A 144,179-nucleotide genomic window follows, 5' to 3' on the forward strand; every position below is an offset into this window, starting at 1 on the left:
CAGAGTCCTGGGTGCATGCAGCAAGAAGCTGGGGAGTAAAGGAAAGATGAGTGCCTGTGGGTAGGAGGAGGGCTGTAACAGCAGCCGACACAGCTGGAATCCCTGGTGCCTATAGCAGTGCCTGGAACATAGCTGGTGTCAAAAAACCAAGTTACATAAATGAATGCATTCATTCCATTTGTTTTACAAAACTTTTTAAAATTATTTTTTAAAAGGGGGACACTTTCTTCAAAGGAAATCTTATGAACAAAGTTCAAAATGTAAAAGAGATGAAAGAAGAGTTGTCTGATTTAAGGACCAAAGCCCCATCTCCTCCTTCCACTATCTACAGACGCGGTGAGGAACATCCAGGGCGCCTCAGAGCACAGGGTGGAAAGTCCTGGTCTAATTCATTGGCTTCATTTTACAAACAGGACAATTGAGTGCTCTGTCTCTGGTTCACCAGTGTGAACCCCAGTGAATATTAGCATGCTGTCTCAATCTATTCTCCAAAGCTGAAAACTATGAGTTAGTGCTGAAAATCAAAGGTAGCCCAGGAGAGTTGGCCAGCGAGGGTGGGTGCCACCCTGGGCTTTGGCTCAGACTGAGTAAGAATCTCCCCTGGAAGCACGTGGGAAGCCCTGGCTGAGGACTGGGATGTTCTTCCCCAAGACTAGAGGAAAAGAAGAAGCATTATTGTAAAATCATGACACCTCAACTGTCTCCAAGAGCATAAGCAGTTAAGTCCGATGTCACTTGTGTCCCATTGCTCCAGAAGCAAACTTAGTAGCCGAGGGGCATGTCAGCACCATCCATTGTCACTTTCACAGGAGCTGCTTTTCACAGCTGCCAGAGGGGCTGTCATCTTGGACACACATGTGTGGAATTGAGTCCTCTTGTCCCTGGGAAGATTTGCTGGGCAAACACATCTTGAGGGGGTGGCTGGGAACAAAAATCCTGAAGAAATTAGAAACGCAAGTTTGTGCTAGAAAGCCAAGTTTGAGGTCACTAAATTGAAATGTACACTCATGGACAGGCAGAGGGAGGTAGAAAGGAAGATGTGTGTTCATCCCCAGGAGCTGAACCTGTTGGGCTTCCTGTGGCAATGCTTGGATCACACACATGGTATTCAGCCCCCTGGGTCTAGGTTTCTTGCTGCCAACACTGAAAACCCCAGGCCAGCTGCCTTCCCTCTGGTCTTGACATTATCTGGACATCAAGTGAGGCAGCCAAGTTCACCTCCTAGTTCTATGGATGCAAGGGGAAACATAACCCTTCTTCGGTCTCTTTGGAGCACTCGGCATTCCCTCTGCTGACCAGAAAAAGAAAAGAAATAATAAAAATGGCTTGGTGTGAACCCCAGTGGATATTAGCATGCCATCTCAGTCTATTCTCCAACGCTGAAAACTAATGGATCATTCCACCTAAGACAACTTGCCCCGTCTCCTCATCTCACAGATGAAAATGTGAGGCCCAAAAAAGAAGTGACTTGCCTAAGATTGCAGTTATTTAAGAAAAGATCTGGAATTAAATGCCAGTTTTTTCTAATTCCTGGTCCATCACCTCTTTTTCCAAACTAATTTTAAATAAAATCTACCTTTTGTTGTTTTAGCTCTGCATTTTTTCCCCTCTTTTCCTTTCTTTGTTTCTTTTACATTTTAAAAAATTTTTTAGCACTGTGCCTGGCAAAGAGACTTTCATTTAATATTTGTTGAATAAAGTATTGTAAGAATATATAAATGAATCTTCCTTCTGAGGAAAAGTTGGGGCTTCTTAATTTATTATATTTTATTTATATGAGATGGCATTTCAATATGTTGTTCAGGCTGGTTTCAAACACCTGGGCTCAAAGGATTCTCCACCTCAGCCTCCCAAGTAACTGGGATTACAGGTGCACACCACTGTGCCTGGCAGGACTTTTCTTTTTAATCCATTTTTCAGTCATCATAGATCTTTCAAATGGTACACACATAAGCATGTTGGATAAGCTGTGTTCTTTATAGAAAGTTGAGATTGCTAGATGCAGTTCAGGGTTCAGAATAAGAAAGGGTGATTTAAAAGTGAGCAACATTTGGTAGCAATTGAGAAGACTGTTGCAGTAACACCTCCTTGGAGCACTCTCAGACCCTTGTCCATGGCCCAAGGCAAAAAGAAGTTCCAGAGCTTGCCTGGCGGTAGGCCAAAATTACTTCCAGTTCCGAAATTCTGTAATTCATCACATCAATTGACCTAAAATCAGGATATCCTTGCTGCTGGCTATAATCATATCCATACCCTCAAAACACTCAGCCTGATAAGGTGATTTATAAAATCTTGTTATTTCTGTCCAAAACAGCCACAGTGATTTCCACCTAAGAGAGAAGCCTCTGGACATCAGAATGTCTCTGGTGCAGCCTAAGCTTGTCTCTTTCGACTTTACCTTCTTATCCTTAGCATTCAAACACTACAAAGCCAGCAATAGGTTTCATCTTTGTTTGTTTGGATTTTGCTATTTACTAACCACTCCTTTTGCCCTCAGTAAAACAGGCGGACTGTAAACACAATCTTTTTTCAAACAGCACAGACACTAACAATAGCTGTCAGCATTTTTACGATCACCCTTCCTTTCACTTCCCTGACTCCATCACCAAGCGTTTGAACCTCATCCTAGTGCTCTCATGAGCGCCACCTTTCTTTGAGACAGAGTCTCGCTCTGTCATTCAGGCTGGAGGGCAGTGGCACGATCTCGGCTCACTGCAACCTCCGCCTCCTGCATTCAAGCAATTCTCATGCCTCAGCCTCCAGAGTAGCTGGAATTATAAGCACCAACCACCACACCCGGCTAATTTTTGTATATTTAGTGGATACAGGTCAGGACTGGTATCGAACTCCTGACCTTAGCTGATCCACCCACCTTGGCCTCCCAAAATGCTAGGATTACAGGCGTGAGCCACCGCACCCGGCTGCACCACCTTTCTTTAAGTACACTGGGTGAAGCCCTTTACACTGCCTCCTTTCATTCTCACAACATCCCACAATGTGGTGATTACTGGTTCCATTTTACAGATTGGAAACCGAGTCTCAGAGAGGTTGTGCCTGCCCAAAAGCACACAGCCAGTAAAGTGACAGAAATGGGTTTCAAATCCATTTTATTTCCAAAGGTCAAGTCTAAAAATAAAAATAGCTACTAAGTTTTTATACCTTTACTATGTGCCAGGCACTATGCTAAGTGCCTTATGTACATTATCTCAAATCTTTACAGCAAATTCAATAAAGTGGACTTTATTCTATGATTGAGAAACTGATGGCAAAGAAGGGTTAAGTGACTTGCCCAGCATTATACAGCTAGAAAAATGCAGCCAAGAAGCAAATTCAGAATTTTTTTTTTTTTTTTTTTTTTTTTTTTTTTTTTGAGACGGAGTCTTGCTCTGTCGCCCAGGCTGGAGTGCAGTGGCCGGATCTCAGCTCACTGCAAGCTCCGCCTCCCGGGTTTACGCCATTCTCCTGCTTCAGCCTCCGGAGTAGCTGGGACTACAGGCGCCCGCCACCTCGCCCGGCTAGTTTTTTGTATTTTTAGTAGAGACGGGGTTTCACCGTGTTAGCCAGGATGGTCTCAATCTCCTGACCTCGTGATCCGCCCGTCTCAGCCTCCCAAAGTGCTGGGATTACAGGCTTGAGCCACCGCGCCCGGCTGCAAATTCAGAATTTCTAACTCCTAAGTCTGTGCTCTTAACGTGGAAACTATATGATTCTCCCACTCCAGAGGCTGAGACAGATTTATGCATAAATGGAGTCACACTCTACACTCTATTACTCTGTTCTGTAATTTGTTTGTTTTTCTCATCAGTAAAGGTGGCGGGCTTTCTTTTTTCTTTTTTCCTTCTTTTTTTTTTTTTTTTTTTGAGACAGAGTCTCACTCTGTTGCCCAGACGGGGCTCTCACTCTGTTGCCCAGATCTCGGCTCACTGCAGTCTCCCCGATTCTCCTGCCTCAGCCTCCCAAGTAGCTGGGATTACAGGCGCATGCCACCACACCTGGCTAATTTTTGTATTTTTAGTAGAGACAAGGTTTCACCATGTTGGCCAGGCTGGTCTTGAACTGCTGACTTCAAGTGATCCACCCACCTTGGCCTCCTAAATTGCTGGAATTACAGGTGTGAGCCACCGCACCCGGCCTGGTGGGTTTTCCATTCTTATCTGTAAACTTGAAATAATGTGACGCAATCCTGCTCCCTTAAACCAACAACCGGTGCTTCCTCTATTTGGTGGTCCTTCTATTTGATCACAGCCCCACACCATGAACACTGATCTCAGCCATCTTGCCCTCTGTGACTCCTTGACTCCTTATCTTTCACTCACCTTTCAGTTTGCTGTCTCACACCAACCCCTCAAACCTGAAACTTCATACAGGCCACTGATCCAGACCTCAGGTTTCAGACAAACCCTCATTACCCCAATTTGGCCACTTCTGACCAAGACTCTGGAAAGACACATCACCCCTCGCAGCCAGCAACCCAGTACTCTAGCCTTCAACACAGCCCTTGCCTTGCAAGCAGCTGTCCTCCTCCCCTGCATGGATTTGCTCGGGCTTCATAAACAAGTCAATGACAGAAAGTCCATCACATAAGCTCTAAAATTCCTATAATTAAAAAATAACATCTAATGTTGTCAGTTCACTTAAGTAGGACGATGAAAGTTTATTGATAAATATGCACAGACGACACCACTCTGAGGTTGAATTATGTCCATTACTCTGCTTAAAGTAATCTAACCGTGTAACTTTGGGTAAGTTACCTCACCTCTCTGGTTATCAGCTTCTTTATCTGTCAAACAGTGGGTACAACTAGGGAATCCCAGGCCCCTGCAAACTCTGAAATCCTATTATTCTATGATTAAAAGAAATGACAAGCCTGATAGCTATTACTCCTATCAAGGTTTTTGTCCAATCATTAACCAAACTAATGAGACTGTTTCTGCAATCCAGCTGCAAAGTTCACTTTCAGAGAGAAGGGGAGGATTCGGGAAAATTGGACATTCCTGGACATTGCTGGGAAAAAAAGACTGAGTTGATCATAGTGTGCTGTCAACAGTGAAAGAAAATCTGGGGGATCCTCACAGAAATGGGGCGCACTTTGGAATGAAGGAGCACTTGTGGTGAGTCAAAAACTATTAGCTGACTGCAGTCAAGATGAAATCCACTTTGGAAATGTTTGGGGTTTTTTTAAGTTTGGCTCAATCACTTGTTTTTCACTGTTCCTTATGTAATCTTGTGGGATGTGGCATCAGAAAGTCATAAATCATTCATGGTGCTTTGCGGAAAAAAAAACACACACACACTGTGCAAAGCAGATGCAACTTAAAATGAAATGAGAGAAGTTTCTGCGTGAAACCGAACAGAAAAGCGTAACTCACATGGTTTGCAGCCAACGCTGATCACTAATTCTCGCAATCTCTATATAGCTTGGTCATTTGTCTCCACTTTCTTGTGTTTCAGTTTAAATGGAGAGTGAGTTAAAGATATAGCCTATCACAACTGCGTTGCATTTTTCCAAGAGTCTTAGAAAAGATGCTGTAGTCGTGGCATTTTTGGAAATGATTCAAACTGGCAGATTTTTATTTCCTGCTTGAAGAAACCCAGAAAGCCCTGTTTTGTTCAAAAAATCCCTTTTACAATATGCTTCTCACTGCTGTTCATAATACCTATGGATCAATTAAACTCTTTTCGTAAAATATACGCTTCCTCAAAACCTACATACAAAAACACAAGTAGCCCCTGGCAGATGTAACCCATAAAGCTAACTCTAAAACATCAACACCTTAATAAAAGTGGTTTAGCTGAATTATTTCTGATGTGGCAGCTAGCTACAATGAGGTTTCTAATAAACAGACAAATTATGTTTTTTTAAATACTCTTTCATATTCATTAACTCATTTCAGCTTTACATAAGTAGCAAGGAGAGTTGGGTGGTCATTCCTTAATTCATTCCTAGAACAAACTTTATTGACTGCCAAGCACTATGTAAGAGTTCTAAAGATACAGACAAAATAATAACGCCCAGCCTGGGCAACATAGCAAAACCTCATGTCTACAAATATATATTTTTTCCATTAGTCAGCCATGGTGGTTTGTGTCTGTAGTCCCAGCTACTCAGGAGGCTGTGGCAAGAGAATTGCTTGAGCCCGGGAGGTCGAGGCTGCAGTGAGCCATGATCATGCCACTGCACTTCAGCCTGGGCAACACAGTGAGACTCTGTCTAAAAAAAAAAAAGATGGGCTGGGCACGGTGGCTCATACCTATAATCTTAGCACTTTGGGAGACCAAGGCCAGTGGATCACCTACGGTCAGGAGTTCGAGACGAGCCTGGCCAAAATGGTGAAAGCCTGTCTCTACTAAAAATACAAAAACTAGCTGGGCGTGGTAGCACACCCCTGTAATCCCAGCTACTCTGCAGGCTGAGGCAGGAGAATCACTGGAAAACAGGAGGCAGAGGTTGGGGTGAGCCAAGATCACACCACTGCACTCCAGCCTGGGCAACAGAGTGAGACTCCATCTCAAAAAAAGAAAAAAACAAAAAACAAAACAAAAAAGGTAGTAATGGTACATGCCCTTATGCCGCTCACAATGTAGTGAGGGACAAACACATAAAAACCATTACAGAGACATAAACCAAAATGAGAATGTCTCCCAAAAGTTAAGTGTTTTTTCCCATGTCAAACAGCTAGACAGTTCTGGGGCAAGAATTCTCTGCAAAGTCTAAGTTCAGAACACTCTTGACAACACTCTACAGCATTTTATACATGAATAAATTCTGATGAAAGAAAACGAGGAAAAGAAAGCTCCCAAACTGAGGTTCTGATATTGGAGGGATAAGTCAGGTTAGTTATCTCAGGAACCAGTGAACGGCCAGCAGAACTGAGAGAGATTTCTCAGCAGAACAAATGGGGGAAGTATTCCCATAGATCTACTTCGTAATTTCTCCCCAGCAGCCTTGAAGTGATGTTCAACCTGGCACAGCGTTTGGCATTGGATTGGTGCTCAAGAAACATCTACTTACTCTCTGTTCAATTGAATTTAAATGAGTTATATGACCTCTTTTGGGTATGTTACCAAATGTCAAACAGTTGCCCACTGGCCCCCCCAAAATCCTTGAAATCTCCATGATGTTGCCTTGAACCCTGAATTCTACAGCATGGGAAAGCCTTAAGCCGTCCTCAAGACCTTTGCATTTTTCTGGTGTTGAGAATCTTTTTGTTGGCTCACTAATTCCATTCTACCCGTGTCCCAAGGCATAGGGCTTTCTCTGTTTTCCATGAGAAATCTATTTATGTCTGCCCTTTGCTAAGCTTTCAAGAATTCATTGAAGATCACACAGTTCTGGGGAGTGATTATATCATGTACAATGCAGTACAGCTGATTCACCATCTTGCTGGTTCTACCACCCTCTCCCTCGCCCTCTCTCATATTTTCCTCTCCCTTTCTTCCTCTTCACTCAGGTACAGCTATACTTGCTGTAAGTATTTTACAGTAAGTGGGCTTGTCAAGGGGTTTTTCCCCACCAAGGTAGATCTCTCCTCAGAAAGAATTCTCAAACCAACTGCTAAGACAATAAAAGTGTTCCATCTCTTATTCTACCTAAGACTGAAATCAAAGATGGAAACCACTGTTCTTTACTTTCCATTATTTCCTTTGACCACATGATGAAAGATGTCAGAGAGTCCCTAGCATAATAGAGCTCCTGAGTACTCACCTAACTCAATGGAAGAACTGCTTTCACCTTGATCCAATTGCCAGCTTATCTACCTGGCTTTGATTCTCTGGAACCACAGACTTTCTTCATCGCAAGTGTGGTCTGACGTGTTCTGGATCTGTGTCTGTAAGCAACAGAAAAAAAATTATTAAACACCCATTGCAAACAAAGTAAAATTCTAGGGACTGAGAGAGAAGAATCATGGCTTCTGTTCCATAAGAACTTGTGAGCCCAGCTCTGGCACCAACTTACCATGTAATTTTAGGAAAATGACTAATTTCCAAGCCTCAGTTTCCTCATATGTGAAATGGTGATATTATAAACACCTACCACAAAGGGTCATTGCAAAGAATAAATAAGGTAAAGACAAAACAAGAGGCAAAACATGTGAAGTACTTGGCGTGGTACATGGTTAATAATGATAATAAATTATGTACAAATAAATCAGTGTTTGCTGATTTATTTGCTGATTTATCAGTGATTGCTCAATGAAATGGGAAAAGATGCATAATATAAGGCAGACTTTGACAGGTTTTATAGGAGAGTTACAATGTCCTATGGGGAAATATGGGAGGGAAGGATTCATTCTAATTTAGAGGATTGAGAAAGGATACTCAGAGTAGATAGGAGTTGAGCTAGGTGTGAAGAACAAATAGGATTGGGACAAAAGATCTTGGGAAGTTTCCACAGGTATTGAGAATCAGTGTGGAAAACTCATATATTTTTGGTAGTGTTTCAGTCTTGAAGGATGATGATCTTGGCTTCTACCAGTTTTGGTGAGAAACTAGGTTGCTATATTCAGAAACGATTTGGTTGATAGAAGTCTTTAAAGCTTTGTGACTAAAACTCTACCTGATCCCTATGCAATCTATGGGTGGCATAGTTTTTATAAGGCCCGAGGTTACATTACCTGAAAGATCATTTAGACCAATACTCATTAGATGTCTCAACTGTTGTGGGTACAACATCCTTATTCAAAAGCCAACTTATTATCACTTCATACACCTCCAATGATAGAAAGTTCATTGCCAACACTATTTTGACCACAGTTAATCTACTGAAAAGAACCAGAGGGTAGGAAGCCCACCAGGTTCATAGGATATCATGGTAAGAAGGACATAGTTTCCAGAAATTATCAGTTTTAAAAGGAAACTTAGCTTGGCTCTAAGCAAACCATTCAACCTCTCTGGACCTCAAAGCATCTCTCATCTTGCTTATGCCTCTAATATCCTGACTCAATCAAAAACATAGCAGAGATTAAACAACATATTGTAGAGAAAAATCAACTGAAATTGGGCACGCATATGTATTTTGTAATTTTCAACTACAAAGTAAAGGGATTATTATTATCACTATGAAAGCATTTCATTTGAATTCAACAAGCATCATGTCAGTCCCCAGGGTTACAGACCTGCATATTCCTACTCTACTCCACCCTGGACAAACCATGCCTGGAAAGCCTTCTATCCAGGTGTGGATGCCTCAGTTTAACAGGTATACCAGTACACTATGGTTTGGCCAGAAGCTGCAGATATAGCTGGAACATAGGCTGTCATCTAAGTGAAAACTCTTATCAGAGCTGTATGAGAGGAACTACAGTTCTTTTAAACTACTGAGAGTAGAACAGGTGTCCACAGGTAAAATCATCACAGAAGTGGATTTCAGTTTTACATAATGAAAATCATCCTAATTATTAGAGTTGCCCAACTGGAAAAGCTAATGAATCCCATTGCCAGAAGTATTTCAGAAGGATCTGGAGAACTAACTCTTAGAGTAGTTGTAGAAGACATCTTTGCATTGGCTAGGTGATTAGTCCAGAAGATACACAGTAATATTGATTATGATTGATTCGTTTATTCAACATATATTTAGTGAACACTTCCTGACTTTGAGGCTTGCATCCCTGGGTTTAAATCTCCACTGTGGTACTTCCTAGCTGTGATACCTTGAACCAGTTAGCATCCCTGTATCTCAGTCTCCTCATCTACAAAATGGGAATAATGATCCTTCCTGCTTCAGAGAGTTATTGTGAAGATAAGAGGAGATGATTTATATAAAACAGTTTTTAACAGTGCCTGGCACATAATACGTAGTCAATTAATATTAGACATTAGAAGCAGTAATATGTGATATGTTACTGCTATAATATATTGCAGCCAATGGCAGGCACTGAACTAGACACTGGATTACCATGGTTAAGAAAACAGACATCAATCCTACCTTTCTTGAGTTTAAAGTCAGCCAAGAGGTTGGAGTGTGTAAAAGATAGTAAACAAAAAGTCACAGAAACAAATAGAGTTTCAAAATGTGACAATGCTATGAAGGGAAAAAAGAGAATGTCGTGATAGCACATAACAGAGAGGAAGGAGACTCATCTAGACTCGGAGGTGCAGGGAAGAGTTCCTTGAGGAACTGACACTTAGGCTGAGTTGCAGTATAGATGCATCCCTGTACCAGTGATTTAAAGGAGTGCCCTCACGCTTGAATTATTTTAAGTCTACAGAGAAAGCAAACCATTTATCTGCAAGAGTGTGGCATCACCTGGCAATCTGATTCCCAATTTGTGCATCAAGACTCACGTTGGCAGTGTAAATGTAGACAAGCTCTCTTTGCTTTGGATATTAGATTCCATTTGATTTTTCTCTGAAATCTATAAACTCATCAATAAATCCATCCATCCATCCAACCATTCATTCAATGATCCACTGGCCTATGGGAGATTCAAAGATATATAGCCCTCAATGTCAAAAAATTCTGCAAGGGAAGCTGATGTGTGTATAAATTCCTATAAGTGAAGATACATGGGAGTGATGGAGGGAAATACTATGGAATTTTGAAGAAGTTAGAAATTCAGCACCAATACGGATATGAAGGGAGAAGTCGTTGGAAAAAGTGGCATGTTGAAGTATGCTGAGGGATTCTAAGCAATGTGAACTCAAAGGAATCAAATCTTACTCAGCATTTGTGTTCTAAAATCAATGCATAAAGCCAAAAAAAAGCCATAAATAGAGGATAGTCAAAAGTTCCCTTAAAAATACCTTATGAGAGACTGTGTTGGAAAATGACACTGTCTCTCAAGAAATCCAATACAGTCACTGTGTCCTGTAGTCCCGAAATCAATTGTTGTTGCTTCAGCTGAATTCATAAACTTGTTTTAAGGGGCCAGGTTGTATGAAAACCATGAAATCTTCCACATTGGACTCATACATGATGTGATGAGATGCTCATCCTGTGGGAAGACCATGTGAGTGGTGAGGAGTAGCCGTGGCCATGTTTCCCGCATCCTGCAGGGCAGCACTCACCACTCAGCATGGAAAAGCAGACAGAGCTGTCCCTAGCAGCTTAACCATCAATTTGCTCTGCTCTCAGCCTCTCTCAGTCTATTCATGTTATTTTTTGCCAACCAAATAGTTAACTGTGCATGCGTTAAATATAAATATAATAATGTGTCCAATGCAACATGATTAAAAACCCAAGGACAGCAAAGAGCTGGGCTATTCAGGAAACAACTCAATGGCCCAATATAACTGGAAGTTGGGGTCTATATTAGTCTCCTAAGGCTCCCATAAGCCTCTTTCAGCCTCTAGTGATTCTAATTCCTTGGCTTGCAGCTCCTCCCCTGTGTCCTTATGTCTCAACTCTCCCTCTCTTTTATTTTATAAGGACAACAGTCATTGAGCTTAGGGCCCACCCTAAATCTAGGATCATGTCATCTCAAGATTCTTAACATCTTCCAAAACCCCATTTCCAATAAAGTCATATTCACAGGTACCGGGGTGGTGGGGTGGGGTTAGGACTTAGACATATCTTTTGGAGATCTGCTATTCAACCCAATACAAAGTCTAAGAAAGAGAGTTTAAAAAGTAGATTGACGCCCTGTTTTGACAGACTTTGAATGCCAATTTTGAATGACTTTGAAGTTATAGTCCTCTTCAGAGTTGTGATGATGGCAACTTTTACTTATATGCTATTTAAACATCTCTCTGCAGGGTCTCCACCTCTGCCTTACTGTTCCTCTCTGACACCCTGGAGCCCTTCCCCACTACTTTATGTACTCATGAGGGATCCTGCAGGACAATAATCTTTGAGAAACTTGATAAACTTCAACATTGCTTTTTCATGTCCTAATCAAAATTCCCAACTTGTATCATATCCTCTACATGAGTGATGATTAATCAACTAAAATAATCTTATAAGATTAAAATATTCTTATAATTAATCAAATAAAATGATCTTATTTTAAAATAATAAAATAATTAAGGCACTGGCTTGTCAACATTGTTAGAAACTGCACATGTGGCAGTTTTGAGTGTGTCTATGTTAATGAGTGCTCTTGCTTGCAGAGATGCAGCTGCTGCTGGGGACACCACCTGAAGCAGGGAGGGAGAAATGCCCTGACTAGCTGCTGCTTCTTGTCCCCAAATTATCATTGGCCAAACTCAGCTAGAATCCAGCTGACACAGGAGCCTGGGAGCTGCAGCTTGCAGAGATAAGGTCCCTGTGATACAGAACAGACATGGGAAGGGAAAGACACTATGGGAAGATAAGTGGGCCCTGGACCAGCACACTATTATCCCCATTTTACAGAAAGGGACAGGAGCTCAGAGAAGGTGATGTAATTGCCTAGAGTCATGCAACTGGTGAGTATGAGTGTGGATTTTGAATCCTGTTCTGTCTGAATCATAAGCCTGAGGTCTTGCCATCTTGCCTGGCTCTCACTACTGTCATAGAAATTTTACTTGCTTTGTCTGACTGCTTGGTCAGGAGATAGACCAAGGTCCTGAGAGGTGGCTTCATGGCTCTGAAATCTGCAATAAACCCTTCCCTGGATTCAAGATCTGGGATTTTTTTTTTTTTTTTAATTCTGGGATACATGTGCAGAACGTGCAGGTTTGTTACATAGGTATACATGTGCCATGGTGGTTTGCTGCACCTATCAACCCATCATCTAGGTTTTAAGCCCCAAATGCATTAGGTATTTGTCCTAATGCTCTCCCTCTCCTTGCCCTCCACCCCCCAGCAGGCTCCGGTGTGTGATGTTCCCCTCCCTGTGTCCATGTGTTCTCATTGCTCCAACTCCCACCTATGAGTGAGAACATGCAGTGTTTGGTTTTCTGTTTCTGTGTTAGTTGGTGGAGAATGATGATGTCCAGCTTCATCCACGTCCCTGCAAAGGACACGAATTCTTTTTTATGGCTGAATAGTATTCCATGGTGTACATGTGCCACGTTTTCTTTATCCAGTCTATCATTGATAGGCGTTTAGGTTGGTTCCAAGTCCTTGCTATTGTAAATAGTGCTGCAATAAACTAAGTGTGCATGTGTCTTTATAGTAGGATGATTTATAATCCTTTGGGTATACACCCAAGATCTGGGCTTTTTGAATGGCACACAGTTGCAGTGCTCCGGTCTCCTTCAGGGAAGAACCCACTGAGCCCGCTGCTGCAAGTGCCATCAGCAGACCCTCCAGCTGTCAGCTTGAGCCTTGGCTACCTCAGCTGCAGAGAGCCACCTTGCCCAGGAGAGTACCCTTCCCTGACAGCACACATCTTTATCACTGATAAAGACTCAGTCTTTTCAGCTCACTGAGGACAACTCTGATAAACATCACAGTTCAACTTCTCCCTCTGTCCAATCCTGTTTCCTCTCCCTTCCCCAAGTGCCAATCCCTAACAACAAACCCTGACTATGACAGTCTACGACAGGCCTTGTTGTTGTCATTGTGCTTGTCTTAGAGCTCTCTTAGTCTACACATGTACTGGATGATGGTGGCAACAGGAGTGAAAGCCACAGCAATGACCATCGTGGAGGTGATTTCACCTCCTTCCATCTCTAGACAGTGTGCAGGCCTATCCTCGCTGGAATTTTTCTGGTTAATGTAGACAGACAAACAAGTGGAGACACCATGAAATGGTGAGGCATTCCATCATTTTCTTGATGATGATCCATTGCTTCATTCCCCCAGAATGAGTCACCAAAATAGCATTTGATCGGAAGGTCAATGGAAGCACAACCACCAGCTTTTTAACCTCACCTCTTTGTTTTTTATGCAGAGGGCAGAAAACATCGTCTGAACTACTTACTGTCTTGATAGTGTCTTCCCACTGGAACTGAAACACAATCTAACATTCTGCAGCCCTTCTGGGCTATTGGAGTCTTCTCTCTAGAGGTAGCCTAGATTGGTTTCTGCCTTTCTGTAAAATGTTCCCTCTAAAAAACTCCCAGGATGCTTGGAGAAGTTCTCAGACCCACTGATTTCTAATACCAGTCCCTACAGCCACAATAAAGCCCTGAAGCTTGGTGGGGCTTCCAGAAGCCATCAAGTCCACCTCTCTGCCCTTAGGAAGAACCTCCCACTACCACCAACGTACGCACATTTTCTTTCTTCAAAATGAAATAAATTCCTTATTTTCTTGGCTATCCCAGCTCACCACTATCCAATCAGATGACACAAGCTACTGAAGCTCTGTAGAGCTGTGGGTGGCCTCCTTCACAATTTTCTTCCCTGCCAACTAATCCCTGACCTTAACCTTCTTAGGTGTCAGTGCAGCACCTATTATTCATGACTTCATTGACATTTCTTCCAAATCCCTGAAGCTGGTGGTGACTCATCCTCTCTTGTCATTGAGGGGCATCACTGGGCTGTACACAGTACACGGCATGAAGTTCGTGTTAGCTGTTCTCTGATGCCTTGCAACAAAGGCACTCTGAAAATTTTTAATTTGATGACCTGGAGGCAAACATGAAGATTTCCAACTTAACAGCCTGAAGAATTAAATTAAACAACCTGTGTGGGTCATGCAGGGACAAGGAGCCTGGACTTGCCCCCTTGGGGGTCAGAATCCTCAGGTCCATGGAAAGTTAGTTTAACAAAGGTCTAAAATGTCCACAGCAGTCCAGGCCTTCCCTACAGGGACCCATTTGAATTTATTCATGCACCCAAATGCAGTTTGCATGAAAAGGGTATGTCCTCGTATTTTCCATGAGATATTTTCTTTAGCTGAAAAGAACTGAACATTTATTGGGCTAAATGAGAACTGAGAATTCACGCTCCTAGACAAAACTTGTGTCTTCACAGCACTAATTAAGTCAAACAGGATGACAATTTCCTTGGAAATTGCATCAAAACTTCTAGCTTCATGGTCGTTTGGTGGTATAGGCCCAATTCTTAGAGCCTGAGCCACACTGACATTTAGATAAGAGAAGGGGGCTTTGGTAACATAATTCATGATGGAGAAAACAATAGTGGCCTTTTCAGTAAAATCAAACACAAGACTTATGCTAAGAGAAGGTTTATCCTGCAGGATAAAGGCTTGTTGGCTTGCAGATGTCCTACCTTAATGTCAGGACACAGTTACAACCTTCTATTCTCTTTTCTCCTCTTTTCTATTCCCCACTGCCATATAACTCAAGCCCACAACCACAGCTCCTACCCAACAGTAAAATCTGAAATAAGTCACTGACAGCCTTAAGGTTCAAGTTCAAGGAAAAATGAAACTCTGGGGTTAAACCCAAGTCACAAATATATGACCCTGAGACCATACATAGTGCACAGATATGTCAGTTTGGTTCATACACAGTATCTTACTTTAAAATTTCAACATGCATTTCTAAATTGAGAGTCCACCTAAAAATCCAGTTTTCCAGCTTCTCTCGAAAAATAAAAATATCCGGCCACAGTTGGGTAGGATTCCTGCACAGCCAGAACCAGCTGGAACTCAATAACCAGCACCAGCCCCTTCACAAGGGGCACACACTCTGTAATTCGCCTTCCTTGTGCCACACAAGTTACAGTTGTGCATAGTTCTGCTCCGGCCCCTGCAGGCATCCAGGTTTGAGTCACCTGAATTAAAGCAGGGAAAGGAGAAGAAAAAGGGAGGGTCAACTGAGAAGAGGTTTCCCTGATAGATTCGTTCAGATGCTTTGGTATAGATGGAACAGCATATGTGACTAAAAGTTGCTTAAACAACAAGGGGCCGGGCACGGTAGCTCATGCCTGTAATCCCAACACTTTGGGAGGCCGAGGTAGGTGGATCACTTGAGGTCAGGAGTTCATGACCAGCCTGGCCAACATGGTGAAAGCCCGTCTCTACTAAAAATACAAAAATTAAGCAGACATGGTGGCGCATACCTGTAATCCCAGATACTCAGGAGGCTGAGGCAGGGGAATCACTTGAACCCAGGAGACAGAGGTTACACTGAACTGAGATCATGCCACTGCACCCTAGCCTGGGTGACAGAGCAAGACTCTGTCTCCAAACAAAACAAAAGGACTTTCATTACTTCATTTAACAAAAGTCTACAAGTTGGCAGTTCCAGGGTTAGACTGTGGCTCAACAATGTGAAGGCTCTGAATTAGCTTCTGTGCCACGTTTTTGGCTTTCTCCTCACAGTGGCAGGATGGCTGCCAAACACCACATCCTCATACAATGACATGCAAAAGAAGAAAGAGACAGAATGGGATTTCTCCTCCTCTGTCTCTTTCTTATCAAGGAGCAAAATATTTTCAGAAGATTCCAGAAGACTTTGACTCAGATTCCATTGGCCAGAACTGAGCCACATGACCATCCCTAAACCAATCACTGGCAAATGGGAATGAAATTGTTGTGTCTGAGTGAGACCAAACGTGGCTCATTCCCTAGATTCAGCAGAGGGGGGGCCATCTTAGCATACTGCTGCAGATACAGTTCTGTGAAAAAGAAGATGGGGAGAATGGTAGGTATGGGTGGCACATACCATTTGTGAAAGGTGGCATTCTAAAATCCTGTTAGAGTGGCTCCGTGTTGGAATGCTGGGGAAGAACTGAACATGTGGCTGAGTGGAATCTGCCTCTGTGGGGTCTGTTGGGGCTATAAGTAAAAAGTAAAGGACCATTTGTCCCTTATTCTGGACTCTATGTATGACCAGCTGACAGTAAGGTCATTTTGTTAAGAACTCTACCACTCTCCCTTTCACTGTTAGGGGCCTGGCGCTTGTGTTTTAGGCACTTCCCTTGCCATCAGAGAGCAGTTCCCATCCCTACGGAGGGCCCAGAATTTGTTCCCTGGATTTTCTTCCCCTAAGGGGTGCATAAAAAAGAGTCGCCTTTCAGAGCAGTCCTGGAACTCAGGCCTGCAGTCAGAAGGGCAGCCCCTCTGGTTGAAGCTCTTTACTACAAGGACTGATGATGTGTTTTCTGGAATGGGAGCCTCAGTTCATAAATCAAGGCTTGTTGCCTGGCCCCTTGTCACCTTCTTAGAGCCGCAGGCTCTGAAAAACACTTAGCAAATAAAGTTTCAGCTCCCGATCCCCTGTGTCTCCCCTCCACCCTTTGTAAACCCCTCTGCTCAGCTAGAAAAACTGAGCAAAGCTGATGGCCTCAGAAGACCCGTGACAATAGGAGAACTCTGTCCAAGCCTCTTCCCTCCCACTGCACCAGATGGGAAGGTCATGCCAGCAGCCAGCTCTGGGGAAGTCCTTCATGCCCTCTGGCTGCCATGCACCCAATTTTTGGGTGCAACAGCACATCAGTTGGCAAATGTCAAAAACTGAGAAAATAATGATTTCAATACTCCATGTTGACATCAGGCTCTCCAGCCTCCTTCTAAACACATTCAAATCCCTTATCTCATCAAGTCCTCCTGATGATCCTGAGCAGCCGCTAGGGCAGTGGTCACAAAAATCATCAAATCACAGCCATCATAGCCACTATTTTATGGACTCCCTACTGTGCACCAGGCATTGTGCTCAGCACTTTGCAGCCATTATGTCTCTCAATGCTCTCAGCCCCATAAGGTAAGTACTGTTCCTAACCCGACTTTATAAGCAAGAAAGAAGCTCAGAAAGAAGGTGCAGCGTGCCCAGGGCTGCCCAGTTCACAAGTGACAGAGGCAGGCTTTAAGCTCAGATCTCTTCAGCTGAAACGCCTGGGGCTTGTAATAACTACTACTTTTTTCTCTCAGTCTAGGAAGTAATGTTTTGATGGCAGCTGTAGTGAATGCTCCTGAAATCCTCTTCCCGATTCTTCCTTCTCTCCGAGCCTTACTTCCTGTTTTCTGACCTCTTCTGGGAACAACCTGAGATTCAAGTGCTGGATTGGGTGCTCTGTAACCTAGAAGAGCAGGTTCAGGTTTCTTCAGCTTGGTCTTGTCAGGACTCCAGGGATGAACGGGGCCCAAGAATCAGAGGACCAAATGCCGAGGCAGTCTCAGGCAGCTCCAACAGTCTGGGACACCAGGCCCAGCAGACCTAGAGTTGCCCTTTTGAATCAGTCGGTCCAGAGATGAGCAGCAGCTGTTACCTAAGCTATATCAGTGCCAGGAGCCAAGGTAAGGGTCAAGGACCAAGAGGAAGAGCACGTGAGGGCTGAGCACAGGGTTTGCACTGGGCAGCTGGGGTCCAGTCCAAGGGGCCTCCTGCCCCAAATGGGAACAAAGTTCCAGCCACACACTTGAGCCAACTGAGAAGAGAACTCCCACTCAGAGAAGGGCTCTAGTCCAAGGAAGGAGGCTGGGAAATAAGGAGCCAATAAACCAGACCATCTCAGGCAGTTCTGGATTCCCTGTTTTCCACGTGCAATCTGTCTGATTAATTCAGCTAACGTGTTATTGGCTGATAACAATACCTCATTTCCCCTAGGTAGCACATATAATAAAGTGAAGTAACCTACTTCACCATCTTTAATCCTTCCCATGATTCCCAAAACATAGCACATAATAAGGAGTCTCCATTTTACAAGTTAGCAAACCGAGGCTTGGAGAGAATAGGTGACCTGTGCAAGGTCTTCTACAGGAAGTAACAGGATTAGAGTCCTAGTCTGCTTAGCTCCCTAAAAAATGTTCTTCCTTTTCTATCATGTATCACATTCAAGAACCAGAACTGTGGGGTCTTCACACACTGAGATATTGCATAGATCATGCATGTATCCATTTATCAATTAATATCTCCTGTGTGCTTGCCACCAGGAGTGCCAGAATGGATAAGACAGACAGCTTGTACCCAAGGAACTTAATGCTCATGCCCCCTAGACTTTTCTGATGTCCCTCAAAACCTAGCAAAGAGCCAGCTGCCTCCTCCCGTCCTCACCCCGGCCCTGAGTGAGATAGGTCAGGTCTCCTATTGCATATTCCTCATGCCACTTTCTCTGCTCATTACAGAAACCACACTATTGACAGAGGCAGGGCTGTGGGGCCAACGGATTAGACTGTATCATTTTGGATCTAAGCTGCATCCTCTGCAATCAGTGGCCTCTGCTGTCCCAGAGGTTTCTGTTTGTTTGAGGTTGGGAGGATTTGCTCGGATTAGCATAGAGATTGTCTGTGCACTGGGGAAAGGGGCCCAGCGACTGCCGATGGACCAGCTGGAATGCAGTCAGCTCGGCTCCTCCCATGAACCACAGCTCTGGAGTGACACAGCGCTTCTGCTGGCTCCAGCAGCAACAGGCGCCTGCCTGTAAGCACGACGGTGGGAATGACATCTTTTAGTTATCTGATCACTCCATCACTGAAACTCTTTAGGAATAATTCCAGCCCCCTCTCCAGCAGCCAGGGCTATAAATAAAGATTCCCTGGGGATGCTGAATCCTGCCTTTCATCCTGGCTGCCTCTGTGACTCATTCCACAAGCCAATTCTTCTTCCATCTTCTTAATTATGGGCAGGGGGGCATGAATGTCTGTGCATATCTGCCTGCATGCTGTGTGCATTATCTTAGTTGCAGTCCATATGCATGCATGTGTGTGTCTGTGTGTACATGTGTGTTTACCTGTGACTCAGTGTTTAAGCTTAAAATGTAGAAAAGTGGCTGGGCACAGTGGCTCATGCATATAATCCTAGCACTTTGGGAGGCTGAGGCAAGCAGACCACTTGAGCTCAGGAGGTAAAGACCAGCCTGGCCAACATGGTGAGACCCCGTCTCTACTAAATATATGGAAATTAGCTGGCGTGGTGGCGAGTGCCTGTAATCCCACCTACTCATGAGGCTGAGGCAGAAGGATTGCATGAACCTGGGAGGCGGAGGTTGCAGTTAGCTGAGATCACACCACTGCACCCCAGCTTGAGACACAGAGCGAGACCCTGTCTCAAAAATAAATAAATAAATAAAATTAAAATTTTAAAAATTTTAAAAAGGGTAGAGAAGAAATGCATTCCTCATAGATATTTCAGTGTGGCGATTGTTAGCTGAGGCTCCATAATAAATCATATCTGCATTTATGAAGACCCTTTTTGGGCACCACCCTATGCTAAGTAAGGTGAATAAGACACAAACTCTATCATCTTCATGGACTACAATTGCTTAAAGCAAATAAAATCCCTGAAGTGGTGGCAGCAGTTGAGAGCAGCATTTCATAAAAAGAAGACCCTCACCTATAACAGAGAAGAGTAAAGAAAACACTCATTTACTGAATTCCTTCTTCCCCACGCCAGGCACTTACTAAGTGCCACATAATTCATTCCTTACAATAGCGCAAGAGTTTCCCATCCCAGTTTTCAAAGGTGATAAAACAGGCTTAGAGAAGTTAAATAACTGGCCTAAAATCACAAAGACCATGTGGGCCCAAGGTGAAATGTGAATTCAAGGGTTTGGGGCAGAATCTTAAAGGTCATCTCATCTAAACCTTCATCTATTGCTTGTATCTACCCTACAAAGCTCATGAAAACTGGTCATTTAGCCCCTTGGTAGGAGAAAGTCAACTCTCAAGACAAGCGGTTCCATCTTCAGACAGTTCCAAACTGCCAGGAAGCTCTCCTCTATGTTGAGGCCAAATCTGCCCCCTTTTTATTTCTACCCACCCAAGTTTTCTAAAGCCCTCTGGGGCTAATAAAGCAGGTCTAATTCCTCCTCCTTATCACTGCCTTTCACATAAGTCATCTTCCATTTCCTTATCCAGCCAGGTCATTCCACACTTGAAATTATTTCAAATCCCTAAATATTTGTTCATCACTGTATCCTTCATGCTGGTACCCACAGTGCTGCCACATCTAGGTTAGGTAAATACCAGTTGAGTGAATGAAGAGATACATGAGCTCTTTCAGGGTAGATGGTGCCATGACTTGTTTCATTAAGTCTTTTGTCTTAATTAAAGATTGCCTGGTTGCCAGGAACAGTCTATTCTGGCTACTTCAATAAAAATTCTGGCATGATGGAGGGATTCAGGCAACTCTAAAGACAGGTAAATGTAGAAGATTACAGGGTCTTGTGGAATGAGAACAATTATCAGAAAGTTCTCTCTCTCTCTCTCTCTCTCTCTCTCTCTCTCTCTCTCTCTCTCTCTCTCTCTTTCTTTCTGCCCTTTTCTCCTCTCCCACTACCCACTCCCATGTTCTCTCTATCTACCTTCATTTTGTGTATCTACTACCTTCTCTTCTTGGCATGCCAATTTTCTCTATTCCACATGGCTCAACATGGCAGCTGTCCCAAAGACATACCCCCACACAGCTTCATGTCTGTCAGCATGTAAATGACAGAGGCTCTGTGTCCCAATAGAGAGGAATCGATTGGTCAAGTGGTCACTCCTAGACCTATCAGCAGTGGCTGTCAGGAAGTGGGGAGGAATCTACTAGTACAAAATGTGGCTGCCATTTAGGCATCTTTTTAGCAAGGATTTGAAGGCTCTCTTAGAGAGGAGGGAAGAACCTTTGGGAAGGAGTATGAGTGAATAGAATAGAAATGCTGACATCTCTTGTACACCTTTAAATACCAATATTATAAATGGATCTGAGAGGTATGCTCTCAGAGAAGTATATTATCCTTAGGATGTCCAGACATGGGCTCTAGGGACTGGAGGCTTTCAGAACTTCTTGCACCTCTGAAATTCTGATGCAGAGCCATGAAGTCCTGGAAAGCCTGACTAGTGGCATGGGTGGCCCGAAAAGGGCTCAGGCTTCCCTTTTGCAGAAGAACATTCCACTTGACCTATTTGTGGCTCCTTAGCATCTTGTCAATGATCCTGGCCATCTCTGGAAATACAGAAGGTCCAGTCCGCAAGCACTGAACACAAAAATAGCTCATTTTCCTCCTCCCTGTGTGCACAGAGAAAGTTGGTATGTGTGCTGTGCTGAGGCTTATGCAGTAGGCAGGGGATGAAGAGGAGGGACTATGGAAATGTGACTGTTTTGTAAAACAAATGAATAGACTTGTTTGACTGTTTTGTAAAATAAATGAATAGACTCCTAGGCTAGAAAGTCCCTTACAGATCATCTAGCAATGTAGTCATCAAAGGGTGTGCCTCAGACCTCGAGCGTTCCCCAGAAGAACCTCAAGGACCAAAAGAGGAGGTAGCAGGAAAGTATTCAGGAATCCTTCTGAAGTAGACAGGATTCCACCCACCAGCATCCTCTGGCAGCAGTGCAATCCTGCTGTTCTTCATTTTATATGTTGAGTTGCTATGTATTGTTTCACTGGTTTATAGGTGAGGAAACTGACAGCAGAGAGGTAGAGCAACTTGCCCAGAGTCAGATAGTGCTGGTTCCCAGCTGCGCTGACTCCCAGAGCCCTCTTTCTGCTGGCACAGGTCATATTGAGACCAAAAAGAGAACAATGATTTCTGACAAGGAAAACTGTCACGAGAGCTAGCCATCTGTGTCTTCCACCTGCAGCAAAGCATCAGGCATTCACTATTGACACGTTTCCATCACCCAATAGCCTAATCATACAGCTGTGCTTGGTAATATCCAAACTGCAGAACAGGGATGAACTTGTGGCTTCAGGGCTCAAGCTCTCTAAATCGCCAAACTTGCTTCTTCGGTGTCTATTCATTTTGCAATTAGCTAATTGGCAAAGGGACCCTGTAACTGTTAGGACAATTCAAATTCAATCAACAGAACTCAACTCTAACCAAAAAGAGAGAGAGGGAGAGAGAGAGAGAGAGAGAATGTTGAGAAGCTCTCCAAACTGACAATGTCAAGATGCCATGGCTGGAATAAATGAAGGCCAACCAATCTTCCCAAGATTCGAGGTCCTAGGAGAGGGAGACAGACTGGATAAGCTCAGTTCCCATGATCAGCTCTTTACTGGCCACTGACATTCTCTTGTGCCAGTTGCTGGTTCTAGGCTTTCCAAGCCACCATATTTACTGTTACCCTTGAGGCAAGTCTTAACTTGTCACACAAGCAAGCTCTCTATCTCACAAGCGGCCCTTGCTCCTTCTCTTTTTCACCCTTCCAACTTGGTTTTTGTCATGCCTCCACTCCTATAATCAAAAGACCCACCTCTTTTCAAACTCCCAAAAAGAGTTTCCCTGTGTTCTCAATGTCTTGCAGCCTGGCATGATGATTCTTTTATTTGTCTCACACTTGTAATTTTTTACCATGCTCTCTCTTCTAGGAATTTCAGAGAGAATTCTTTGGGATTGAAACAGAGGGCAAGATGCAAAAAGTGTTGAATCCAAAATTACCCCTTCTCTAACAGACTATCCAAGAATTAGACTCAAACTTAGAGTCAGTTCAGTACAAGACTTAAAGGGCAACTCTTGTCCTCCACCTTGGTTGAAGAAATTTATCCTAGAGCAACAGTCAGTGCCAACATGTTCCCCACTGGTTCTCCTAGAAGGCCTACAGGGACTTCATATAAACAGAACCTCTGTGTCACAGTCCCTGCAGTGGGACACAAATTAGGCCTTCCCCATGGACTTGGCTGCAAAAATATTTAAACACATGATGTCCAAAGTTACTTCGAGCTCTAACAGTCTGTGACTCCCTGATGATGCAAATGGAATTTATTTCTAAGAAGAGGGTGATGAACATCTTACTCAATGAACCATAATTCACTTTGCCAGATTCCAGAGACTTCCTGGCTGGTTCTTGAGAGAACTCCTGTGCTGCTGAATTTCTGCCACTTGCCTGGGAGTTTATGACATCAGACAGCAGAGTCTAACCTGACCCTTGGAGGAAATTGTTATCTGCACTATGAGGCAGTAGGCTCATATATACCCTCAATACCAAACACATCACTTTGTAGTTGACCCAGGCCAATTGACCAGTGGATGAGGGGTTGCCAATGGTTGAATGAGCTGACTACTTGCAACACAGAGAAGTGGTCTGTGCCATCTTCTCCACAAGCAGCCTTTGTTATGGCCTAAAGCCAAAAATAAATTAAAAAGAAAAAAAAATCAATTCAATTATGGATGTAAAATTAAGCTATGCTTCAGGATTGGGATGCAAAAAATAATTGATTGTCCCATGTAAGTGAGGAATATTTTTCCAGTCCCTAAATGGCATGCTATTATGTTTGGGGTTGTGTTATGGCTTGAAAGTTCATATGCTGGAAATTTGAAAACTTAATTCCTCATGCAACAGTGTTGAGAGGTGGGACTTTTGAGAGGTGATTAGGTCATGTGGGCTCTGCCCTCATGCGAGGATTAATGCCATTATCCAGGAAGTGGGTTTGTTGTTATGGAAGTGGGTTCCTGATAATTGGATGAGTTTGTCCCCCTTCCCCTCCCTTGTGTATGTTCTCTTGCCCTTTCAACTTCCACCATGGGATAATACAACAAGGAGGCCCTCACCAGATTCAGGCCCCTTGACCGTGGACTTCCCAGCCTCCAAAACTGTAAAAAATAAATCTCTGTTCTTTATAAATTACCCAGTCTGTGATACTCTGTTATAGCAGCACAAAACAGACCAAGACAGGTTGTGTCTCCAAAAATGGGAGTGGTTTTTCACCAATCTATCCACACTGGTTCTTCTTTAAAAAAAAAAAAAAAAAAAGTATTAACTATGTAATCTGTGACCACAAAACACAGAGGAGTTAGCCAAATGAACTAGAAATGTTCAAATCTACCACCATTCAATCCAAAACTCTATTTGAGATGGACTTGCCATCTCAAATAGAGAAAGGATTCCCATATATATGACTGAAAAGGCAGATGCTTTGGCACATAATCAACTGTATCCTCCGCTCAGTTACACAACTCACTGTAATTTCCTTTGGCTGGTTCTTAGTAGCTCAGCACACCTGGGAGTGTTTGGCTATTCCACCTGAAGTATTTGTAAGAGGGGAAAGAAAGTTGGAAGCAGAAATGGTACTTTTCAGTTGCCTTCTCATCAGAAGATGCAGGGACCAAATTAGCCCAGCCCACACTGAGAATGCTGAGTAAGATAAGAGTCACAGACTATCAGAACAGGAAACAGACAGGGAGAGCAAGCAGTCCAAACAAGAAAGTTATAAGAATAACAGTAATAATAAAAATAATAATAATGAAATTTATTTATTTTTCTGGAGATTTTTGTCAGATGCCTAGCCAGCATCCACATCATCCTTTTTCTTTCCTAATAGAACCTCAATCAGCCTCCCTCCATGTAGCCTCAGGTGAAACTGACTGCAGCCCCCAACTCCAGGATGAGTTCCATTGGTCAAAAGTCAAATGCTGCCTACCAATGATTGGTCACAACAGGCATGTGACCCAATTCTGGCCAATGAGACATAAGCAGGTATTTGCTAATGGGATTCTACAAAAAAAGTTTCATTTCACATAGAGAGTCTCAGGAGAGACATCCTGCTTCTTCCTCTGGACATTAACACTAACACATCTAGATGTGATTCCTGGAAGCGATGTAGTCATCCTGCTATCAGCCTAAGGTTGGAGCCAATGCTCAGGATCACAAAACAGAAATATGGGAAAACCCAGGTCCTTGATGACACCACTGAGGCACTTATTTAACCAACCTTGAAGACATCCTCTTCCAGAACTTCTTTTTAAATAAAGCTATCACACATTCTTTTTTATGTCACTTTGAGCTGGAGGTTTGATGAGTTGCAACGAAAAACATCCCAAGTTAGACAGCATTTACCATGAGCCAGCTTCCGTACTTGTAACTCTACAAGCATTGTTGCACTTAACCCTGTGACAACCCTCTGAGAACAATATTATTATTATCACCATTATACAATTAAAAAAGACTAAGTCTTAGAGAGATTAAATGACTTTCTTAGAATCAATTCATAGATGGTAGAGACTAGATTCAAAATTTAAGCAGTCTGACGCCAAGGTCTGCACCTTTAATTTCCATGCTATGCAATCCAGAAAAGGGAAAAACTTGCACCAAAAGGCACAATAAGTTAGTATTATTCAGGGATTAAAACTGACATCCAGTGGTCTTTCAATGCTTAAGTAATGGTGATGATTTTGGAGAGCAGGAGCTAGTGTAGCCACTGCCATCACCTTTAACCAAGGGATCCTTTCTCATGGGACCCATAGTCTGCCTTAAATGTCTGGTTCTTTTTTCTAATCATTGACCACATTCTCTGGCTCTCTATCCTCATCTTGCTTCCACCTTCTTCTTCATTTCTGCCTTTTCAGCTCATTAATTGACTTTTTGTAGCCATTAAAGAGAGACATGTGAATCTCCTGGAAAATCCCCCATGACAGGAGCAAGATCCTTGCCAATGAGGAGTTCTCACTAGCAAGGAAATTAAGCTGTCTGCTGGGGGCATGGAGGATGAGTTGGCAGATCTCCCATGCTAATTGCTTTCATCTTGATTCAGTGAGTCTCCCAAGCCAGGTGACAACTCAGCAGTGCCCAGCAGTTCCAGGCATAGGAAGAAAGCAAACACTTGAAGTTACCTCATGCTAAGGATGAGTCACAGGGGGCTCTGCTATAGGGACCTCATAGGCCTTGGACTGTCCATGAGCAAGGGGACATATTGATGATGGCAATGTCATCATGCTAATATAACAAAAAGGAATGGGAAGCCCACTCTTACATTGTGGGGTGTTGTGATTATGAGCATGGTCTTATAATTAAACAGATATGGATCTGACTCTCAGTTCAGTTACTTGCTAGCTGATGAAAAAAGAGAGAGTAATGGAACTTTCCCTGAATTTAGTTTCTTCCTCTGTAAATATATGGCTGTGGGTATTAGATATGATGAGTATAGTATCTAGCACCTAGTAATGTTCAATGCCTTCAAAGACAATGATATTGACTTCAAAGATGATGATCATGATCATGATGAAAAATTGAGTGGATAGATAACATGTGTTAATCCTCATGGTCAAAGATTCTCCTTAGTAACAACTCAAGACAGGTGTCAGGCTCATTCAAAGAAACTCTCTGCCTCTATTTTACCCCATATTACCATGATTCTTCCCTCCTAACAAAGACCAGACTACGTACAATTCAGTACCCTTGAACTTTAACCAAACCATCAAGTGGCTCTTCTGTGGTTGATTACAAAGATGATTTCCCATTATATCAAGCTATGTTAATGGCAAACATCCAGCTCAACTAAGTAAAGCCAGTTAGTCAGGCTACATGTGGAGTTGGAAAATATAAACCAACACAGATATGGTTAATTTCAACAGGGAATGTTGGTTACAGGACAACTAAGCTTCAGTGTTCAAAGCTATTATAATGATCTTATCAGACTGATGTTGAAAAGACTTCAACTATCCTTATTCAAATATCTCCCCAGGATTCCATCTCTATCTACCATTGAGTGTGGTGTGGTTATCCAGTTGACCAAATATACATGTCTTGTTTGACATGATTTTGAGGAAGATTTGCACCCAGACTTCTAAATCAAGTGGTATAAGTAAGGCCATGTTTAGACTATCATTTGAGCAATGCATGGGCATCATATTTGGTTGGTTTTGGAAACCTACTTGTTTACCTGAACTGTGGTTTACATGAAGCTATTACACTTCCTTTTTTGAGCCACTTTGAGCTGGAAGTTTGATTAGTTGCAGCCAAAAACATCCCACATCCCATCATGTGCCAGCCTCTCTGTGTAGAGATGGAATATATAGACGTCATCTAGTGCAGAGTTATAACTGTGCTCCATGGAGCCCTAGCATTTCAGTGGAAGTGCCAACAAGGGTTAAGGGATGAGGGGGCAGTAGAGTACACAGAATTCTAGAGTGCCCACCCCTCACTTCAAGCAGTGCCCTTATTTCTGTTTTCCATATTGGGTTCTCAAATAATATTACTCATAACGTTTAAAACAAGTTTGTAAATCACACTCCTGATTGAACCCATTTATTTTTCAGGAGAAAAATATGCAGCTCAGAGAAGTCAAGACTTGCCCAAGGTTGCACAGCTAGCTACTAATAAAATCTAGACTAGAATTCCAGGCTTAGAGATCAGCACACTTGTCTAAAAAGAGCTATTGGAAGCATTTTTTTTTGCAAACATGCACTTCAAATCTTCATGACCGTCACTGTAAACATCAACAAACACTATTGTCATATACCTACTATGAGTATGTGGTACTGTATTTGGCACCTTAGAGCTTAGGAGGACAGAGTGTGGGGGTGATATCAGAGAAGACATCATGGAAGAACTAATGCCTGAACAAAGTTTTGAAGTGTGCATACGAGATCCCCAGATGGAAAGAGGAAGTAATGGAGCCTATTTGGAATAGGCTCCTTCAAACATGAAACCTATTTGGAATTGACAACTATGTTATAAATGTAAAGTATATTATTCTTACCAAATTACCATGTATATCAGTAGAACCTAGTCAGGAAGCAAGAAACATATTAGGTATTTCAAATAGAGGGGATTTAATCCTGAAACCTAGTTATACACTGTTGGAAATAATAGGAGAACAAAAAAATGGAAAAGGAGAGGAAACCCAGAGAGTAGGAACTGCAGAAAGCACCTATCCCTCCTAGGGCTGGAACAAAGATGAGACTATGTTATTATCTAAGCCCAGGAATGCACTTATGACTGCACCACTGGGGGCACCAGGAACGGTGATGGAACCACCAAGGAGAGGCCACCAAGCCAGTACTAGTACCAACACAGAGGGCTCATCCAAGCTCCAAGCTAGTACTGAGCTTTTATGACTGAAGTCAAAATTGTTAGAGATACAGTCACTTCCAAAGATCACATGAGAAACAGTGAAAGAGAAAGAACATTGCGTCCTGCCTTCTCTCAACTTCCAACCTCCTACCAGTGCTTCACACTGACTGAACCTATCAAGGGAGGCTGGGGTCTGTAGTTTGCAGTGGTCCAGGACCTGTGATGCACAGCATGGAAGAGCAACAATGGTGCTGAGAATAAACAGGGAAGTAGCCACCACACTATATTTTCTAAATGTAATATTCCTTCTAGCAATTTCTCCATAGTTCTCCAATTCAAGGTCTATCCTCCCTCTCCCCACCACAAATTCACATCTACACACTGATGTACCCATATGGCAACAAGTCCCCAACAGCACAGTAGTGGGCATTTGTAACTTTTTTCTGCCCAGTGCTTGAAGCCTCTTCCTATTTGGAGGGAATTCCCCATTGTCCAAAGATGAAGCTCTAGATCCCTGACTTGCCAGCTTCCCTTGTAGCTAGGAAGTAGCACATGACCTAGGCTCCATCAATCAGAGGAGCTAGTGATATGAAGAGGTAGAGACAGAGAGGTTCCATCCTGATAGAGAAGTAGCCACATACATCCAGGTTCAAAGGACCATAATGGGGGTCATGCCAGTGGCTGTGTTTAGGGTTCAATGATATTCAGGTTCCAATGGCTGTGGCATCCATGTCCTTACTAAACAGGTTCATCATGTGATTTGGTCCTTATCCTCTAGACTTCCCAGTGATTTTGAGATCTACCCAAATCTTTTCAATAATCTCATTTTCTGCTTAAATCATCTAGAATAACTGTCTGTTGCTTGCAACCAAGAACGTGGCTACTATAAATTCCTTCCTTGTTTTGTAACCAGAGATCTTCCATCTTGAACCTAACACTTATGATTGTCCAAAGGCTTTAGGGAACTTCATCTCCTATGATATCCAAAAGAAATGAACAATGGCAGATAAATAGACTCTGGCACAGAAGCCTCCAGAAGGTGCTAAGATATGCTGCCAGCCTCCAGCATCCAGAGGTGTAAGAGCATGCAATCTCCAGACATGACCATGGGCAAGGGGTGCTTGCCTTGAGGGTCAGGCTCCAAACCTAGTAGTAGACACCGAGTGTTTTTCTGCCTCTCCCTCAAGGATTCACCCTGTCCAGGAAACTCTTGGTTCTATTGCATTTCCTGCCATCTCCCAGACCATAGATGGCCCCAGGAAGTACTGTCAGAAATTATTGATCTCTACTCCCTTGCAAATTCAGAACCCCCAACCTCCTTCCAATATCAGCCAAGGATTTTCCCAGGTGTAGGATACTTGCCTTGCTCCTCCTATTCTAAATAATCATCTATTAAATTAGTCATCTATTGCCACATAATAAATCACCTCAAAAAGTCTATAGAGGCTTAAAACAACAGCAGTCATTTATTACCTCTCATCATTTCTAGGGATCAGCATTCAAACAGGGTAGGGTTCAGATGAGTTGTTTCCATGATCCACAATGTTCGGGGATCTCAACAAGAAAATTCAAAGGCTGAAGGCTGTACTCACTTACAGGTTTGTTCATTCATATGTCTGCCTGTTGATGCTTGCCCTTGGCTGGGGGCCTAGCAGGGACCATCAAGTCAAATACCCGCACATGTGCCTGGTCTTCCTTACACATGACAGCTGGGCTCTAAGACCCACAGAGAAGCTGTATTGCCTTCTACAGTCTAACCTGGGAATCCATGTGGCATCACTTCTACCACATTCTATTGGTCAAGGCAGCTACAAAGACCTGCCCCATTTCAAGGGAAGGGAACAGAAACAATCCTCCACCCCCTACCCTAAAGGTGATGTGTCAATTTCTCATTGTAAAACAAACCTGTAAGATGGGAAATACATTGTTGTGGCTATCTTGGGGAAATATTTCCTGACACAGTCACCTTCCATAATTCCCAGGTTTAAAAGACTTCCTTGGACTCATTCCTCCTTGGATCATATAGCAACTCATGCTGCACCTGCCGTTCTAACTATATCCCCTCAGTGAGTCCAGAATATCCTACACCCACCCACCCTCTAAGAGGGAAGCTATGCTCAGTGAGTTCCAGATGGTCTTCTGGCTCCTTCTTCTGAAGAAAAACAAATAAACAAATGCAAATGTCAACTCAAAAGGGCTCCCTGCTACAAATGTTAACCCAACAATACTGATTTCAATAACCCCTCCGAGCTACGCACTGCTTTATAGTACTTTTGCTTGCACAGGCTTATTAAATCAATAAACTCCAAGATGACTTTTCTGATGAAAATCGTAAATATATAAAACTACACTGTGTTAAGTACAAACATGGCTTGAAAATCACTCACACCACTCTTCCCCATCTCAATTTCCACCTACTTCAATGCCATTGGTTAAGACCCACCCTTCAGGGACTGACACCTCAGCAAGAACTAGGGTTCCACATGAGCAATCTGGTTGATGAGGGAGGGAAAAACAGGTAAGAAGGTGGCTTACACAGTAGGAAGGGGAGGCTCTGGCACACTTGAGTTAATGTTCCCAAGCTAAGGATCCTGCAGGAGCCGGATGACTTGGAGGTGGAAAGGCATAAAATAAATTGACTGTGCTTTTAACCCTCACGCAAAGCATCAGAGATTCCTTGTTGAGAATTTTCATAACACCCTCCTGCAGCCCTACTCCCTCAGGTCTTCAGCTGCAGGCCAGGCCTGACTCTGCATGCAACAAGGGCAAAGTGGTAGCGGAGAAACCAGAATTGGGCACAAACTTTAGACTACTCAATCTAGGCCCTGATTTTGGTAGGGGAGAGCCGCCTTAGGATTCAACCATGGCTACAGTAGAGGAGTAACTTGCACCTGTCAAAAAGCTTGAGTTATCAGTGCTGAAATTTGAAAGGGGTTCCTCATGATAAATGGAAGTAACAGCTATCTGGCCAGGGGCAGTGGCTCACTCCTGTAATCCCAGCACTTTGGGAGGCCGAGGCAGGCAGATCACGAGGTCATGAGTTCCACACCAGCCTGGTCAACATGGTGAAACCCCATCTCTACTAAAAATACAAAAATTAGCCAGGCATGGTGGCACACACCTATAACCCTAGCTACTCAGGAGGCTGAGACAAAATAATTGCTTGAACCTGGGAGGTGGAGGTTTCAGTAAGCTGAGATCACGCCACTGCACTCCAGCCTCAGCAACAGAGCAAGACTCCCTTTCAGAAAAAGAAAATAACAGCTATCCTTTGAAGATGCTTGATTTGTGCCAGTCTCTGAACTAACAGTTTTATGAGCATTATACATATTTTTTAAGGTTCCAGGATACATGTGCAAGATGTGCAGGTTTGTTACATAGGTAAACATGTGCCAAGGTGGTTTGCTGCACAGATCATCCCATTATCTAGGTATTAAGCCCAGCATCCATTAGCTCTTCTTCCTGGTGCTCTCCCTTCTCCCCCTCAACACTCTGACGGGCCCCAGTGTGTGTTGTTACCCACCATGTGTCCATGTGTTCTCATCATTCAGCTCCCACTTGTAAGTGAGAACATGTAGTATTTGGCTTTCTGTTCCTGTGTTAGTTTGCTAAGGATAATGGCCTCCAGCTCCATCCATGTCCCTGCAAAAGACATGATCTCCTTCCCTTTTATGACTGCATAGTATTCCATGGTGAATATGTACCATATTATCCTTATTCAGTCTATCATTGATGGGCATTTATGTTGGTTCCATGTCTTTGCTATTGTGAACACAGTGCTTCCGTGAACATATGCATGCATGTATGTTTATAATAGAATGATTTCTATTCCTCTGGGTAGATACCCAGTAGTGGAATTGTTGGGTCAAATGGTATTTCTACCTCTAGGTCTTTGAGGAATCGCCACACTGTCTTGCACAATAGTTGAACTAATTTACACTCCCACCAACAGTGTAAAATCATTCCTTTTTCTCCACAACCTCGCCAGCATCTGTTGTTTTTTGACTTTTGAATAATCGCCATTCTGACTGGTATGAGATGGTATCTCACTGTGATTTTGATTTGTATTTTACGAGCATTATTTAACTTAATTAATTAGTGGAATTAATTAATCAAACACGTGTCATTGAGTACCTATCATGGTTTCCTGGAGCTTATATTCTTTGAAGCAGATGCTGTTAGAGCTGGGACTGAAAAACATCTCTGTGGAATTCCAGAGCCTGACACATTAGCCACAAAGCTGTAGAACCCATTTCTGGTAACTCGCATGCCTTTGGTGACTTGAGCAGTTAATGCCAGGCGTCCAGGGGTTTGCTTTGGGCTGCAGTGCTAAGCAAGCTGAGCTAAAGGTTGAGTATATCTTGATAATCTGTGGAAACAACTCAAAGGAGGAAAATGGAGAGGCTCTAACAGACCCAGGCTATGTAGAAAGATTGTCAGAAGAACCAGTCCAGCCTGGGGTTGAATCCCAGCTCTGCCAGATGTTGGGTGAGTTACTTCACCTCTCTGTAAAGATGGAATAAAACAATTAAATGAGATAATGAGCTTATGCCCAGCACCTTATCCATAGGAAGTGATGGAGCAATGCTTAATGGGGATAAATATGAGAATGGAGAGGCAGCTTGGAAGGAGGGGCTCCAAGTGGCAACCACAGCCTGGGAGCCAAGACTGATAGCTGAGTATGTTGCAAAACAAAGCAGAGAACAAGACATGCATGCCAGGAAGAAGCTCAAAGGCAAAGACTAGGGGTTGTGCTAAGCCAGGAGGAAGAGAAAAGGTCAAATGTCAAGAAAGATGCAATTATTTCTTTCTTCATTTGTTCAGTCATTCAGTAAGGATTTCCTACGTTCCTTTTGTGCCAAAAGGAGCAGAGAACTGGGTGCTGTCTGTGGAAGGTGGGCAGACAGGCAGTCAGGGGCTCAACTGTCATCAAAAGGCTTTTGAAAATACCAGTCCAGAGATTTAGGGGCTGCCCTGATGGGTCACAAAGCAAGAGAAAACTTGCAAACTTTTCCCACAGTTCAAATAGCTTCACAGGCCCTGAATCTGCACCAGGTTCTGGGAGTTAGGAGACTACAGGGGCCTGGATTGGAAAGGCCTCTCTGGATAGTATGTCTGGACCACCCCAAGTAAACCTAATCACTCTTGGACCAAACACTAAGGTAGACCCAGTTTCAGGAGACTCAGGCTGGCCCCTCACATGGCCAGAATATCTACCTACCTTGCAAGGGGCCAGGCGGTCAACAGCTACACCTTGCTGAAGTGCCAGAAATCCCCTCCCCACAGACAGGCCATGGTGCCCTGCAGGGAGACACCCATTCAGTGCCTTCCTTCACATCTACTAAGTGCCTACTATGTGCCAGTTCTGGTCTAGGCCTGAGGCTACGGCCTTAAATAAAACAAATGTGATCCCTGCCCTCTTGGGATTTATGTGCTGGTTGAGAAAACAAACAATTAAAAGTCTGCAATAATTTATCTAAAACGCTTGTCACCAGATGTTTTAGGGGATAGAGAATTTTTCACATTTTAGAGAGGTTATGCAATTCAAATACCATATAATATGCTATACTCCATAGAATCCAGGCCAGCATATCAGAGTCAAGCATATTCACAGTTCTGTCTCCACACATGTAAATATTTACACTTAGAGGGATAAATTAAGGAAGCAGATAACTTTGCATCAGTTTAGGTCAAATTTTGCTACGAAAACTGTAAATTTGTATCAAAAATAAACTGATGTGTTCCGAACTTGTTTTTTTTTTAACATTCAGTTTTCAGAATGTTTGGAATTTCAGTGTTATGGAGAGGAATTGTAAACAAATTAATTTTAGTTTGTTATACAATAAAAGCGGGTAATATGGTCATGCACGAGGTGGGGATAGAGCAACGTCAGGGGAGAGGGCCACTCACCATGCAGGGCCCCTCACACGCATTCTCTCGTGTCAGCTCTCTAGCCCCAGGAAGATGATGTTGTCACTGTCATTTTACAGACAAGAAAAAGGAGAACTGGCACCATTAAAACCTTGTTCTAGGCCAGCATTCCCTATGCTCCTTTTAGCACAAAAGAGCATCAGACAAGCACCATCATGATTTTACCATGTTCACATACCTCTGCTAGTTCTTAAGTTTCTCCTCTAAATCAAATCATGTTTTTAATGTGTATAAATCTATCTTTAAAGGAAGCATTATAGAACTACTGTAAATGGAAAGATGGTATCTTTGTTATACACAGAAAAATGCACAGCTCTTCAGTTTGTTCAACACTTGCCTCTGTACCACTTTAGCGCTATCTATGCAGCCCACACACTCTGAGAAAGGTTGACCTAGGCTCCGGAGCCGGCTGGAGCCTGGTGCTCTTCCTCTCACAAGACACTGCCCTTCTAGACGAAGATGGCAGCAAAGATCATATGGACCCATTTCACCAACTTACCACATCCCAGGCCCAGTGGAATCTTCACCTTCCAAAGATCATGTCCTCATCAGAATTAACTCTGAGAGCAGAAGAGCAGCCACCAGGAACTGTGCTACATGCTTTCTTTACAAACAATGCCTCATTGAAGCTTCACCACCTGGAACCAGATGCTACTGCTACCCTCTTAGAAAACAGGAAATTAAGACAAGGAGACACCAAAGTCACACAGCTACTAGAGACAGAGCCAGAATTCAAACCCAAGTCTCAGGTTTACAAGTTTGTGCTCAGTATTTACAATCCCACACTTCCTTAAGATCGTTCCCATTCTTTCTGTGCAGCAAACCACTATGGCACACCTTTACCTATGTAACAAACCTGCACATCCTGACATGGACTCCTGGACTTAAAGTAAAAGTTCAAGAAAAAAAAAAAAAATCATTCTCATCCTCCCTTTGGCATTCCCGAGCTCTCTGAAGTCCAAATGTATTCAAGGCCTTACATACTGTTTTGCATTTCTTGTGCTATGTCTGCCCCATACATGAAGCTGTGAGCTCCTGGAAGGCATGGTCCAATTTCAGTGCTCTCCAGGCCAGGTGATGTGGCTCATGCCTGTAATCCCAGCACTTTGGGATGCCGAGGTGGGTGGATCACCTGAGGTCAGGAGTTCAATGCTCCCAGCGGACTACAGGGGCTATGAAAGAAAGGATCTCTTCTGTTTCATTCACCTGTGTCCCCCTCACATAGTGCTGTGCCTGACAGCTATAGTAGGTGCTCAATAAATACTTGCTGATGAATGGATGGATGAAAAGTTATATTGGCATCTACCCAAAAATCTGGTATTCCCAGTACCTAGTACAGTGCCTGGCACACAAAAGGTTCTCAGTAAATATTTGTTGAATCAATAAATGACAGTCCTGTTACTTGAAGATGAAGCAGAACTAAGATTTTGAAATTCTACTTTCTAGAATTCAGAAGAATATGAATTTTAAATGGGACCTCCTTCTGTTAAAAATAAATAAACAAGCTAAAGGAAGGAAGGTAAAGGAAGAAGTTACCAAAGATCAATTTAGATAAACTTAAAATTTTAAAAACTTTGGATGTGAAATCACACCTGAGCCCAAGTGGAGCCCTCTTCTAGGGAACGTGCTTCCATGAGTGTGCTTGCTGTAATTCCCAGTTCTTGTATCAATTCTCCTGAGACTGATGGCACAACTAATTTTAAGTGATTAAATATGTTCCTGGAATTCTCAAGTGTTCCTCCTGAGTCAGATGAAAGATGAGTGCTCAGAGAAGAAACATTTAAAAAGCTATTGTTTAGTGAATGTGGGCACAGGTATCCCATATTTCTCAGGGTTTGGAAACGAAATATGATGTGAAACGAATTCCATGTTGAAGAGCATATTAGGTCCTCTGTCAAATCCATTCTTCTTTTATGATGTGATCATCTCAGGGTAACATACTCATCAGCCACGCTCCACTGAAACCACAAATGTAACAAACCCCTTGACAAAATTCTCAAGGACAGAGAGTACTGCCCAGCGCAGGGGGAAAAAATCTTATTCCTCCAAGTCACCAAGTCAGAAAGATGCAAGATTGTTGCATATTATTTAATGAATTCACATGGAAAAGCACCTAATTCTATGCTTAGCACATCAAAACAAGTAAAACAGTTCCATGTCACCAAATTCTGCCCAGGTCTCAAATAATTATTTATATAATATGAGACAATGGAAAAATTGCCTGTATATCTTTTATTCTTTTCTCCCAGCAATCCTTTGGGGCCTATTGGCAGTGGCTAGAAAGTCAAGGCTCAGACAACCAAGCAACTGATCCAAAGTCACACAGCAAGGAGATGACAGAGGTGGGAGGAAAATGCAGCTTTTTCAACTCCAGCGACTATTTTCCTCATTTCCTCTGCTTCTCCCACCAACTCACCTGGCTATGCTTAGGACTGGTCCCTCCCATGGGTATAAAGCAGGTAGCCATTTAAGTGGAGTGATTTTTAAAATTTCCCCCCTTCCAAAAATGTTTCCTCCAATGGCCTTCCAAGGTTCCTAAAATCCCTGCCCATTTCTCCTCAAGATCAGGCGCAACTACTAACCTCCCACGGCGTTGTCCTGTATGGGTCTTTAAAAGAGCCCAGACCTGTCCTTGTTGGCAAACATGTGAGTCAAGATGGTGCTTCCAGAATCCCAGTGCCCTCATCTGTAAAATTAAGAGTCTGGGTCACGTGATCCTGAAAGTCCCTTCCTGCTGGGACATTCTCTGTCATTCTGACCTGAGGGGACATCTAAGGGGTTTGGCCACCTTTTCCTTGTCCACTTATAAAAGGTCCAATGGCAGGGTAAGGACAAGGGCACTGGCACCAGAACAGAAATGTTCCTGCCAGAGGCTGGGATAACAGAGGGCTCGGGGCTGGCACAGCTCCCGCATCTAATGCCATAGCTAATAGGGCTCCCTGCCACTTCCCGCTCCCATCCCCTTCCCCCTCTTCCTCTCTCCTCACCCTGCCCAGCCAGGCAGGCAAACCACAGGCAGAGAAGCCCTGGCAGGGCTGATCTGTGGTGTCTCTACTGGCTCTGTTGATGATTCCACTTAAAGGAATCAGTGGTGCTGGCATCTGGGTCCAGCAAATGTGTTTGGTTGCTTCTGGAATGCCAAAGGGAGCCACTGAAGCTGCTCTTAACCCCTTTTGCCCCCACAACCCTGCATATCACTGGTTCCCTGCGAATACAGAGAGCAGGAAGAGTGGGAGAGAGACTGACTCAGGAGACAGCTGTAAGACAGGAGGGCAGAGAGAATTGTTGCCCATAGATTTTAGCAGCTTCTGGATCACAGAAACTGATTCCCAAAAGTGGGGTGTGTGTGTGTTTGATGACTGAAACTCTGATAAACATCTGATTCTCAACAATACTCAGCAGTTTGTATCTCTAATGTACTTTTGGAACCTAAGGCTTAGATTGAGAATACATTAGAGGTTATTAGCAAAACAAACACATGTTTATAGATTTCAACAAGGTGATTTTTAAATAGTTCATTGTTATTTGAAAATATTAATTATTGGCAGTCACTATCTAAAGATTTTATCTGCATTTTTGCATTTAATCCTTAAAGCATCCTATAATGTTACCATGGCAGTATTGATTGTTTTGTTTGGCAGTTTTATCACATCTATGTTGGTATCAATGAATAGAAGCTGAGAAGAGACTTGGAAGGGGGATCCTTCTGAGGACAAATTTGAGCTACTCACTTAAAACAGTTAAAGCAAATGGATTTTATTTAGTTCAAGGGCCAGCTACAATTGAAAACTAATGGAGGCCAGAAGCAGTGGTTCACGCCTGTAATCCCAACACTTGACAGGCAGAGGCAGGAGGATAACTTGAGCCTAGAAATTTAAGACCTGCCTGAACAACATAGTGGGACCCCATCTCTACAAAAAGAAAATTTAATTAGCCAAGTGTGGTGGTGCGCACCTGTAGTCCCAGCTATGTGGGAGGCTGAAGCAGTAAGATTGCTTGAGTCTGGCAGGTTAAGGTTGCACTGAACTTTGATCATGCCACTGCACTCCAGCCTGGGTGACAAAGTGAGGCCCTGTCAGGAAGGGAGGAAGGAAGGAAGGAAGGAAGGGAGGAAGGAAGGAAGGAAGGAAGGAAGGAAGGAAGGAAGGAAGGAAGCAGAAGGAAGGAAGAAAAGAGAATGAAGGAAGGGAGGAAGGGTAGAAGGGAGGAAGGAAGGAAGGAAGGAAGGAAGGAAGGAAGGAAGGAAGGAAGGAAGGAAGGAAGGAAAGAAGGAAGGAGGAGGGCAGGGGGAGGGGGAGGGGAGGGAGGGAAGGAAGAAGGAGAAAGGAAGGAAGGAGGAAGGGAGGGAGGGAGGGAGGGAAGGAAGGAAGGAAGGAAAGGCAACTAGTGGAAGAACTGTGTTGAGATATCTTACAGGATTGGGTTTGGAAAGATTCTGAGATTAAGGCTGGGCTGAGTGGGAAAGACTAACATGATTGACAGCCAATGCCTAAAGAATTGATTGACAGCCATGCATACTGGAGAAAGAAGCTTCACTTCTTTCATTCTTCATCCTTGCTGAAGAATGAATTCCAGATCCATCCTCCTGAGCAGGACTCCTAAGTATGCCCATACTGACTGTGCTCTGCACAGCTCCAAAAGGGTACCATTCATATTGATTTTGATGTAAATGGACCCCCCTGAAGTGGTACAGTCATAACCTGCACAACTGCACCTGGCAGCCCTGCTCCTGTGATGCCTTAAGGAAATGAAAACTGTGGTAGGAGGCAATGAACTGGACTGTAAAGATGGGTCCTTAAAGGGTAGACAGCTCCAAATAGGAAGTAAAGAATCATTGGCCCTGCTATTAATGTGTTGTGTGTTGTCGGGCAAGCTCTTTCTCCTTTCTGTATGTTTTATAGCCTGTGAAATGACTGTTTTAGACCACAGGATCCCCAAAATCTCTGCCAAGAGATGTATCTGGAATGTATAGTGTATGTAAGGTGAGAAGTAGGGCTGTAACTTTATTTTTTGCAAATACCCAATTAATATATTGATAAAGGTGACATTTCCTTTCTTCACAAATGCCTTTATCAACACAGTAATTCTCATACGTCGCTGAATCTAGTTTAAATAGCCTATTCTATTCCAATAATCTGCCAGCCTGACCCTCTGCCAGCAGCACTGTTTCAACTACAGTCACATTATCAAGCCTTTAAATCTGGTAGGGAAATTCCCTCCACCTAACCTTTTTTCCTGAAATTTTTTGGTTATTCTTAAGCATTTATTCTTCCAGAAGCACTTTGGAATCATTTTATTAAATTCCCTCCAAATCCCAGTGATATTTTCGATGGAATGGCATTAAATTAATAGGTTAAACTGAGAAGCATTGACATCCTTACTATACTCCCAGAAGTGGAATACATCTTTCCATTTATTCAAGGCCTTGTTTATGCCCCTCAGTGAAGTTTTATCACTTTCTTCATATAGGTCCTGTATGTTCCTTGTTAAAGTTATTCCTGGGCATTGCATATTTGGTTGTTTTTGTGAATAGAATCTCTTTTCTTTTATATTTTGTAGCAAGTTCATGCTGGTGTGTAGCAAGCCATTGATTTTTTTATAAATGTATTTGTACTGCTAGGCCTGTCTGGTGTAGTGGGAGCCGTGAAAGTGATGAACCTTAATCAGAAATAGCCCCTGAGGGAGAGAGAAAGAGTCAGCAAAGGGGAGAAATGTCCTCACTTCTCTTGTCTCTCTCCCTTCTGCCATCCCTCCAGCTGACCAAGCCCAGCTGGCAGCGAGATGACAGGGAGCCTGGATGGGGGGTGGGCAGCCCCACAGCCATGCAAGACAGGCCATGGAATGGACTTGGGACAGACAGGCTAAGGACCAGCTCAGAGTGTCTTCATAAGGACTATGGATTGCTTCTGAAAATTACATCTGCTCTCAAAGAACGAGTGCTTAATTCCACCATGATGGTCACAAGAAGGTGCAAACTGGTTTGAGAAGAATAATGAAAGGGGAGAGAATAGTTTTAATTGGATTATGAAAACAAGCTCATGGCCTCCTGAGGTGAGTACTCTGAAGGGAAAAACCTGCCTATGGGTACACTTATTATTATATATTCATTATACTATTTATTACTATTACACATATTATAGATATTAGACATATAATATATGTATTATTTTGAAGTAGGCACATTAACTTGTAATTATTTATTATGTAAAATGGGTGTCATTCCAACAAGCTCCCAAAGAGTGGAGATCAAAGATAATCCACTCTCTTGAAGAACCCCGAGAAATCTCGTTTTCCTCCCTCATGCCTTCCTCAGAGGATAAAGGCAGAGGGAGAAGTGAGGGGACTTCTCGGCAGGTACACCCCTTGCTCTTCCAGCACAGTCAAATAAGCCAAATGGAACCCCACTAGGATCAATACAAGAAGAGGAAGAAGAAGAAGAAGAAGAAGAAGAAGAAGAAGAAGAAGAAGAAGAAGAAGAAGAAGAAGAAGAAGAAGAAGAAGGAGGAGGAGGAGGAGGAGGAGGAGAGGAGGAGGAGGAGGAGGAGGAGGAGGAGGAGGAGGAGGAGGAGGAGGAGGAGGAGGAAGAGGAGGAGGAAGAGGAGGAGGAGGAGGGGGGGGAGGAGGAGGAGGAGGGGGGGAGGAGGAGGAGGAGGAGGGGGAGGAGGAGAGAAGAAGAAGGAGGAGGAGGAGGGGAAGAGGGAGGAGGGGAGAGGGAGGAGGGGGAGAGGAAGGAGGGAGAGGAGGAGGGGGAGGAGGAGGGGGGGAGGAGGAGGAGGAGAGGAAGGAGAGGAAGGGGAGGAAGGGGGGGAGGGGGAAGGGGAGGAGAAGGAGGAGCAGGAGAATTTCGGAATACCAGAATAAACTGAAGAACCTGTTATAAGTTATCATGTTAATTTCTGTGTAGTTCATATTTCTTGTAACTAACCAGATATGTTGCTTTGAAAAAAATCCCAAAAGCCTTCCTGAAAGCTTCTTGAGGGGCTTCTTGTTAATCTCAGCTCTTCTCAGCATGTAGAAGTAGATGCTCAAAGAATGTTTGCAGTGACAAACAGCCCAATTAAAAAGTGGACAAAGAAGGCTGGGCTTGGTGGCTCACGCCTGTAATCCCAGCACTTTGGGAGACTGAGGCGGGCAGATCACGAGGTCAGGAGATTGAGACCATCCTGGCTAACACGGTGAAACCGCAGCATTATCCTCAATGTTGTGGAAGCAACCTAAATGTCAGATGAGTGAATAAAGAAAATGTGATATATACACAATATATACACAATGGAATATTACTCAGCCTTAAAAAGAAAGGAAATTCTGATGCATGCTACAACATGGATGAACCTTGAGGACATTATGCTAAGTTAAATAAGTCAGTCACAAGAAAGCAAATACAATATGATTTCACTTACATGAGATAAGTAGTTGAATTCATAGAAACAGAGAGTAGAATGGGGCTGGAGGAGGCGGAATGGGGAGTTGTTGTTCAATGAGTCTGCAGTTTCAGTCATGTAAGATGAACAAGTTCTAGGGATCTGCTGTACAACGATGTCCATAGAGTTAACAATGCTGTAATGTATACTTAAAAACTGCTAAAGGGGTAAATAGATGTTACGTGTTTTTTTAACCACTGTTTTAAAAAAAAGGAATGTTTGACATGAGGTGAAATTGAACCTATTCAAAGACCAATGACTGGCATGCTAACTCCTGGGGCCCTCCCACTCTTCAAGGCCCCACCCTGGGTGATATTTCCTGTTGCCACATCTTAGTCAACAGCCCAGTTGATGGTAGAGTCAGTGTTTTTCCCAAGTTTGTGTCTCCCACACAATCCAACATGATGCCTGGCACAAAGCCCTTGCTCAACCCATGTCCATGGAACAGATGAAAGAGTGGATATAACAGGTCATCATTTTCCCCACCTATAAAATGTGGAAAACACCTGCCTTTTAAGCAGTGTATGCAGTGGAGAGATTCCTCTTCAACCCTTTGCTGGTGGGAGGTGAGAATGTGGGGGTTTTCCTTCCTCCTATGCCTCCGGCGTGTGTCTATTCCCCTCCTGATGAGTCATACAGGAATCAGACACTGTCGCTCTCGGACAGAACACGTCAGGTACTTGCTTGGGAACAGCAGGCCCATGAATCTGTGCTGCATCCCCTGCGGTTACCTAGGGAACTCTGGGGCCCAGCCAGGAAGGGGGACTCTGCAGACAGAGAGGACTCTGGCCAGTGTCCCCACCTCTCCCTCGACAGCCCGGCAAGACCTTCCCATTCTCTAGTTTGGAACCAGCATCCTGTCCCTCTAGAGGACCCAAGCAGTCCCCAGCTAACAGGCCCTGAAAAGCATCAAGGTCCCCATCCCAAATGTTCAAAGAGGCAGAAGCAATCAGTTAGCAAATGACTGCACCAGGAATCAGGGCAGCTGGGACCCGGCCCTGCATCTTAGTCCTTGCCCAAACACAGGCAAGGATAAGCAAATCCCTCTTCCTTCCACTCTCTGCCCGTGTGAAGACTAAATGAAGCAATATATTAAACTGCTTAGCATAGCCCTGATATCTAGCAAACAATTAATAAAAGCAGCTGTAAATTTAACTACTATTTCTGTTATTAGTGGTAGTAGTGATATATTATCCTCACTATGATCCTCCAAGTGTTACCCCATTTTACAGATGAGGAAACTGGGCTCAGTGGCTAAGTGACTTGTTCAAAGTCCTTCAGCTAAGAATTGGATCCACCGGTAATGGCCAAGTAGCTACTTTAAAGGGTAGAAATTATTCTGGCAACTCCCGTGGGAGTGTGTGGGAAGGGTGGCCACATTCACTCAGCTCCATTCACACCCAGACAGGCTCTCCCACTGTGGCTGCATAGCAACCACAACACCTCCAGACCTGGCTCCAAACCTCACATCCCCTCATCTTCAAATCCCACGTCTTAAGAGTACCTGGGTACTCCTTGGCTCTGATTTTGTCAGGAGTCCATCCCTAGAGCTGGAGGGGAGGGTGCACCTGGGCCTGACAGGTTGAAGACTCAGGGCACAGCTTCCATTACAAAGGGAGGCTGAAAGTAGGCTGAGGTCCAAACAAAAGGCACCTGGCCTGTACACACACACATGTGTATGTGTGTTGTGCACGTGCACAATGCATGTGTGTGTGTGTAAATACTAGAAAGGATTTGCCAAAATGTTAACAATGATGTTCTCTTGATAGTGAAATGAGGGTGATTTTCTTTCCCTTTTCTATGTCTTTCCATAGCTTTGAGATGAGCACAATTTACCTTGATAATTTTTTTAAAGCTGCTTGCATTTGTTTAATATTTAAATAATGAAAATAGCATATAGTTATTTTTAAGACTATGGGGCTGGACATTAGAGGCCTCAGTTCTGGTTCTGGCTCTGAGTGACCATGGTCAAGTAACTTGCCTGGCCTCAGTTTTCCCACCTGGAAAATGAGGAAAGGGCTACACAACTTCTACAGTCCTAGCTCTGATTCTAAATGCCTCTCTCCTATGTAGGCACAGCAAATGAAAAAGTGTGGATAAGCTAGGTTCTAGGAGACCTGCTTTAATGCAAGGAGAGTAGTTGTTCCCAAATAGAAATTAATCCTGAATGCAAATGGGTACATATGTGGAACTGAAAAAGTTTCCTCACAAATTGTGTGTGCTTCCCAGAACCTTAACGGAAGGCCCCTCCTCAGTGGAGACCAGGTGACCTACTCTAGCCCAGAAAAATCTCTCCCTCCCTTAGAGAGAAGAAGGATTAGCATTACCGAATGAGCCTACTGTGTGTCAGGCCCACTCCAAAGTGCATTATACACAGTCTAATTTAAATCCATAGCACTTGTGATCATCAGTTGTTTGGCAAGTAACAAGATACTGGAGTGTCCTCAAGTGTTGTTTAACTGCCACACCATTATTGAATGTGAGTCCATGACTCTCTTCCCATAAAGAGGCTTGGGAGAAAGAAATACTTTTAATTCATCCTTGTATGAACCTCAGACCCTAACACAGTGCTCAATAAATATTTACTAATTGCTAGAATCTTTCTCCTACCATCAGTGTTTGATGGGCTCCATAGAGTTAAGGATTTGACCAGCTCATTGGAGCACACAGCTTTAGTTAAGAAAGTGATGATCTTAGTTAAAACTGAAAGGGGAGGAAGAGGAGCCAACAGATCAGGTCACTATCCAGTGTTAGCAAGAACCTATCTCTCTGAAGAGTTCCTAACACGCGCCAGGCCTGGAGGAAATAGGACATTGGACTGGCAGGCTTCAGGAAGAAGAGGTTAGAAAAGGTCAGATTGGGGGGTTGCTGGAAGCAACAGGAGACCACTGGAATCTTGGGGAGGGGTTATAGCTGAAAGGAAGAGAGGGTTGCAGAGAGAAGAATAGGTTTCTAACACAAAATTCACTATAGAAATAGAAAAATTGTGATAGACACATAGACAGTTAAACAAAGCCAGCCTCCTCCTACACAATTTTGCATGCTGGAAGCTGAGGTTTCAGGAATGCAATGGGCATTTGGAATCAAAAAGTCTGGGCCAGAAACAAGAGTGACAACTTTAAAACGTCTAAAAAGAGATTGCCCTTGAAAAACAAAAGTTTCGCAAATATTGCTTTATTTTGACTTTCAGTTAAGGCTGAGATCAAACTGCCCTTTTCATTCATGCATTCATTCATTCACTCACTCATCTAGTAAACATTTACTGAGCACTTACTAACCATTAGACAATGCATTAGGCCCTTGGAGGAACAAAAAGAAACACTGCCCTGCTCTCATTGAGCCTGAAGCCTAGGGAGAGAGACAGAGTGTGGTCAAAGAGTCATACGCAGAAGTATGTAACCACAAACCACGGCAAATGCTATAAAAGAGAGAGAGGTGATTTTCTGCACGTGGAAAACAAAGAAACCTTGCCTAGACTGAGTGGGGAGGGGCAAGACAGTCTTCCCTGAGGAAGCGACCCTGAGCTGAAGTGTGATGAATGGAGACACTAGGCAACAATAAACTACAGCAAGTGAAGGTCAATGCTGTTTTTTGTTTTGTTTTGTTTGAGTCGGAGTCTTGCTCTGTCACCCAGACTGGAGTACAGTGGTGCAATCTCAGCTCACTGCAACTTCCGTCTCCCGGGTTCAAACAATTCTCCCGTCAGCCTCCCAAGTAGCTGGGATTACAGGCACATACCACCACACCAGGCTAATTTTTGTGTTTTTAGTAGAGATAGGGTTTCTTCATGTTGACCAGGCTGGTCTTGAACTCCTGACCTCAGGTGATCTGCCCGCCTCAGCCTCCCAAAGTGCTAGGATTACAGGAGTGAGCCACTGTACCAGCCACAATGCCATTTTTAATGATTCCAGTGGAGGCAAGACTGGCCAGACTGGCAATCAGAAAACCTGGGTTTAAGACCTGCATCCTATAAGAATCTTCTCTATGAGACACTCAACCAAGAACCTTCTCTATGAGACACTCAACCAAGTTATGTGTATAAGAACCCTCTATATGAAACATTCAACCAACCATTTTACAGACAACCTCCACTGGATCATCTGTAAAAATAGGGATGTTGGACTAAAATGATGTTTCTCAAAATGTAGTCTTCCGCAATCAAATCATTGGGGTACTTACAAAAATATAAATTCCTGAACCCCATTTCAAACCTACTGAATCAGGATATCTAGGGCTGGGGCCCAGGAATCTGCATCTTAAGGCTTGCTCTAGGTGACTTTTATTCCCTGTAAAGTTTGAGCATAGCTGCCTATGTGGAGAAACCTTTGCCTACTCAACACTCTACATTCCTTTCTAAATTCCAGGCTCTTGATGGAGCAGGACCAAGAAGGGGAAAAGTGAGCAGTTCCCTAGACTGAGCAAAGGAAAATTCTAAAGTTTTTAAGTGACAACAAAAGGCCAAACTTTCACACCTGGCGATGATCCAACTCTTTTAGGGACAAGTTCCCCAGCTTGACTTGAGAGCTCCAGACTGAATCCTTTTTTTCATTTCCACTTAGTCCCAGGATTTAATTGAAAATACAAATTTACTGGCATTCATTCCCTGCCATTTGCTTCCTTCTCTTCATCCCCTTCCGAGAGGACCTGGTCCTCTGTGTAGGTATCTAGGAGTAGATGGAGGTTCACATGAGTCCCCCTGCCTTCCCTGCCCTTCTAGGGTATGAATGGCCAGCTTCCAATGAGACGATTTATAGCCTTTGAGCCTCTTTGGTCTGATACACAAGGAAAATTCCTGTTGACACTAATTGTACCAGTGGCCATGAATTATAGTCCAAGGACCTGCCACTCTGCCTGCTGAACTGAGCTGGGTTTCTCTCCCACTGCACAGCAAGCTCACTGGCCAACTGCCTGCCACACCCCATTCCCCAAGCTCACCAACACCCACAACTGGCTTGATCTCCAATCTCACTGTGGATAGAAATATTTCCAACAAGTCCTGGCTCTCTGGATATGGCAATTTCAGAAGTTGCATCTCAAAGGCCAGATATATTATTTCTGCCTACCTGATAAGATTCTTGTATTAGAATGAGATAATTCGTGTGAAGCATATAACAGATGCTTAGTACACAGAAGTTCTCAACAAATGTTAGCTGTTATTATTTATACTGTTGTTCTTTTACCAGCCGCTGTTTGTTCAGGGCAATTTATGTCAGGAAAAAAATGCATCAGTGACATCATTTGGCAAGTAAAGGGCTGTAAGGATAGCTGAGAGATTAACAGAGAAAATCTGCACCTAAATACTCCAGAGACTGAGAAATCTTTTGTGTGTTTTTAAGATTATACAAAAACATCCATAATAACTAACATCTATTGAGAGCTTTCTAGGTGCCAAGCACAGTTCCATTTAATCTTCACAACAACTCCATGTGGATTTTAATACTATTAAAATCCCCATTTTACAGACAAACAGATGGAAGCTTAAGTAAATAAAGTAACTTGCCCAAGGTCACAAAGCCAGGAAGTGGCAGGAGCTAGAATTTGATCTGTCTGGATGAAGCCAGCTTGCTGTTTAATAAGCTACTTCCTTAGGGTTACCTGGCATTTCTCATGCTGTCTTTGTCTTTGGCATCTATAGCTGTGTGTTCTCTCTCTCTCTCTCTCTCTCTCTCTCACACACACACACACACACACACACACACAGCTGGCTGCCATCATGACACCAATAATTTTTGCCCTCCTTAAAGACAGTTATTGAGTCAGGTCTCACACCCTTCTTGGAAGAGTTAAGGCAGGATCCTGATATAAACTCCCTGAAGGTTCCCCCAGGAAGTGTTAGGAGGAGAGATTCAATTCCCAAACCTCACCATGGAGAAGGGCACACATTTGTGTTGTGCAGTAGCACACAGCCTAGCACAATTTCTGCCTCTCTGGACTGCCTGTGCTCTAATCTCATCTCTGAATAATCTTGGACAAGTTAATGAATCTCTCTTATCTTCGGTTTTCTCACCTGTAAATTGGAGCTAATGATGTCAACCGTGCTATGGTTTGGATATGCTTTACTTGGCCCCATCAAGTCGCATTTTGAAATTCAATCCTCCAGTGTTGAAAGTGGAGCCTGGTGGAACATGTTTGGTTTGTGGACATGTTTGGAGGATCCCTTATGAATGGCTTGGTGCCATTCTTGCAGGAGTGAGTGAGAGCTGGTTGTTTAAAAGAGCCTGGCACGTCCTCCTTTTTCCTCCTCTTTCCCCATGTGATGCCAGCTTCCCTTCCCCTTCCACCATGGAGTGGAAGTAGCCTCAGTCCTTCACCAGAAGCAGAGGCCTGCACCATGATTCTTGTATGGTCCCCATAAACCTTTCTTCTTTATAGATTATCCAGCTTCAGAGACTCCTTTACAGCCATGCAAGGGTTTAAGACATACCACAGAAGTGTTGTTCGGTGAATTAAATGAGATGAGGCATAGGGATTCACTTGGCACAATGCTGCATGCATAACTGCACTCAGTAAGTCAGAGTTAATTCAAATGGGGCCAAAGAAAGCAGGCAGTGTAAGTGGGTAGCACTCCAAAGGTCAGGGGAAATATTTGGGGCCCACCCAGGCACTTGCAATTCACACCACATAGCTAATTGCCATTACACCAGGCTGCTCCTGTCTAAAAGTCTCCACAAAATCTTCCCCGTTCCCTGAGCACTCACTCAAGAAGTGTCACAAGAAGTCAAAAAACCAAAATACTGCCTCTTTCTCCCTTGTCTTTTCAGGACTCCCAAGGCAACCTTCCATATCTTTTGGTTTGGTGTCCAGTAAACAGCAGAGACACGCTGGACATTTCCTGTCCCAGCTTTCCTCAATGCACGATGAAGATGGGCAAAGGAAACTGCCTCTTTCTCACCCTGCTCCCCCCTTTACTATGCTCCCCATTCCCAAGTCATGCCACACACTATTTCCCAAGCAAGCCTACACTCATTCCAGGACCCTACACTGTCACCTCTGCCAGACAAGGGAGATGAGAAGGCAGAAACCGCCTTCTGACATCACTTCCTTGCCTTGCTCCCCTGGGGCCTGGTCTGTCCTCTCCAAAGCTGGGCTCTAACACTTTGTCCAGATACAATTTTTAGATGCCCCCAAGGAAAAGGTTCCCACCGCTTCCTTTAGACTTTTCTGAACTTAATAGCTACAAGTGAAAATCCCCCAAAAGGATTGGATGGTTTGGTTCAGAGAGCACAAAAAAAGGAAGAAGAGAAAGGATGGAGAAATTTGAGATTTGTGTCATGTATTTATTTATTTTCTTATTTAACTCACATCCCTGTTCAATGTCAAACACAATTCTCTATGCATCCTCCGTTGCACATTCCCGTTATTCATCTTAGACTATAAACTCCGGGAGGACAAGGAAGGCCGGCGTCAATTCACTATATTCAGTTCAAGTTCTGTTCCATGATAAATGGTGAAACACTGAATTTGTTCTATTGCCCAAAATTGAAAGAGGTTACGCCTAGACAAAGAGAGTTACAACAGAGAGGCTCCTCAAACAAAAATAAGAAGTAACAAAATGGAAATCAATTGATCAAGGGGCCCTACCAAGGACTTGGCACTGAGGAAGCCGCTATAAGGAATTCAGGAAAAGTGGAAGGTAAAGAACGTATCCACAGCTTCATCCATAGCTTGCAGCAAATTCTCAATAAGGCCTAGAACCCAAAAGTTTAAGAACTACAGGTAAGAGGCCTTTAGTTTAGGAGGCCCTTTCCCTTAAGAAATTTGGAGTGAGAGACACAACTTATATATACATACATACACACACACATACATATCCTACATATATACAAACACATATAAATTACGGAGAACATCAATATAATAATAGTAGAGGTCTTTTGTTGAGTGTTTTAAAGAGCCAGCTGCCAGCCTATGCAACACAGACTATATGTAGTTAATTTTCACAACCACCTAGAATGTGCATTATCTCAAGAAATAGAAAGCATTATCCTCTGGGCACAGATGAAAATAAAGAGGCTGAAAGAGTTTATGTAGCTTGCCCAAGGTCACATATCTGGGTCAACTAAAGCCGAGATTCAAACTCAGAGCCTGTGCCATGCTGCAGAAACAGATGAAAGTGGTGGCAAAAACAAGTTGTGGGCATGGAGTCAAATCCCCTGGCTAGTGACCCTGGCTCTACCTCAGACAAATTTCTTCCTCTTTCTGGGCCTCTGTGTTCTCATATGCAAATTAAGAGCATTAGACTAGATGAAAGGTTAACAAATTTTTTCTGCAAAGGTCCAGGGAGTAAATATTTTAGGCTTTACAGGACAGACAGTCTCTGTTGCAGCTACTCAACTCTGCCACTATAACCTGAAAGCAGCCATAGACAACATGCAAACAAATTGGCAGAGCTGTGTTCCAGTAAAACTTTATTTGCAAAAATAGGCACAAGGCTAGATTTGGTCCATGAATTGTAGTTTGCAGACTCTGGACTAGATGATCTCTAGAGTTTTCTAGTTCTGACACCTCCGTAGTCTCTCATCCTGACTTGTGGCAGTGTAGACCAGAGGGGCCAAAGCCCTGAAATGTCAGCTGTAAGGAATCTATTGCCCTAGGTATTTTTTTGCTGGGGTTTTTTGTTTTGTTTTGTTTTGTTTTTTAACCTTTGATGACTTTAGGACGTGTGGTTGGGAAATAGCTCCTGGCAGTAGCAATACCAAGGAAGCTTGGGAGGACTTTTGCCCCAGTAAAATCTCTATCTGCTCCCTACCCAGGATCTGTGATGTCGACAGTGACATCTATCTTGAGAAAGTCATGGGGCCAACAGTGGCATGCCCACCTTCAAACCAGACTGCAACTTAAAGATCGTTTCCCAGAGAAATTCTGGAGGCACCCTAGATTTTTGGGCAAAGTGATAGTGGCAAGCCCATGGTCAGCAAGGGTCAGCCAGAGTCATTCAAGAAAGCAACACACACTCCCCTTTGCCCTCGATTCTGTAGCAGCATGGGTGGGTTTTGGCAGCCTGTTTACACTGTCCCACCAGAGTAGCACGAAGGCATAAGAGAGAATGGATCTGCTCTCTAGTTCCAGAGACAGAAGGCCTTTCGGATTCTCCCTCTGGCACCCTGTGCTTTCACACCCCAGCCCCCGCCTCACACCCCAGCTCCCGGACTCTCCCCGAACATGTGATGTGCATTCAGCCCCTAGGTGACTTTCAGCCCCTGGGTGACTTGCCAATTGATCTTTACCATCCTGCTGCAAAGGGCTGCCACCGAGCTCTCTCTGTCTTACCAGGGAGTGCTGTATGACTGGAAGTTCTGGGTTGGGGGAATGCATACTCACCAGAGAGTGACAAGTTGTAATGACCACAGAGAAAACACAGTCCTTTCCAGAGGGAGCTGAAATTCCTCACTCTTGGGAGCCTCTGACCTGCTGCCTTTGGAGGTAGAAGAGAAGGCTTTGCTCTAGTTAGTGTACCCCACCCAGAAGAAAGAATGCATCTCATCCTCTCACCAGGGTACAGGTGGGACAGAAATTATCCTTCGAGTCCCCACAGGCCCTAGTGTACCTCCTAAAGCAGATGCCTCACTCCTCCAATTCCTTTTTTGAGTTTAGCCTCATTTACTGGGTGTTTTGTATTTCACCTGTGCCACTTGTTAGTCCTGTGGCCTCGGGCAAGTCATTTAACCACTCTGGGCCTCAGATTCCTCATCTATCAAATGTCAACAATAATAGTACCTACCTCATAATGTTATCATTAAGATTAAATGAGATAATATACAGAAGGCACTTTGGGCCCAATGCCTGGCACCTAGCAAGCGCTAACTCCTAGCAGATAGTATTACTTTACTCTGTGCCGAGCACTTTACACACATTTTCACATGTCATCCTCACCATAGCCCTGTAGAGCTAGGAACTATTCTGATCTTCATTTCACAGGTGAGAAAACTGGGCCCAGAGTGGTTAAGTGACTTGCCCAAGAACACACAGCTAATAAATTAGTGGAAGTGGGACATAAACCCAGGTGTGTCTGATCCAGGCTCTTCATCACTTCACTCTCCTGCCCAGAGTCACAGTAAACATTAAATGACAGACGTGCAGTTAGAATACAAGTTAGCTCTCAACTCCCTCAGCAGATCAAGTGCTGGCCTGGAAGGCGAGGAAGACTAACCTAAGGTGCTCCACTGAGGAATCTTTTCTCCCAGACAGCTTTCCCTTACCCTCCCCTCCCTGACCTCTGCCTTATTCAGGACCCTGGTCACATTCTGTTTTCTACTGTTATTTCCTTCAGGCTAACATTGAGCCTTCTGCTGCCTTTTTCTTGTTTTAATCTCAGTCTGGTGCAGAGAGAAGGATGCAAGTTTTGGAGCCAGACAACAATGCTTTGAATACCAATGCTGCTTACTCACCGAATGGCCTTGGCCATGTCACAGAACCTCTCTGAACCTCAGTTTCCTCATTTGTAAAATGGAAATGAAACTCCCTTGCACTGTTGTGAATAGTTGAGGAAATGCACATAGATTGCATAACACAATGCCTGGCACACAGTAGGTACTCTCTTAAAAGTGCTTTAGCGTTATCATCATCTCCCACAGCACCTAGCTCAGTGTTAGGTTACTGTTTACTTGGTTTCATCATCTTTGATTCACCCACGGTGCTTAGCATGGTGCTTACACAGAGTACATGCTTCTCTATAAGCCTGGTCAAATTGAAAGCTAGAGAGAGCACTATGAAAATTTGCATGATCACAGATGACAGATCTCCTCCCATAGATGTCTTAAGCAGATCCTTGAATCTCCCATAGCTTCAGTTTCCCTACAGGTCAACTTCAGTGGCAGCTTCCCCTGGAGGGTTCACAGAAACGGGAGTTCTGCAACATCAGAGGTTTCTAATGCAATAAGACGGATAATGAAAAGATTCTTCTTCCACAAGCGTCGAGTGAGTCAGAGCTCTGTGCTTGGCTTTTACCCCAGGGAGTACCGAGAAAATGAAATATCGTCTGTATTCTCATGACACCTAAACAAATGGTCAAGTCCATGGGTTAAAAATCAGCCAGAGGGGTTAAGAGGCATCTCCAGCAAAGGGAGGGGAGGAGCAGCAAGGAACGCACCATTAGCAAAGGTTGCTGAGTGGGGTCCTGCTACATGGCTGCTATTAAGGTTAATACCTGTTCCCCTTACAATGAGATCTTTGTTTTGTCTTCACGAAAGACACTGGTAAAAGACAAGTCTGAAACCTGCAAGGATTTTGAACTTGTCAATCTGGCTCAATAATTTCTTCCACATCCTGACACCTGAATCAAGACATAAGTTCTCATCTAGGTAACAAACTATTTTCTTTCACAATGAGGATAAACCATCTCTGAATCTCAGATTTGCTCTTTTTTTCCTCCTGGCCTTTTGCCACCACAGAAAAATGTCTGATAGACTGAGTTTTCACACTGCAGCTGGTTACTGTGATTATGTAGACACAGCCTCAGTAAATTCAATGGTGTGTTGCTGGCTGTTCAATAGCTGGTGAAATTAATGCCCAGGGAAGTGGGAAATGGGCCACCACAATCAAAATGTGGATTTGGAACTTGCTCTTTATTCTATCCCACCCTTACCCTCCCCTACACCCCTGTCTTTGTGCTAATGCCAGCTACATGCCAGGTTACTGGTATTCTCTTCCTCCTCCCTCCCACCTTGTAAGTAAACCACCTCAAGAGAAGCCCCATTATCTTAGACTTGAAAATACATTGGGAATGGTGGGAACTGAGTTCATGATACCTCACTCTCACCCCTACCCTGGAAAATACATGAGAGAAAGGACTGCAGGTGCCTTCGGGGCCACTTTATCCAGCAAGAGAAGCTGACCACCTGGAGCTACAGGATCTCAAAGATCATCTAAGCTGGCTCCTATCTGCAGACAGACTAGTCTGAGCCACCCAGGACCAAGGACAGCCTCTCCTTTTAATAGAGACCCCTGGCAAAGGGCTGCCAAGTTATTCCAGTCTCACACCCCACTGTGTAAGTCATGAGTGGCTGCAGTAGCAGAAGGAGCACTGGTCCTGTAGGCCAGGGAAACAGAGTTTGCTAACCAGCTCTGTACTTGTCCGGCTTGCCAGTCCGTTTCCCTAGTACACCACCTCCAACATGGGAAGATAAGCAAACCAGGGTTCTGAGAGCATCTGAAGATCTAAATCATTATAAACTTGTGAATCTCTTATTTTCAAATCTTCAAATGCAGCTTAGGACAATTTAATTATAATAGAAAAAAATCTATTTTCAGGGCTGTCTCTACCACAGATTTCTTAACCCGAGGGAAACCTCCTGAAATTGTGTATTTTGCACATTTGTGGAGTCTGTGCATTTTGCTGGGAGTAAATTAAAACCTTCGAAAGGTATGTGATAACCACCTGCCTCCCTTCTCAAAAAATAAAGATAAAAAGAGGTTAAGAACTTACCTCTACGTTGAGAAGCTTAGATGTAAGTCACCCTGAGTGACTTCTGATTTCCCTACCCGTGAATATCAAGTTATAACGACTATCAAGAGCAGAAGATGAGAAACCCAAGATGCAGGCTTGTGAGCTGGAGTAAAAGAAGGTATCAGGCTTTACTTTTCAATCTCCAGCTGCCACTGCCCATTGCTCTGCCGTATATCTGCTAGCCTATGACCTCAGGAATCAACTGACTCTCTCTGAACCACTGTTTCTCATCTGTCAATGAACAATGGTTATGCTTCTCTCAAAGAATTGTAAAGAGTCAAAGAAAATGAGTAAATGCATGGCTATCAGTAAGTGCTCAATTCATGGGAGTCCCTGCCCAGCACCAGTGACTTGGTCCCCAAAATTAACTACGCAAAAGGCAGCTCCATCTACAATAGTGGTTCTATCCCCTACCTCGCCCCAGGGGGAAAAGTGTGACACAGTAGCTGAGTATCCAACTTTGGGAGAGACCCCACAGTTGGGTTCAGTTCCCAGCAGCTCTCCTCCATGGCTTTGTGAACTTGGGCAGCTAAACTTCCCCGTAATTTGGTGTCCCATCCATGAAATAGAAATGATGCAGAGTCTATTCTTTATCTCATGAGAGTCATGAGAAAACGCAAAAAGAACTCAGAACACTGTCTAGGACATAATAATTGTTGGATAAATGTGAACTAACATAAAGTTCTTTGGCTTCCTTCCTTCCTTCCTTCCTTCCTTCCTTCTCTCTCTCTCTCTCTCTCTCTCTCTCTCTCTCTCTTTCTTTCTCTCTCTCTCTCTCTCTCTCTCTCTCTCTCTTTCTTTCTTTCTTTCTTTCTTTCTTTCTTTCTTTCCCCATACTTTCTCTTCTAAGTACCCTTCACCCACCTTTGGGAGTGCATCCCTTTGACTGAATGTCCAACATGGATCTCAGACAGAAAGGAAAAAACTCAACAAATAACCAAGATACTCTACGTCCCTTCCCCAGGTCTCTGACCTCCCTCACCCCCACTCCTAGATAGCAGCTCGCTTCCTCCCTCAATTCCCTTCAGGTTTCCTCAAATATCACTTCAGTGACATCCCAAGTACCCACTTAACATTTCAAATCCACCCTACAAACGCCTCACTGTATTTCTCTCTCCTTACTTTATTTTCAGCCTAACACCTGTCATCACATTACACACCTCATCGTTTGCTTATTTAGTTTACTATCTGTCTTCTGTCGGGAGAAGGTACACTCCTAGAGGGCAGAAGTCCGTCTATTTTGTTCAGTTGCTATGTCCACAGCGCCTAGAGCCAGGGCAGAGAGTGGAGACTCAGTAACAATCGGCTGAAAAAATGAGTGAATGCCTGAGCGAATGAAAAGATGAAGAGAAGCCGGATTTTACTGGGGCCAAAGAGTTTGCACGGGGCGAGGGGAGCGAGATGAAGGATGAGTGCTGGCCTCAGATCCGACTCAAGTCCCTCCCACCTGCCTAACCCTACAATTCTCTTTCCCTCTTTTAGGTGCCGGACAATTTGCATATCCCGTTAAATCCGGGGCCTGACTCCAGGAGCCCCGATTAGAGGTAAGCAGCCCCCAACCCATCTGTGACAGGGAAGAGTGACTAGCGGGGAAAATAACGCCAGCGGGCCGCCTAGCGGGTGGATGACCCGCGATCTCCACGCCCAGGTCCCGCCCTCCCGGCCCCTGCCTCCCACCCCCAGCCCCCCGCAGAGGGCGCGCCCTGGGAGCGGCGGGGGACGCGGCTGGCCTCCCGGCTTGCCGGGGTGGCGGCGTCGGGGCTGCGGGCGCCTTGGCTGGACCCGCATTGCCCCCTAGTGCCGCACGGAGTCAGGGCGCCGGGCTCCCCCGCCTGATGTCACCGCCGTGCAGTCAGCCCAGAGGCGGCTCATTGAAAGCAGACCCTCCTCGGCGCTCACTGGGCAGAGGACGCGCCACGGTCCGCAGACCCGCGCAAGCCGGGCACCGCCGGGCGCCCCCGGCCCTGCCGCCCCCTCCTCCCCGCCGCTCCCCCGCGAGCCCGGCCCGGCGCGCCTGACGTGGACCATTAAACTTGGAGCTGCCGCCTCGTACCCTCTCTCTCCTCCTCCTGCCTCTGACAGGCGAGCGCGCGGCTCGGTGCAGGCAGGAGACGTGCTGCCGGGCTGGGCTGCCCGGGGGAGATGACTCCACGCCAGGAGGGCGCCTCTGGGAAGAAGACCACGGGGGAAGCAAAGTTTCAGGACAGCTGAGGAGCCTTCGGCCGCAGCCCTTCCGAGCCTAATCATCCCCCTGGCTATGGAGGGCGAACTCTAAGATGAATCCCGATCTGGACACCGGCCACAACACATCAGCACCTGCCCACTGGGGAGAGTTGAAAAATGCCAACTTCACTGGCCCCAACCAGACCTCGAGCAACTCCACACTGCCCCAGCTGGACATCACTAGGGCCATCTCTGTGGGCCTGGTGCTGGGCGCCTTCATCCTCTTTGCCATCGTGGGCAACATCCTAGTCATCTTGTCTGTGGCCTGCAACCGGCACCTGCGGACGCCCACCAACTACTTCATCGTCAACCTGGCCATGGCCGACCTGCTGTTGAGCTTCACCGTCCTGCCCTTCTCAGCGGCCCTAGAGGTGCTCGGCTACTGGGTGCTGGGGCGGATCTTCTGTGACATCTGGGCAGCCGTGGATGTCCTGTGCTGCACAGCGTCCATTCTGAGCCTGTGCGCCATCTCCATCGATCGCTACATCGGGGTGCGCTACTCTCTGCAGTACCCCACGCTGGTCACCCGGAGGAAGGCCATCTTGGCGCTGCTCAGTGTCTGGGTCTTGTCCACCGTCATCTCCATTGGGCCTCTCCTTGGGTGGAAGGAGCCCGCACCCAACGATGATAAGGAGTGTGGGGTCACTGAAGAACCCTTCTATGCCCTCTTCTCCTCCCTGGGCTCCTTCTACATCCCTCTGGCGGTCATTCTAGTCATGTACTGCCGTGTCTATATAGTGGCCAAGAGAACCACCAAGAACCTAGAGGCGGGAGTCATGAAGGAGATGTCCAACTCCAAGGAGCTGACCCTGAGGATCCACTCCAAGAACTTTCACGAGGACACCCTCAGCAGTACCAAGGCCAAGGGCCACAACCCCAGGAGTTCCATAGCTGTCAAACTTTTTAAGTTCTCCAGGGAAAAGAAAGCAGCTAAGACGTTGGGCATTGTGGTCGGTATGTTCATCTTGTGCTGGCTACCCTTCTTCATCGCTCTACCGCTTGGTAAGTTGGGGACTAGCAGGAGGGGAACTGGGCATTTTTGGACCTTGGGTTTACTGATGAGCTTACTCTAAAGTTTTTTGTGGGTTTTGTTTCTTATGCAGTCTGTGTGTGTTTGGAGATTGAATAATGTTGTTTGTTCTGCAAAGGCTTTGCAGATTGGGGAGCTGGCTAAAAACCAACTCAGGTGTTAGAACACGCTAAGGTACTAACTTCTAGAAATAGAATCACAGAAGGAAAATCTGGTATGGGGAATGACTCACTCAACAGCCTCGGTTTAATAATTAAAAAGGACACTGGACTTGAATATCACTTCGGCGTTATTTCAGTAGTAATGATGTGTCGGCTAAGGCAGCGTCACTAATGCAGCATACAAAATAGTTTGTAGTTACTGCAGATGCGGCATTTGGGAAGCAGGGAGGCAGCTCGTACACAGAAAGGCAGCATTCATTCAGCATTTCCAGGGCTAGTACAGAAGCCACGCTTCTCAAGAGCTTTGCAGAGGCTGCATTCTCTCCCTCCCCTCTTCACTGACAGCTATCACCCAGATATACTACGTTCATTATCAGTTAATACGAGCATTCTACAGCCACACAGCCCCAAGCAGACTTTAAGTTATTGAAAGCTTGAGATATGAAAGAGAAGATGACTAGAGGGTCACACATTTTTAGTTTTTACCCAACAATATTTCTAACTCTGGTGATTTATGGAATGCCCAGAATCAAATTATAGTTGCCCCTCACCTTAGCTGACAGACACCAAATCCTGGTAAGATGGAATTCAGTGCGTCCTCCCCCTCTTATGAAAATGTGTTCATCTTCTTTTTGTTTGGTGGTCCTACTAACTGAATTGTTCAAAAGGTTACCTGATGTTTTCTAAGGAAGAAGTCAAGGTCTGGTTAGCAGGTAAACCCTAAAAGGGGGCATCCGTCACATGCTGTCCACATGGCCTGGGAAACCCTTGTCCTTCCTCTGAGGCACTGATCTGCTTTGATTCCTTCTCCTATCCCTGGGGGACACTACAGAAAATGAAGGGAGGGAGGTTATCATGACACAGTCATGTGCCATGGTATCAGGAGCGGTAACAGCTGCTACATGCCATGGACCACATATGCCTACAATCACACCATAGTCTCAGGTCAGACCCAAATATAACCAAATCCCTCAAGCAGCTATAAATTCTGAAGACACAATGCTTTCAAGAGAAAAGGGCAAATGGAAAGGAAGCAAACGGATATCACGTTTCCATTTAAAAAGAAAGAAAAACAGAAAAAGATTTTCAAAAGCCGTCTAACCTTTTCTCCATGTCATCTTTTCTAAAGCAGGCCTGCAGGCTAATGCCTTTCAGAAATATTTTCAGTGGTTAGTGGTAAGTGGAAAGCGTTTGAAAAAGTTCTACTCCCCAGGCGTGATCACATACCATTGCAGGGAAGCTTGCTTTTCTTTCCCAATGTCTCAGGGTTGTTTTGCAGCCTTGTTGGGTTTACAATGGATGACAGTTCACACAGCATTGGGCCATTACAAAGATCATGGCTGTACATGGAGCTGATGGAGGTGATTTGGCCTCTCATTAGCCATATGACCTTGGCCAAATGACTACTCCTGTATGAGCCTCAGTTTCTTCATCTACAAAATGGAGCTAATTAATATTTGCTCCATGGAGTTTGCACTAATGTATAGGAAGGACTTAGCACAGTATCTGGTATATAGCAGATGCTCAATGTAAGTTAGCTATGAGCAGTACAAACCAAACCCCAATCTCCCCTTCAGTATAACTGTGTCTTTTCTCTTTCTCTACTCATTTGCCAATCCCACACCTGTTACTAAAGTCTTGGAAGAGAACTGAGTCTTTCTCCTTTCTTCCTTTGCCCCTGCTCTCCAGCCTGCAGAGGCTGTGACCAGAGCATGCTCAGGAAGGAGAAGGCCTCAGCAGGATGCACGATTGTATCAAAGGTGCAGACTTTGGCTTTTAGGGGCAGGGGAAATAGCTCCAAACAGGTAAGGAGGCTTCCAGCATATTGAAATGGGAAGAACACAGCTCCGGTGATTAGTAGCAACAGATTTCCCATTTGAGCTTTGCCATCAATTAGCTCTATGGCCCTAGGCTTGTTGCTTTGCTTCTCTGGGCTTCAGGTCTCACATCTGGAGAACGAGGGGATTGAATCAGCTTAAGGGACCTCAAACTTTGATAACTATTAGAATCACCTATGAAACTTAATAAACAATGGTAGCTGCCTGGGCCGAACCCCCAGTGAATAGGATTCAGTAAGTCAGAAGGATCCCAGGAATCTGAAGGTGTAATCAGCCCACCAGATGATTCTGAAGAGGTAGTCCACAGGCCAGGCTTTGAGAATCACTGACCAGAAAATGTCTCCGTTTCCTTCAGGCCCCAGTACCCTGGAAGCCAGGGTTTTAAATGCTGCCAATCTCAGACCTTTCCCAGCCACATTGTAGTGTGAGATGATGTGGCTTCTCTCTGGGTCTTGCTTTTTAAGTCATCAAGCCCACCCTCAGTTTCTCCTCACTCATATTACCCCCATCGTCTCTCTCCTTTCTGTCTGTGCCTTTCTGAGACCTTGTCCCCCTAGCATCTCAGGTCCTGAGCTTCCACACAATAGAAAGTGAGAGGTTCTTGCCACCCTGATGCTATCTTGTTTCTCTTCTGGCAATGAAAACTTTCCGACTATCATGCGATGATCTCCCAGAGATCTTCCAATGATTTGTCCCTGAGCCAACCCCATCAACATCCTTCTTCCCTGAAAACCGAACATATAAGGTGGGGAATGTAGACTCTAGGACTTGGGTTTGGGATGGGCTTCAAAAAGTACTCAAGAGCTTTAAACAAAGAGGGTACTTAATTACTGTTTTCTTAATGATTCAGGAAGAGCATTCCAGCAAAATAGAGATGTAGGTTTCTACTTCCTCTGAGTTGAAATAACACCCAAGCAAAAGTAGCATGATATAGAACAATAACTTCTTTGGAATCTGAAGAAGGTTCCAAATTCTAAATTTTCCATGAAAACTTTTCACTCATAAGGGGAGGAAGCAGATGTGGGAGAGGACTGTCTTTGGCAAAGGGAGAAGTGCAGGTAGGAGCAACTTCCAATTGGTGATAGACTTTCAGATGCCAGGATGGCACAAGATTTCCATAGCTGTGTTTGTTTTCTCCATAGGAGAGAAGGGTTGGGATTTCTCCCAGGAAGGAGGGAAAATAGCTTTGCCCCCTACAGGATCCTGTTCAGGGGCCTCATTTGTTTTCCTTCATCTCTTATTTTTATTTCTGGGAGTAGGGTTGGGATGCCTGCAGAGCAGGGCCTCTTGTCTCCTCCTGCCCTCTCCCCACCTGGGACACCCTCCCCCATGTCCTCCCCACCCTTTCCCTGTGGCCTCAGACCAAGTTGGACCAGGGACCAGTGCTCACTTACTCAGGAGCAGGGATGGACTCCACCAAACAAGGACCTCTTTATTTGGCCCCTGGAAACAGGCCAGGGAGGGACAGGAAATAATTGAAATAGAATACAGCAGTGTTTCTTACTCCATGAGCCATTTGCAAGATGTCAGAGAATCTTCAGCTGCCAAGCATTAGAATGAAGACTAACTTCCAGCCCACCTGGGGAAGGCCTGGTCAGGGTCTCAAGAAGTGACTGAGCTATTGAGGATGTGCACTGCAGCAGCAGGGGAAGTTGGGGGATGCAGGGCCAGTAGCAGGAAGTGCTCGGCAGCCAACCAGTAGCTGGACTTAGTGAGTTGTTCAGAAAACACTGGAACCTTGCCTTGCTCCAAATCTTTCTTCTGTCTTTTAAAATGCTGGAAGGCACCAGGAAGCCATTATTGAACTAACTGCTTTCCCCTCCAAATAAATGAAGTTCAATTTCAAAGAAACAGTTGTGTTCTCTATAGTATTGGAACAAAATAGGAATCCCTCTCTCCATTGATTTGATCCTCCAGCCCTTTCATTCAAATGGGGGCTGACAAATTTCCACCTTCCGCAAGCATAAGGGTCAGCATAATGACTCAAGACAGAGCCATCCCCACAAACACGCATTCATCTTCCAGCTCTGAGACTTCAAAACACATGGATTTGAGTTGCCCACAAGGAAATCAATTGGTTTGAGTACTTGGCAAGGGGCAAGTTTTTACACACGGGAATCCTTCCTGGAAGAGGGAAATCCTGCTAAAGTAAAACCCATTTGACCATGTATTAAATCACTAATAAGGACTTCCTAAAGCATCTACTACATGCCAGGCACTGCACCAGATACTGGGTTATCAAGCCAAAAACAAACATGGCCCCTGATTGAAGGAGGCTTACAGCCTGGTGAGATTGTATTCAGTATTGGATACACACTATGTACCAGACATTCTGCTAGGCCTCCTACAGACATTATCTCATTAATCCTCACAGCTACCCCAACAGGCAAAAGTAACTGCTCCTTTTTTATGGATGAATATACTGAAGCTCAGAGAGGTAAAACTTCCTGTCCAAGGTCACACACCAAGTAAGTGATAGGGCCAAAAGTTGAATCCAGGACTGTCAGAACAGACCCATACCTGTTCCACCACACCAAGGAAATGCCTTGCCCTTTTGCTGTCTTTTAGCAACCTGTTTTCATAGCACATGTTCTCCAGGAAACCCAGAACCACACTGTCAAGAACTAGTAATGATGCTTCTGTTGCAAAATCTGCCTTTCTTCCACTGCCTGCTCACTCCTGAAAAAATAACCAACCCATGACATATCAGGGCGGGTCATCCATGTTCTAGCTCAGGGCTCAATGTTCTCCTGTACTGTGTATGACAAGGGTCTCTCAGGATTAGACATTTTGCCAGTCACCCCAACCAGAAAGAAAAAGTGGGAGAGACCTTGCCCTTCTGGTGATGTGGGTTCACATCTTTACTCATTCATCCATTCACTGAATAAATATGTATCTATTCAGTGGGTACCATGTCCAGGCATTACACTGACGATATAATGGTGAGCAAAATAGTTATATTTCTTAGAATTTGGCTCTAGTGGGGAGCACAGATATATTGAAAAACACACATGCACAAACAAACGTGAACATAAATTGCAATAAGTGACTTGAAGAAAAGGAGTATGATGCTGCTAGAATTCTAAAACAGGGGTTAGTACCTCACAGGTCCCTGAGGCAGTGACATTTAAGTAGAACCCTCAACAGTGTGGAGAAGCTAATTCAGTGAAGGCGGCTGATAGAGGAAGAAAGGTGTGGGCAGGAGGAGGGGCACACTTGAAAGTCCTGAGGCCAGAGAGAGTGGAGAACTAACAGAGCCCAGAGAATTAGAAGGGAGGCAGGTGCGTGTCAGGGCCAGAGACGTGGGCAGAGGCCAGGCCATGCAGGGGCTTTTAGGCCACATTAAGGACTTTAGATTTTTATCTTAAGTGCGTTGGCCACTACAGCAGGGTTTGAAGCAGATGAAAGACACTGTCTGAATCACATCTTTTAAAAGTGACTGCAGCCACTGTGTGGAGCATACACTTCAGACAAGACAGGTAGGAGGCTTTCCAGTGGCACTGAGAGATGATGATGACCTAGACCAGGCTGGGCAGTGGAGGTGGAGAAGCAGACAGCTTCAAGGACCTGGGGATGTGTTGGTGACAGTATAGGAGAGTCCGTGAGAGAGGAAATGTGTTCAGAATAACCCTGGGGTTTCTAAGTAGATGGAGGTACCATTTGTTGAGAAGGGGAACAGAGTGGGAGGGGGGAGGCTGAACACAGCAAACAAGATACCTCCCAAGATTTTCCTCTGAACACACCATGCTAGGAACAATCTGCCACACACGTAAGTCGAGTAGACAGGTCCAACTCAAAAGTCAGGGGCTATGAGCAACCCAAACCTAGCTGTTCATCAGAAACGTCTGGAGGAGGGGTCTGTTTTTAAAGGCATAGGTCCTTGGGCCCCATTGTAGATCTCTTGCATCAGATTCTCTCCTTGTAGTGCCAAGAATCTTAGTTTTAACAAGTTTCCCTGGTGACTGTTATGCAGCCAGCACCACACAAGTCCTCCCCATGCCTAGAAACCCCTGGAAGGCTTTGCAGAGCAAGCATCGTCATCCCTGTCTTTACAGGTGAGGGAACTAGAGTTCAGAGAGGTTCAGTACCTTGCCCAAGATCACACAGTTAGTAAATGGTAGAGTCTATCAAATACCACATTTGGCACTCAATAAACATTCATTATATTATTCCTGTTGTCAGTAAACTTCTTCTCCAACATTTATCTGAGATCTGGCACCCAGAGATTTTACTGGCTTATGACGAATCAGGAAAAAAGTTAGGAAAATGCTGTGTTCCTTTAAAAAACAAATGTATGTCATATAAACGATTGTCTTTTTCTTCTAAAGACTGTGTCTTTTCTATTTGGGGACACTGAAATAGCACTTCTTTGATGGAACGATGGTAATTAGTGGCAACAGTGTGCGTTTGTGTGTGTGTGTATGTGTGTGCGTGTGTGTGTGTGTGTGTTGATATCTTACTTGGCAAAATTAAAAGTTAGTACCCTATGTCAGTCCCTTTCAGAAATTTTTTTCAAACTTTACTGAGTCTCCTAAAGTCTTGGAATCATAGAAGACACCATGGCGGCTAGACACAACAAATATTTGTGAGGGAAACGGGAGGAAGGAAAGAAATGAGGGCAAGAGAGAAGGAAGGAGGGCTGGGTGAATGCATTAGCCTCAGCTTTGCTGTGAGATTCGGCGGTCTGGGCCAGAGGGGCAGGGAGGGGAAGAATGATGTGTGCAGAGCTATGCCTGCCAGGTCCGACAGGATGGTGGGGCCCGTCGTAGACGCACCCACCCCTGCTGGAGCAAAACGGCTCACAGAAATACCAGCAGGTGCGTGTGTAGCTGCAGTGCCATCATGGATGAGCCTATTAAGATATGTTATGTAGGAAATGCCTTTACCTGAGTGTGTGTGTGGCTAGTAAAAATAACTGATGTCTGCCGGGAAGCAGTGGGAAATTGCTTCCTGCCATATCTGCAGAATGTTTCTGCAGTCACTGTGCTTCCTAACCACATTTGATAATAGTAATACTAATAGCTACCATTTAGGTCTCATTGAGTGCCAGGCTTACTGTGCTCTCCATGCTGGGTAGGGGTGCTTTCTCTGTATTCCCTTATTCATACCTGTCCACAGGATTGTGAAGTGGGCGCTGGTATTGTCCCCATTTTACAGATGAGGAAACAGAAGCTCAGAGAGATTGAGTGATTTTCCTCAGGTTACCCAGCTGATCAGTGACAGAACATGGATGCTAATGCAGGCAGTCAGATGGGTTCATCTTTGGAGCTCTCCTAGAAGTGGGGCTCTGAGCCTGATTTAAGGAAGTGCAGGAAGGAAACTGGGGAAGCCAGAGTTTATTCTGAGAAGGAGGAAAGAAAAAGCATGTGGCTGCCCGTCATTCAGCAACCAAGAGGCACCGTATCCTGGTGAGACCATGAAGAAGATAAAAATAATTGGGTTGTTCCTCTAGCAAGATAAGTCAAAATTTCTCTTGTATTATTGATGCTTTAGAAGACTTTTTTCAGCTTCACAACTTATGGGTAATGTCACACACATTTTTCAGATTTTTATCAAATTTGGAGAAGCACATAAAATTTAGAGCACTTTTTTACAGTTTAGTTTCTGGCTGCATACATTTCAGACCTGGATTCACCACCACCCACCCACCTACGTGTGGTGCCAGCACCATGGGGACACTCTTCCATCATCAATCTGCCTCTGGTCCTGTCTCTTGATGCCACAAGATCAGGTGAGTTGGCATCGTGGGCAAGAGAGTATTTCTAGAAGCTGTTTTTTCACTTTGCAGTTCCTGTGGCTAGTGGTGACCTAGCTACACAGAAAGAAAAGACTGTAAACCACATACGTATATTCAACAGAACCCAAACAAAATCGATCTTAACTCGGCTCTTAGCTGGTTCCCAAAAATGTCCATGGCCCCTATATTAACCACCTACATAAGGAGAAATGGGAATAATATTTAAATAAGGGGAATAACCAATTTCATTAATACACCTTACTTCTGAAAACTTTGTGTGGCCATGGTGGGGGCATTGCAGGGCCCCTGCTGAGGCCGCATAGGGTCCCATGAAGAGGGAAGCCCTAAGGCTACTCTCCTCAGGGCTCTCTCCAGCAACCTCCTAACTGTTCTTTCTCCTCTACCTACTGTGAATGTCTTCTAAGCAGTGACCAAATCTCTGCCTAACACAAGCTGAATGAATGAATGAATAGCACAGAGCCCAGAAGAAGAATTAAGAGTGCACTCAATTGAAAATTATTTGCCACTTCCCAAGTACACTTTGCATTTTCTTTTTTCTGTGCATCTGTTCCCTCTCCTACCAGTGTGTTTCTCACACCCTCTGAATATCCAATTCCTGCTCATCTGTAAATATGTGGTTCTGTTGACACCTTTCTCATGAAGTCTTCCTGGATCCCACCCTTTTCCTCATCAGTAATCACTCGCTTTATCCCTGGTTTGTGGTGCTTGTCACATTTCTCTCTGGGGATAAAGGCTGATGTGCACAACTTTTGCAGCACTGGCAGGCTGCAAACCTTTTCAGGGTCCAAGTTCAAATTGTCTTCTTGTCCTTCATGCCCAGTGATGTGTACATAGTAAACTCCATAAAAATAGCAATGACCAGCCGGGCGCGGTGGCTCACGCCTGTAATCCCAGCACTTTGGGAGGCCGAGGCAAGTGGATCATGGGGTCAGGAGATCGAGACCATCCTGGCTAACAAGGTGAAACCCTGTCTCTACTAAATATACAAAAAAATTAGCTGAGCGTGGTGGTGGGCGCCTGTAGTCCCAGCTACTCGGGAGGCTGAGGCAGGAGAATGGCGTGAACCCAGGGGACACAGCTTGCAGTGAGCAGAGATCGCGACACTGCACTCCAACCTGGGTGACAGAGTGAGACTCTGTCTCAAAAAAAAAAAAGAAAATTAGCAATGTCCAGTAGGATTCACACAGTGTGTACCAGACTTCTTCTAGTACTTGAACTTCCCACGGCCCATCAGATAGGTATTCACGCTTTGCCCATTTTATAAATAAGGCCCCATTGGCCAGCCGTGGTGACTCAAACCTGTAATCCCAGCACTTTGGGAGGCCAAGGTGGATGGATCACCTGAGGTCAGGAGTTCGAGACCAAGCTGGCCAACACGGTGAAACTCTGTCTCTATTAAAAATACAAAAATTATCCGGGCATGGTAGCGGCACCTGTAATCCCAGATACTCAGGAGGCTGAGGGAGGAGAATCACTTGAACCTGGGAGGCGGAGGTTACAGTGAGCCAAGATTGTACCACTATACTCCAGCCTGGCAGACAAAGCAAAACTCCATCTCAAAAAAATTAAATTAATAGGTAAACAAATAAGGAAATGGGCTTAGAGGGGTTAAGTGGCTTGTCTCATTCCTTGAAACTACCACAAGTTCATTACAAACAGACTGTCATAGACTCATATTCTAAAACCAAAACGCCGATCTGGACCTGGTAATGAAGCCAGTGAAAAGGGATTGGCTAGGTGAAGACCCGTGTGGACACAAGGTAGGATCTTGAAAATGGACGGCCTCTTCATTCTTTATTAAAAGACTGCCATTCCACCTGCCTCTGGGGGAGACTGTCCCATTGCCAATTGGCCCTCACACATTCCCTCACCCTACTAGCCCTGGTCACTTGCCTCTCACCTCTGAGAGGGATATAGTCAGAGTTGGTCCCTGCAGAAGCAGGAAAAGAGAAAACTATTCCAGTGACTTTATAGCAGAGCCAGATAGAGACCTCCAAAGGCCTAAGGTATTGAAAAGGGAATAATAAAATTATAAATTAAAACACACACACACACACACACACACACGCACACAAACACATACATATGCATAGAGCCCTAAAATAAATGTAAGGAAGGCCAACAATATTCTGATTCTTTCCATGCAGGTAACTTTGATTTCTTTAATATCAGATTATTTCACCAAAAATACCGGTGCCCCGGCTTTGTGAATGCTCTGAAGACACACTGGGTCTTTCTGTTGGGTAATATATCACTGTTCTCTAATGGGGTGACCATATGTCCCATTTCACTGAGATGGTCTCCTTTTATGCCTATTATCAAAGCATAATTATAATCATAATAACCCTTTCTTATTTTCAAAAGTGTCTCAATTTGAACAATAAAAATGTCTCCCTGTTTTAAAACCTGGAATAAGGGTGTTTATAGTGTGGACATCCAATAGTACCCCAGTTTCATGCCAGAGCCTGAGACGGAGAGGAAAGAAAAACTGGCACTAACAGCCTCAACAGTCCAGAGAAAGATTCATGATGAGAGAGCAAAGTCATCATCCATTTAAGAAGGAAAAATGTAACTTACCATGTGTGTATTTTGTGGGAAGCAGGAGTTTTGTAAACGTGGGTTTGAAATTTTTTTTTAAAGTGTTCATTTCTTTTACTTGCCCTGATGATACAAGTGAGTGGCTGAGCTGGGATTTGAATCTATGGCTGGCCAGCACTAAATACTTAGGGAATAAATGATTAAATGAAGGAATGGATCAATTTCAGCACAAGCTAAGTGGTGCCATCCGAATGATGGGTGCCTCCAGAATGCAGAGGAGACAGAAAGAAGAGTGGGCTGAAATAAGATTTGGGGGAAGAAAAGGAAAGTGAGCTGTGTTTTAAGGACTTGTGAGGCTGGAATCAGTGCAGGCGGAGGGCCATCTTCACCCCAGCCATCATCACCCCTCCTGGCATGACAGCACGTGAGTCAGCTCAGGATACAGTAGAATCTGTCAACACTGGCAGGCTCTGCTCTTAGGACTCTATCAATAGCACACTCCTGGCCACACCCACCCGCAGCTCATCTGACCACCCTTTGAACACTCAAGTGCCCCTCTCTGGTGCGAGCGCAGGAATTGTGCTATAAAAGTTGCACCAATGCGCAGTTCAGTTCAAAATGTTCAGAAACAGAATGTTCTAGCACATCCAAGTGGCCCATTCCTCCTAGAGCCCCGTTTAATTTTTTCCAAGGGTGTCTGCCCACAGTGTCTTGCTTCCTCCTAAGCTTTCTATCTCCTGCTTGGACGAATTTGGGGCTTAGTTTTGCACACTTTTTGAAATTCTTCAAGACAGAGTTTCCTGCCAGGCTAACATGCATTGCTTAGAGGCCGAGCTTAGCACCCTGGCTGTGCCCCAAAAGGAGGTTAAAATGGGACCAAGGGCAAGCCGGTCTCACTGTCATTCGCAGGCATCAGCCCCAGGGCTGGCACCACCAGCACCGGCTGGGCGGAGATCCAGGGAGGCAGCTGGTTGGGGAGGAGGAGGATCCACCAACTGGAACAGCAACAAAAAATTACATCTCCGATTCATATATTCAGGCCATTAATCGGCCCCCGGCATCAAGAGGAAGCGGTAGGATTCCTTCTCCCAGCTTCTAGGGACACTTCCCACAGCGCCCATTTGTGATTCCTTGTCCCCAGCCCTTTAGCATTTACCTTAACACCAAGGTTCCTTGGCTTCATTGTTTTGCGGACCCCTTTGGCAATCTGATGAAGCCCCTTCTTACAGTCGACACATCAGATAAAAGACACAGGATTTCAAAGAAAACCAATTATATTGAAATACAGTTATAATGTTGAAAAAACAAATTTATTATAGAGTAAAAAATGTCCTTTAACATATTAAACAAGATCTAGCAGCAAGTCAAATAAATAACTACTATAATTTTGAAGTACTGACAAATGGAAATATTTCAAGATTATCTGCAACAAATGTAATGTGATATCACAAACCTGATTTCTAATGGTGACAAATCCTGCTGACTCTAGTGTGGCTGCTTGCCTACATTCCTATCAAAGGAAATGCAAACTTTCCGCCAAAGGTTAGTTTGGGGTTTTTTGTTTTTTGAATTTTTTTTTTTAAAGAGGGTTTTTTTTCTCACCCGAGTTCATGGACCCTCTAACTCCAGAATAAGAACCCTGCCTTGGGACATTACAAAGATGTACTTCAGGATATGAGATTTTCTATACTTTTTTTCTGTACAATGTTTTATAAAGAATGCCTGTTTTTAGACTTAGGACCACAGGGAACTTGGACTGTGCCATCATGCCTTATAACTATTTTGCATGATTACTTGTAGCAATTTTTAAAAATCAACTAGTTTATTTTTTAATGATGCATAGATTCTTATTTGAATCAGAAAAAAAAATGAAAAAATTCTTCTGCTCTTACCTACCCCACATTCACACCCAACAGTCTAGTATTTTTTCCCCTGGAGTAAAGATTGTTACCAGATTGGGTATGCTTTCCAAAATAGTCTTATTTATTTGTAAGCATACATATCCATATGTGTAGGTGTATGTTTGAGTGTTTTTGCAGGTAGAATATGTGTGTTTTCACTCTGTTTATTTTGATTCATGGTGTCATTTTAGAAACACTTCTGTGAAAGTTTCATTTTTCACTCAACAGCACGGCGTATCTTAGACACAGTTCTATGTCAGAATGCATAGAGTTACTGCTGGTTTTCATGGCTGCATAATAATCCATTATACGAAGTGTCCTATTTTACTTATTAATTTCCCAGTTGATTGACATTTAGGTTATTTTTGGTCTTTTACTACAAACAATGTTGAATGAATACTCTTGTATATATGTCTGTGCCTACATTTTCAGGATAAATTCCTAGAAATGTAGTGGCTGGGGCAAGGAAGATTTGGTATTTTAGGTTTAACTTGATTGTGTGTAATAAAAAATTTTAAATATACTAAAATGCACAGTGGTGTTAAAACAAATAGGTTAGGCCGGGCACATTGGTTCATGCCTGTAATCCCAGCACTTTGGGAGGCTGAGACAAATGGATCACCTGAGGTCAGGAGTTCGAGACAAGCTTGGCCAACATGGCGAAACAACTTCCCTACTAAAAATATAAAAATTAGCCAGAGAATTGCTTGAATCTGGGAGGCAGAAGTTGCAGTGAGCTGAGATCACGCCACTGCACGCCAACCTGGGTGACAGAGTGAGGTTCCGTCTCAAAAACGAACAAACAAACAAACAAACAAAACAAATAGGTTAGATCTACATCTACTAATCTATTAGTTAGGCAGGTTGCTCATGATAGCTAAGTAAAAAAAGCAAGTTATAGAGTAATGTCTAACCCAATTTTTAAAAGCTATTTATTAGTTTAGTTACCTCAAGGGGTAGGATGGAGTGAGGAGAAGTAGGTTGTTAGCTTTTTTATAACCTCTGTATTATTTCACATGTTGCAATAAGCAAATACTCTATTTGTGATTAAGAACATGAAATTAAGAAAATGTGATAGAATACAAATTAGGTTTCAATAGAATTACTGTGAGGACTACTAAACATTTTTAAAATTTTAGAAGAAAAACTATCAATGGCTAAAAAAAGAGATTGTTGTTCTTAGTCATTTTCAATCTAAGTTAACATGTATATGAGAGAGAGAGAGAGAGAGAGAGACATAGATAGATAGATAGATAGATAGATAGATAGATAGATAGATAGATAGATAGACATGTCTATATATATGTATATATCTCCTGCTCTGTGATTACCAGATCTGGAACACTTAGAAATTGCTTTGGCCCATGTTGGGAGCAGTGACTCATGCCTGTAATCCCAGCATTTTGAGATGCTGAAGCGGGAGGATCACTTGAGCCCAGGGGCAACATTGGGCAACATTGAAAGACCCCCATCCCTACAAATAAAAAGTAAAAATTAGCGTCATGCGGTAGCATGGGCCTGTAGTCCCAGCTACTAGGGAGGCTGAATGTGGAGGATCCCTTGAGCCCAGGAAGTCAAGGGTACAATGAGCCATAACCACACTACTGCACTCAAGCCTGGGCAACAGTGTTAAGACCCCATCTAAAAAAAAAAAAAAGCAGAAAGAAATGACTTCAGCCCTTTCCTCTGCTGGTTACAGCCCTGCTCATTCCCCCAGTTCAAATTCATGCTGTCAAGTTATTGATTTTTTATTCTTTTCAAAATGAGAACAATTTTCTCTTTCTTGGTAGCAAAAACTAATTTATACGTAACAGCAAAATATAAAAAAGAAAGGAGGCCGGGCGCGGTGGCTCAAGTCTATAATCCCAGCACTTTGGGAGGCCGAGACGGGCGGATCACGAGGTCAGGAGATCGAGACCATCCTGGCGAACACGGTGAAACCCCGTCTCTACTAAAAAAATACAAAAAACTAGCCGGGCGAGGTGGCGGGCGCCTGTAGTCCCAGCTACTCGGGAGGCTGAGGCAGGAGAATGGCGTAAACCCGGGAGGCGGAGCTTGCAGTGAGCTGAGACCCGGCCACTGCACTCCAGCCTGGGCGACAGAGCGAGACTCCATCTCAAAAAAAAAAAAAAAAAAAAAAGAAAGGAAAAATCATCCATAATCATATCACCTGCCTCAGTCCATTCAGGCTGCTGTAACAAAATACCTTAGACTGGGTAATTTACAATAAACGACAGAATTTATTGCTCCCAGTTCTGGAGGTTGGGAAGTCCAAGATCAAGGAGCAGGCACATTCAGTGTCTGGTGAGGACCTGCCCCTCATAGATGGTGACTTCTATGTGTCCTCACATGGCAGAAGGGGCAAACAGGCTCTCGAATGCCTCTTTTATAAGTACACTGATCCCATTTATCAGAGTTCTGCCCTGGTGACCTACTCGCCTTCCACATGACCCACTTACCAACACCACTGCATGGGGATTAAGTTTAACATACTAATTTTGGGAGAGACAAACATTCAGACCATAGCACCATCGATATAACCATGTTTAATATTTGCCTATGCAACTTTGCAGAAGTTTCTCTGTGTATTGTTATGCGTATTCACACAAACTGGATCACCCAGTGCTTTTTTCACTAATCAGCAAGTCATCCTGACTGACTTCTTATCATATCGATGAATCTGAATCTTTTCATTTTTTTGTTTTTCCTTTTTTTCTTTTCTTTTTTGTTTTTAAAGTCAGAGTATCACTCTGTCACCCAGGCTAGAGTGCAGTGGCACAATCATAGCTCATTGCAGTCTTGAACTCTTGAACCCAAGCGATATCCCCCTACTTCATCCTCCCAAGTAGCAGGGACCACAGGTGTGCACCACCACACCCAGCTAATTTGTAAATTCTTCTGTTGAGATGTGGTCTCCCTATGCTGCCCAGGCTGGTCTCAAACTCCTGGCTTCAAGCGATCATCCTGCCTCAGCCTCCCAAAGTGTTGGGATTACAAGCATGAGTCACCGTGCTCAGCCTTTCCCATCTTTTTAATGCTGCACTGAATTCCATAATAGAAAGTATCATAATGTATTTAACCAATCCAGTTATGTAAACAAGCCATTTACACCAATAGATAAGACACACATAAGGTATCACTTTACAAGGTACAAATGTGGAGTGAAAAGTCTGTCTCTCTCACTTCCTTAGCCCCAGTCATCCAATTCCCCTCCATGGAGGCAACTACTACTACCAGTTTCTTATATATTCTTCCAGATATGTTCTATGCATATAGAAATATATGTATATGATCTTTTTAATGGAAATAACATAAACACTATTCTATATTTTGCTTTTTTCACTGAACAATGTATCTTGAAGTTCTTTCAATTTCAATGGAAATTCCATTTCCAAATAAAGTAGCTTCATTCTTAGTAGCTCCATAGTATTTCTTTTTTTTCAGATAGATCTCCATGGAAAGACATTGTAGGTTATTTTAAATTTTTGTTACTACAAAACAATATTCTTATACATCACCAATTTCCACATGAGTAAATATATATCTGTAAAATCTTATAAGTGGACCATTCTGAGTAAATGTTTTCATGTTTGTAAATATTACCAGATCGTCTTCTGTAGAGATTATATCAATTTACATTTCAGTAACTGACATTTGAGGGTGCCCGCACATTCACTAAGAGCTGTTATCAAACTTTTGGATCTTTGCCAACTTAACAGGTGGAATTTTTGTGAATGAGGTTAAGCATTTTTTCGTATGTTTAAAATAATCCATTCCCTCTTGATGTGCAATTTGTTTTCAGTTTTTAACTGTGATAAATATTCTGATGCACACATTCTTTTCCTTAATATCTTTAGGGCACTTGCCCTTTAGGATTTTGTTGGGATAAAGTCTACTTTGAATGGTTAAATCAAAAGGCAGACTCCCGGGAAAGGCCTCAGATGTATATTGTCAAATTTCTCTCTGGAAAGGGTGTAGCAATTTGCACATCCACAAAGTATGTTTCAACGTTCATGAAGAAGCCAGTTTTTATGCTGCTAGCTTCTCACCACCTGCGGCACAAGAAGTTTCAGGCATCTACGTGACTTCCTCCTAAGGTGATAAGATGTCTTGAAAGCTTCAAATCCTTCCAGCTAATTTGGTGTCAGTTTCCCAGAGTTCAGGGCTAGCTAGCTGCCCTCTTGGGATGCAACACCCATCCATCAAAGGAGCCAGAGGAGACAACAGCCTCAGAATGTGTGTATTTTATCCAGGAGCTAAGAAAAAAAAGCAGTCAGCCAGGACGTATAAACAGATTTGATCTTTCACATGCGGTGGGCTGCCAGGCCCACCACGGTCCACATCACTCGTTCGAGGCTCCAGGACTGACATCCCAATTTAAAACCATAACAAAATAAAAGAAAACGCTGTTGCCATCCCCAGGAAAACAATCCAGTTGGAGGCACTCAAAGGATGAGTTAATAAGGAAGGATTCCTCTAGTCATCTAAGCTCACCCCCACCCCACCGTGGGGGCCTGTGTGGATCGAGGGAATGCAGTAGACAGCCTATATTTAGATCGGGCATGCAAATCAAATGCACCACATTTTAGTTGGAAAATTCAGATTGGCCCTGGAAGACGCCAGACTCACGAACTGAAAATTCAATTGAGCACCACTCAAGAAGCAAGGAGCTGGCTGCTTGAGCAGATTCTGCCAGGGAAGGAGGCCTTTTGAGAGGGAACCAATGGACCCTGGTCAGTCAGAGGCATAATTTAACCCTACCCTTGAACTGCTGATCTAGAGGGAGAAGCTGGGTTATCTTTAAACTCTACTAAATCTAGAGGTGTTGGAACCAGCAACTAGGACAAGGCAGGGGCTGGGTGAACTTTGACCCACTTGCCACAGCGTTGGGAATGCCACTAAGCCAGAGGCCTGGGCTCACCAAGTGATTCCCAGAATCTGACCAGGAAAGCACTTCCTGTCACCTGCCTCTGTCACCGTCATCCCACCCCCTCATCTTGAGGAAGAGGGGTGGCACCTTCTCTTCTCTGAGACACCCTTGCTAGCTCTTAATGACTCCTGCTTCAGTTGCTGTACTAGAAAGAATAGGAACTTGAAGGCCAGGCAGTGGCTCACTCCTATACTCCTAGCAAACACTTTGGGAGTCAGAGGCAGGCAGAACACTTGAGGTCAGGAGTTTGAGACCAGCCTGGCCAACACGGTGAAACCACGTCTCTACTAAAAATACAAAAATTAGCCAGATGTGGTGGCAGGCACCTGTAATCCCAGCCACTCAGGAGGCTGAGGCAGGAGAATTCATCACCTGAACCCAGGAGGTGGAGGTTGCAGTAAGCCGAGATTGCACCACTGCACTCCAGTCTGGGAAACAGAGCGAGACTCCATCTCAAAAAAAATAAAAAATAAAACTAAAAAAGAACAGGAACTTTGAAATCTGACATATCTGTCTGGCTCTGCTGCTCAGCTTGCTAAGCCCCAGTTAACTCATCTGTAAAACGAGACCAAAATCATCAACCTCAAAGAATTGTAGTGAGGAATAGATGAGAAATGGATGAAAGGGACTCAGTTAGGTGCCAAACACTAGTAAATATTTCATAAACGTCAACTATTAATGTACATGAAGCCTCTAATATGGCATCCACTTCAGAGGAGATATTTAAGTACCTGTTAATATTATGATCATGACAAATTCTATGAATGGGCTATGTGTTTTGAGGAAACAAAAATGAGACAGGTTCCTCCTCACTGAATAGTTGGGAAAATCCTCTGTTAAAAAAGGGCAAAAGAATAAAAAACTAAAGTTTTTTTAGAGTGCCAGGTATGATGATCACATGGTCAAAAAAAATCAGATGACTTTGCCTAACATCTATGGTCATGTTTCTCTCTTTTTCAAATTGTTTCAATATTTAGATTTGTGATATTTCGGTCATTCCAAAAAGTACAAGAAGTAATTTGGGACACCCATGAGTCCTCCATCCAAATTTAACATGTTGCTGAATTTGCTATACATCTTCTTTTAAGAAATAAAAATGTCACAAATATATCTAAAAGGCTCCCCACCCCTCATCTCATTCACCTCTCTCCTTCCCAAAGGCAATTACCACAATGTCTGTGATTGGGTGGACTTTCTTCTATACAATTTTTCGTTTTTCTTTTGAGATAGGGTCTCACTGTGTCACCCAGACTAGAGAACCATGGCGCAATCTCAGATCACTGCAATCTTCACCTCCTGGGTTCAAGCAATTCTCAGGCCTCAGCCTCCCTAGTAGCTGGGATTACAGGCATGCACCACCACACCTAGCTAAGTTTTGTATTTTTAGTAGAGACAGGGTTTCACCATGTTGGCCAGGCTGGGCTCGAACTCCTGATCTCAAGTGATCCATTGACCTCAGCCTCCCAAAGTGCTGGGATTACAGGTGTGAGCCACCGCACCTAGCCTCTTCTATACATTCTTAAATGTGTACTCTTAAGAAGCAAGAATAGTGATCGAGACTGAGGCTCTGGATTGTCAGTTGTGGGTTCAAACTCCACTCCTGCTTGTTGACTACCTGTGTGGCCTTCAGCAAATTGCTCAACTCTCTGAGCCTCTTTTCTCCCATCTCTAAAACAAAACAAATAACAGCTAATTTTGTTGGGTGTTGCAAAGATGCAATATAAGATTATTCATGTAAACCAGTAGTTCTCAACCAAGAGCAATTTTTCCCCAGGGGATGTTTAGCAATGTCAGGAGACATTTTTTATTGTCACACTGGGGGTGCTACTGGCATTAACTGGGAGAGGCCAGGTATGCTGCTAAACATCCTACAATGCAAAGGACAGCTCCCACAACAAAGAATTACCCAGCCCAAGATGTCAATCGCTGTTGAAGTGGAGAAAATCTGACATCAAGCATGCTGTCACTTTATAAGGGCTCAATAAACATTTGTTCAGTAAACACAATAACATAAATTATTATAATTTGTCCTTTGAAAGACATCATGTTAAACAATTTTACATAAATTATCTCACTGGTATCCAGTGAGTTACACCTTCTTGATGAAAAGGATGATGGACAGCAAGCACTATTTTTTCTGCATGCCTGACAATGTCTATACCATTTGTTAAATCAAAATGATAAGCCTATTAAAAATGTAAACTTTCACACTGATAGATTAATTGGAAGTTGTTACTTGGAGCCTAACTTCTCTTTGCTCTCAGTGAAAAACAAATTGTATCAGTGCTTTTAGCCACAAAATTAGTTTACTCAAACCACCAAAAAAAAAAAAAAATCCCTTCAACCTAAGTAGGCCCAGGAACTGGCGTGGCTATAAATAAGTAAATAAGGCATCAAAATTAAGAGAATATTTTTGGCCCCTGTTCACAAGGACTGGCTCTCAAGGACTCAAGAAGCCACAGAGGCAGGGTAGAAAATGGAAAAGAGGAAAACAGCCAGAGCTCTGCTTCTCTGACTCACCCCAGGCTCAGGTGGACTTGGAACACTCTGTCCTGGAGCTGCTGACTGTGCTGTCAGAGAGCATACACTGTGAGTGGCCTTAACGAGCAGGTCTTCAAGTGGGGTCCTCAGCCCAGCAGCATTGACATCACCCAGAAACTTGTTATAGATGACAAATCCTAGACCCCATCCCAGAACAACTGAATCAGAAACTGGAGGTGCACCCCAAGCAGTCTGGGTTTTCCCAAGCCCTCTGGGTACTACTGATGCGCACTTAAGTTTAAGAACCCCCGGCCTAATAAGAACAGTCTCCACGTTCCCTGTGTGTGTATTTCTTGTTTTCCCACTGTAGCTACAAAGCACTCCAACACCAGCTCAGATGTGAAGGAAGCCCTGTTCATGGCATTTGCCTGGTGTCAGATGCTTGGCACATATTCTATAACTTCCAGAAGACTATGAGGAAGTTGCTATTATCTCCTTTCCAGATGAGAAAACCACAGCTTAGGGAGTTTAAACAACTGGCCCAGGGTCATACCTGCACAAAAAGGCTGGAACCAGGATGTGAATCTCAGTGTGCCTCCTGCCAGATCCTAGCCTCTTTTTTTTTTTTTTTTTTTTTTTTTTTTGAGATGGAGTCTTGGGAGTCTCGCCATGTCACTCAGGCTGGAGTGCAATGATGTGATCTCGGTTCACTGCAACCTCTGCCTGCCGGGTTCAAGCAATTCTCCTGCCTCAGCCTCCCACGTACCTGGGACTACAGGCGCACACCACGTGCCCGGTTAATTTTTTGTATTTTAGTAGAGACAGGGTTTCACCGTGCTGGCCAAGCTGATCTCGAACTCCTGACCTCATGATCCTCCCGCCTCAGCCTCCCAAAGTGCTGGGATTACAAGTGTGAGCCACCATGCCTAGCCCAGATCCTAGTCTCTTAATGATGACATCATACTGTGACATCACACTGCCCACTGAGGATGAAAAAAAACAGAACACAAAGAGATCAGCACTGCTCAGGCCAAGTTGTGAGCCCTGTCAAGTTTGTCTTTAGTGACCCTCAGTCACTGGTCCTGGGGCTCGCCTAGCCTCAGGCAATCCTCTGAAGTTGTTAACCCCCAGGGTCATGACACTGTCCCACTGGAGGCCAAAGCTGCCCACACTTCAGTGCTCTCCTAGGCTTTTCCTCTTACTAGCTGTGTGACATGAAGCTGACTCTTCTCTTCTTCTCTTATTATCAGTGATAATAATACATTTATATCAAGGTTGTTAAAAGAATTAAATGAGATAATATATGTGAACATACCTAGCCCAGTGACTGTTGCACAGTAGAAACGAATTAATTCTTGGTTTTCTTTCATCCTCCTCTACACACCAGCAACTATCAAAACTACTCCATCCAGAATCCATTCTGTTGAAGTCTCTTGTATTGACCAATTAGCTAATATGATGAGCTAATCCTCAGGTGTTAATTCATAATAATGGTTTTCTGCATTTGTCTCCAAAATGACATCTGCATTTCAACCAGGGGCCCTTATCCTCAAAGTCTTCCAGCCATGGAGTGATTAATGATGGAAACGTTAGGGAATATGGAAGACCACTGGGAAGAGATTTCCCAGCCTTTCTCCACCCCACATGTCACTCCAATATCATATCACTAGCATAAGTGGATGGGGAATCCCAGAGAATGGGTAATGAGACTAGAACAGAAAATATGCCTTCAAGGCTGCACCTGGCTTCAAAGAGGAAAAATGAACTACAGGCATCTGAATCTCAGGATAGATATGAACAATGCAAAAATAGAAGTGAAATCAAAGACTAATGGGTCATTTGCCAGCATTTAAAACAATTGCTTAGGATTTGCGTAGTTGAATGTAATAAAGCTTCATTAAAAAGTAGTTATAACTAATAAGACCCTAATTAAATTAGCTTTCACTGGGCAAGTTGCTTGTGAGGTCCTAATTAGGTTATTTGCGGCCGTTGGCCTAGCCTGAAAACCAAAGAAGACTCTTAGGTCCTCAGCAATGCCTAGAAAATCCAGTCTCTGGCCTTATGCAGGAAATGCTAAGAGACTCTATCTAAATTTGGGGGCAGCCAGTCCAAAACTATCATAGCTCTCCAAAAATCACAGTATGCGGCCAGAGTGAAATCCCTTAATAGGTCCCACCAGTCTTAGGAATCAGACAATTTTAAATATGGAAAGGACATGTAAAGGTGGAAACGTCAAGAACTTCATTTTACAGATAAGAAAACTGAAGTCATGTGAGAAGCGATTAGTCCAAGGTCCCTCAGCAAGGGGCAGTGTCCCCATCCCCTCTAATCTTCTTCCACTGTGATCTGGAATAAACATAGAACTCAGAGCTGCTGGTTTTCATATGAGAAGGAAGAGGGAAACAGAGAGTGCTGGATTCTCAGAGGCTCCTTTCTTTGAAGGAGAGAGAGAGAGAGAGTGTGTGTGTGTGTGTGTGTGTGTGCGCGCGCGCGCGCGCAATGCACTGAGGATAGTTCAGCCCAAGGTAAATTGCTGACCTGCTTACAAACTGTCCTTGCTTTGCTGCCACAAAGATCTTCCTAGAGCACAGATCCGCTCAATCTGGTACCCTGCTGAATTACCCCAGGGTGACTTCTGAACTTCTGAGTGTGACAGAATAGACTCATCACAATTGGAATCTAACCTATCCCATCTCCCAAGATAGGGTTTTGTGCTCAAACAGATCAGAATCTCAGCCCTGTCCCTTACTAGCTGTGCAACCTCAGGCAAGTTACTTAACTTCTCTCAGCTCCCATTTCTTCTGCCTGTAAGACAGGGATGACATTTTACTTACCTCACTGGGGTGATAAGAGAATTAAAAGACAGTAAGGCAGGCAATCACACGTGGCCCCTGCTACTGCTCCTCCAGCCACACAGGAGCAGTCTCCCTTCCCAGAACACACCTGGCTCTGTCATGCCCCAAGCCTTTGCCAGTGCAATTCCCTCTGCCTGTAACACCCTTCCTTCTCTCCTCTACACAGTTAATTCCTCCAGCTCAAATGTAACATCTCCTTTGCTGTCTTCCACGATTCCCCAGGCAGCAGCTACTCTCTCTCCTGTGCTTTCTCTGTCCTCACTCCATGCCCATCAGGGCCTTGTCACACTGAGCTTTTTGATGTCCATCTCTCCCAGGAGACTGGGTCTTACCCAGCATGGGCCTGGCACAGGGAGAACTCAGTAAGTGAATGAAATCTGATCAGAACTGTAAAGAGGAACTGTGAGGAAGGAACAAGATTGATTCCAATGTCACTTCCGCTCTTCTACCAAAGCCGAAATATAGTTGAATTCTGTGTGTACTGACAAAGACTTTGCTTGATCAAACTTTAGTCCAGCTCCTGAATCTTCTTCTAGACTTATCTGTACACTTCTTTGTAAAACCCAGTTTTAGGAAGAACCATGGTGAATCAGTTCAGAAAGAACCACCCACATCGATATCTAATCAACCTCAATATCTAATCACTCTTAATATCTGATCAGGCCTCTTATCCTCCAGCATCCCCCCAATTGACATGTGATTACCCTGGCCTGCCTTCAGCAAGAACCATGTTAGTTCAGATTAGCCAGAATCACCCTTACCTCTGATGTTTTCTCTTAGTAATTTTCCATCCACTGCCCCCAACCCTGCTCCTTGGACATAAATTCCCACTTGCTTATTCCGTATTCACAGTTGAGCCCAGTCTGTCTCCCGCACTGCAAAGCCCATTGCAGTAGTTCCTATACCTATCTCAATGGTTCTAAATAAAGTCTTCTTTACTGTGCTTTAAGAAGGATCATTAAATAACGTTTTCTTTAATAGTATATATACACATACACACACATGCATACACATACACACACACATGCATATACACACACTTAAACATACACCACCCCCCCCAAGATTTTAGCAGCAATTATCTGTGGTAGTTTTTATTTTCTTTTTATGTTTCTCTGTAGTGATCATGAATTGCTCTTGTACAAAGAAACAAAACAATATAAAGACAGTTATTTAAACCGGTGAGCTAAAAGGAGATACATGAAATGCCAACTTTCCAAGCATAACTCTGCAAAAGTTGGGAGTTACCTGAATTTCAATGTGGTACAATTCTGGTTTAATTCCTTCTCAATTCTGATTTAATTTCTTCTCTGAATTTCTTCTCTGTGATGTCTGTGACAAGAGCTAACTTGGAGTTGCAAGGTACATACTAGAAGGTGGATCACTTCTCCGGTATATTTATGGTGACCTTTTGGGTTCTGTTGGTCTTTACATACAGGAGAGAATAAGTACTGTGCTATCCGATACCGTAGCCACTGGACACATGAGTACGATCATATTTAAATTAATTAAAATTAAAAATGCAGTTCCTCGGCCACAGGAGTCACCTTGCAAATATTAAACAGCTACACGTGGCTAGTGGCTGCCATATTGGACAGCACAGATTTAGAATGTTTTCATCATCACAGAAAGTTCTACTGAACAGTGCTGAGTTGTTTTTCAGCTTGCTCCAAATATGGCTGAGATGTCTCAAGAATAAACACATCCATTTGGCCCATGAACATGTTCTTCCTCGTCCTTGTTCTAAAAACTCACATCTATGGCAATGTAGAAGGGCACAGCCGCTTCGAAAAACAGTTTGGTAGATCCTCAAAAGTTAAACAAAGACTTGCCTAATGACCCGGTAGTCCCACTCCTAGTTTACACAGAAGACAATTGGAAACATGTCCTCACACAAAAACTTGCACACAGATGTTCACAGCAGCATTATTCATAATGGCCAAAAGGAGGAAATAACGCATATGTCCATCTGCTGAAGAACAGATATGCAAAATGTGGTATATCCATACAATGGAACATTATTTGGCCAAAGAAAAAAGAACAAAGTACGGATACATGCTGCAACAGGGATGAACCTTGAAAGTGATACGCTAAAGAAGTCAAACACAAAAGATCACATTTTGTCATATAATCCTGTTAAAACAAAATGTCCAAAATAGGCAAATGCACCGAGAGAGAACGTAGATGAGTGTTCGCAGAGACTGAGAAGGGGAAATGAGATGACTGCTAATGGGTACTGGGTTTCTTTTTTTTTTTTTTTTTTTTTTTTTAAGACAGAGTCTCACTCTCACCCAGGCTGGAGCGCAGTGGCGCGATCTCGGCTCACTGCAAGTTCCGTCTCCCAGGTTCACGCCATTCTTCTGCCTCAGCCTCCCGAGTAGCTGGGACTACGGGCACCCGCCACCGCGCCCGGCTAATTTTTTGTATTTTTAGTAGAGACGGGGTTTCACCATGTTAGCCAGGATGGTCTCGATCTCCTGACTTCGTGATCAGCCCGCCTCAGCCTCCCAAAGTACTGGGATTACAGGCTTGAGCCACTGTGCCTGGCCAGGTACTGGGTTTCTTTAGGGGGTGATGAAAATGTTCTGTAATTAGATAGTGGGGTTGGTGTACAACTTTGTGAGTTACTAAAAACCGCTAAATTGTACACTTAAAAAAGATACATGTATGGTATGGGAATTATATAGCTCAATATGACTTTTTGTAAAAAAAAAAAAAAAAAAAAAACTGTTCTAATTGGGAAACAACCTACATGTCTATCCATAAGCAGGTAAGGAAATAAACTCTCACACATTCATACAGTGGACTGTGATACAGCATTTAGAAGGAATGAATTTGATCTGGATACTAATTTTAAAAGATCTTTAAGATAAATTGTCGACTGGCCACACTTGTAATCCCACCACTCTGGGAGGCTAAGGCAGGAAGATCACTTGAGCCCAGGAGTTCCAGACCAGCCTGGGCAACACAGTGAGATCCCCGCCTCTACAAACACGTAAAAAAGACAAATTGTTAGGGAGAGAAACAAGTTACAGAGCATTGCATATAGTATGAAATGTTACATTTTTTAAATCCCAAATATTCTATTTTCTATAAGTATATATATGGAAATACATAGAAAAAAACTGGAAGGTAATACACCAAAAAGATGAAAACAGTTCCCCATAAAGGAGGGACATAAAATTAGGGATGGTAGTCAAAAAAATTGTTCTTAATTTTTAAAAGTATTCATTTATTACATATGTAATTAATAATTTGTAATGCTTTCTTTATTAAAATCAAAACATAAATTAGATCGTCTTTGGGACGTCAAGGTGGGCGAATCACCTAAGGTCAGGAGTTCAAGACCAGCCTGGCCAACATGATGAAACCCCATCTCTACTAAAAATGCAAAAATTAGCCAGGCTTGGTGGCATGCACTTGTAATCTGAGCTACTCAGGAGGCTGAGGCAGGAGAATCACTTGAACTCTAGAGGCGGAGTTTGCAGTGAGGTGAGATCGCGCCACTGCACTCTAGCCTGGGTGACAAAGCAAGACTCTGTCTCAAAAAATAAATAAATAAATAAATAAATAAATAAATAAATAAATAAATAAATTAGATCATCTCAGTGGAGGATAAAGAGAAACATAATGCAGAACAAGTTTCAATGATATAAACTACCTAACTATAATGAGGTACTTTTTCTGTTTGTAAATTGAGCTCTTATATTCTCCCAAAGAAACAAACTTCCCTCTTAAACTTTGCTTAGCTCTGAACTCTCTAGGGCTGTAAATAAACCCAAGAGGCCAGTTCCTCTAGTTTAAGACCCCGATGAAAGAACCCCAGACATGAATGTCCCTAACTCCCCAACTCCAACCTGATTAAAGATCGTTAGTCTAATGACTTCTACCCTGTGTCACCCGTCAGCATCTCTCCCTAACCAGATCTATCTAGGTAACGCCTCGAAATTCTTTTATGCTTGCTGTAGGCTGAGCCTCCACTGAGATGATTGAGGATACTGTGTGTGACCTACTTAGGGGATTTTTTTTTCAGGGGTTGGGGAGAGAAAGAGATTTGCTTTTCATTTGATTTTTTCCCAATCTTTTCTTCCTCAGATCATAGGAAGAAAAGATAAAATTTTAAAGGAACACAATGGAACATTTTCTCATTTTGTAACTAAAATTTTGTGATGATTTCCTTCCAATCAGTATATTGTTACCTGGGTGACTGACTGACTACCACAATTGGCACTCTCTCTCTCTCTCTCTCTCTCTCTCTCACACACACACACACACACACACACACACATACACATTCTCACTCCCCAGTTTTATTCTTCTTGGTTCTCTCCTCCTTTAAAACCAATATCTCTTTACCATTCAATAAGGTACCTTACCCAAGATTTCCGCATTTATTTGCATCATATCTTACAGAGGCCACTTTCACCTTTACGAACTCAGATTCTTAAAGTGGCAGGCCCTGTTTCCTTCTGAACATTTCAGGCAGACTTTTTTTGTTTTTTAACAAAACTCTTCTAAAGATACCAATTTACTCAGGATGCCCCAGGAACAAATGGCCCCATTTGTCACAGCGGAGAGCTTTCTCGCTGGCCACTGGCTCCTGGCCGGAGTGTCGTGCTCCTGTGCTTTCGTTTATTACCTGTCTGACCGTGGTGCAGTGTCCTGCAGGCTACTCATTATTCTAGATACAAATTCCATCCGCAGTGCCTTTTAAAGAATGATCTGAAGTAGCACAAGGTCTCTGTTAATCAGTTAATTATTGTACATCACACAGAGAAAGGCTAACACTTAGCCAAAGAAACATCAGAATGATGCTGTGAAACCTGGTCTCTCGACAGGCTGTGTTACCATCTTGTCAAAGGGCCCCTAATAAAAGATGATTGCTTGCTCATGATGAATGAATGAGAGAGAATTCTGGTGGGCGTAAAAAATTAAAAATGCCTTACAGTTAGCACCCAGGGAACACAGCCACCATTTGTACCATGTGCCAGGCACTGTGCTAAGTGCTTCATATATGTTACCTCCTTCAATCTTTACAACAACCCTGGGGGAGGTGGGGCGGGGGGAGAAGCTTGTTTTAGCCTAAATTTACAGATATGGAAATTGAAATTCAGAGAGTGAGAGGCCTGTAAAGATCACACAGCCAGATATCTATTAAGTACCTTCTCCGTCTCGGGTACTCTTCAAGGCACTGCAGATACAAGAGTGAAAAAAACAGGCAAAGCCTCTGCCTCCATGAAGGTTACAGTCCTGAGGGGTGGGCATGGACAAATCATACATTTAAATAAACATGTGATATCAGGTAACTGCAGATACTATAGAGGAAATAAGATGAAGTGGTGTGCTACAGAGGAGCAGGCGGTGATGATCAAAAAAAAAGCATGAGCTCAACCTGAGGAAGCTGATTGAAAAAGAAAATAATTGATTATAAGAAAAAAGAGGGCCGGGTGCGGTGGCTCACGCCTGTAATCCCTGCACTTGGGGAGGCCAAGACAATCACTCGAGGTCAGGAGTTCAAGAGCAGTCTGGCCAACGCCTCTACTAAAAATACAAAAATTAGCCAGGCGTGGTGGCGCATGCCTGTATCCCCAGCTACTCAGAAGGCTGAGGTGGGAGAATTGCTTCAACCCGGGAGGTGGAGGTTGCAGTGAGCCCAGATTGCGCCATTACACTCTAGCCTGGGCAACAGAGCAAGACTCTGTCTAAAAATAAATAAATAAATAAAACTAAGGGAAGAAAAAAGAGAGAAAGCTGCTCTTTGAGATCATGGGCTGAAACTTGAGTGACTAGAAGGAGACAGCCCTGCAGGAATCTGATGGGAAAGCATTCCAGGCAGCAAGGACAGTAAATGCAAAGTCCCTGAGATAGGAATGCTTTTGACATGGGTGACATGGAAAATGGCAGCCAGAGTGCTGGACTGCACAGAGGGAGGAGGAGAGAGGTGGCAGATGATGTCAGACAGGAAGGAAGCATGGATATCCTGTGAGGCCTTGTAGGTCATGATAGAAAGTTCAGCATTTTCTCTAAATGCTATTGAAAATCACAGGAGGGTTTTGGAAAGGGAAATAATGTAATCCAATTTCTGTTTTTAAAGACTTCATCGGGTAAGTGGAGAATGGATTGTAGAGGCTTAAGGGTAGAGACAGGGAGGCCAGTTGTGAGGCTGCGGCCCTGGTCCAGAAGAGATGATGGTAACTTTGGATTGCATTCTGTTCTTACCTATGAAAATCTAGACCATCCAGGAAAAAGCCTGATCCAGAATTTACAGGGAATTCCCTGGTAAATTGACATGAGGCTTCTCCAGAATTTATCTCACCTCATGCTGAATGCATACAAACTGTGTGACACTTATTTCTCTTTAAATAAACTTTTTATTGAAGTATGACATGCAAACAGAAAAGAGCACCAATCAGAAGGGATGGCCGTGTCAATACTCACAAAATGAACACATCCCGGTAAGCAGCACCCAAAATAAGAAAGAAAAGATTATCAGTAACTGCAAAGCCTTCCCATTTCTCCTTCCAGCCTATCTCTGGCATTCCAAGTATGTGTGTGACACATGTTTTGCAGAATGACATTCTGTAAATCCATATTCTCAGTCTTGCTTATCTCATGACCTCTTTTTCTAAACCTAAAGTTGCATGCCCTCTGCAATCAGAGATTTCTGATACCACCAGCCAAGATGATTTGAATTTTGTATTCTGTGATGTATGTTATGAAAACAATTAAAATTATAGTATAATATTGAATATGCTCAGATTCTATTGTGCCCTCTCTTAAGAATCAGAGCTCACACATAAACATGGCATAGATTCTGGAAAGCCTGCAGGTTACCTTGTCTAGGATCATCTGAAAATCCAGTGGCACAGAGTGTAGCATTAAGACACGTGAGTTTGTATCATCGAACAAAGACATGATTTCAGGGCTTTGTTCAGAAGGCAAGACACTGGTGGAGAACTAATATTTACTGAGCACTTATGATGTCCCTAGCACTGAGCTAGGTGTTTCAGTATGTTATCTTATTTAATCTTCACAGCCCTTTGAGGATGGCATAATTCTCTCCATTGTACAAATGAGAAAACCATGGTTGGCTGGGTGTGGTGGCTCATGCCTGTAATCCCAACACTTTGGGAGGCCAAGGTGGGCAGATCACCTGAGGTCAGGAGTTCAAGACCAGCCTGGTCAACATGCGAAACCCTATCTCTACTAAATAATAGAAAACTTAGCCAGGCGTGGTGTGGATGCCTGTAATCCCAGCTACTCCAGAGGCTGAGGCAGGGAGAATTGCTTGAACCCAGGAGGCAGAGGTTGCAATGAGCCGAGATCGCACCACCGCACTCCAACCTGGGCAACAGAGTGAGACTCCATCTAAAAAAAAAAAAAAGAAAGAAAGAAAAAGAAAAGAAAAGAAAACCATGGTTCAGAAAGGTAAAATAATTGACCCAAGCTCTCAGGGGTCATAAGTGGCAGAGCTGAGATTGCAACTAGCTCTGTCTGCCACCAAATCCCATGCTTATTTCACTCAACCAGTGCAGCCTCTATAGCACTTTTTTTCATTTGATCTGCAGGAAATAGATTGAAGTGTTGGCCTCAATACTGGGTTGTTGCAGTAAGCCTAATTTCTTTTAATGGTTTCCCTTTTACATTCTTTTTGTCAATACACTGGCTTTCAAATTAACGCTAAAGCTATTCATAAATGAAATGGGGGACCTGGCTATGACTTTGCTTCTTTCCAGAAAGCAAAGACTCTTCAAGCTTAATGACATTGAATCCTTGCTGTAAATCCAGGAAAGAAATGAATGAGCACAATTTAAATCTCTCCAGCCTAGAGTCTGGCCACGTGAGGGACACGGGAGCTACGTTGCAACACCATATTATCCGTTATTGAGAAAGGAGCCAGCAATTAGCACAGCAATTTAGAATTAACCATGCTAACATCTCTGGGAGAGGGATTCACATTCTCTGGCTTTCTGCAAGCTCTTCCAAGCTCAAGCTGTCCCTGGATTCTTTGGCTTTGCATCATGAAGGGAATTGATCAATTACATTGCTGCTGTCTAATTAGTAAGCACGGCCACACTGGCCCATCGGTTTCACAGAGATTAAACTTGCAATCCTGACCACAGACCAGTTTTCATGGCTGAAAGTCTCTGTACCTTCATTCTCAATCCATACCACTTCCCTGGAGTTAATCATAACAGGGCTTTGACCCAGGGCTGGAGGCATGTTCTCTAAGTCTGGACAACAGGGCTTCCAGAGTTCTCCTGCATTACAACACAGATTATTTTGTGAAAGCTCCACAGGTTAAGAAGTTGGGCCTTTTCACACATGCCATGCACCACCCTTCACAAAGCACTTTATGCTCACCCTTTCATTTGAGTTTCCTGGTGTCTCAACAAGGAAAGAAAATATAACTCTCATTTCAACATGAAGAAAGGAACCTTCACAGATATGATGACTCAAAGCCACAAAGCATTTTTCAACAGAGATCAGTCATCATGTTTTCAAAAAGTAACTTTTATTGGGTTAGTTATGTTTACTACAAGAAGTTATACACGTGTTTTCATTGTAGAAAATTTAAAAGAATTAGAAAAAAGATAATAAAAACCCACCCCTTAAACATAACCACTGAAATGTTGAAAACATATTTATTCAGCCATTTTTCTATGGCATGATATCAAAGGTACTGTTTTGTAATCTGTTGTCTTTTGACATATATGAACACGTTTTTAATCATATTCACTTAGTTAACTTTTCCTGGTTGAATGGTATGTGTCATTAAGCCAGTCACTTATGTTGAATATTTGGGGTTGTTTCCAATTTTTACTTATGATAAATAATGTGCCAATAAAATCCTTGTATCTAAATAATAATAGCAGTTATTGCGTATTTATTTTGTCCCAGATACTATACTAAGTGTTTTGCGTGTATTATCTCATTTAACCCTTCTAAGAATCCTATGGATAAATATCATCTCCATTTTATAGATGAGGGAACTGAGTCCTAGAGAGAGGTTAAGTAACTTGCCCACAGTGATGTAGATAATAAGTAGTGATGTTAAAATTTAATTCAAGTCAGCCTGACTGCAGAGCTAGCACACTTACCCACTAAGACAAATTCTTAAAATTGTAATTTCAGGGAAACTAAATACATAAAACTATAAGGCTTTTGAATCACCTTGCTCAATTACCCTCCAGAAAGCATATTCCAATGTATACGCCCACCCTCAATGAATGAATGCCCATTCACTCACATCATCACCAACATGGGGTACTACTCAATTTGTATTGTTCATTAGGGAAAAATGAAGCCCAATCTTCTGATAGCTCATTCACGCTTTTAGAGCATGCATGCAACATAGTTCCTGATCAAAACAATGATTTTCTCTAAATCAATGGCTCATATCCTTTTTTTGGTACATGGGTGCTTTTGGGAATCTGAGGGAAGCTATGAAACAGCTACGCAGAAAATGTACATATGCACATCAAATAACCTTTTATTTTTCAGTGGCTCACAAACACCATTAAGAACTTCTGGGCTTAGCCGGATGCGGTGGCTCACGCCTGTAATCCCAGCACTTTGGGAGGCTGAGGCGGGTGGATCATGAGGTCAGGAGATCGAGACCATCCTGGCTAACACGGTGAAACCCCCGTCTCTACTAAAAATACAAAAAATTAGCTGGGGGTGGTGGTGGGTGCCTGTAGTCCCAGCTACTTGGGAGACTGACAAGGGAGAATGGCGTGAACCCGGAAGGCGGAGCTTGCAGTGAACTGAGATCGCACCACTTCACTCTAGCCTGAGTGAACTGAGATCGCACCACTTCACTCCAGCCTGGGCAACACAGTGAGACCCCGTCTCAAAAAAAAAAGAACTTCTGGGCTTGCCAGAGGATTGATGCATCAACAACATGAGAACTAAAACTAAAAGCAGGACTAATACACTCATTCTTCAAATGCTGGTTTTGCCAGATTGTTCTTTTTAATAACCCTGAAGCATAAGGAACCAGATCAGGAGACACTGGAATGAAACACCCAGGCACTATAACAGTGTATTTGCCATGTAGTGGGAGGTACCTAGGTCAAGACTCTCTCCTGAGGTCATGCTGTCCTCTACTAAGATCAGCAAGATCTCAGAGCAGATGGACCGGCCGGCACCAGCCTGCCTCCATTTGTGCACTTCAGCAACCTCAGAAGAGTAAGTGTTGGATTCTCTTGCCAAATGCACTTCTTCACACACTGGCGTTTTTCATTATCTCCCCTTGCATCCTGCTCCTTTATGGCTTGCAAAGCCTTGTCCCAGATCAGTCAAACCTCCACCAACCCTATCCACTCCCGTCCTGTCACAAGCAGTGGATCAGGGCAAGCAGGGAAGAGAGAGTGAGGTCCAGGGCCTCGCCCGTCCATCTGCTCTGAATGCTGTTGTGCCAGGCAGGTCTTTCTGTGAGCCCTCCTTGACCAGAGCATGTGTTCCCTAGGAGGAATGGGGCAGTTTTTAGTAATGATCCATCAGGGCAGTTTTTTGTAATAATCCATTGAGGTTCAGTGACATTTCAGGATTAGGGGTGAAACACCTGGTTCCAGCTTGCAAGGAAGGAGGTGGACAGAGGAATTAGCAAGCTTAAGTGATCTGCCCTTTTGGGCGACCCTAGGGGAGACTTTTTTCTTTTTATGGCTGAGCACAGGGGACTTTATTGATGGTACATGACAAGGTGGGGCTCCCTAGACCCCTCCCTATTCAGGGGGTCTGCATGGAAACTGTGAGGAGGGAAGAGTCTCAGTGTGGTGGGGGACTGAGTGTGTCAGGGACTCCCCAGCAGTCAGGGCTCCTCTCCTCCTCTCATGCTTTCGCTGGGGCTGGTAGTCCAGAGTTGTTACTCCTTGGAGGCCATGTGGGCCATGAGGTCCACCACCCTGTTGCTATAGTCAAATTCATTGTCATACCAGGAAATGAGCTTGACAAAGTGGTCAATGAGGGCAATGCCAGCCCCAGCATCAAAGGTGGAGGAGTGGGTGTCTCTGTTGAAGTCGGAGGAGACAACCTGGTGCTCAGTGACGACCCAGGTGCCCTTGATGCTCACTTCACCACCTTCTTGATGTCATCCTATTTGGCAAGTTTTTCTAGACGGCAGGTGAGGCCCATGACTGATACATTGGTGATGGGGACACAGAAGGGCATGTCAGTGAGCTTCTTGTTCAGCTTAGAGATGACCCCTGCCCACAGCCTTGGCAGTGTCAGTAGAGGCAGGGATGATGTTCTGGAGAGCCCCGCAGCTGTCACACCACAGTTTCCCGAGAGGCCATCCACAATCTTCTGGGTGGCAGTGATGGCGTGGACTGTGGTCATGAATCTTCCCACAATACCAAAGTTGTCATGGATGACCTTGGCCAGCGGCACTAAGCAGTTGGTGGTACAGGAGGTATAGTTGACAATATTGAGTTTGTTGTCATACTTCTTGTGGTTCATGCCCATCACAAACATGGGGGCGTCAGCAGAGGGGGCAGAGATGATGACCCTTTTAGGTCCTCCCTGCAAGTCAGCCCCAGCCTTCTCCATGGTAAAAGATGCTTGTGGACTTCACAACATATTCAGCACCAGCATCACCCTATTTGATCTTGGAGGGATCTTGCTCCTGGAAGATGGTGATGGGATTTCCATTGGTAAGAAGCTTCCCTTTCTCAGTCTTGACAGTGCCATGGAATTTGCCACGGGTGGAATCATACTAGAAGATGTAAACCATGTAGATGAGGTCAATGAAGGGTCAGTAACGGCAACAATATCCACTTTACCACAGTTAAAAGTGGCCCTGGTGACCAGGTGACCAACGTGTCCAAATCCATTGACTCCAGCCTTCACCTTCACCACGGTGTCTCGGGGATGCATCTGACAACGCACGAGAAGATGCGGCTGTCTGTCGAACGGGAGGAGCAGAGAGCCCCTAGTGGAGAATTTAGCTCAGTCTGGATAGATAGACCAGACCACAGTGAGACAGGGGCAAAGAATGCAGTCTGCTCCTCGGGCTGGAACCCGAGCTGCCCTGGCCTGGCTACCCACCCATAGCCACCTTTGGGGTCTCACTGTGCACAAAACCACCTCATCCTAGTCAGAAATATGGGAGCAGAGTGGTGAGGGAAGCAAGGGCTGTTGTGCCCTTTTATTGTCTGGCTTAGTTCTATCTTTTCATCCCTACTTATATTTTCCATCCTTTGAAAACTCACTCTTTGCTCTGTCCTCTCACTTTTGTTCTTGGCATTGCTCGTCCACAGATCATGGAAGGATTTGTGAGTGAGGCATCTCTTCTCCCTCCACCTTCTTGGAGGCCCAGAACTTACTTTCACGAGGCCTGGAGATGGCAGAAGGATGACTTTTCAATTCTAAATTATTACAGTTTCTCCTGGATTTGGCTGGGAAAATGAGTTATCTGAAAACTAGTATTCACAGTCAAACGCTTATTCCCTGCACTTTCCAGTCCCCTGTGGAATCTGCTACACTTTCTTAAATTGCCTTTTGGTACAGGAGGCCCTTTTTCTTGGGGGATATGTTGCAAGACCCCCAGTGGATGCCTAAAACCATAGATAGTACCTAACCCTATATACACTATGTTTTTTCCTATGCATACATATCTACAATAAAGCTCAATTTATAAATTAGGCACAGTATGAGATTAAGAAGAAGAATAATAAAATAGGACGATTGTAACAATATACTGAAATAAAAGCTATCCAAACATGGTCTCGCTCGCTCTCTCAAAACATCTTATTGTATGTAATATTTTTGGACTGCAGTTGACCTCAGGTAACTGAAAGCACGGATGGCGAAACTGTGGATAAGGGGGAAACTACTGTCCTTGGCTTCCTAGTGGCCCACCTCACCAAGTTAAAACAGCAGCAGATGGGAGAGCAGGAGCTCATGGGTTGAACGGAGATAGCTCCATGACTTTGAGCAAATTACTTCTCTCATGTAAGTGTCAATTTCAACATCTGTAAAATGGGGACAGTTTATTGCATCTCCCACATAGAATTGTTTTTGGTACGAATGAGAGGTGCATGTTAGGAGTTATTACAGTGCTTGCCACCTATAAGCTCTCCGTACACAGTAACTACTATTATTGTAGTCATTATTGTTATAAAATTCAGATTCCCATCATCCTCTGTATTTTTCTTTGGATTTTATCATTAAGACCGAGTCCATTTCTAATTATTGTGAGAATCAGCACACATTCTCCACCTTCTCTGTAATCAGGACACTGCATAAAAGAAGCCAGGCCTCCCCTCTCAAGAGCTGAATAAGCTTCTTACATTACAGGGTTTCTTTTTTTTTTTTTTTTTTTTTTTTTCACACTACAATAGTTAATTTTATTTGTTCAAGAGCTCATATTGCAAGCATTAAACCAAGCATAGGCTTTGATTCTGTGAGCCCAAATTCACATATTGAAGAAGATCAAAGCAAACTGCAATCCATGTACACGGATGAAAACTAAAGGCTCAGAGTTAATAACATTGTAGTTTTTAAATTTCTATAGCCTAGAGCCCAGTAGTCACAGGTCTTTTAAGTCCTTCTGGATGTCCCACAGGGTATCTGCACTTTTCTTGAGCTGAGCAACTTCATCATCCTTTAGCTTCTGGTTGATAACGCTGGTTAATCCTCGGGCATTGAGGATACACGGAAGGCTCAGGAAGACTTCATTCTCGATGCCATACATCCCCTTTACCATTGTTGACACGGGATGAATCCTGGATAGATTTTTCAACATGGATTCAATAAGATCAGCCACACTTAATCCAATAGCCCAGTTGGTATATCCTTTTAGCTTGATTACTTCATAGGCACTTTCAACCACCATCTTATGCACTTCCTTCCAATTTTCACTATCATTGTCAGTTCCCATTTCTGGATTCAATTCCTGGAGAGAAACACCTGCCACATTCACGCCACTCCACACAGCCACACTTGAGTCGCCATGTTCCCCCAAAATCCACCCATGGCAGCTGCTGGGATGAATGCCAAGTTTTTCAGCCATAAGGTAGCGAAATCTAGCAGAATCCAGATTACATCCACTTCCAATCACGCGGTGTTTGGGTAATCCACTTAGTTTCCAGGTAACATATGTAAGAATGTCCACTGGGTTGGAAACCACAATTATGATGCAATCAGGACTGTACTTGACAATCTGAGGAATAATGAATTTGAAGACATTAACATTTCTCTGCACCAGATTGAGTCGACTCTCCCCTTCTTGCTGACGGACTCCTGCAGTTACCACTACAATCTTAGAATTGGCAGTCACAGAATAATCTTTATCTGCCACAATTTTAGGCGTCTGAAGAAATAAGCTCCCATGCTGCAGATCCATCATTTCTCCTTTAAGCTTATCTTCCAAAACATCCACAAGAGCAAGTTCATCAGCCAGAGACTTTCCCAGAATGCTGATAGCACACGCCATACCAACTTGTCCAACACCCACTACAGTGATCTTATTGTTTGGGACTGTTGTCTCTTCTTCCGCAACTGGTGCAATGAGTTTTTCCTTAAGAGTTGCCATTTTGCACAGGAGAGGGAAGGCGCTGGAGACCTCTGTAACAGCAGCAGTGCGGAGAAGACAATGTCACATTACAGGGTTTCTGAAACACACTTGCCCTGTTGCAGTTACACAGAGGGGATGCTATTTCCTGCCCTTCCAGTTCCTATGTCTGCAGAACATACGAATATGGAATCACTTTTATAGGAACATTCTTTGAAAGTGACAATGTCAAGAGCTGGGTGTGGTGGCTCACATCTGTAATCCCAGCACTTTTGGAGGCCGAGGCAGGTGGATCACCTGAAGTCGGTAATTCGAGACTAGCCTGGCCAAGATGGCAAAACCCCGTCTCTACTAAAAATACAAAATTAGCTGGGAGTGATAGTGCACACCTGCAATCCCAGCTACCTGGGAGACTGAGGCAGGAGAATCAATTGAACCCGGGGGTGTGGAGGTTGCAGTGAGCCGATCATGCCACTGCACTCTAGCCTGGGCAACAGAATAAGACTCTGTCTCAGAAAAATAAAAAATTAAAAAAAAGATAGTGGCAATGTCAAATAATTCCTCCTTTCCAAACTATCCCCACCACACATCTCTCCATCCCTGTGTGTAACCAGCACCTCCTCATCTTCTTCTACACACTCCCACACTGAATGTTCCAAGGGAGTCACAAGTCTCCAGTCTGTGGCAATCAGCACTGGGGTGGTGGAAGGGCCAGTAGCTCTGGGTTAGGCCTCAAACTGAAGCCTGTCTCTACCGTTGTGTAATCTTGAGCAAGTTCCTTAATCAGACTGAGCTGTCATTGTTTCATCTATAAAATGGGCTAATAATTATACCCACCCTATAGGGTTCTGAGGACTGAATAATTAGTGAAATCTCCTTGTCTCCTAAATCAGTGTTAATCTCCTTGATCAGATGCAGGCATCTAAGAGATGTTCAATACAGACTTGCTGTGAAGGGGAGCAAAGCTCGGGGACCTCCTGCTGAGGGCAATAATCCAAAACCTATGCCAAATTGAGAATGGAGCATTTATCTACATAAAAAGAGCTGGTGAAAAAAAAAAGAAAGAAAATGAAAGCCATTTTCTACCATTACCATTCTGAACTCTCTCTCCCCGGCTGCCCCTCAACAAGGCTGACACCAAAGCTGCCAGTAGACAGGACAGAAATGCTTGCCTGAAAAGAGACATAAGAAAAGTAACAAAAGACATTTATATGAATTTGGAACTCCTGGAGCAAACTGGGAGGGAAAGGGAGAGGGGCAGAGATGGGAATGGACAAGGAGGGGGTCAGGGAGACCCGCATCAATAGTTCTCCTCCATGCTTGGTGTCTGAATCAGCTCTGGCTGCTCTAACAAGGTACCATAGATCCGGTGGCTTATCAACAACAGAAATTTATTCCTCACAGTTCTGGAGGCTGGAAGCCTGAGATCAGGGTGCTGGTATGGTCAGGTTCTGGTGAGGGCTCTCTTCCAAGTTGCAGACAGATGCCTTCCTGTTGTGGCCTTACATGGGAGAAAGATGGGGAGGAAGCTCTCTGGGGTCTCTTTTATAAGGGTATTAATCCCATTCATGAGGGCTCCACCCTTGTGACCTAATTACCTCCTAAAGGTCCCACCTCCTGATACCATCACTTTGCAGGATAGAGCTTCAACAAATGGATTTTAGGAGGACAATCACTCCACTGCACTTGGTATGGGTGATTTTTCTCTTATGGAATCATTGCCTCTGTGTGGTGCAAACAGAGGAGGCCACCAAGGGAAATGGAGCCCATGAGTCAGGGGAGGCCACAAGGAAGGTAGTGTCCCTGCCCTACAACAGGAATTGGGAGACTCCAAGGGAGGGCTTTGAACTTCCAGGGTTATGGGAAAGGGATACAGGAGATAATCTCACCTGACTTTCAAGGAATAGGAAGGCCTCCTCCACCTGGCATCCAGGCTACCATATGTAGCCATTACAGGCAATAATACTGAACACATTCAGACCTTTTTTCATTGAGATTCTCAGAAAACATTCTTGTATGACCACAGTAAGCCCACCCAGCTGGGTGTCCTACAGGACATCTTCAAGTTGTACTGCTACCTGAAAGGTTTCCCTGCTGTAAGGAGTCTTTGAGGGCTGGAATTTCGGGGTCATTTATGGCATGCCAGTAGACCTAGACTGAGAAGCAAGATAAGGGTTCATCTTGCTGGAACCTGGAGAGTGGCATGCCTTCAGCAGCAAAGACTAATCATTTAATTATACAGTATTCATGGTGCCAGGCAATGTGCTTAGCCTTCAGGATACAGAAAGACAAGAAAGCGCTCTGGTGAGAAGACAAGACACCCTAGAGACAGTGTACCAGCATCATTCACTCTGTATCGGGGAAGCCCTGAGGGCCGCCAGTGTCAAGGAAGGTATGGGTCCCAGATGTGGCCTCCTCAGGGAGGAATGTGTCCCAGACTGAGCCAGAGAAGTGAGAGGTGACACAGAGCCATCCAGGGCTCCAGACATAACCTTAACCTGTCGTATCAGTTTGGATGTAGGAAAAGTTTCAATGCCCACCAGCGAAAGGACAGAACAAAGGGATGAGTCAGAAAGAAGAGGGCAAGGAAATCAGCGCTGAGAGGAGAGATGAAAGGGACTGCATGGAGCCTAATGGCCTAAGTGGTCCAATCTCAGTGTTTTACCATCTGATTCGCCAAGGCTGGAAATTGTCCCTGTTCTCTTGCAGAGTCTTTCATCCTGAGACACCTGTGCCTCTCTGCCAGCCGGCAGGTTCATCTACTGCTTAGGAAGGAAGGATCCAGTGTTGTGTGGCCTGTTTGTCCTAGGCTCAAAGAAACTCTGGCTGGAGAAATATCTGCACCTTCTTCCCTAATTTCCATTCTACCTCTAAAGGCTGAACACAAGGCTAAAAGTCAGAGAAGGAGGGGGCCCTGGTAGCTAATGCGACCCCCTTGTTTTGCACATGGAGAAACTGGAGTCCAGAAAGGCCATGACCTAGCTTCAAGGTCTACCAGCTACTAGTCCTCTTCTAGCTCCTTTCTCATCCCTATATTTTCGACCTTTGTCTCTCCCTCAATCTCTTTCTCTCTCTCTTTCTCTGATAACCAAAGAAATATCTGAGGCCAGGCATAATGACTCCTGCATGTAATCCCAGCAGTTTGGGAGGCTGAGGCAGGAGGATCACTTGAGCCCAAGGTTTTGAGTCCAGCCTGGGCAACTACAAAGAAGTTTTCAACTGGCCAGGCCTGGTGACACTGAGTAGTCCCAGCTACTCAGAAGACTGAGGCAGGAGAATCGCTTGAGCCCAGGAGTTTCAGGCTGCAGCAAGCTATGATCACATCACTGCACACTAGCCTGGATGACAGAGGGAGACCCTTTTCAAAGCAAACAAACAAACAAAAATGTTCATTGCAAAAAGAATTTTAAATACAATGTGAAAACGTTCACATAAACACATTCCAGAGATAATAGCTATGAACAGTTTGGTGTATACTCACCCAGATTTCCACATTTTATTTTTTTGTTGGCTGTAAATATACCAAAACACACACCCAGAGGATTTTTTAGAGAAATCCAAAGCATTCTAAGCATTCTTTCCTGAAATTTGCTTTTTTGCTACTTAATTTTGTTATGGACATCATCCCATTATTGACAGCTTACCATTTTAATAAATGTATGGTTTTTTATTATGTAAATGCTACATGGTTTATTTCACAGTCCCCTATTGTTAAAATTTTAAATTATTTCCTATTTATGGAAAGCATTACTGCAATTTTTTATACTTTCATCTTTGCTCTCTTTCAAGAATACTTATGTAGGCTAAATTCCTGAATGTCAAATAGTTAGACCAAAAGTCATGCTTATTTTAGTCTTATTAGATAATGCCAGTTTTCCACCCAGAATTTACATCTCTGCCCAGAATGTATGACAATGTCTGTTTTCCCACACACTTGCCAAATTGAGCATAAGCACTTTTTAAAATATCTTCCACAAAAATATACCTAAAATATTTTAACATTTTGCTTTTTTTTTTTTTTTTTTTTTCCTGAGACAGGGTCTCGCTCTGCCACCCAGGCTGGAGTGCAGTGGTGCAATCTTGGCTCACTGCCACCTACACCTCCCAGGTTCAAGCAATTCTCCGGCTTCAGCCTCTCAAGTATCTGGGATTACAGGCGTGCACCACCACGCCCAGCTAATTTTTGCATTTTAAGTAGAGATGGGGTTTTGCCACGTTGACCAGGCTGGTCTCCAACTCCTGATCTCAAGTGATCTGCCCACCTCGGCTTCTCAAAGTACTGGAATTACAGGCGCAAGCCACCGTCCCCAGTCTTATTTTGCTGCTTTTTATTTTGCATTATTTATTTTGTAAAGAAATTTCAGGCCAGGCTTGGTGGCTCACTCCCATAATCCCAGCACTTTGAACGGCCAAAGTGAGCAGATCACTTGAGCCCAGTAGTTTGAGACCAGCCTGGGGCAACATGGTGAAACTCCATCTCTACCAAAAAAATACAAAAATTAGCTGGGTGCCACGGTGCGCACCTGTAGTTCAGCAACTCTGGAAGCTGAGGTGGGAGGATCACTTGAGCCCAGGAGGTGGAGGCTACAGTGAGCTGAGATCATGCCACTGCACTCCAATCTGGGCAACAAGAGCAAAACTCCATCTCAAAAAAAAAAAAAAAAGAAAAGAAAAGAAATATCATTCCTTTTATTGTCATTTGAATTACATGTATTTCTCTCAATTCTTCTTTTGTTTTTGAAGTTTGCAGCCTTATAAAAATGTCTAGACAAATTCATCAATACACTTATTTACAAATCCTGGACTTTTAGCTGTGCTTAAAATGGTCTTTCCTATTTCATACTTATAAAAATATGTACCTATATCCTCTTTTAATACTTTAACAATTTTTCTATATTTAAAATATTGGATCTGCCTAAGTTTATTTTAATGTAAGAAATAAAGTGGAGATCCAGCCTTATTTCTTTCTTAAATAGCTATCCTGTTGCCCCAACACCACTTACAGTCTGTTTTTTCCAAAAAGCATTGAAATGGCATATCAAATTCTCATGGTATTTGGTTCTCTTTCTAAACTATGTAATTTCATTGATCTTTCTTCTGCCTTCTTCCGTACTTCCTGCCCCAGGATTTTTTTAAATTACTATGATTCTATGACAGGTTTTAATATTTATAGAGCTGAGTTTACCCATTTTCCTCATACCCACCCTTACCATTCCTCTTTATTTCCATTGATCTGGATACTTTTCTCATAGTTATTCTTCCAAATTCCATATTCTTCCATAAATTTGGTTTTGGATCATTTAACTCTCTACACAACAACAACAACAACAACAACAACAAATACCTGTTGGGTATTAATTAGACTGTTTGGAATTTTCAGATTAATTTGGGGAAAACTGAAGTTATCTTGGATAGAGACTCCCTGTACAAAAGCAATCTATGTATCTCCATTTATAGATGTCTTCTTTTATGACCCTTTATAAAGTTTTATAGCTTCTTCACAGTAAGTCCCACCAATGCTCAGTTTCTAAAAGTGTTCTGCAGGGAAAGTGCTATTTCCAATGAGGTCAAAGCATGGAACAAACTCAGTCTGGCATCAAAGATGGAACCTTAGTGCTGCAGAAACTATTTCATCCCATCTGCTTTCAACTCTGGGCTTAAGCCAAAAGGTAGCTCCCCTACTGGAAGTTGGAATGGGTCGATCAGTTAGTCAGTGCTAATCAACGGGCACTGACTGCATACCGAGGCCTGTGCTACAAGGGCAAGACACAGACCTCATTTTTAAGGAGCTTTTACAGTTCTCAAAGAGTTAAGAGGCACACCCCCTAACAATGGCACTTTAGATTAACCCATGTACTATGGACTTTGATGGTAAATAAAAAAGAAGAAGTCTGGAGCAGTCAGAAAGGGTTTGGGGAGGAGATGGAAACTGAGCTGGGTGTTGGCACATGAATGTCATTTAGGTACGTAAAGAAGAGAAAGGAATCAAATACAGGCAACAGCCATTTATTCAGCATCTATTATGAACCTGATACTGAGTCAGGCACATGAAAAGGAGGTTATGTGCTCAACAAGTATTTTTACACATTCACTATAAGACAAGCTCTACGTTGGGTGCTAGAGAAAACAAGATGAGTAAGATTGACCCTGGCCTTAAGGAGCTTGTGAACAAGGAAGACAAACCCTTAAATAAGTTCAACTGTTATGATGGAAATCTGTAGAGAGAAGAGCAGAGACTCTTAAGCTGGGGGCCGTGTACTTCCTGGACATCTGTGGATGAGATTCAGCAGGCCTGTGAGCCCCTGAAATTATATGGCACTGAATTATCTGCTTAACCAGTATTGTTAAGTTATAGGTGGCACAAAATCCCTGGCTTCTAGATACTTGCATCTTAATAGCCAGATAAAATATATGTGAAGATGTCATTACTTCTAGGAGTCGTCATTTGTAGAAGCAAAATAATATTAGTTTAATAAAAAGTTTAAAAATGTAAAAAAACTTTCAAAAAAGCCTAAGTACCTAGTTCCGGCCTTCCCCATCCCATAAGTATTCTAAGAGTTTAGAAATAATATTGTGTATTATAGAAACTAATTTGAGGCCAGGAAGATTAGTGTTTCAATCATAACTCTACCACTTTAATATCTGTGTCATATTGGGTGAGTTCCATACACTCACGGCTTCCATTTCCACATTTGTAAATTGGGAGTTACAGAACCCAAGGCATTACATGAGGCACCCCCATGTTATTGTGAAGATGAAAATATTAATAGGTCAGGTGTGTAAGTCATCTGGATCTTAGCGGGTCTTCTTGGGCTGTTCATTCCTTCCCTCTGCTTTCACACTTCAGAGGAAAGTGGTTATGAGAAGAAAGAATGTGAACCAGGCCTGGAAAGGATGGAGAGAAAAGGGCATCGCAGGCCAGTGTGGACAGTGTGAATAAAAGGAAAGGGGCCAGAAAAGTCAATGCTGTTGCAGAGAATCAGTCCGTTGCAGCCACATTGAACAGGTCTTGTATTCTAATCTAAGCAGTTTGAACTTTATCCTATAAACTAGAGGAGCCACTGGAGGATCGGGGCCAAGAGAGTCAACCCCATAGTGAGGTGGCTCTCAGCCCAGCCTTTGCTCACCCATGAATCCCAAGATACACACAAAAACAGTTCTTAAAAGTAAAATTGTAATGTGAGCTAAGGCAATACTTCTCACCTCAGGATCTTGTTAAAAAGTAGATTTTGAACTGGACATGAGGACACCTGCTTGTAGTTCCAACTACTCAGGAGGCTGAAGCAGGAGGATAGCTTGAACCCAGCAATCAAGGCCAGTCTGGCCTGGGCAACATAGCAAGACCCCAGCTCTAAAAAAAAAAAAAAAAAAAAAAAAAACAGATTCTGATGCACTGGATCGGAGATTCTGCATGTCTAACCAGCACTCAGGTGCTGCTTATCCATGAACCTCATTTTGCATAGCCAGAGGCTAATGTATTTTGGTTTTATTATTTTTATCACTATTATTCATGCAACACCTGTTGGCTGAGTGCCTTTCACGTGTCAGGCACTGTGCTAGGTAGGCCTCGGGCAGAGAAAGAAGAGTCAGACATGAACTCTCTTTTCTATTCATTCACAGTCAAATCAGAGGAGATGAGATATAGACCTAAGCAATTGTAATCCAAGGTCGAAAGAGATAAATGCCACATTTTAGTTTCAGAAAAAGTGCTTTGACAATTCAGTGTTCCCAGTTAAGGGAGAAATTCCCTAGTGTTTAAGGAAATGAATAAATGCTCCTTTTCCTTATTATTAAACGAGTAAAAACCCACGCTTCAAAATTGGATTTTAATTACAGTCCACCACATACTACGCATGTGACCTTGTTAACCTCTTAAGCCTTAATTTCCTCATCTGTAAAATGAAATACATAGTAGCAGGGCTGTTGGAGAATTAACAATAGAGAATGTTTGTAAATGTGGTACCTTAATAACTGGTTTGGGAATGGAGTCGTTGTAAAAGGTGACTCTGGTGATTTTTATTGTTTTCAGCATTTGTTTTAAAACTTAACATGGCTCTATTGGCCCAAAGATATTGTATTAATTGGACAAGTTTATGATCTCATTCCAGGGTTAAGTGGCAAATAAAACTGGAAAAACCTTGAAGGGAATTTCCAAATCCAAGGAAACCTTTCACAAAGCTGGTGCTGAAAGAAGCAGCAACTATTGTAAATTTTTCCAGTTTTTACTGGACCAAATTGTTTCAGCTGAGGAAATGTGGTTTGGCTGACGGTGTAGCCAAGTGCCCCTAATAACAGCCGTGCTGCAGAGGAGTTCCACTCCATTTACAAGAGGATCGAAACAGTTTCTCCACCCACTGACTTCCCTGAGGTCACTGGCTTGTTTGACACTGACTGTGAAATAAATCAAATCAAATTTATAATCCCAGAGTCCCAGAACGTCAGGGCCCGGAGGAATGTTAGAAACCACCCAGCCCATGGCTGGCATTTTGTGGACCAGATAAATGATGCTTTAGGTCCCCACACCATGCCGCAGTCTCTGAGCCTGTTCATTGCCTCATTTCTTCAGCCAATATTGAGTGAAGGCCAATGGATTTAAGAATATGTAAAGACAGTGCTTTGGGAAGCCGAGGCGGGTGGATCACTTGAGGTCAGGAGTTCAAGACCAACCTGGTCAACATGATGAAAGCCTGTCTCTACCAAAAAATACAAAAAGTAGCCGGGTGTGGTGGCACGCACCTATAGTCCCAAGTACTCAGGAAGCTGAGGCAGGAGAATCACTTGAATCTGGGAGGTGGAAGTTACAGTGAGCCGAGATCGCACCACTCTGCTCCAGCCTTGGCAACAGAGTAAGACCTTGTCTCAAAGAAAAAAGAATATGTAAAGACTAAAAAGATTCCTCCACTTATGCCCTACAATAAGACGATAGGGACAGGGTACTACAGGCACACCAGTAACTAACGAGGGGGTTACTGGGCTTAATAACAAAAGATTTCACTTAAAAACGCTCTTTCTCAGGGACCTCAGACTGGTGCTGCCATCTGTCTGAGTGGTGCTGCCATCCGTCTGATTTCATTTCAAACCTCTCAAATCATCTGATTTCATTTTCATTTCAAATCTCTCAAATCATCTGATTTCATTTTAAACCTCTCATTCTCTCACCTGTGAGGGACCTCACACTGGTGCTGCCGTCTACCCATTTCTTCATCTGTAAAGTAGGGATAAGCCCACACTGCTCAGGGAGCTATTGTCGGGATTAAATGAAATAGGATCTAAGAAAGTTGGCGGCACATAACAAGGACCCAATACGCACAGCATCTTTTGGCTTGTTTTTCAGCTTTTTATTTTTCTTTTCTTTCTTTCTTTTTTTTTTTTTTTCTTTTGAGACAAGGTCTCACTCTGTTACCCAGGCTGGAATGTAGTGGTGCGATCATAGCTCACTTCAGCCTCAACCTCCCGAGCTCAAGCGATCCTCCCACCTCAGCCTCCCCAGTAGCTGGTCCACAGGTGTGGGGGCCACGCCACCTGGCTAATTTTTTTTTTTTTTTCCTTTTTGGCTTGTTTGGATTTTAGCTTTTATTTCTTCTTTTTCTTCTTCTTCTTTTTTTTTTTTTGAGACAACGTCTATGTTGCCTGGGTTGTTCTCAAACTCCTGGACTCGTGCAATCCTCCTGCTTCAGCCTTCCAAAGTCCTGGGATTATAGCCATGAGTCATTGCACCTGGCCTGTCTTTTAGCTTTCAGATAACATTCATTGGATTTTCCCCAGTTACAGAAGGAATTTGTGTTCATGGAGAACATTTTGGAAAATACCGAAAAGCACAGAGAAGGAAAATTCACCCATAATTCCCCTGCACTCAAAGATAAGCACAGTTGACATTCCAGTGCACACCCTCCCAGACCTTTCTATACATGAGCATTGAGACTTGACAGTGAATAAACAACAACAACAAATACATATATATATATATATATATATATATATCCACACACATAAGTATGTATATTTTGTTTTCCTGTGAGCTGCATTGTGGTGATTGTGGTGATTAAGAGCCTCTGTTACAGCTGCCTGGATTTAAATTCTAACTCTGTTACCTACTAGCTCTGTGGCCCTCGGCAACTTATCTATCAAATTTGAATTTCTGTTCCCCCATGTGTAAGAATCGTGGCCCCCAGGCCGGTGATGCAGGTTGGACACAGTCATCAAGAATTGTTGCAAATGACAGTATGAATGGTTCCTTCTAGAACACAGTCATGAGGCGCTGCCCTGGGAACAGTGGCTGTTGAAGGAGTAACTGGCCCAACAGCAGTTAAGTGCTTAGCCCATTGCCTGCCACAGAGTTAGAGCTTGTTAAATGGCAGCCACTATTCTACAGACATGCCCTGAGGTTTTGATGAGCGGAGGTTCACAGAGGGTTGAGACCTCCAGTGTTCATTGTTTACTGTTCACATTTGTTGAATGGCACCTTAAGGATGACCTGCTGGGGCCATGTCCAGCCAAAAAATGTTTTTCCCTGTGTATATCCTGCTCAATGTGAGTCTTTGATCCTTGCACTTCTCAGGCCCTCTAAATCGCCCTTGGGCACTCAAAGCCCAAGTGACGTGGGTGGACTCACGGTAACATTGTTCCTCAATTTATCCTTCCTCCCCTCACCAACCCACCCCGGGAAAAAAAAGAATAAAATAATAGAAATGCCTCCCACATGTGCTTTCCCAGGGCTGCACCTACACAGCAGGTGAAATTCACTATGGATTTGGGTGGTATGCAAGACTGAAACGACATCTAGAGATAGCACAAGACACTGTGAGTCACATACTCAGTCAGGCCATCACTGAGCAAATATCTGTTCAGCACTTACTACGTGTGCCAGGGGCTGGGCTCTCCAGAGACAAAGTGGTTCCCTGTTCACTTCTCTTTCAATACTTTAGGTTCCTCAGAGAGGAGTGCCTCTCGGTTTAGGGACAAAACGTCTTCAGCACCTCTCAACCACTGCTAATCTCCCTTTTTGAGAAAGAGGGAGCAGGCCTCATTCACACCACAGTCTGGAGCTATCCAGGAGGTACAAACATTGTTTTGTTTTCATCTTATTTTCTCCACCATGATGTTTTATTTATAGCAAATGATGCAAGTTTTAAAATAGTGATAGAAAGCTCAAAAGAATGGAGATACCAAAGGCTATTTGATGCAAAGGAAAGCACTAAATAAATGGTGGTCCAGGTGGCAGAATGATGAATTCTTAGCAAGCTTTAGACCTGGGATGAGTGAGTCTCAACCCTTTGAGGGTTACTGATCCCTTTAAGACCATGAAGACAGCTATAGAATCTCACCAAGGAAAATACAGGAATGTTGCCCACAATTTTAGCAGGTTCAGGAGCCATGTGGAGCCCATGACTCAGCTGGTATTGGAAAGAGCAGTAGGGTAAGTCTCAATGCCTAGACAGCACAAAGACCTCATCCTCTTCACCACCTTCCTCATCTCGGTAGCGGTGGTACTGGTGGTAACAGCAGCACTGGCAGTTGTAATAGTAGCAGCACTCAAAGCAGTCATCATAGCTATACTTATTAAGTGCTTTCAATGTACCAGGTACTTACCAAGCCTGAGCTTACCTCATCCATACAGAAAAGAATTATTACCATCCCCATTTTCCAGGAAACCAAGCCTCACCGAACTTAAGGATCTTCTCCAAGTTTACCCAGCTGAGAATGCCAGGGCTAGGGTTTGAACCCAGATCTACCTACCCGTGATGTCTGAGCAGGTCCTTAACCACTAAACTCCACTGCCTCAATAAATATTTAATGAAGCAAATGAATGGCAACTTGAACAGGTCTTGGTGGCCACTCTGCCATTCACCAGGTGAGTGACCTTGAGTGAGTCACTCCCCTCACCCTCTTTGACCCTCCATTAAGGAAGGAGGCTTCCCAGTCCTGGCAAGCCATGATTTCAAGAGGCAGGGCAAGAAGCATCGGGAACATTCCATGAGCAAGAGAAGCCGAGGCAGGCTCAGGGCCAGGCTCGGGAACATGCACAGGGGGTTAATGGCATTGTTAAAGAGCCCAGCACAGCCCTGACTTCCAGCACAGAGTGTCCGGGCCTTGCAGGAACCCACACTTCCTGTTGTATTTACTCCCCTCTCCCAGCAGCTTCACCCACCACACTCTTCTCCAATGACAGGTCTGTTTGGCTGCCCAGGGGAAAAGATCCCTGTCATACATCCTCTTACATGCCTAACAGGCTCAGCATCTTGTCACTTAACGACAGCTTATTGGTTTCCACGAGGGCAGGCCAGTGCAGCAAACTGGACCCCCCTAATCCCAGCAGCTACTATGCTGGTGGAGGAAGAAGGAGGAAGGAGGGGGCCGAAAATTTTGTGGAATCCGTGGCAGCCTGGCGGTCCAGTCCCTGACCCACACTGCCCCACTGTGGTGAGAGTCTAGGGAAGCAGGCACGCCCCAGCAGGGATGGCAAGGCTTTGGTCTCTGACTTCATGAGGACTCTGAATTTTTTTTGTTTTTGTTTTTGTTTTGAGACAGCCCAGGCTGTAGAGCAATGGAGCAATCTCAGCTCGCTGCAACTTCCACCTCCTGGGTTCAGGAGCATTTCGGCTAATTTTTGTATTTTTAGTAAAGACAGGGTTTCACCATGTTGGCCAGGCTGGTCTCAAACTCCTGACCTTAGGTAATTTGCCCACCTTGGCCTCCCAAAGTGCCGGATTACAGGTGTGAGCCACCATACCCGGCCAGAACTCTGAATTTTAAGACTGAAAAAGATCCAGCTCACACCACTCAATTAAAGAAGGAAAATAGGCACAAAATTGGAAAGCAGTTTACCCAAAATAATACATGGAGTTAGTAAAATAGGTCCCAAATATGTTTCCTAAAATTAGATTTCCAGTAATCAGGGATTTACAGGGACAATAATTATTATTTAGTTAATTACTGTTCATGCAGTTGACTGCGTGGCAGACATCTGGGATCCAGAGTGCTCATAAGGACTCTACATGTTTTTACCTTGCTTAATCCTCACAACAATCAGAGAGGTTAGTACTATTATTAGCCCAACTTACTGATGAGGAACTAAGGCTTAGGAACAATATGAAACTGGCCCAAGGTCACATGGCCAAAACCAGGATTCTATCCCAGGGAGTCCCATTCCAATAAAAAAGGGGACTCCCTGTCAGAAGTTACTGAGAACTTGTTCAGGGTGCCCTCCTTTGCAGGAGGACAAAATAAAATGAAATGCAGATGGAATAAGAGAGCAAGATCAGTGTTTACCTACCAAACAAGTGAGGAGTAAAAAGGCTGAAAGAGGCCGGGCGCGGTGGCTCAAGCCTGTAATCCCAGCACTTTGGGAGGCCGAGACGGGCGGATCATGAGGTCAGGAGATCGAGACCATCCTGGCTAATACGGTGAAACCCCGTCTCTACTAAAAAATACAAAAAACTAGCCGGGCGACGAGGCGGGCGCCTGTAGTCCCAGCTACTCGGGAGGCTGAGACAGGAGAATGGCGTGAACCCGGGAGGCGGAGCTTGCAGTGAGCTGAGAGCTGGCCACTGCACTCCAGCCTGGGCCGCAGAGCAAGACTCCATCTCAAAAAAAAAAAAAAAAAAAAAAAAAAAAAAAAAAAAAAAAAAGGCTGAAAGAGCCCAAAGCTGGGGAGTTGTAGGGAAAATGTCAGACTCAGGAACAGTTGATAGGTGGGTAAATTAGTACAACCAGTTCAGAAGGCAATTTGGCTGTCAGTGCTTAAAAGTGAAAATGACCCAGTGATTCCTTATGTGGAATTTATTGCACAGAAACACTCAAATGTGCATGCAAAAAGTGAATGCATGTGGCTTTTCATCACTGCAGTCCATAATACCCAAAAATTGGAAATCACCTATAGAGAAGGCATTAAATAAAACTACCATCTATCTGGACAGTAGGATGTAATGCAGCCCTTGTGGGGCGGGGAGAGAAGTGAAATAGCACCACGTACTTTGACAGGGAAATATCTTTTACATACTCTAAGCAAACAGAGCAATTTGGGGAAAGGAATGTGCAGTATGACCCTGTTTTTTAAAACCTGGAAGGATTCAAAATAAAACTGTTAACTCTGATCCCTTCTGCTTAAGTGGAGTATTTTTACTCTAGACTTAACAGACTTTTTGTGATATGTATTTTTTAAATTCAGCATGGATTGCTTTTGAAATAAAAAATATATACAAATCTGGAAGGGAAAAGAAAAGAAATGAAGATATAGCTCCTTCCCAGAAGGAATTTACAATCTGGGTGACGAACCAGGATTCAGCCAGCCCTGGGATGGTTTAACATGAAAAAGCAAATAATAAAATAACAAAATACGATCTGCTTGTATGAATTCTATGGGGTGCAGAATAAAGAAGTCCATCTGAGTTAGGTGGGGCTAAGCAGAGCTGCGTTCCTGGAGAAGAATGGGCCAGGATATAAAGTATATTTAGAAAATGGTCACTACTTATTATTTTCAAGATGCCAGACTCTGTGTCAAGTATTTTACATGGATATTTTCATGTATTCACCATAATTCTATGATACAGATATTGTCACCATTTTACAGATGGGAAAATTGAGGCTGAGATGGCTAATTAACTCTTCTAAAGCTGAACAGCCAATAACTCAAGAGGGGTTTCAATATGGGTCTGTGTCATCCCAAGTTCTGGGTTCCAGCCACTTGACCACACTACCTAACCATAATGAGCCAAGGGCAAAGAATGGCCCTTGGCTGCTTCTTCTCAGAGGAATAAACAGTGTAACAAGCCCAGACCCAAATTTGGCAGTAAATGCCCATAAGAAAAGTTGGCATCACCCACTCACCTTTGGCTGAACACTTCTCAAGGCCATGGTCCTTGGAGGGTACTTTGTAAGAAAATGAAGGCAAAAATCTAGCTCATCATTGTCCCTGACAAGGTGCTTCCAGTGTGATGGACGTGAAGAACAACCAAAAAACATATGCCACACGGACATGGGGGAAAGTGAAATGTATGCCCCCTTCCTAATGCTTCATTTGCTCTATTGAATGGCCTGTTAGCTGCCATGGTGCAACACCACACCCCAAACTCATCTCTGTATTCCCACAGCTTGTCCTCTTAGGAGCTTAGTGTTTGTGGGATGGATGAATAAATGAACACATGAATGAACATATAAGAATTTAAATAACTATGACTACCATATGCTGGTCTCTTGATCCAAAACAATGGGACCAACAACAGTACCTTCCTCACTGGTACCTTCCAATTATAATTATTAAATAAGCTAGTGGTGTGAAGAGTTAGCACAGGACCTGCAGAGCACACACACAAGATAAATGGTGGCTATGATGAATCTTAGCTATTAGTATTATTGATATTCGTGCAACCTTTAAAAGAGCCAGTTTCTCAGGTTGCGTCCTCATTAATCCATTTATTGCCTATTTCACAACCACCTTCAACAGGGTTGGCACCAAACGAAGTTACAAGTTTGTCCTCAACAAACATGCTTTCCTGCTCTAGATCCTGTCCATGGTTTTACCATGTTGGCCAGGATGGTCTCGAACTCCTGGTCTCAAGCTATCCTCCTGCCTTGGCCTCCCAAAGTGCTGGGATTACAGACGTGAACCACCATGTCTGGCCCTCTCCAAAATTTATTCCCCAGTGTCCCATTTTGTCAAGGCCAGTTTCCTATGTTCTTCAGACTCACTGACAGAAATAAGCCCATCCCTGTGGACAGAGACAACTCCCCGCATCAGGGAATAACTAGGTGTTCATATACCATAGTTGCATTTCAGCTGGGGCCTTCTGTACAGAGTCTTAATCCAAAAGAGTAGCTCCAGTGGTGAAACCCCAAACTAATGGTGTGAATCTTGTCACAAAACAGGCCACAAGATAGTGCCCTCCCTTGTCTCACCTAGACCAAACCTAGAAAGTATCCCACTGCCACATTTCCCCCCGACCTGAAAAGAGGTCAGTACTTACACTTGGCGCTTACATCCAGGTATGGATAACCCTCTTTCTAAGTTGAATTCCTGACTGACTGAGTCCTGCACCAGGAGCCCAGTCATTGACCCCCAGTAGCCACCACTGAGTTACTGCGCAGAGAATTAGGAGTCAGGCTCCTATATTTCTTCTTCTTGATTATTTCAGGTTTGAAACAGGCCAAATCTCAAATAATCAAGAAAGTGAAATGCTACAGAGAGGAAATGCAAGAGCAATCCAAAATCAAAGATGGGAATCCATGTGGCATCTGTGCCAACCACCTCAGGGATTTTCAGCTACTCTCTGGGTCTCGGTGTCTCCACTTGCAAACTGGTTGGACTTGGCAGTTGCTAAGATCCCTCCCATTCAGATACACTCTAAGAGTGTTGACTCTTCTTTTAACAAATAAATTCAGTGATGATCCCACAGACCAGGCCCTTGGGAAGCTCAGTCGGAGAAGTAGAACACAAAATATGCCACAAGCCAGGTGGCAGGGACAGAGCGTTAGAAGGTACAAAATGTTCTAGAAAGTATTCCTTTTTCTTAAGATATTTAAATTTGTATATACAAGAGGAAAAATCTGAAAGTATAGATACCAAAATATGGTATTTTGGCACTGCAGAGTTATATGTGCTTTTAAAATAGTTTTTCTTTTTGCATTTTTATATTTTCTTATCTTTACACAGATTATTAATTGCATCTTCTTTTTTTAAAAAAAAACACATTTTTATTCAAATAGAATTTAGTTTAAATCCCAGATAATATGACAAGCATGCTGTGTGACCTGGGGCAAGTCATTTAACCTCTCCAAGTTTCAGCTGACTTATATTTAAAATGGAAATTGTTTTGAATGTTGCCATAGAATGTTTTGGGATCTCAAATTCAGAGGGGTGAGTTAATCATGTTTCTTATTCGTAACATCTCATCATCATGAGTCTATGCCAGGCCTGTCTCATTATATTGATTTATTTCCTTTTATTCCCATTCCCATTTCCCTCTGCTTCCACCCCTAGGCATTCTGTCTTTAATATGTTTTTGTTAATTTGAATGTGTTTTTGCAAAATGCATGTGGTTGTTTGGTGAACTACTTAAATGGCATTATGTCATAAACCTCATTCTATTTCCTACTTTTTTCACAAAGAACCATGTATTTCAGATCTTTCCATGTGGTCATGTGGACATGTCACCCCGGGCCTCTAAATGCTGCATAATATCTAAGAATGCATCTACCCCATTCTACTTTTCCCAGGAAGGGACATCCAGGTTGTCTCCCACCTCCTGTCACTACAAACAATATTGCCATGAGCCCCCTCATATATGAGCCTTATGGACTTGTGTGAAAATTCATTGAGATCTGTGACCTGGAGCAAAATGGCTGGGTCACAAGGTGTATGTATAGTTAATTAGACCAAGTGCTACCAGAATCATCTCTAGGATGTGTGTACGGCCTGTGCTCCCACCAGCCATGTACAAAGCTCCTCGCGTCCCCACACCCCACACCCCTGTGTAACTTGGAAGTATCCAGCTTCCTAATTTTTGCCAGCCTATCAGATATGTCCCTTTGTGGTTTTCATTTTCATTGTTGTTTTTTTAGAGAATGGGTCTTACTCTGACAGCCAGGCTGGAGCGCAGTGCCACGATCATAGTTCACTGCAGCCTTGAACTCTTGGGCTCAAGGGATCCTCCTGCCTCAACCTCCCAAGTAGCTAGGACTACAGGCACGCACCAACACGCCTGGTTAATGCTTAATTCTTTTGTAGAGACGGGATCCCCCTGTGCTGCCCAGGCAGAGCTCAAACCCTTGGGCTCAAGTGATCCTCCTGCCTTGGTCTCCCAAAGTGCTGGGATTACAGGCATGAGTCACTGCACTCGGCCTCTTTGTGGTTTTTATTTGACTGCCTAATATTTTGATTATCTTTTCATATGTTCATTAGCCCTTGAGTTTCCTATTTTGTAAATTTCCTGCTAATTTCCATTGCCCACGTTTCTACTGGGAACACTTTTTCTTGCTGATTTGTAAGAGTTCCTTGCATATTCTAAATATCAATCGCTTGACTGCTTTGGACATTGTAAATATCTTCTCAGATTCTTGCCTCATGATTCGTCCTTTTGAAGTATTGTTTTTCTTCACCCCTAGATCAAAAAAATAGTCTTTTATGTTGTCCTCTTTTACCTTTAAAACTTTACCTTTCACATTTAGGTCTTTAATACACCTTCTACTTTCCACGGAAATAAGTCGGCATCTACCTCATGACGTTTTGTGAAGGATAAACTAATATCGGGAAAGCACCTAGCACAATGCCTGACCCAAAAGAGATGTGCAATTGTGGGCGATTATTGTTACCACTTTGATAGACGGTGCCAAGTGCTAGCAGAAGAAATTATAGGAGCTTAGATGCTGTTCAACTAGATCAAGAAAGGTTTCATGGACAAAGGCGAAGTTATTGAGGCTGGCCCTAAAAATGAATGTAGGATTCATTCATTTTGAAATGGAAAGGGAAGTATTCCGGGCCGAGGAACTGGCTCGGGGAAAGGCCTGGCGGCAGAAACGCTGCGGGTTGACAATGTTGAGGAGCATATTGGGGCGAGAGCTTGACTACTCACAAATTGCTGTCTTTCTGCCCGTGCCCACCCCCCTCCCCACTGCAGGCTCCTTGTTCTCCACCCTGAAGCCCCCCGACGCCGTGTTCAAGGTGGTGTTCTGGCTGGGCTACTTCAACAGCTGCCTCAACCCCATCATCTACCCATGCTCCAGCAAGGAGTTCAAGCGCGCTTTCGTGCGCATCCTCGGGTGCCAGTGCCGCGGCCGCCGCCGCCGCCGCCGCCGCCGTCGCCTGGGCGGCTGCGCCTACACCTACCGGCCGTGGACGCGCGGCGGCTCGCTGGAGCGCTCGCAGTCGCGCAAGGACTCGCTGGACGACAGCGGCAGCTGCCTGAGCGGCAGCCAGCGGACCCTGCCCTCGGCCTCGCCGAGCCCGGGCTACCTGGGCCGCGGCGCGCCGCCGCCAGTCGAGCTGTGCGCCTTCCCCGAGTGGAAGGCGCCCGGCGCCCTCCTGAGCCTGCCCGCGCCTGAGGCCCCCGGCCGCCGCGGCCGCCACGACTCGGGCCAGCTCTTCACCTTCAAGCTCCTGGCCGAGCCCGAGAGCCCCGGGACCGACGGCGGCGCCAGCAACGGAGGCTGCGAGGCCGCGGCCGACGTGGCCAACGGGCAGCCGAGCTTCAAAAGCAACATGCCCCTGGCGCCCGGGCAGTTTTAGGGCACCCGTGCGCAGCTTCCTTTCCCTGGGGAGGAAAACATCGTGGGGGGGAGGGGAGGGCGGGGCGGAGGGGGTTGGGGAGCGTCCACGCCGGGTAGACGCGCGCCCCAAGGGGAACCGGGGGGGAGGGCCGGGGAGAGGGGCAGCTGCTTTTCTGGCAGGGGCATGGGTGCCAGGTACCACGCGGAGAGCCGGGCCGAGCATGCTGAGAGCCTGGGGGACCCGACGCCGCCGGGATTTACCTCTCTCTCCCTCTGTGTATATATAAACGAGTCCCTCTCTACTTGTATTTAACCGTGGGTGCAAGTGAGTGTGTCTGTGCGGTGTGCGTGTGTTCCGCATGTGTGCGCGCGTGGGGCCGCCCGGTGGGGGGGCGGAGCGAGTGTGCGCCCAGGAGGCAGCCGAGGGCGTTGTGTGTGTCGTGACTTCGTACCTCTCAAGCCCCTCCTTGTACTTCACTGAAGGATGGCACTTTGGTGGGGTTGGAAACAAAGTCGACATTAAAGGTCATTTCTCCTGTGCGGCTTTGAGTGGTTTGTGGACAAGCGGCAGGCCGAGCCTTGTGTTTCCTCTTCTTCTGCTTCGGATTTGACCCCGTCCTAGGTCTTGGGCTCCTTCTTCGCTTTCCTTTCCCCTGCCCTTCAGTCTCCACCCCAGAAGAGCCGCTCTCACCACGTCCCGAGGACAATTAGCGCTGGCTCCCCTAGGTCCCATTTATGCCTTTGTGGTTAGTGACCTAAGGGGCTGCACCAATCTGGCCCTGTGGCTGAACGTGACACCCTGGACTTGCCTAATAAATCCTGCTTACCCGCTTTTGACCCTTAGCAGAATCTGAATCTTCCCGCGGCTCCTTCCTGCTGTGACCAACACTGAGCAATGTCTGGCTTGGTCCTAATCCCTAGAACCCCAACCCTAGCTGGGGTTCCCGGGCCAGTCCCCTAAATGGGCCTATTTCCTGAGAGGATAAAGCCCAGGCAGACAGAGGGGCTGGTTCCCTTCCCCTTCCCTTTGCATCCCCAGGCCAACACTCCACTGATTGTTTGCCTGTGCCCACAGAACTTGAAAAGACATCCAAACTGCAGACATTTCTGGATAAGGTATGGATCCTTGGGGCCCAGCAGCACACAGGAGCACAAGAACCCTCCCAAGCTTTGCTAACTTGTGACCCTGCCTGGGAAAAAGCACTGAGGAAGGTCACACAGAAAGGTGGAGCATTCTTTGGAGTCAATAACTTGGGTTCTAGTCTCAGTCCTACTACTGATTTATTGTATGAAGAGCAGAGTTACATCCCCTCTCTGGATCTTGGTTCCCCGTCTGTGTAATGGTGGAGTTGATTCTAAGGTCTTTGCTGCCTCTGAAAGCCCCGAGTTTGAAAAGAGAATAAAGGACAGTGAGTAAAATATGAAACATTTTTCTTCAGAGATTCAGAAAAGCCTAGGAGGAATGCTCTTCCCACATTCCATCCCTTTTTCTCTTTCTACTTTGCTTTTCTAAGTTGAGCTTCATAATTTTGCAAATGGCAAGGACCTCTTCCAATAATATTAGCACATCGACCATTCATTCTGTAGGTGATTGAGAGAGAAAATACTTAAAGGGGAAAGAGCCAGTGATTGATGTAGTTGAAAAGTGTAGGGGTGTCAGGTATGTCTGGATCCAGGGGCACAAACAAGATTGTCAAGCTACTCACAGTCTCTTTCTCCTTCCTGTAGCTTCCATCTTTTAGTTCTGCTTATCTTTGTATATTGCCCTAGTTTCCTTATTGAAAATGCCTTCCTCACGACATTCTTACAACTTGATACCCCCAAAAGGAGAAACAAGATTGTCCAGCAGTTCTGTCAAAAAATGAAAAAGAAAAAGAAAATCAGCTGGGCGCAGTGGCTCACACCTGTAATCCCAGCACTTTGGGAGGCCGAGACAGGTGGATCACCTGAGGTCAGGAGTTCAAGACCAGCCTGGCCAACATGGTGAAACTCCGATTGTACTAAAAATACAAAAAATTAGCTGGGCATGATGGTGGGCACCTGTAATCCCAGCTATTCGGGAGGCTGAGGCAGGAGAATCGCTTGAACTCAGGAGGCGGAGGTTGCAGTGGGCCAAAATCGCACCATTGCACTCCAACCTGGGTGACAAGAGCAAGACTTCATCAGGAAAAAAAAAAAAAAAAATCCTAGGAAGCCAGAGATTCTGTATCACAAAACCCCTTAAGATTTTGATGAAGGCTATAGACTCTCTTTCCATAAAAACGCACATACCAAAAAAATTACATTTTCATTCAATTTTAGATGCCATACCCCTGTGTAAGATCTCACTATCCTTGGTTTATATGCTCTGAACTGCATTTTAGTAATTATCTAGGCCAACTCCCTCAATTTTACACATGGGGAGACTGAGGTAAATAATTTTACTGGGTCACACCAAAGCTGTAGAACCCAGGTCTTCTGCCTCTTTGTCCAGTACCTTTTACATTCCCCTGTGCTACCATCCTGTAGTTAAGTACATCCTCCAACAGAGAGCAGTCCTTTTCTTGCCCAAATAGAGAAAAGAGGGCCCTAGGAAAAGAAAAATCCCAACTCCATTCCCAGAGAAGAAGGAATCGTTTGGGGCAGTTCTGAAAACATTGTGTTAGGAACACAAATCTTCTAACAAATCTTACAGAGACATCTGATATAAGATCAGCTCATAGTGGAGTGAAGAGAAGACAGAGCCTCCTCAGCCTCCTCCTCTTCCTGAGACCCTTGCTCTGGCCTGCCCCATTCACCCTGGGGTTCCACAGAATGATGTTTAAAAAGCACTGGTCTAGTGCAAGTAAATGGAATTTGGAGTCAATAGGGCCTGGGTTCAAATCTTGGCTCTGCATGACCTTGGGCAGTTCATCTTGCCTCTTCTGATCTAGCAAATGGACATGATCATCACAGCCCACCAGGACACACAAAGGATTCAACGAGATCATTGTAGTATAAACACCGAAATGCAAATCACTGGGCAGATGCAAGTTATAATTTGGACCTTGGATATCTGAAGCCACAAGGCACTAAAGGCATTTCCTGAGCTGCTCAGTTCTGATGATCTCATTCATTACTGGTGTTTGGAGGTCACCCAGGCAGCACAGAGAGGCAGTAGCAGCCTCCTGTTTCTTTCCAGAAGGAAGACTGGCCAAGCAGTGGCTTACATATCCCAGAGGGTACTAGGGTCCAGATCTGCCCCTAGCCAGAGTCTACATTTTGCTGGCCTTTCCAAATCACCTCCTGGTATCCAGGAGGACCCAGAGTTCATCAAGAGTCCCTCAGACAGACAGGTCCTCTCTGTTCTGATCTCCCAACAGGCAGCAAAGCAGCCCCACTTTTTCCTCTCCAGCCACCCAGACTGCTGGGCCATTGTCACCACTGAAGCATGCACAGGAATAAATCTGCCAACCCCAGTCAAGAGGCCAGTGGCTTGGCAAATGGAATACTAGTTAATTTTCCAGACTTGGACTCAAATTCCACCTCTGCCAGTTAGTAGCTGTGTGATATTGGGCAGCTTACATCATGGGTCTAAACCTCCATTTCCTTAACTATAAAATAGAGATAATAATACTAACTACTTCACAGGGACATAGGGAGGATCAAATGAGATCATGAGGCTAAAACAGTTGACACCATGCCAGGCACTCGGTGAGCATCCCATGAACAGTAGCTATTAACAGAGGTAGTCATTCTTCAATTATTTACTTGGATATATGAAATTTGGAAAATCTGAATATAGAAACAAAACAATTCAGGTTTTTTGGGTCAGATTCCAGGTTTTAGGACTTAGGGTCCACCCTGAAGAAGAAAGACGTAAGTTTATCACAGAGTAAAAGAATTTTGTTGGTCAGGCGCAGTGGCTCACACCTGTAATCCCAGCACTTCAAGAGGCTGAGGTGGGCGGATCATTTGAGGCCAGCAGTGTGAGAATAGCCTGGCCAACATGTGAAACCCTGTCTCTACTAAAAACATAAAAATTAGCCAGGCATAGTGCATGCACCTGTAATCCCAGCTACTCAGGAGGCTAAGGCAGGAGAATCGCTTGAACCTGGGAATCAGAGATTGCAGTGAGCTGAGATAACTCTCAGAGCGAGTTATCTCACTGTCTCAAAAAAAAAAAAAAATTGTCCTACAGCATGAAGACACATTACTCAAAAAGGTAATCAGTCCAAACTAAAATTAAAAATAACTTTAAACATTTAATAAAAGTTATAGAACATTCCAGGTGACAAAACCAAAATGGGTAAGGGAAGTATACATGTGTTAGGATTAGCACATCCTGTGACAGAAGAGGTGGAGGAGGGGACCAGGACAGTAGCCCCAAGCATGCACCTGAATTCAAGGCCCAGCTCTCCTACCCAAGTCAAGCACTTACCCTCTTGAGGCCAACCACTTTGCCTGTAAATTGGGAATGCGATTAGCACCTACTTCACAAGGTTGGGATGAACAATAAATAAGACAAAACATGAAAGAGCTTGGCACAGAGTAGGCACTATTTTTATTAACCATGGGGGACCTTGTATATCCTCCGTTCCAGCAGTTCTCAGCTTTTCCTGGATCAGCATTTCCTTTAAGAATCTAATAAAAGCTTAAGAAAAATGAACACAGCAGGCTCAAACTTCACCTATTATTCCTGCCCTGCTAAATCTCCCAAAGGACACATGGAACCCAGGTTATAAACTTCTTAACAAATATGCTTCCTCAATATACAGAAGAAGCCAAAGAGAACATACAAGAGTGAGGAATCTGGCCCTGTGTTAGACATGTGAACACAACATGGAGGGAGACCAAGACCCAGGGTCAGGGAACTCAGCCTGGGTGAGAGGCAGCAGGTCAGCAAGCAATCCCATTCAAGTGCATCACAGATAGAGGGTGGTCCACTACTGTTCTCACTTGGTGAGACCCCAGTGTCAGGCTCCATCTCCCATTGGAGGGATGGTGGTGATGGTAAAGTGCTCCAGGTTCTTGCAAGGAGTTTGCCCCCCAAGGTTGGTTGGATTTGGAAGAATTTGCATCCTTCCACAGTTTTGCCAGCTTATACCTGGACCTGCCTTTTGAAAGTTAAGAGCCAAGAATTTGACACCTTTTTCTTTAGCTTCCCCTTGACAGCCGTTCCCTTGGGCAATGAGTGGCTAACATCCAGCTGACTTGGCTGGAGTCAGAGGTTTAGTGTCCAAGCTAATTCACTAAAGTGTGGGCGTTGGGGTGAGGAGGGGGCACACAGGTATGAACTGCCCTTATTCCCTCTCTGATCTTCTTTCCTACCTTCCCTGTTTGCTACTCTTCAAATGATAGGGGCAGGGGGAGCCTCACGACTCCCAGCTCAGGGACTTTGCACTTGTTGTCCCCTCTGCCTGGAGCCCCTTCTTTCCATGTGGCCTCTTCCATGACCTCCTTCCCCGCTTTGCTCAAATGTCACCTTCTCAGTGATCATCCAATTTCTCCTACCGTTCAATTTAAAAGTGACTTCCCTATTGCCAATACCGTCCAGCAATCCCTATTGCCCTTTCCCGCTTTATTTTTCTCCATAGTACTTATCACTGCCTGACATATATTTTTCAAACTTATTTACATGTGTACTGTCTGTTTCCCCACACAAACACTAGAAGTGTATATTCCATGAGGATGCGGATATTTGTTTTGCTCACTGTTGTTTCTCCGCACTTCATGTAGTACCTGACACATTTTAGGTGCTCACTAAATATTCTTGAATGAAGAAATGTGTATTACCCTGCCATGACTGTGAAAATGCTACAGTAGCAGAACAGAGTGCTGTGGGAAGCACATGGCATTGGGTCCTACCTCTAAATTGATGGAGCAGTTCTGGTCAGGTAGGGCTTCCTGTAAGAAGTGGCATCTGACAAATGTCATCTGGGACTCACTGCCCTGCAACCCTGGTGTTTCCATAGTCAGTGCTCTCCCTTGTGCCCCTAAGTGGGGATGGAGTCTGAAGGCCTGCCGTCTGATTCTGGCTCAGCCCCTACCTAACTCCCTGGCCCTCTCTGAGGCTCTGTCTCTTATCTGTACTAAGCCAGAGACAATAGCTAGGCTCTGCGGATCTGTTACTTCAGCTTTTGTTCTCCCCTCCTCATTGCACAATCCTCAGATAAGCTATTTTTGGAGACAACTTCATTGGGATTAGTAACACAAACAGCTTTGGCCCTTGCTGATGGCTTTATTCAGAGAAACAGCATCTTCACAAGAGATTTACAAAACTGCTTGGGAGCAGAGGAAAACGCCAAAACCTAGTGAATGCTCTCAAATATTGTGTCAGCCACTACTGTCAGAGGCATGCTATGATATCACCAAACACCATCTGAAACCCAGCCAACCACTGACACCTGTGCAGTACTTCATTCGCTCATTTGTTTTTTCATTCATTCATTCTGCAAACTATTCTTAAACACCTACACAAAGCTTGGAGCCAAGGACTTGAGCAAAACCTGTCTTTGCTCTCACAAAAATTTCATTATGAAAGGGGAGATCATACAGTCATTCAAAATGGCCAGGTGTAGTGGCTCACAACTGTAATCTCAGCACTTTGGGAGGCCAAGGCAAGAGGATTGCTTGAGGCCAGTACTTCCAGACCAGCCTGGGCAACACAGCAAGACCCTATCTCTACCAAAAAAAAATTAATTTAGAAAAACCTTACATACAAGGTAGAAAGATATTTGTGTAACACACGAGTTAAGTATTAGAACCATAGAATCAGCTAGAACTGGATGACAATCCTGATTTTCCCATTTATTAGTTGTGTCTTCTTGGGCATATCACCTATCCTCTGAGAGGGTCAGTTTTCTTATTCTGTAAAATGAGAATAATACCTATCTTAAATTGAAGATCAGTTACACTTGGGATGTAGCATGTTTAGTGCAATATCTGGCACATGGTATTTGTTCAGTAAGTGGAAGTTATTAAGAGCCATTGTAGGCATACCAATAAGGGGCTTTGGGAATCCAAGGGTTCATGTCCACTTGCACAGAATAAGAAAGGCTTCATGGAGCTTTTGAGATGGGTCTAAAAGATGTGGCCGGCTGGGTGTGGTGACTCTCGCCTGTAATCCCAGCACTGTGGAGGCTGTGGAGGGCGGATCACCCAAGGTCAGGAGTTCAAGACCAGACTGGCCAACATGGTGAAATGCTATCTCTACTAAAAATACAAAAATTAGCTAGGCATGGTGGTGCATGCCTGTAAACTCAGCTACTCTGGAGGCTGAGGTAGGAGAGTCTCTTGAACCTGGGAGAAGAAGGTTGCAGTGAGCCAAGATCCTACCACTGTATTCCAGCCTGGGCAACAAAGCAAGACTCCGTCAAAAAAAAAAAAAAAAAAAAAAAAAGATCTGGCCAAGTAGAGAGGGCAAGGAGAGCAGAGGAAACAAAGCATGATGAGGAAGAGGAGAAGATGGGGCTGGGAAAGGAAGCCAGAGGCAGATCAAGGCAGCAGAAGGAGCCCCACCAATGTAAGCGGACCATTGTGTGAGGAGAGCCTAAGATTTGCCATAGAAGAAGGAAAGTCGTGTTTCACAGGGACCACCGGGCAGCAAAAGAGAGAGAAAGGTAGAGGGAGGGACTCCAGGCTGGAAGGGTGGTTAGGGAGCCCTGACAACCTGCCAGCAATGAGGATTCAAGAAGGGAGTTTCAAGGTGAGATCTGTGAAAGGTGACTGGGTGGGTGGCCACAGAACTGGCCCAAGAGGTTCCATGTCCATAGAGTTGCCTCATTACAGTTTTCCTGTGACAGGCTAAACAGGTACAGTAATCTCCACCTGAAAGAGGAGGAAAATGACAGTCTAAAAGATTTCTTTCTTTGGTCACATAGCTAGTGTGAGGGAGAGCCAGAGCAAGACTCCACACTGCCTGGCCCCCACTGAGACATTTTTTCTCTTTCTAGATCTTTCTATGTGACAGATGGGTTTCAACCCCAGATTATGATGCCCAAAACATAGCTCAGATGAGTAGTAGTACAGCCTGATCTTTAGGACTTGGGCTTGAGGTCAGAAAGAACTGCATTCAAATCCTGGTTCTGCTACTTGCCAACTGTGTGGTCCTAGATCAGTGATTTAACTTCTCTCAGCCTCCGTTTCCTGATTGGTAAGACTGGCAGAATAAAAGAATCTTCTTCACAAAGTTGCTATGAGAAATAAATGAGCCAATGCATAGAACTGAGAAGTACTGGGCATATAGGAAATGCTCAACTAATAGCCAACAGTATTAGTGATAGCATTATCCAGTGTGAGGAAACAGAGAAAATGGAGTCTTAGAATTAGCCGTCAGGAAAGTGCAAACCTCTCTGAGACAGGGGTAAGGGGTATTAGAGGACTCTCTCTTGAGGGTACATTATGGGACGCTTCAACTCTCCTGAGATATATACTATTTTGGGAGACCTCACAGTAAAAGAAAAAGAAGAAAACAAATTATAAATCCAAATCATCTGAGCAGGGGCAGATGCTAACTGGGGCTGATGAGCAAATGTTGAGGGCAAAACAAGGTCCAGGAGCTGGACTCATGTAGAGACTTCTAGGCCAGGGGCTCTCAAACTTTCCAACTGCAACCGACAGGATGAAATACATTTTACATTACCACCCAGTATACATAGAGAGATATAGCTATGCAGATATAAATACAGACAGATCCAGATTTCTCAATCCCAGCACTATTGAAATTTTGATTTGGATAATTACTTGTTGGGCAGGGGGCAGGCACTGTCCTGAAAACTGTTGAATGCTTAGCAGCATCTCTAGCCTATACCTACTAGAAGCTAGCAGCATCTCCCACCACCAGCTGTGATGATCAAAATTGTCTCCAGTCAAATATCTCCTAGGGGGGTAAAATAGCTCCCAAATGAAAACCACTGATGGATAGAGATGTAAGAAACAAAAGTTTCATGAAAGTTACCCATATTTACAAAATGTACTCTAATAGTTCCCATTTTGTATTATTAGATGTCACTTTTTTAAAAGTACTAATTTGGGGATGGGCACGGTGACTCACGCCTGTAATCCCAGAAGTTTGGGAGGCTGAGGCAGGTGAATCACTTGAGGCCAGGAGTTGGAGATCAGACTGGCCAACGTGGTGAAACCCTGTCTCTACAAAAAATAATAATAACAATAATAATAATAATAATAATACTGCTAATTGTGGTCCACTAACTCGATTTTACACCATAAGAACAATACTTTGAGGGGCACTATTTCAGGTGAAGGTTTCTACTTATCCCAGGCCCTGAAGAACTCAGTTGTAACTGTTTTCCAATGTCCCCCATCATTCCCAGAGGAGACTCCCTATTGGGAATTGGGAAGATGTTTGGGTTGGGAAAGATACTTATCCTCTCAGGGCCTCTGTCTCATCCTCTGCAAAATGCGGATCAAATGTCTATTTCAAAGGCTTGCGTGGACATTAATGAGATAATTCTTAAAGTAAGCACTACCTCTAATTGAGCCATCACTATGTGATAGGCACTGTCCTAAGGGCTTTACACAGATTTACTCATTTAGTTCTTACTTTGTTTCCATAAACAAGGTGTTATGGTTATTATCATTACTGTACAGATGAGGAAAGTGAAGTTCTAAGAAGCTAAGTAACTTGTCCAATGATGCATGCTTAGAAAGGTCTGGTGGTTTTAAAATATTTCTGCAGATTCTTTGGCACTCCTCTCATTAAGAGGTGAAGCCTAATCACCCATGTCTTGCATGCAATGCAGCAGAAGTGACCTATGGGACTTCCAAAGTCATATAAGGTGATTCTGTTTCCACCTGTCTTTCTTTCTTGGAATGCTCACCCTTGGAACCCATCTATCATTCTATGAGAAAGTTCAAGCCACATGGAGAGGCCACATGGAGATGTTCCTACCGGCTAAGGTCCCGGCCAGCAGTCAGCCTCAACTGCCAAACATGTAAATAACTCCTAAGTGAAAATCAACTAGCTGAGCCTAGCCAATCCCCATAATGGTGATGAAAGTAACAATAATAAGTGATTGGGCACCTAACAGGTGCCCTAGAAATGTCCGTTCTGCCTTGACAGAGCTAATGAAATGATGGGAAAGATTTGATGTCTGGTATCTTCTGGTCTTGACTTGCAAAGGAGTCAGAGAGCATAAAGCCAGGAAGAGATGTGCTTTGTTGTTTGACTTATTTTCCCATCCAATTAGGTAGGCAGCTTTGTGTCTCAGGGACCTCCAAAGCTTAATATCAACAACCCAGAACATTGGGACTAAAACCACAATGTTAGAACAACACATCAATGAGGTAGGCATCATTACTGTCTCGTTTTTAGGCTTAGAAAAGTTAAGGTAATTAGTCCAAGATAACACGGCTTCTAGGTGGCAGAGCCAGGATTTGAGTCTTGCAGCCAACCAACCTTGTTCTGCACACCCCCAGCCTGGACAATCCTCCTTTGTCCCTGGGAGGAAGCTCCTCTCACCCTCCTGCTTCTCCAAGCTCCCACCTACCTCTGCCCTCTTTCTGGTCTCTAGCTTTTAGAAAACAAAAGCCAGGAAAACTTGTAAGTTTCTCCTGCTTCCCTCTCTCCCCCACACCTCACCTGAAGGAGGGAGGCACAAAGCCTGCTACCTGATTGAATCTGGGGAAAGGATGGGTGGGGGCAGAAATATGAATGAATATCACAAATTATTATCCAGTTACTCACTACCTAAATGTCTCATCAGTCCCTATCCGAAGGCAGTTACTAAGGGGCTCTGCGTGTGTGTGCACACACATGCAGGATGCAGCTCTGACTCAATCTGATATGGATGATGTTCAGTTAATCCTGCTCAAGGCCACTCCTCAAAAGCTTATGTAGTGCAGGGATTGATGAGGAAGCACCTGCTGCAGAATTCAGGGTTGAAAGTAATCACCAGGGCCTATCATGGGGAGGGGGGAGGGGGGAGGGATTGCATTGGGAGTTATACCTGATGTAAATGATGAGTTGATGGGTGCTGACGAGTTGATGGGTGCTGACGAGTTGATGGGTGCAGCACACCAACATGGCACAAGTATACATATGTAACAAACCTGCACGTTATGCACATGTACCCTAGAACTTAAAGTATAATAATAATAACAGAACAACAACAACAAAAAGAAAGTAACCACCTTCCTTCCCCTTCAGCCTGACCCCAGGATGAGCCTGAAGGTTTTTCATGAAGGGGTTCCAAAGGCAGAGGCTGGTAGCTTCCCCACCAGGGCAGAGTGAGCAGGACTTCCCTATCCCAGCCAAATCCCTCTGCTGCTTCAGAAAGTCCCAAGGGCTGGCCAGTCCAGGGCTGTGATCTGTCCAAGAGAATACCCTGGACAAGGCTTTCCTCTCCACCATCCCCGACCCCCACCTGGAAAACACGTGCAGAGAGATGTCAGAGAGCACCAGATTCCTTCTGTTAGGATTCTCCCCCATTACAAGCCTTAAACCCCATATGTTCTGGCACCACACTCTCTCACTCTCATTACTGAGGTAACAGAGACAGGTATTCCTTCAACACCCACTCAGCACATGCCGCTAGGGCCTCTTCTCAGCCAGACACACTTAAGATACAGTGATGAACAAGGATCTTCATCACTGCCTTGGCGGTGGGAATGTGGCAAGGGTGCCAGCCGAACCGAAATTGGGATTTGAAGTTTGATTGTGTCTGCTGCATTAGTGGCTCACAGGTCCTCCCAAACATCTGTTTGCATAAAATGGCATGCATGCATCACAGGATTCTGCAAGAAGGGGAATTTTGCAGGTGGATCTCTGGGGGCAGAGAGACAAGATCTTTTTTTTTTCTAGCATCACTGATCTCTCCTTTTCTTCCTCTGTTGACCTGTGTTGCCTTCCAGCTACCAAACTACCCTGGTATTTCCCCTAACTAAAGCACTCCACGTTTATTTTCCCTGACTCCACTTTCCCTCCCCGGGTTCTTTCTGCCATCCACTGAAGATGGCTTTCATCCTTACTTCTCCTTGAGAACCCTGCTTGTCAAGGTCATTAAGGATCTTGATGCTGCCAGAGCCAAGGCCTCATCTTCCTACACCTCTCAGCAACGTTTGGTGTGACTGATACATGGTTTTTCATTTTTGAGCACTTCTTTCACACTGCTTCCAACCTCGCTGATCACTCCTCAGTGGAGAACCTTCTCCTCTTCCCAATCTCTAAATGTTGAGGTTCCTAGGACTCAGTCCTTAGGCCTTTCTCTTCACTCCCCGGCCACCTCCTCCACTCCCATGACTTTAAGTTTATCCACAATGGTGACTCCCAAATTATGTCACCAGCTCAGGCTTTTCATAGGCATCTCAAACTTAACATGTCCCAAACTGACCTCTTGTTTCTTTCCCATAATGGCTGCTCCCCCATCTCAGGAAATGGACCAATGTTCATCTGAATGCACAAAATAAAAATCATAGCACATTCTTGACTTCTCTCTGACTCTTAAACTCCACATCAAGCATCGGAAGCTACCCAGAATCCATCTGTTTTGCACTACCTCCACTGCCACCACCACCCCATCATCTCCAGCCTGAACCACTGCAGTTGCCTCCTAACTAAACTCTGGGTTTCCACCTCAGAAAACTGTCAATTTGCCCCTCCTCCCCAGCTACCAGAATGGTCTGTTTGAAAAGTAAATGAGGCTGGATGTGGTAGCTTACACCTGTAATCCCAGCACTTTGAGAGGCCGAGGTGGGTGGATCACCTGATGTTAGGAGTTCGAGACCAACCTGGCCAACATGGCGATACCCCATCCCTACTAAAAATATAGAAAAAAAAAAAAATTAGCCAGTCGAGGTGGCGGGTGTCTATAATCCCAGCTACTCGGGAGGCTGAGGCAGGATAATTGCTTGAACCTGGGGGATGGAGGTTGCACTGAGCCAGATCAGGCCATATCACTCCAGCCTGGGCAAAAGAGCAAAACACCGTCTCAAAAAAAAGAAAAGAAAGAAAAGCAAATGAGACTATGCTTCTGCTGGAACCCTCCAATGATTTCCCATCCATAAAATCCACATTTTGCAATGGTCTGCCCCTCTCTGTTTCCTCTCCCACCTCCTCTTCTGACACTACCCCCTCCCTCACTCCACTCCAGCCACATGGGTCCCCTTAATGAACACACCAGAGACAGAGCCTCTGCTCTTGCTGTTTCTTCTGCCTGTGCTCATTCCAGATATTTACAGGTTTCGCACCCTTCAAAACTCAAAAAGTGACCCCCTAAAAGAGCCCCTGATTACCCATTCTAAAACAGATCGTCTATCACTCTGTAGCTCTTTACCTGGTTTTACCTTTTAATTAGCATATATTGTGAACTGATCTATTATTTATTTATGGGCTATCTCCTCCATTGGAATATGAAATCCACCTTGGCAAGTACTTTAATTACTTTGGTTACTTCTGGATTCCTAGATCAGGGAATAATAACTGGCACACAGCAGGCACTCATTAAATATTTATTGAATGAATGAATGATGTCTTAATATCTGGTCTCTGGCCAGGCCCCAAGTAGTAGCATGCTAAAGCTGATTTGTACCAGCTGAGAGCAGTTTATAAGCATCTCTGTTCAACTTTGCCTTCAGTGACATAATGACAGCTTGAAATATGCTGATGGGAATATGTACACCACAGAAATTGACAAACACTACAAATCAGGGCTCCTTTTTCTTTTCTTTTTTGTAGAGCTATTTACCAGCACACCAAAGGGTCTGAAAAAGGACTGGAAATAATCTTGGAAGAAACTCTTTCCTCAAAGGACTCTGGATCACTGAGAGGCCAAGCAGTGCTGCCTCTGGGCCCTGCTGACAAAGCCTGATCCCGCATTGGAAAGAGGAGCATTCTGCTTGGAACAAGGCACTGTGGGACCTGAAGGGAAGAGAGTTCCATCTAGCCCTTGAGGCTTTGCAGCTTTGGGAGGGCTGGGACACAGCATAGCCCTGAAGGAGGAGGAGAGTTCACAGAAGCACCAGAAGCATCAGCAGCAGTGACTACTCTTTAATGCAACTTGCTGAAAGCAGTTATTAAGAAGGTGGTGGGAAGAAAGGAACCCACAGGGCCCCCAGAAATATCTGGGGAGCCTTTTAAGAGGGCCTGAGTTTGACGGGTGAGGACTAGTAGACAGATTTTCTTTTAAGAGACAATGCTCACCCAGGCTGGTATGCAGTGACACTGTAGCCTCGAACTCCTGGCTCAAGGGATCCTCCCACCTCGGCCTCCCAAGTAGCTGGGACTACAGGTGCATGCCACCATGCTCTTCTAATCTTTAAAATTTGTAGAGACAGGGCCGCACTATGTTGCCCAGGCAGATCTCAAACTACTGGCCCAAGTGATCCTCTTCCCTGGCCTCCCAAAGCACTGGGATTACAGGTGTAAGCCAGTACACCCAACCTAGACAGAAAATATTGATTATTCACAATCACGTGACCTAATTTGCACCCTCTGACTTGTGAGACTAGAGAGACTCATCTTTGAAAAGAGGTGTGTGCTCTGAGGCCGGCTCTTTTATTTGAACCGACAGCTTTTAGTACCAAGAGCTGGAGCTGTGATTCTCAAACTCAGAGAGGAGAATCACTCAGTGAGCTAATTAAAAATACAGACTCACAGTTACCTCCAGCCCCCTCTAACGGATTTAGCAGATGGAAATAAGACCCAGTAATCTGCATTTAAAGAAATGATACAGTTGGTCCATGGACCAGATATTGAGAAGCATTGTACAGACGGTCAATGACTCAGGAGGGCTCAATTTAAGATTTATTGACTTTACGATGGGTTTCTGGAGGCCTAGCCCCATCGTAATTCCAGGTGCATGGGTGCTCCATCTTACATTGCCCAGATAAGGGCTAGGTTTTACTCCCCGCTCAACGGCGCCTACGGTCTTACGGGGTCCACTTTGCTAAACACCGAGTTGGAAAAGCAGCTTCCTCTCTTTCCCAATCTCTGATGGTGCTGCTTCCAGATGTAACTTCTACCTGCCCTCTGCCTTAAGGGTCCCTAGAACCCAGGATGACTCCAGAGAAAGTAAGCTTGTCATCGACCCGTCACTTCCCAGGTGGTTAACGTCCACACCCTGGCCCCAGCGGCAGGGGAGCCGGGCCTGCGGGCTAAAGGGCGGTGTTGTAAGAAGCTGGACTAGCCCGATTCCAGAAACCAAACGGCAGTTGTTATCACGCCTTTTAAATCACGCGTAGAGGTTTCAGTTTCTTCCTCTGCAGGCACGTAAATATTTGCCTTTGGGTTTCTGTGTTTTCTGCCGTTGCCAGGAGCTCCGATCCGCCTCCCGCGGCGGGGGCGCCCAGGTGCGCGGGTCTCTGCTCCGGGCTCAGCGGGCCGGCGCCACGGCGTCTCCAGCAGAGCGCAGCAAAGAAGACGAAGCCTCCCGGGGCCGCTCCTCTCCGCCTGGAACGGGGCATCCTTCCTCCGTACGTGCAGAGACTTGGAAGCATCTCTAGACACTGCAGTGACCGAGCCCGCTCCACGCCCCCTTCCCCTTCCCCGAGCAGGTGCTTGGCGTGGGGCATGCTCGGCGTTGAGGTGGACCCGCGCGCCACCCGCTGGCCAACGCGCCTAAGCGACGGGAGTGCAAAGAAACCAGGCTGCTTGGCAATTCAGCTGGTGCGGCCCCTGCGGCACTTCCCCTATCCCTCCATGGATGCAGCAAGATAGTCTAGAATTCTAGGTTAGGAATGCTTAACCTGGGGTCCGTGCGCTGGCTTCAGGGAATCTGGGAGCTCTCTAAAATGCTATGAACAATGTAGTATTTTTCTGGAAAAGGGATGCACACTTTTCATGAGTCTAATTTTATATGGTCTGCGGACCAAGTGCCAGGCAATGTGAAAGCCATTGGTGGTAAGTGATGACCAAGCAGACGTGTCACTTCTCCTCGTGGACTTTGTAGGCTGAAAAATGCTGCCCCCCTCCCCCGCCCCCCGCCGCCGCCCAAAATATCTTCACATCCTAATCTCTGGAACCTGCGAACGTTACCCATTATGGCAAAGGGTACTTTGCAGATATGATCAAGTTAAGGATCATGAGATGGGGGGATTAGCCTGGATTATCCTGGTGGGCCTGATATCACAAGGGTTCTTATAAGACGAACACAAAAGGAGACAGACAGAAGACAATGTGACAACAGAAGCAGGAGAACAAAGAGACAGACATTTTAAGATGCCACACGAGGCCGGGCGCGGTGGCTCAAGCCTGTAATCCCAGCACTTTGGGAGGCCGAGACGGGCGGATCACGAGGTCAGGAGATCGAGACCATCCTGGCTAACACGGTGAAACCCCGTCTCTACTAAAAATACAAAAAAAACTAGCCGGGCGAGGTGGCGGGCGCCTGTAGTCCCAGCTACTCGGGAGGCTGAGGCAGGAGAATGGCGTGAACCCGGGAGGCGGAGCTTGCAGTGAGCTGAGATCTGGCCACTGCACTCCAGTCCGGGCGACAGAGCGAGACTCCGCCTCAAAAAAAAAAAAAAAAAAAAAAGATGCCACACGACTGACTTTGAAGATGGGGAAACAGGGCCGTGAGCCAAAGGATGTGGGCAGATTCTGAAAGCTTGAAAGGTCAAGCAAACAGCTTCTCCAGACCCGGGGGCCTCTGGAAAGAACCCCACTGCTAACACCTTGACTTTAGCCCAGTAAAACTGACTGTAGACTTCTGACCTCCAGAACTGCAAGAGAATCAACGTGTTTGTTCCTTTATGCCACTACTTTGTAGTGCTTTGTTACAGAAGCTTTAGGAAGCTAATATGCATCTCCGCAGGCGTCAGACCCTAAAAGTGGTAAAAGACCACAGTCCTTTACAATGCTGAGATTCTCTGTATCACTGGTCCTTCCCCTCTCCAGGAGGAGACAACCAAGAGACAGAAAGTCTAACTGACCCTACAGAAGTAGATTTACTGAACTCACCTGTGCCATAGAGGTACAACTACATCTGAGTCCCTTTCCTGGAGAGTTTCAGAACTAGTTAGGAAGATAAAATTCAAATTGCGTCAGTGGCCGGGCATGGTGGTGTATGATTGCAATCCCAACAGTTTAGGAGGCTGAAGTGGGAGGATCACTTGAGCCCAGGAATTCAAGATCAGCCTGGACAACATAGAAAGACCCCATCTCTACGAAAAAAAATATTTTAAAACTTAGCCAGGTTTGGTGATATGCACCTATATTTCTACCTACTCAGGAGTATAAGACAGGAGGATTACTTGAGGCCATACACTGATGGCCATTTGGGCTGCTTTCCACCTTTTGGCTATTGTGAATAATGCTGCTATGAGGATGGGCATATAAATATTTCTTCCAGACCCTGCTTTCAATTCTTTTGGATATATACCTAGAAATGGACTTACTGGATCATAATTTGATTTTTTTTAAGGAACCCAATACTGTTTCCCATAGTGGCTGCACCATTTTACATTCCCACCAACAGTACACAGGGGTTCCAGTTTTCACCACCTCTTCATCAATTTTGTTATTTTTCTGGTGTTTGTTCTATAGTAAGCACTCTAATGGGTGTGAGGTGATATCTCACAGAGATTTTGATTTGCATTTCCCTAATGATTAGTGATGTGGAGCATCTTTTCATGTGCTTATTGGACATTTGCATATTCTCTTTGGAAAAACATTTATTCAAGTCCTTTGCCCACTTTTTAAATCAACTTATTTGTGTTTGTTGTTGATTTTCAAGTAAGTCTTTTAAGTCAGTTTTTTGGAGGGGGTAGGATGTATATAAAATAAAATTCACTATGTAAAATGAATTTCACCATTTTTAAGTGTAAGATTTTAAGTGTATGATAGGTTTCAACAAATGTATGCGATCATATAACCAACACCACAATCAAAATACAGAATATTTTCATAACCCCAAAAATTTCTCTCAGGCCCCTGTGCCTTCAAACTCCTCTCCCTTCATCAGCCCTGACAACCACTGATCTCCCCTATAGTTTTACCTTTCCCAAATGTCTTATAAATGAAATCATACCCTATGTAGCCTTCTGTATAAAATAATGCCTTTGAGATTCATCCATGTTGTATGTGTCAGTAATTCATTCCTTTTTATCAGTGAGTGGTTTCCAGTGTATGGATATACTATAATTCGTTTATTAATTCATCAGTTTATGGACATTAGATTGTAAATAAAAGTGCCATAAACATTTGCGTACAGGTCTTCCTTTCTCTTGAATGAATACCTAGGAGTCGGATTGCTGGGTTGTATGGTAAGTGTATGTTTAATGTTATAAAAGCTGCCAAACTGCCAGGTGCAGTGGCTCACGCCTGTAATTTCAGCACTTTGGGAGGCCAAGGCAGGCGGATTACCTGAGGTCAGGAGTTTGAGACCAACCTGGCCAACAAGGTGAAACCCCGTCTCTACTAAAAATACAAAAAAAAAAAGCCAAGTATGGTGGCAGGCATCTGTAATCCCAGCTACTTGGGAGGCTGAGGCAGGGGAATTGCTTGAACCTGGGAGGTGGAGGTTGCAGTGAGCCCAGATCACACCACTGTACTCCAGCCTGGGCGACAGAGCAGGACTCCGTCTGAAAAAAAAAAAAAAAAAAAGGCTGCCAAACTGTTTTCCAAAGTTGCTGTGCTATTTCATGTTTCTCCACACAATGCATGAGATTTCTGGCTGCTCCACATCCTTAGTAACACCTAGTATATGATTGTTTCATTTTTAGTCATTCTAATTGGTTTGTAGTGCTCTCTTGTGGCTTTAGTTTGTATTTCCCTAAAACCTAATGTTGAATATCTTTTTATGTGCTTATCTGACCTCTGTACATCTTTGGTGATGTGTCTCTTTAAATATTTTGCTCATTTTTATTGGCGATTTTGCTCTTCTTATTGAGATGTAAGTTATTTATTTATATTATGTGTAATTCTTTTAACGTATATACGCTTTGCAAATATTTTCTCCCAGTCTTTTCATTTCTCTTGTCTTTTTGTTTCTTTAATAGTGTCTTTTGAAAAGTAGGCATATTTAATTTCAATGAAGTGCATACTTTTTATTGTCCTGTAAGTAATTTTTTTATTTAAAAACAAAGCAGGTTAGGTGTGGTGGCTCATGCCTGTAATCCTAACACTTTGGGAGGCCAGTGTAGGAGGATTGCTTGAGTCCAGGAGTTTGAGACTAGCGTGGGCAACGCAGGGAGACTCTGTCTCTATAACAAATTTAAAAATTAGCCTGGCATAGTGGTGCGCATCTGTAGTTCCAGCTACTTGGGAGGCTGAGTCCAGAGAATTGCTTGAGCCAAGGAGTTGGGGGCTGCAGTGAGCCATGATTGTGCCACTACATTCCAGACTGGGTGACAGAGCCAGACCCTGTCCAAAAAAAAAAAAAGGAAAGCAAAAACCCTGCTTGCTTGATGAGGCTTATGGGAAGAAACAGTTGGTCTTTGAGTTAAGGAACATGGAGTAGGCAGAAATTAGAGTGAGCCTTCATTGGACCAAATGGAGAGGAGAGGAGACAATTGCTTTAGATTCAAACAACTTCCAAGCCCTCATTGTCTCTCTGTGCCTCATAAGCGAGGGAAAGTGGAGCTCTCCCATATAATCAATTAATGGCATGAATAAATGTATAATTGCAGAAAAGAATAAGTATTACAAAGGAGAGATGCACAGTGCTCTGAGGGCTGACCACCAGGCCCCAGGCCTAGGTGGAGGTGAGGAGGGAGGAGATGTTCAGGGGTGACTTTCCTGAGGGAATGGAGCTTGAGCTGAGCTTTTTTAACTTTACTTTTTAGAGATGGGGGTCCCACTATGTTGCCCAGGCTGGCCTCGAACTCCTGGGCTTAAGCAGTTCTCCCGCCTCAGCCTCCCAGGTAGCTGCTACTATAGGTGTGCACCATTATGCCTGGATTGAGCTGAGCTTTCGAGATGGGGCGGGAAGGGAGCATTGAGGGCAGGGGAAACAATTCAGGCAGTGGCTCTCGCAGGAGGGTGCTTTCTGAAAGGCCAGTGTGGATGGTACTGAATGAAGGAGAGAGAGTCATAAGGAGGCTGGGAAGGTACGCAGATCTTGAGGGTTTGGGGTGTATTTTTGTCTTCATTCTAAGAAACTGGGAGGAAAATTTCCAGTTTTGCAGGTGATGTGATCCAGATGGGCATTTTGGAAAGATCAATCTGGTTGGTGAATGGAAGGATGATGGATGAGAGAGGGAATTTGTGCTGCATTAAAGTTAATTTATCCTCCTCACTAAGGTGGGTATCATTTTTTTTTTTTTTTTGAACGATAACAAGTCTTGACAATGATGTGGAGACATTAGAATCCTTGCGCCCTGCTGGTGGGGATATTAAATGGTAAATCCGCTATAAAAAAAAACAGTTTGGCAGTTCTTCAATCAGTTAGACATAGAATAAGCATTTGACCCAGCAATTCCACTTCTAGGTATATCCCCAAAGGAACTAAAAACAGGTTACTCAAAAACTTACACACAAAAGTTCAGAGCATCAGTATTCATAGTAGCCAAAATGTAGAAACAATTCAAATGTCCATCAACTGATAAAGGGGTTTTTTAAATGAGGTATATCCATACAATGGAATATTATTCAGCCATAAAACAGAAAGAAGTACTGTTATATGCCACAACATAAATGAATCTTGAAAGAAGCCAAACACAAAAGCCTACATGTTGTAGGATCCCATTTATGTGAAATATCCAGATTCAATCTATAAAAACAGAAAGCAGATGAGTGGTTGCCAGAGCTGGGGGAAGGGGGAAATAGGAATTATTAATAGGTACAGAATTTATTTCTGGAGTGATAAAAATGTTCTGGAACTTGGTAATAGTGATGGTTGCACAATATGATGAATATTATATGATACTAATAGGAAATTTTATGTTATATGTATTTTACTACAATAAAAAAATTTAAGTTATTTTGTCCTCACCTCCCCCTTGGGATGCTACTTCCCTCATCTATGCAAGAAGGAAGTTGAGCTCACTGTGCCCTTCAGGTTCTAACTTTCTAAGATACCATAAACTGCTCAGGTAGTGTACTTTGCATTCTGCCTACCTATAGGATAACTTAAGTAGAGTACCAAGTAGGTAACAATAATACTAAACCACAGAATTAAAAAGTTGCTCTCTTTTCAGTCTCTTTTACTCTTTCTGATTGTGTCAAGTTGAAAGTCTTGCCTTGGTGCTAGTGCAAAGCAGGTTCACTGTGCACCAATTGCTTGCCAAGTTAAGAGAATATTCACACACATAACCCATTACATGAAATGGGCTTATTACTCAGAGATAGGCAGCAAGGGACAACAGAAGTCCAGGATTCACAATGAGCCAGTCCCTCAAAGCTCAGGAAAAGCTGCCTGGGGCAGATGAAGGCTCATCTGCACATGCCCCCTTGCACCACAGCTGAAGGACCCTGGAAAGCAGCTCATCCTGGGTTTTATACCAGCAGATATGGGACTCACTGAGCTAAAGCATTAAAGGACATCCTGTGTCTAGGAGGGACTGAAACAAAGCCCAAGCTGTTCCAGTCGGCTCCTCCAAATCTCAGGATATTATATCCCCAGCACATTCTTTAATTACTCTTGAGAACTATAAGCAAGATGAGGGGGAGAACTGGGTCCATCCAAGAGAACTATCTTACTAGTAGACACCTAACACCCCTCTAATACTTGCTAATCTCTTTCTTTATGTGTGTTTTTTTTTAAATTTTTTCCTTTTTTACCTTTTTGTAGAGACAGGGTTTCCTTGTGTTCCCTAGACTGGTCTCAAACTCCTGGCCTCAAATGATCTTCCTACGTTGGCCTCCCAAAGCACTGGGATTACAATCCTGAACCGCTACCCCCAACTTGTTCATTTCTTTTTTTTTTTTTTTTTTTTTTTTGAGATAGAGTCTCGCTCTATTGCCCAGGCTGGAGTGCAGTGGCACGATCTCGGCTCACTGCAAGCTCTGCCTCCCAGGTTCATGCCTCGGCCTCCCAAGTAGCTGGGACTACAGGCTTAGAAATTTAAGCAGTAGCTGGGACTACAGGCTCAGAAATTTAAGCAGACAACCTCAAAGCTCAATTTTAATAACATTATTTTGTTTCTATTTTACTTATTTCTACTAAAAACATCTCCTTAGCACAAGTGACACTAGTATTTCAACTGTACAGATGACATAAAATTTTCTTCTTAAAATAAATTTTACTGAGTCAAAAAGTGATGGAATGATTTTTAAATTTACTTAAAAAATAGAAGACTGCAGAAATAGCAAAAATCATAATGTAGATATGCTAATCACTGATATTTGAGAAACAGTACACTATTCAATTACTGATGCTACTTCTTGGGAACTGAAAGCAGGACTTACAGCTCTTCAGTCCTTTGGAAATTATAGGCTGTCGGCTGGGCACAGTGGCTCATGCCTGTAATCCCAGCATTTTGGGAGGCCTAGGCCAGCAGATCACTTGAGGTCAGGAGTTCAAGAGCAGCCTGGGCAACATGGCAAAACCCTGTCTCTACTAAAAATACAAAAATTAGCCAGGCGTGGTGGCAGGCGCCTGTAATCCCAGCTACTCGGGAGGCTGAGGCAGGAGAATCACTTGAACCGAGGAGGACGAGGCTGCAGTGAGCCAAGATCATGCCACTGCACTCCAGCCTGGGCAACAGAGCAAGACTCTATCTCGAAAAAGAGAAAAAAGAAGAAATTATAGGCTATGGATAAAGCTTTGGCTAAAAACAGATCACAACTGCTTCATCCACTCCACTGTGTCACTTTATGGAGGAACAGCAATGGGCCAGGGAGGCCTGCAGTTTGGAAACTAAAGCTGAGGAGACAGAAAGTGGCTTGAGGTCTAAGACCTTTTTGCAGGCCCTAGGAGTAACTGGGCACTCTGATGTGACTCCATCACAGAAGCCCTCAGCAGGGAAAGGGACGGCAGGGAAGAGAGTGCCCAGTCACTCTCACTGCCTCCCATATTTCACCTATCCTGCAGGGGTGGGAGAATCTTCTAGAAATAGGCCTTCATAAGTTGTGCTCACACTGCTAGTCATACTTATCCTTCCAAGGGGATGCTACTGGCAGTGTCAGTTCCTGTAAGAAATAAGCGTGGTCAAGATGACTCTCAGAGCACCTCCCACAAGCCTTCATGTTCCTTCTCTCATCATTCATCTTATGCCAAGAGCCATCCAGAGCAGTGATTACTAAGGAATCCCAAATGAACATTTCTAAATTGAAGATCTAAAGGGCTGTTCATTATAAGAAATAACAAAAGCAATTCACTGTGCCTTAGCCCTTAGGAAAATCTCCCTAGATAAGAAAATGGAAATTTGAGACATTTGAGTTTTCCTCATGTCCTTCAAGTTGATGCCTTGAGAGCCCCCAAGTATTCGTATAGACAGCTGGATTAAGTAGCAAACCAGAGCTCCCTGGGGTGGTTGTGGGGAGAGGAAGGGAGAGGGAGAATCTGAAAGAAATGCTAAAACATCGCTGGGATAAATTACAGGAAAAGTCCATTGGTTTCATTCCTGTTAATATCACTTCTGGGGAGTGGTACTGGGGCTCGAAGTTAGTCTTATTTTAATGCCTAGATTTTTTTAATTGTGTTTTTTTAATAAAGATGATGATAATAAAGGGATATTAATTAGAATGGATGCCAAATTTTAGCCTGCCCAGTATACTTCTGGGGACCCAACCAGCCCCCAGTATAGAGAGACATGTGCCTCACTTCTTAGCCCCACATGGAAGGAAGCCACTGTGGCAGGCATTAGCATCTTCAGTAGTCCCTAAATCATCAGTGCTAAGGAAGTAGTGTCAAAGAAAACAAAAGAGCCAGGTAGATAAATGGCACCATCCTTCGACAGAACTGTAGGCCAAGTGTGCCTTTGGGAACCACAGGCCATCCTTGCCCTTTGAGCCCTTGTAAGTCCTATGGGCTCACGCATGCCCAGCACAACCCACATGGCCCCAGCTCATATGGGAGAAAGCCTAGCAGAGTGGCCACTGGAACAGGGAAGGCATCTGGAGTCTAAAGCTTCTTAACAGCTCCTACAAACTCTCCACCACTTCTCATCCCACTTTCTTCGCATTGCTGGCAGAAGAAATATCTCCGAGGCTTAGGCAAAACATTTGAGGAATAAATGAGAAGTTGCTTTAGTCCCCTCAATTTATACAACCTTCCTAATTGCCTCCATGTCTGTGGTTGTCAGCCACTAATTATTAGGTGTTTCCTCTGTGTCAGCATTTTCATAAACTGTTCCTCTCTCTGGGACATTATAAGCATTTCCTCAGGCTGACTTTGAGGCACTGGACCAGAGCTGCAGCTGAAGAAGGGGGGCTGGGGCTGGGGAGGGCTTAATGGGATATTGAGTCGGTGTGAGTGATTTTTAAGCTGTGAGTCAATTTGGTAGAAAGAGCACTGAACTGCAATCCACTGAAACAGTAATAATAATAATAGCTGCTTCTTGCTCTGCCAGGCACTGCCTAAGTCCTCTGTATCTTCTAATCCTCACCAAAAAACCTTAAATGAAGGACTCAGGGCTCAGAGAGAGTATGTCACCCAGCCAGGAAGAGCTGCGTATCAGTTAGGGGAGTGAGTTTGGCTGCACATAACAGAACACACATAACAGTGGCTTGAACAAATCAAAAAGAGCTGTTTATTTTTTCTCTCATATGAGAAGTCTGGAAGTAGGCAGTCTGGGGACAGTGGGGACAGTATGGCAAATTCACACTGTCAGGAGAGGCCCGTGGCCCTTCTAGAGTTTCCCTCCTCTGTCCTTTAAATGTGGCCATAATGTCCCTCTTCCAGGCAGGAATAAATGTGACAAAGACAAAAGGCACATACAGGGTCAGGTGTGGTGGCTCATACCTGTAATCCCAGCCACTCAGGAGACCAGAGTGGAAGGGCTGCTTGAGCCTAGGAGTTTGAGACCAGCCTGGGCAACATAGCAAGATCCCTCTACAAAGAAATTTAAAAACAAAAAATTATCCAGGCCTGGTGGTACGCCCCTATAGTCCCAGATACTCAGGAGACTGAGGCAAGAGGATCACTCGAGCCCAGGAGCTGCAGGTTGCTGTGAGCTGTGATTGCACCACTGCACTCCAGGCTGGGCAACAAACAAACTGGCCAGGTGTGGTAGCTCATGCCTGTAATCCCAGCACTTTGGGAGGCCGAGGTCAGTGGATCACCTGAGGTCAGGAGTTCGAGACGAGCCTGGCCAACACAGTGAAACCCCATGTCTACTAAAAAACAAAAATCAGCCGGGCATGGTAGCAGGTACCTGTAATCCCAGCTACTCATGAGGCTGAGGCAGGAGAATCGCTTGAACCCAGGAGGCGGAGGTTGCAGTGAGCCGAGATCGTGCCGTTGCACTCCAGCCTAGGTGACAAAATGAGACTGTCTAAAAACAAACAAACATTCTCCTCCAGTGTGGCAAAAAGAATTTTTAAAATCAAATAAAAAATAAATAAAAACAAACAAAAAGACACATACAGCTGAGTTTGCCCTCTGTTACAGAGATTTCCAGAAAGTCTCATCTCTCTGCTTCTACTGTGTTGTGTGGCCAGTTTTCTACAAATGCCTATTGTGTCACTGGTACTGTGCTAAGATTTTACATATATTATTACATTTATTCCTCATAACAGCCTTGTAGAGAAGGAATTATCAGCCTCTGGGTTTTAGTTTATTCCCTGCTAGGTGGCTAAAATGTCTTAGATAAATCACATTCCCTCTCTGGACCTCATTTGTTCATCTGTTTTATGAGGGATTGGACTAGATAAGGAGATCTTAACTTGGGGTCTACAAACCCCTAAAAGGACAATGGATAAAATTCAGAGGGAAGAGTCATGACTTTAGACAGGGGAAAAATTACATTCTTATCTTCACTAACTTTTTTTTTTTTTTTTGAGACAGAGTCTTGCACTGTCACCCAGGCTGGAGTGCACTGGCGCAATCTCAGCTCACTGCAACCTCTGCCTCATGGTTTTAAGCAATTCTCCTGCAGCCTCCCGAGTAGCCAGGATTACAGACGACCACCACCACAGCAGGCTAATTTTTGTATTTTTAGTAGAGATGGGGTTTCATCATGTTGGCCAGACTGGTCTCGAACTGCCAACCTCAGGTGATCCTCCTGCCTCAGGCTCCCAAAGTGCTAGGATTACAGGTGTGAGCCACTGTGCCTGGCCTCTAACTTTTAACTGAAATTTAGCTTTTCCTTCTTTTATGAATTTAGCCAATAGGCCATAGTAATATTAGCAGAGCTTTTGACTTTGTCACCAAAAGAATATCAGATATTTCATAGCATATTAAGTTGTTTCAGATGACTTGAAATATTGAATATACTACTACTTCAAAATTGTGGTAGCTATTACACCTGCTATATTTAATGTGTTAATAAGGAGGAGTGTGCGTGTGTGTGTAGACAGAATATATAGATACGCAGATATATAGATCTTGCTAATTTTATTGTTAGTATTATAGGAACTGTATTTCAATATAATTTATTTCCTTCATATTCCAGTGTATTTTGTTTTATGCATTTAAAAAAAATTTCTCTGAGAAGGGATCCAGAGGCTTTAGCAGCCCACCAAAGGAGTTCATAGAACAAATGAGATGAAGAACTGGACAGAGATCTCTTTGTCCCTCTGGCTATAAATATAATTCTGTCATAAGCTATCGTGGTCCTCCTGAACAAGTCCTCTCAGTTCTTGATTTCCTCAGTTTTCTCTTCTGTAAAACGGGAGTAATACTTGCCTTGCCTAGCTCAGAAGTAATCTACATGTAAGCACACACGAATGCAGAGCTTATGCATATTCAATTACACAGGGTCGGCTTCTGTAGTGCTGAGTGAATGTTGAGTGTTACTACATTGTTCAACTTTAGACCTATTTCCCAGAGATGCTGATGTTTTTCTGTCACTTCCATGTGAGTGTCCTGCTACAATGATGTATTTTTTTTAGTGCCAGTTTAGGACTGAATTCATATACAATTCAATAATAAAGGGGGAAATGCATCTTAAGTGCACTTGGATGCAACTACTTAAGAAAATAGAAGATAAAATGAGATTTTGCCAATGGGTCTTGTAGCTCCAATTATCTTAGGCTCTTTGAAAAGTTTGGGTCAATGTATTGTGATTTTAAGTTACAGATCAAACACAGTCATTTTGTCTACAACTTCTAAACAGGGATAACTGGACAAAGGACAGAAAAATAAGGAAAGTTGGTTTATCTTGTTCATAATCTGTGTCTTTGGATATCTGTGAATACTTGTTAAATATTCATCTAAAAGTCAGGTTAGGTGGCCATAATTAATGTTTCAAATAGCCAAGTAAAGATCTACAAATATCTCGTTTGTTTGTTTTTAGGACAGACAGGGTCTTGCTCCATCGCCCAGGCTGGGGTTTAGTGATGTGAACACAGCTGTATTAATCTAATCTGTTCTGGTACTGCTATAAAGAAATACCTTACTCTCTCTACCTTTGTAGGAGGGGATCTTGCTATGTTGCCCAGGCTGGTCTCAAACTCCTGGGCTCAAGCAGTCCTCCCACCCTGGTCTCCTGAGTGGCTGGGATTACAGGCGTGAGTCACCACACCTGGCCCTGTATGTATCCTTTTGCCTTTGTCACTTTTCTTCCTGCCTGGAAGAGGGACATTATGGCCACATTTTAAGGACAGTGCAGGAAAACACTAGAAAGGCCATGGGTCTCATCTGACAGTGTGGATTTGACATTTAAAAAAAAAAAAGCGCATATGCCACACACTTTTAAACAACCATATCTCACAAGAACTTACTATTGTGACCACAACACCAAAGGGGGATGGTGTTAAGCCATGAGAAACTGACCCCATGATCCAATCACTTCCTATCAGGACTCACCACCAGCACTGGGGATTACATTTCAACACAAGATTTAGGTGGGGACACAGATCCAAACCACATCAAAAGTTCGTTGCAGCTTCAATCTCCTGGGCTCAAGTGATCCTCCCACCTCAGCCACCCAAGTAGCTGGGACTACAGGCACATGCCTCCACACTTGGCTAATTTTTCATTTTTTGTAAAGATGGGGTCTATGTTGCCCAGGCTTGTCTTGAGCTCCTGGCCTCAAGTGATCCTCCCACCTCAGCCTCCAAAACTGCTGGAATTAGAGGGACGAGCCACCATGCCCAGGCTATGAGTATCTTATTCGTTAAATTGTGTTTAAGGAAGTACTTCAAATTATGTTTGAAGTACTGCTGAATGCTTCATAGTCTTTAACTAAAAGACACAGGGTACTGTGAGTAAGGTAGTCTACATGGACAAGCAAGATAGTTCCTAAACAAGCTACTATTTTGATATAGTTTCTTCAAATATTTATGGAAATGCTCTGAGATATTTATGTTGGGGAGGATGTTTGATTTGCACACTGGAAGCTATTCTTTTTTTCTCGTTTTAAGAGAATTTCAGGATGATGCTGGGGTCTGAGTCATATAAATAATCCAGCTAAAAGTCAGGCTTGAGGAAATTTCTATGCTACTAAAAAAGAAAGAAAAAAGAAAAGCCCACTTTTTTTTTTTTTTTTTTTTTTTTTTTTTTTTTTTTTTTTTTTTTGAGACCGCGCATCCCTCTGTCACCCAGGCTGGAGTGCAATGGTGCAATCTTGGCTCACTGCAACCTCTACCTCCCAGGTTGAAGCAAGTCTCTTGCCCCAGCCTCCCGAGTAGCTGAGACTACATACGCCTGCCAACACACCCAATTAATTTTCATATTTTTAGAGGAGATGGGATTTTACCATATTGGCCAGGCTAGTCTCAAACTTCTGGCCTCAAGTGATTTGCCCGCATCGGCCTCTCAAAGTGCAGGGATTACAGGCTTGAGCCACTGTTCTGGCCTGAAAAGCCCACTTTTATATATTTTTTTTAAAAAACTCAACTGATTATGCTGGGGGCAGTGGCTCACACCTATAATCCCAGCACTTTGGGAGGCTGAGGCATGTGGATCACTTATTTTTATTTTCCTTACACAGGGTCTCACTCTGTTGCCCAGACTGGAGTACAGTGGCTCATTCGTGGCTCACTGCAGCCTTGAACTCCTGGGCTCAAGTGATCCTCCCGCCTCAGCCTCCTGACTAGCTGGGACTACAAGCATGTGCTACCAAACCCAGCTGTTACTTTTTAAAAGACAGGCTTACAGTATTCTACATATGTTAATTCATTTATGCATCCCAGTAGCCCTGGGATGAAAATACTGTCATTATCTCCATGTTATGAACAGAGAATCTGAAGCTTATTTAAGTTAAGGAGCTTGTCGAAGGTGATAGGACTTGTTGGAGCAGAGCTGGGATTCAGTCTTGGCCAGTCTGATACCACAGTTCATCTCTAAAACAGGAGTCAGCACACTGCAGACCATAGGCCAAGTCCAGCCTGATGCCTGTTTTTATAAATAAAGTTTTATTGGAACACAGGCACTGTTGTTCATTTACATGGTGTATGTGGCTGCCTTGTGTGACAACAGCATTTGAGCAGTTGTGGATAACTGGAGTGGTGGAGGGTAGAGTCATCCTCTTTAAAATGTGAGCCCCCAGAGTGGGAACTTCCAAACTGAGATCTCAATCCCCAGAGTGACCTTGTTGCTGAGGAATTTAATTTGTAGTTTAGTCAGCTCCCCAAATACCCACTATCTCTGCTTTGACCTGAACAGAGGATGACAAAGAAACCTGTCTCCTTTCTGGCGTGAAAATATTTCCTTCCCCTTCAGAATGAATCTAGAAGAGTTTAGTGAGGGGAATGACAGCTGAAGGTGTTCTGTGTGGTGCCTGGCACCCAGTCAACACTCAGCAAACGTCCCCTTCCTTCCGACACCTGCCCTTGCCACCTGCTGGACCAAAATTGGCCACCTGCCTGAACTTGCAAAAGTTTGTATATCATGGACACAATGCTTTATGCTTTAAAACCGACATTCACATTTCATATAATAAAGTGAAGGTTGGAAGTAAGTTTCACAACTCAGAATAAACTGTTTGGGTCCAGCTGATGAGTGCGGGGGTGGGGGATGCAGCAAGTGGAATGTGCTAGGTCAGCCAGGTCAGCCATTGCATTATAGTTGAGGCAGTAAATTATCTTTCTTTGTCCAGAAGACCAAGGTGGGGGGCAAAAGGGGAATGAGCACTCAAGTGAGTGGGAGCAGAATGCTTGCCTGGGCAGCCTCTGGATGACTCTTTCCAAGACTGTGTCAGTCTTGGTCCCTCCACCCATCCAACACCAGCATTAAAAGCCTAATCTTTAACCAGGCTCTGAGCCATTTGCCTGACACTGAAAAACAGCTGAGTTTTCCTGCCAAATATATATCCACATTTTTTATAGACATAAATCACCTTCAAGCCACTTCTCCTCTTTGCAGTTAAGGTTACTAAATCTGCCCAGCACTTTTGTTCTTTAGAAGAACATAGACTTCATGGTTAGACTGGGCTTTAAGTCTCTGATCCATTCTACTAACTGTGTGACCTTGAGAAAAACTTTTAACCTCTCTGAGCCTCAGTCTTATCATTTGCAATAACAGTACTTACCAATTTCATCCACCCGTATAACAAATATTTGAGTGCCTATTGTGTGCCAGGCACTGTGAAGAGCTATAAATTTCCCAGCAAATAAGACAGACAAG

At 44.1% G+C, this 144,179-nt stretch overlaps 2 protein-coding genes and 1 long non-coding RNA gene across 3 annotated transcripts; 1 reads left to right on the top strand and 2 right to left on the bottom strand.

The window, feature by feature from the left end:
• Positions 1-56,072: 56,072 nt before the first annotated feature.
• ADRA1B (adrenoceptor alpha 1B) lies at positions 56,073-114,191 on the top strand. Its single transcript, XM_030927623.1, has 2 exons — positions 56,073-57,447; positions 113,064-114,191. Exons 1-2 carry the CDS (start codon positions 56,499-56,501, stop codon positions 113,669-113,671), a joined length of 1,557 nt encoding a protein of 518 aa, XP_030783483.1. The 5' UTR covers positions 56,073-56,498; the 3' UTR covers positions 113,672-114,191.
• LOC104667487 lies at positions 76,882-77,991 on the bottom strand. The gene is made up of 2 exons (XR_748683.2): positions 77,636-77,991; positions 76,882-77,279 (listed from the first exon to the last, which is right to left on the bottom strand). It is a non-coding gene; the product is annotated as an uncharacterized LOC104667487 (long non-coding RNA).
• LOC104667485 (L-lactate dehydrogenase B chain) lies at positions 93,269-94,534 on the bottom strand. The gene has a single exon (XM_030927624.1). The coding sequence runs from the start codon at positions 94,471-94,473 to the stop codon at positions 93,469-93,471; it is 1,005 nt and encodes a 334-aa protein (XP_030783484.1). The 5' UTR covers positions 94,474-94,534; the 3' UTR covers positions 93,269-93,468.
• Positions 114,192-144,179: the final 29,988 nt, after the last annotated feature.

The sequence above is a fragment of the Rhinopithecus roxellana genome, chromosome 3, assembly GCF_007565055.1.
Source record: "Rhinopithecus roxellana isolate Shanxi Qingling chromosome 3, ASM756505v1, whole genome shotgun sequence".
NCBI lineage: Eukaryota > Metazoa > Chordata > Mammalia > Primates > Cercopithecidae > Rhinopithecus > Rhinopithecus roxellana.

What these genes read in the sequence shown, in the direction of transcription:
- ADRA1B (XM_030927623.1), top strand. Translation starts at nt 56,499, where the DNA reads ATGAATCCCGATCTGGACACCGGCCACAACACATCAGCACCTGCCCAC. An exon ending in CTTCATCGCTCTACCGCTTG is followed by an intron (nt 57,448 to 113,063) that starts GTAAGTTGGGGA and finishes TCCCCACTGCAG; the next exon opens with GCTCCTTGTTCTCCACCCTG.
- LOC104667485 (XM_030927624.1), bottom strand. Translation starts at nt 94,473, where the DNA reads ATGGCAACTCTTAAGGAAAAACTCATTGCACCAGTTGCGGAAGAAGAG.